Source organism: Homo sapiens, chromosome X, assembly GCF_000001405.40.
Source record: "Homo sapiens chromosome X, GRCh38.p14 Primary Assembly".
Taxonomy (NCBI): domain Eukaryota; kingdom Metazoa; phylum Chordata; class Mammalia; order Primates; family Hominidae; genus Homo; species Homo sapiens.
In genome coordinates this window covers 26,282,678-26,426,856 of record NC_000023.11, presented here as the reverse complement: position 1 = coordinate 26,426,856, position 144,179 = coordinate 26,282,678, and the positions used below count along the sequence as shown (strand labels likewise).

At 36.1% G+C, this 144,179-nt stretch overlaps 1 pseudogene, besides 1 other annotated feature; it reads right to left on the bottom strand.

Annotated features, from left to right (window-relative positions):
• Positions 52,197–53,396: an enhancer, noted in NCBI's record as "MED14-independent group 3 enhancer chrX:26391578-26392777 (GRCh37/hg19 assembly coordinates)". NCBI's record gives its function as "activates an origin of replication core promoter dependent on BRD2, BRD4, P300/CBP and CDK7 cofactors, and independent of MED14, by STARR-seq in HCT116 cells {active_cell/tissue: HCT116}" and the evidence as "EXISTENCE:reporter gene assay evidence [ECO:0000049][PMID:35650434]".
• On the bottom strand, positions 80,746–81,522 carry LOC100422209 (phenazine biosynthesis like protein domain containing pseudogene; annotated as a pseudogene).

Here is a 144,179-nt window from a genome sequence, read left to right as displayed (position 1 = left end):
CCTGTCCCAGACATTTATCTTTTCTTTGTGATGGAAACATTCCAAATCCTCTATCCTAGCTATTTTGAAATGCTGTCATCACTTGGTATCCATGGGGGACTGGTTCCAGTAGCCCCTGAGAATGCCAAAATCCATGGATGCTCAAGTCTCTTATATAAAATGGGATAGTATTTGCATATAATCTACACACATTCTCCTGTATACTTTTAAACATCCCTAGATTACTTATAACACCTAATACAATGTAAATGCTATATACATAGTTTTTATACTATACTTTTAAGGGAATAATGACAAGAAAAAATCTGTACTTGTTCAGCACAGACATGACCATCCATTACTTTCTGAATATATTTGATGTTCTGTTGGTTGAATCGAAAGATGCAGAACCAAAGTTATAGACGGTTGACTATGTAGCATATATTATTGTTAACTATAGTCACTCTACTGTGCAATACAACCAGAACTTAATACTCCTAACAGTAAATTTCATACCCATTGACCAACCTCTTCCCATTCCCCACTCCTTCAAAATATTATCTATTTATACTGTAATAATATATATTTCTTCTTTGGGCTTAAAATTTATCTTACCATTTAAGCAAGAGTTGTGATAATTTCAGATTTTAAAATATCTTTTACTTTTTTATAGGAACTTGACTTGTTCAAGCTAGAAAAGGATGTAGAGATAAATTGAAACCTGGAAACAAAACAAGACCCAAACAAGTTAAATGAATTGACTACAAAATAATTAATAAAAGAACCAGAAACAAAGATCTTGGAACTCCTGTTTTTTAATGATTGATATAAGCTGTAATTAAATTTTCTTTAATCCTCAATGATATCATATTCTTCGATTTGTATCTGGCCTATGTCTGTGTTGCTAGGAATTAGTTTAGAATGCAGAGACATCTAACCATGGCATAGATAAATTCATTCACTCTGTCTCTCAAGTCTGATTATTCAGGATTTATAATCCTGAATTTTATGAGCTTATAATCCTTATTTTATGAGCTTTGAAGGAAAGGAAAAAGATTGTATGTGCTTTGGAAAATTGATAGAATAATTGATCTTAAAATCTGGCCCTTAAACAAAGATTATCCGAACCAGTAATGCTGTATTACCCACTTCACATTTTTACTCTAATTTATATTTTTACTCTAATTCTCATAATTTCCTGGCAACTATTCTCAGCCATTTTATTATTAACAACAAAAGGAATTTTTAAAAATATATATTCAAGAGTCAATATGAAAGAAAATGATTTAGCTTTTTAATCCCATTCAGTAACAACTAGATTGCTTATAACTGTGAAAGTACGGCTACACTTGCTAAATTAGTTTCCTAGGGCTGCTATAAGAAAACACCACAAACTGAGTGGCTTAAAACAACATAAATGTATTCTTTTACAGTTCCAGAGTCTTTAAGTCTGATCATGATGTCGACAGAGCCACATCAGGCTCCAATGAAATAATATTTCCTCTGCTCTTCCAACGTGTGAAAGCATTTCTTCACGTGTGAAAGCATAACTCCAATCTCTGCTTACAACTTTGTGTGGACTTCTTTTCTCTGGGTCTGTGTTCTTTATATCTGCATGTCTCTCTGTGTTCAAATCTCCCTGTCCTGTCTCTTATAAAATCATCAGTCATTGCTCACCTAAATACAGGATGGTTGGATCTTGAGATTCTTAACTAATTACATCTGCAAAAACCTTTTCCTCAATAAGGTCACATTCTGAAGTTCTGGGAGAACATGAATTTTGGGGGGGACACTATTCAACTCACTACAGCTGATTTTATTATTATAACCTATGTTAAGTATTTTTACTTATTGTTGCATTATTACCTGGGGAATATTTCTTATGAATTCACATGTACAGGAAGAAAATATTACAAGACGAGATATGCAATTAGCTAATGGAAAGACTAATGAATAACACTCATTCCTCAGAACAGACTACAGCAAATATTAAATTCCCCACTGATTTTCCTGTATTGAAGTAAAAATTCCTTAATTATTAAATATAACAAATAGCTTGGATATCAAATTATAAGCATAAAACAAACTAAATTCAATGTAATCTGAGATCTATCATCCATTTTTGGATAATATACTCTCTTTGCTAATTCTAGGACAAAAATAACCATGGATAATTAAAAGTAGAAGCTGAATTTTGAATAGATGCAACACCATCTATCTTGGATGACTTTGAAAATGTAAAGGTAGTTCTGTTTTTAGTAACATATATATTTATTCAATTGAGAATTGAAGGCAACTCTTAAACTGGATTTATTCCACTTGAGCTAAGTTTTGAGGTGGAACTAACTGTTGGCTTATTTGCATCATCACTAAATAATTTAATCAGTAAATAATTTTAATAAAACTCTACTTCATTAAAAAAATCTAAAGCATGATCTAGGAAGTGGTTTCTAAACAAATGTACTCTTCGTGCTGTGTTTGAAATTACTGCATAGAATTTAACAATATGCCTTAATTTTTCAATATATTCTCTGATTTATCATAGTTAAGTTCCAAGCATTGCTTGCGTTCCTCTCGTGCAACAACATCAATATAGAGATAATTTATTTTTACATGATTCTTTTATTATTAATCTATTTTTTCTACAGCTTATTATTTCTCTCATTACTACAGTGCACTGAAGCTTAACATTCAGGTTATTTACAGTTGGTATAGGTCAAGGAGAAGAATGTTAGTTTGTAAATAGATACTTTTGACACAACATTAAACTGTTATTATTATTAATATTTTTTGAGAAAGAATCTCACTCTTTCACCCAGCCTTGAACTCCCAGACTCAAGCAACCCTCCCGCCTCAGCCTCCCTTGTAGCTGGGACCACGAGTGCACAACACCACACCTGGATAATTTTTTGTAGAGATGGGGTTTCGCCACCGTTGGCAAGACTGGTCTCGAACTCCTGAGCTCAAGTGGTCCACCTGCCTTGGCCTCCCAAACTGTTGGTATCACAGGCATGAGCCATCATGCCCGGCCTAAGCTTAAATCATTGAGACAGACTAGCAACTGTGGTAGTATATGAAACATATTGAATTCACTTAAGAATTTCTTATGAAAGATTGCCTTGTAATGTGTTACAGTGGTGTATACTACTAGATTATCATTTGGAATCAAGGTGCTGGTAAAAATCATTATCTGGAGGAATGCACTACTCTCAAGAAATCATATCACAAGGCTACAGTAACCAAAACAGCATGGTACTGGTACCAAAACAGAGATACAGACCAATGGAACAGAACGGAGCCCTCAGAAATAATGCCGCATATCTACAACTATCTGATCTTTGACAAACCTGACAAAAACAAGCAATGGGAAAAGGATTCCCTATTTAATAAATGGTGCTGGGAAAACTGGCTAGCCATATGTAGAAAGCTGAAACTGGATCCCTTCCTTACACCTTATACAAAAATTAATTCAAGATGGATTAAAGACTTACATGTTAGACCTAAAACCATAAAAACCCTAGAAGAAAACCTAGGCAATACCATTCAGAACATAGGCATGGGCAAGGATTTCATGTCTAAAATACCAAAAGCAATGGCAACAAAAGCCAAAATTGACAGATGGGATCTAATTAAACTAAAGAGCTTCTGCACAGCAAAAGAAACTACCATCAGAGTGAACAGGCAACCTACAGAATGGGAGAAAATTTTTGCAACCTACTCATCTGACAAAGGGCTAATATCCAGAATCTACAATGAACTCAAACAAATTTACAAGAAAAAAACAAACAACCCCATCAAAAAGTGGGCAAAGGACATGAACAGACACTTCTCAAAAGAAGACATTTATGCAGCCAAAAGACACATGAAAAAATGCTCATCATCACTGGCCATCAGAGAAATGCAAATCGAAACCACAATGAGATACCGTCTCACACCAGTTAGAATGGCGATCATTAAAAAGTCAGGAAACAACAGATGCTGGAGAGGATGTGGAGAAATAGGAACACTTTTACACTGTTGGTGGGACTGTAAACTAGTTCAACCATTGTGGAAGTCAGTGTGGCGATTCCTCAGGGATCTAGAACTAGAAATACCATTTGACCCAGCCATCCCATTACTGGGTATATACCCAAAGTATTATAAATCATGCTGCTATAAAGACACATGCACACGTATGTTTATAGTGGCACTATTCACAATAGCAAAGACTTGGAACCAACCTAAATGTCCAACAACAATAGACTGGATTAAGAAAATGTGGCACATATACACCATGGAATACTATGCAGCCATAAAAAATGATGAGTTCATGTCCTTTGTAGGGACATGGATGAAACTGGAAACCATCATTCTCAGCAAACTATCTCAAGGACAAAAAACCAAACACCGCATGTTCTCACTCATAGGTGGGAATTGAACAATGAGAACACATGGACACAGGAAGGGGAACATCACACACCGGGGACTGTTGTGGGGTGGGGGGAAGGGGGAGGGATAGCATTAGGAGATATACCTAATGCTAAATGACGAGTTAATGGGTGCAGCACACCAACATGGCACATGTATACATATGTAACAAATCTGCACGTTGTGCACATGTACCCTAAAACTTAAAGTATAATAATAATAAAATTTAAAAAAAGAAATCATATCAAACTTATGCTTACATATCTTCTAATTATTTAAATTATGCCACACAACCCTCCTTGACCTGAACAAAACAGTCTGATAGGTAATTTGTCTTTTTAATGCTGAACAGGATGATGATCACTGAGAAATGTAGTAATTTACATAGCTGCCTCCAATTAATTGGATGTTTTATATTAAAAATATAACAATAGTCATATTTAACTGAACATTTTAGTTTTAATTTCCAAATTAACACAATTCCATTAAAAAGAATCAATTCAAAATGTTGACATCTCTTTCATATGATTTCTTGAATAAATCATTTGTAAATTATGTAATTTTATAGGATCAGCCATTTTCTATCTAACAAAGATAAAAACTTGAAATAATAAAGAAAAATGTTATCAGGAAGAAAAAAATTTAAAAGAGATACATGAATCCTCTCTGAAGCCTATCTTTAAATATAAAACTTTGCCATACTAATGTTAGAGAAATGTCATTGCTTTGCTAGTTTTTAAAGTTTTTAAATTATTATTCAAGTTATATATGTTCATTATAAAAAATGAATAAAATAAAGATACACTCAAATAAAGATGAGAATATATAATAAATTAAAAATTAACTAAAATCTCAGTCATGCCATCTTTTTTTTGAATTTTTGAATCATCCTAATCTTTTTTTCTTTGGCAAAATATATGTGGTAAAAATATCTAGCTCTATAATTATACTCTATATACTTCTTTTAAAACTACTTTTTTTTTATACACCACCATTACAGTATTATTCTAAATTTGACTGTGTACTTTCTTTTACCAGTAAGTTTTATACTTTCAGATGTTTTTGTGTTATTCATTAGCATCATTCTCTTTTAGCTTGATGAACTCACTTTAGCATTTTTTTTTTATTATTATACTTTAAATTCTGGGATACATGTGCAGAATGTGCAGGTTTGTTGCATAGGTATACACGTTCCATGGTGGTTTGCTGCACCCATCAACCCGTCATCTACATGAAGTATTTCTCCTAATGCTATCCCTCCCCTAGCCCCTCATCCCCCCAAAAAGCCCCGGTGTGTGATGTTCCCCTCCCTGGGTCCATGTGTTCTCATTATTCGACTCCCACTTATGAGTGAGAACATGCAGTGTTTGGTTTTCTATTCCTGTGTCAGTTAGCTGAGAATGATGGTTTCCAGCTTCATCCATGTCCCTGCAAAGGACATGAACTCATTCTTTTTTATGGCTGCATAGTATTCCATGGTGTATATGTGCCACATTTTCTTTTTCCAGTCTATCATTGATGGGCATTTGGGTTGGTTCCAAGTCTTTGCTATTGTGAATAGTGCTGCAATAAGCATATGTGTGCATGTGTCTTTATAGCAGCATGATTTATAATCCTTTGGGTATATACCCAGTAATGGGATGGCTGGGTCAAATGGTATTTCTGGTTCTAGATCCTTGAGGAATTGCCACACTGTCTTCCACAATGGTTGAACTAATTTACAGTCCCACCAACAGTGTAAAAGTGTTCCTATTTCTCCACATCCTCTCCAGCACCTGTTGTTTCCTGACTTTTTAATGATCGCCATTCTACCTGGAGTGAGGTGATATCTCATTGTGGTTTTGTTTGTATTTCTCTAATGACCAGTGATGATGAGCTTTTTTTCATGTGTTTGTTGGCCGCATAAATGTCTTCTTTTGAGAAGTGTCTGTTCATAGCCTTCGCCCATTTTCAGTGGGGTTGTTTGATTTTTTTCTTGTAAATTTGTTTAAGTTCCTTGTAGATTATGGATATTAGCCCTTTGTCAGATGAGTAGGTTGCAGAAATTTTCTCCCATTCTGTAGGTTGCCTGTTCACTCTGATGATAGTTTCTTTTGCTGTGCAGAAGCTCTTTAGTTTAATTAGATCCAACTTGTCAATTTTGGCTTTTGTTACCATTGCTTTTGTTGTTTTAGTCACGAAGTCTTTGCCCATGCCCATGTCCTGAATGATGTTGCCTGGGGTTTCTTCTATGGTTTTTATGGTCTAGGGCAAGATGGCCAAATAGGAACAGCTCCAGTGTGCAGCTCTCAGCGAGATCAACGCAGAAGGTGGGTGATTTCTGCATTTCCAACTGAGGTACCCAGCTCATCTCAATGGTACTGGTTAGACAGCAGGTGCAGCCCACCGAGGGCGAGCAGAAGCAGGGTGGGGTGTTGCCTCACCTGGGAATCACAGGGGGTCAGGGAACTCCCTCCCCTAGCCAAGGGAAGCCATGAGGGACTGTGCCATGAGGAACAGTGCATTCTGGCCCAGATACTACTCTTTTCCCATGGTCTTCGCAACCCGCAGACAAGGAGATTCCTTCAGGTGCCTACAATGCCAGAGCCCTGGGTTTCAAGCAGAAAACTGGGCAGCCATTTGGGCAGACACCAAGCTAGCTGCAGGAGTTTATTTTTCATACTGTAGTGGCACCTGGAATGACAGTGAGACAGAACTGTTCACTCCCCTGGAAAGGGGGCTGAAGCCAGGGAGCCAAGTGGTCTAGCTCAGCAGATCCCACCCCCATGGAGACCAGCAAGCTAAGATGCACTGGATTGAAATTATTACTGCCAGCATAGCAATCTGAAGTCGACCTGGGTTGCTCGAGCTTGGTGGGGGTAGGGGCGTCCGCCATTACTGAGGCTTGAGTAGGCGATTTTCACCTCACAGTGTAAACAAAGCCGCTGGGAAGTTCAAACTGGGTGGAGCCCACCGCAGCTTGGCCAAGCCACAGTAGTCAGACTGCCTCTCTAGATTCCTCCTCTCTGGGCAGGGAATCTCTGACAGAAAGGCAGCAGCCCTAGTCAGGGGCTTATAGATAAAACTCCCATCTCACTGGGACAGAGCACCTGGGGGAAGGGGCGACTGTGGGTGCAGCTTCAGTGGACTTAAACATTCCTGCCTGCCAGCTCTGAAGAGAGCAGCAGCTCTCCCAGCACAGCACTCAAGCTCTGCTAAGGGACAGACCACCTCCTCAAGTGGGTCCCTGACCCTAGTGCCTCCTGACTGGTAGATACCTCCCAGCAGGGGTTGATAGAAACTTCATACAGGAGAGCTCCAGCTAGCATCTTGTGGGTGCCCCTTTAGGACAAAGCTTCCGGAGGAAAGAACAGGCAGCAATCTTTGCTGTTCTGCAGTCTCCACTGGTGATACCCAGGCAAACAGGGTCTGTAGTGGACCTCCAGCAAACTGCACCAGACCTGCGGCAGAGGGGCCTGACTGTTAGAATAAAAGCTAACAAACAGAAAGGAATAGCATCAACATCAACAAAAGGGACATCCACACAATAATCCCATCCGAAGGTCACCAACATAAAAGACAAAAGGTAGATAAATCCACAAAGATGAGGAAAAACCAGGGAAAAAGGCTAAAAATTCCCAAAACCAGAATGCCTCTTCTCCTCCAAAGGATCACAACTCCTCGTCAGCAAGGGAACAAAACTGGATGGAGAATGAGTTTGACGAATGGACAAAAGTAGGCTTCAGAAGGTGGGTAATAACAAACTCCTCCAAGCTAAAGGAGCATGTTCTAACCCAATGCAAGGAAGCTAAGAACCTTGAAAAAAAGTTAGATGAATTGCTAACTGGAATAACCAGTTTAGAGAACATAAATGACCTGATGGAGCTGAAAAACACAGAACGAGAACTTCGTGAACCATACACAAGTATCAATAGCTGAACTGATCAAGCAGAAGAAGAGATATCAGAGATTGAAGATCAACTTGATGAAATAAAGTGTAAGACAATATTAGAGAAAAAAAGAATGAAAAGAAATGAACAAAGCCTCCAAGAAAAATGGGGCTATGTGAAAAGACCAAACCTACATTTAATTGGTGTACCTGAAAGTGATGAGGAGAATAGAACCAAGTTGGAAAATGCTCTTCAGGATATTATCCAGGAGAACTTCCCCAACCTAGCAAGACAGGTCAACATTCAAATTCAGGAAATATAGAGAACACAACAAAGATACTCCTCGAGAAGAGCAACCCCAAGATACATAATCATCAGACTCACCAAGGTTGAAATGAAGGAAAAAATGTTAAGGGCAGCCAGAGAGAAAGGTCAGGTTACCCACAAAGGGAAGCCCATCAGACTAACAGCACATCTCTCTGCAGAAACCCTAAAAGCCAGAGAGAGTGGGTGCCAATATTCAACATTCTTAAAGAAAAGAATTTTCAACCCAGAATTTCATATCCAGCCAGACTAAGCTTCACAAGTGAAGGAGAAAGAAAATCCTTTACAGATAAGCAAATGCTGAGAGATTTTGTCACCACCAGGCCTGCCTTACAAGAGCTCCTGAAGGAAGCACTAAATATGAAAAGGAAAAACCTGTATCAGCTACTGCAAAAACATACCAAATTGTAAAGACCATCGACACTATGAAAAAACTGCATCAACAAACGGGCAAAAGAACCAGCTAGCATCATAATGACAGGACCAAATTCACACATAACAATATTAACCTTAAATGTAAATGGGCTAAATGCCCCAATTAAAAGACACAGACTGGGAAATTGGATAAAGAGTCAAGACTCAACTGCGTGCTGTATTCAGGAGACTCAACTCATGTGCAAAGACATACATAGGCTCAAAATAAAGGAATGGAGGAATATTTACCAAGCAAATGGAAAGCAAAAAAAAGCAGGTGTTGCAATCATAGTCTCTGACACAATTGACTTTAAACCAACAAAAATCAAAAAAGACAAAGAAGGGCATTACATAATGGTAAAGGGATGAATTCAAAAGGAAGAGCTAGCTATTCAAAATATATATGCACCCAATACAGGAGCACCCAGATTCATAAAGCAAGTTCTTAGAGACCTACAAAGAGACTTAGACTCTCACACAATAATAATGGGAGACTTTAATACTGTCAATATTAGACAGATCAACGAGACAGAAAATTAAGAAGGATATCCAGGACTTGAACTCAGCTCTGCACCAAGCCGACCTAACAGACATCTACAGAACTCTCAACCCCAAATCAACAGAATATACATTTATCTCAGCACCACGTCGCACTTTTTCTAAAATAGACCACATAATTGGAAGTAAAACACTCCTCAGAAAATACAAAAGAATGTAAATCATAACATTCTCCCAGACCACTGTGCAATCAAATTAGAACTCAGGATTAAGAAACTCACTCAAAACTGCACAACTACATGGAAACTGTATAACCTGCTCCTGAATGACTACTGGGTACATAATGAAATGAAGGCAGAAATAAAGAAATTTTTTAAAACCATGAGAACAAAGACACAACGTACCAGGATCTCTGGGACACAGCTAAAGCAGGGTTTAGAGGGAAATTTATAGCACTAAATGCCCATAGGAGAAAGCAGGAAAGATCTAAAATCAACACCCTAATATCACAATTAAAAGAACTAGAGAAACAAGAACAAACAAAATCAAAAGCTAGCAGAGACAAGAAATAACTAAGATCAGAGCAGAACTGAAGGAGACAGAGACACAAAAAACTTCCAAAAATCAATGAATCCAGGAGCTGGTTTTTTGAAAGATCAACAAAATAGATAGACCCCTAGCCAGACTAATAAAGAAGAAATGAGAGAAGAATCAAATAGACACAATAAAAAATGATAAAAGGGATATCACCACTGATCCCACAGAAATACAAACTACCGTCAGAGAATGCTATAAACACCTCTACACAAATAAACTAGAAAATCTAGAAGAAATGGATAAATTCCTGGACGTATACACCCTCCCAAGACTAAACCAGGAAGAAGTTGAAACACTGAATAGACTAATAACAAGTTCTGAAATTTAGGCAGTAATTACCAGCCTACCAACCAAAAAAAGCCCCGGACCAGGTGGATTCACAGCCAAATTCTACCAGAGGTAAAAAGAGTAGCTGATACCATTCCTTCTGAAACTATTCCAATCAACAGAAAAAGGGAGAATCCTCCCTAACTCATTTTATGAGGCCAGCATCATCCTGATACCAAAACCTGGCAGAGACACAGCACAAAAAGAAAATTTCAGGCCAATATCCCTGATGAACATCGATGTGAAAATCTTCAATAAAATACTGGCAATCCGAATCCAGGAGCACATCAAAAAGCTTATCCACCACGATCAAGTCAGCTTCATCCATGGGCTGTAAGGCTGGTTCAATATACACAAATCAATAAACATAATCCATCACATGAACAGAACCAATGAAAAAAACCACATGATTATCTCAATAGATGCAGAAAAGGCCTTTGAGTAAAACATTTTTAAGTTGAAATTTCTGTACATTGGAAACCTACAAGGTAGAGTTCAACAACTGACCACAGTAGTTCCTCTTTTGGAATAAGCAATAATATTTATTTCATATTTGTTAATAACTTTCAATATTGTTACTCAACAATTATGTTACTCAAAAAATAATGGATAAATATACCAAAATTTCAAAATACAGAAAAGAATCTAGTAGCTTATATTAAAAGTGACGTAAATGGAAGACAAAGTCTAAAATGAGGTCAGACTAAATCCCTGGTTGCATTGCAGCTAACATACTGTAGTATTTGGAATCATGATTGAGTTCATATGCAGTGAAATTAGTATTTGTTTGAATATTTAGTTAAAACCAACAAAAAAAGAACAGTTTCATTTGAAGATTAAACATTGGTCCTCTGCCTCAATTTCTCATTTTGTAGAAGATTGTAAAAATTATTTGTAAATATTGTAAATATTTTCTGATATTTCTGCAGATCTTGAAGATCTCTCTTCTTTTACTTTGTTCTCTTCCTTCTCTGATATGGGTGTCTCTATTTCTGTAATTAGATCTTCTCATTCCTCTTCTTTCTTCCATTTCTTGACTAAGGTTGTTATTCAGATATAATGACTTTTCTTTTTAAAATTTCTGTAAACTTTTCCCCTTACATTTTCCTTCAAAAAATGTGTTGATCCTCTTACTCTTTTAATGGCTTACTATAAATTGAAATCTTCACACCTACTTTTCTTTGAGTCCAAATTCTTACAGGGCATCATATTTGAATGTGGCCCTTTAATTCAAATAAGTCAGGATTTGTAAAGATTAATTAATAATTTCTTGTACAAAATCTGTCCCATCCCAAATCCTTATTCCTATCACAGACAGCATTATTCAGCCACTCACCAAACACTGATTTCAATTTCCCTTTTCCTCCATCTTCTCTAGCTAAATAATTCTGAAATTATTATTTCCTTTTTATTAAAAAATAAAATGTAGATCTTTCTCTTCTTTTTCATGCCCATTGCTAGGCTCTTAGTCAAATGATTTCTTACCTAACACATGAGAAACTGCAAAACACAAATGTCTGTCGTCTCTAATCTCTCTGTTTGAAGAGCTGTTCATTTTATGGTCCCCTGCTGATATGATTTGGCTCTGTGTTTCCACCCAAATCTCATCTCAAAGTGTAATCCCTATGTGTTGAGGGAGGGACCTGTTGAGAGGTGATTGGATCATGGGGGTGGTTTCCCCCATGCTGTTCTTGTGATTGTGAGGGAGTTCTCAGGAGATCTGATGGTTTAAAAGTGGCAATTTCCCCTGGGCTCGCTCTCTCTCTCCTGCCACCTTGTGAAGAAAGCGCTTGCTCCCCCTTCACCTTCCACCATGATTGTAAGGCCTCCCCAGCCATGCAGAACTGTGAGTCAGTTAAACCTCTTTTCTTTATAAATTACCCAGTTTCAGGGAATTCTTTATAGCAGAGTGAGAATGGACTAATATACCTGCTATATGATTTATTTTCCTAAAGAATGTTAATTTAGTAGCATTTCTACCATATTTAAACATTTTACTAGGACTTCACTGTGAGAGAATTAATCCAAGTACCTAAGCTTAGAATTTATGAAGTTTCAAATCATACTCTTTTTTATCTTTATGTTGATGTGCAGTTTATAAAGATCTTCTGTGTATTTTAATCATTTATTTTTATACCAACTTTGGTTTGTGTGTGAAAAAAATTAGAAAAGAATGTCTCAGAGATTCCATATAAGTGATAAGTCTTGATTGGGACCAGGTCTTCTTTTGGGAAAAAAAAAAAAAAAAAAAACAACTCTCTTTAGCATCTTCTTTATCTATTGCTCCCTATGTTTTCTAACAAAGAACCAAGTGCAACATTTGAGGAATATAAAATGTGTTTAATCATTGTTATTAGTCTTGTGAGGGCCTGGTTTCTTTGACTTTGCAGGAGATCTGTGAGTATGATTCTTGTCAAAAATACTTAAGAATTTATTGAAGTCATCAAATTTAATGTCTGGATACCAACTAGTCAAAAGCAAAATTCACTTGCTCTTCAGAAAGATGAAAACTGGACTAGGATGGAAAATCTCTGAGCAGCTAAGCAAACGCAACAGACCCTGGATTTCATCGACTCTGCATACTGGCTTTAGGCTTAAGCTCTCCACCTGGAACAAGGCTGCCAGCAGGCCACTCAGATGAAAGAGACAAACCTGAGATAGTTCAGGGTAAAGGATTAGGAGAGTGAAATTATTTTTATACTCTGTGTTCAGTGTGTAATTTATGTTCTCTCTTTAGCATTTGAGAAGAATTATTGTATCCCATGTGGAAACTCTCAGATTTATTCTCTTTTGCCTTAGCCTTTCTGAAAAAGTACAATCCCATCATTTTAAATAATTGTTGGCATATGTTTTATTTTTAATATGTTTTTCTTATAAAAGGATGATTCTAATTTATTCTTTAAAAATGTACTTAATTACCTCCCCCGCCGGATTAGTTTTGATTCCCCAGAAGAACTCTGACAAGGACAAGGTGGATTATTTGAGAGGTGAATCCCGAAAGCACAAGTAAAGAAGTGGGAAACTGAGATGGAAAAGGGAGAAAATCAAGACTATATTAAGAAGAGATTCCTGTTGGGGGTAACTGGAGCTCAGTCCCACTGGGGAAACTCTCAGATGCTGAGCCTATTCAGGGCTCAGAATTGTCCCATTGAAGAATAAGGAAGCTGGCACACTTATTTATTACTCCTGTTCATCACCAGTTGAGGGATATTCGTAGAGATGTTTAATACCTGGCATTTCTTAGCTGCCTTTGGTAGGGGCTGGTCAAGAGCTACCTGCCCCCCCCCCCCAAAAAAGCCTCAGGGTGAAAAAAAGAGACAAATACTGTGGGTGAAAATCATACAGTGTGTCCAGAAGCTGGCTACTGTGGCTGTAGTTGAACTCAAAGGAGGTTCTAGGAGAAATGTCTTAGTGAATCAGCAGTATCTGGTAATTTATTTATGCTTATTTTAAAGAAATATCTCTTTGGCACCTACTATGTGATAAGCATTGGCAAACATGTAAATTGACAAAGTAAATTGACCTGGTCTTCATTGTATCTGTCTTCCTCTCCTTCAGTCCCCGCATTAAATGATGTTCATCCATATAAATCTTATTTCAAAATACTTTTTATGCCTTTCCCTTCCTCTCTGTTTTCTTTTTCTGCCAATATTCTAGTTTAAGCTCTCATCATAATTATTCATATGGGTTACTGAAGGAATCTCTTAACTCATCACCCTGCTTTCAGTTTCACCCTGCTTAAAATCATTTAAAGTTTCTCTATGAGCTTCAGACTAATATTTAAACTCTGTCTCCATGCCTGGTTTGCTCATCTTCCCAGAATCAGTGGTCACTTTTCTTCCCTTCATCTCACATGCAATATATGGTTCATCCATGCCAAGATACTTTCTGTTTCTCGACTTCACCAGGTTATATAGTCTATGACTGTGCGCATTCTGACCTCCTTTTAAAAATGAGTCTCTACCCTTGAGTAGAAATTTCTGATATACTTTATTTTCTAGTTAATTTCTACTGTCAAATAAGGTGACCTCTTCGAATACCTTTCTCTCTCTTTCTTTATGTCTATGTAGTCCTTGCTTGTTTTCCATTAATTTATGTATCTTTAACATAATACTTTATTGCTTTGTATTGTAGATATTCTATTGTCTGTCTGTCTCTCCAAGTAGCCTGTGAATTCCTTGCAGACAAAGATTTGTGTACTTCATGTCTGTATCCATTACCCAAAGCCTGAAATTGTTTGTTTTCAATAATGTTAAGTGAACAAATATGCATTAATGAAAGACAACACCTGTAACGCCAAGAATTTCAGAGAATAAGGCATGATGTATGTGTTCCCTTAAGAAACTTGCAGTATGACGGCCTCTTAAGTTCTGGAAATTTAATTATATGCCAGAACAGTGTATGCAGTAACTGCAAGTGCCTCCCCTTGAGAGAGTGCATATAAACTCCCAAGTGAGTTTACATGACCTTAGAAAGCATGATCTAGTCTGAAAAAATCATGATAAAGCAAATTTCCTTGGTATTAGCTATAGGCTCTTTTCTGGGTAATTATGGTCCTAATTTCCTCCAATTATTCCTGCTGAGTCCCTCTACAACCTTCCATATCTCCAGGTCCCACATCCCCTGAATCTGATGAAAATCTAACATTTAACTCGAAGGAGCGACAACGGTTTAGTATTCTATGGTCTTCTCTCTCTTTGCCTCATTTTGTAGATGCTTATAATAAGAGCTTAAAAAGGCAATAAGACAGCTGGAAAAAGGTTTCTTTCTCTCTGCCTTTATTTAGCGGTTGCTTCGTAAAGCAGGAAAATAGCATCATTTTCATGATTCATCATCTTTTTTCTCTATATTAGCATCAAAAGGAAATAAGATGTCAGTGGATTTATAGCAATGAAAATTTGTGATTGGCAGTACTGTGTGCTCTTTTATTGGATTTGCAAATCCAAAAAGTTTTAAATGGGAAGACTATTCAAGTATGACAAATCTGCTAAGACTAAAACAGGAATTAGTGAGAGGGTCACTGTGCTGATAAAGACTTTTCTTGACCAGGCTTTAGACAGGCTTCTCCAAGTTTTCTTTGTAACTAGGCCTTGTCCTTGGGCCCTGTTTTTGGCCTGCCTAGTCTAGTTGTAGCAAGAATCCTGCTAAGTCAGTTTAATGTGAATCCTCCCACCCTTGATGTGTGATCACTGTGGCCTGCCTTTAGCAAGAAACCTGCTAAGTCAGTTTAGCAAGAATACTCCTCCCTTGATATCTTCTCTTAGTCATTTTCTGTTCAGTGAAACCCATGCCAACTCTGCTTTTTAACTCTAAATTCCTGTCTGGCTTTCCTGTATTCGGAGTTGAGCTCAATCTCTCTTCCTTATTGCTGTAGTGTTTATACCTATCACAATAATCCTGAGTAAAGCCTTTATTACCATTTTAACAAGTGTTGGAATAATTTTTAACAGTATTAAATAAATAGCCAGTGTGTATAAATATTTTAAACTACCCTAGTGTTTTCTGAAATAAATCAAAATTATTAAGCTTCTACTTTTTTTCTTCTAAAGTATATATGTAAATAGTGGTGTAGAAGCATGTGTGGTGAAATCTTCCCAGTTTATCCTAATAATATTGCTAATAATAAACTATCTAATGCCATCTTCCCCATCTGTGCCTTTCTTCACACTGTTTCTTCTTTCTTGAACATTGTTCCCCTCCCTTGTCACATGGCTGACTTTGTTTCTGAGATTCTGTCTCAGCTCAACTATCTCAGTTAAGAGTATTCTAACCAGCTTGTCTAAATAATGCCCACCCTTATTTCCTATCACTACATTTGTATAGAATTTAAAATAATTAATTGTTTTACATTTACATCCAAATTTAATAGCTGATTGCCTTTTTCCCATTTCAGTAAGTTATATTCATTAATCTATACCCAAATAGTAATGATACTAATCCTACAATTAATTTTTGTTGAATTAATGACCTTCTGACAAGTAACTATGGAATTATTATTGTTATATTTGGGTATAAGTAAGTTAATAAAATATTAACATATTTAACACTATATTGTGAAAATTACACATTAGCTCTAGTTTAAAACAAACAAACAAAAAACCTAAAAGGTATACATATATGATGTTAGGTCCAGTAAGCAGATTACAATACAAAGTTTCAAAAAGTTTGAGAAGCTTACAGAAAAGTATATGACTAATATGCTCTTTTAGTCATATGCTAAAATGACTAGAGCTGAGATTTAAGGGCGGATCATTTTGATTCAGACTATACATGGCCTGTTTGTTCATCTTGCGAGAATCAGTGACCACTCTTCTCTCCTTCATCTCACATAGGATATATTATTCAACCCATCCACAAGAGCATCTCTCCAGGAGAAATAAACAGGCGTTACTTTTGATGAACTAGAGCTATGTGAGTACCCATCTGTTTCTCTGCCATGCGTCCTACTCATATTTGCAGGCTGCAATTGACATGAGTGCAAAACAAAAATCTCGTGGAAGAGACATGACACGCAGACCATAAACAACGTTTTTTTTTTTCTTTTTTCTTTTTTTCTTTTTTCCAGTTTCGTTCCTCTAAGGCTGCCCAGGGAGATTACATAACTAACTGCCCTGATGGCTGGTTCTCACTGATAACAGGAACAGCTTTGTAAAGGCCAAATGAGGTTAGAAATACACAAACATGTACAGTTCAGGAATTAAAAGGAAACCAACATTTTCATGTTTGTCCTTTTATTCTAAATATTCTTATGCCAAAAATAAACATAGACTAGTCAAGAATAGCATAAAAGACTGCTAGACATTTCAGAAGAAAATAAAACATACAGAATTTTGAGATTTAAAGGAACCAAACATTCATAAGATATGATGACTTTCTTATCATCTGTTCACTCTAAAGGGTTGAAGGTGGAACTCAGAATCACTTATAGAGAATTGTCCACATCACTGTGCATGGACTATTTTGATGTGCTTGGTTTATTCAGTTTCTTCTTTATGAAAATAGCAAAGTGGTTTTAGATGCTTCCTTTTCCTTTTGATTATATAGTTAAATCAGCCCATGACATGAGTTTTCATCCACAACCTCTATCGTGCAAAGGTTAGAAGGAAAAATGACATGGAAAAAAATCCATTTTAATTTCTTCCACAACCATCATATTTATGTAGCAAGTTAAATCACAGCCACTTGAGATCTAAATTAGTCTATCATCATGAGGTGTCAATCTCCAATGGAAATGCGTAATGTATGCTTTATACTCTAAGGCCTTATGTGTTTCTAAATAAATTTAAAAATTGCTTTTACTGGTCGATATTTTTGCAAAAGTCATTCACCAATAAAAACATATGAAGTAAACCAATGTACTAGTGCCAATAGAATCCTACCTTTTAACTTATAATGATATTTTTTAAAATTTGTATGAGGTACAAGTGTAATTTTCCTACATGAATAGATTGTGTAGGGCTAAAGTAGGGTTTTTAGGATATACATCGCCTGAATAATGTACATTGTAACATATGATACTCTTTTTAATTTTTATTCTATTTTATTCATTTATTTTTTGAGATGGAGTCTCACTCTGTCATCCAGGCTAGAGTGCAGTGGTGCAATCTCAGCTCACCACAACCCTCTGCCTCCCAGGTTCAGCAATTCTCCTGCCTCAGCCTCCCAAGTAGCTGGGATTACAGGCACCTGCCACCACACGTGGCTAATTTTTGTATTTGTAATAGAGATGGGGTTTCGCCATGTTGGCCAGGGTGGTCTCAAACTCCTGACCTCAGGTGATCTGCCCACCTCGGCCTCCCAGAGTGCTGGGATTACAGGCGTGAGTCACCACGCCTGATACTCTTTTTTTTTTAAATCACTTTTAACAATGTTTTTTTAATTGTATAGTTTTATATCTCTTATGTACTTAACATTTTCTATTTTCAAAAAATTTTATGTATTAAATCAAACTAATGACATGGCATTTTGAATTTGATTTCACTTCTTGCTAGTGTCTTTTTCCCCCTTTAAGTGGAAAGTACTATTTATGAGTAAGATTGGAATGCACATTTCATAAAGTATTTTCTAATTTAACCAAGTTAGCTTGACTCTGACTTCAATCTATCATATCAGTAAAAGTATAGATATATAAGAATGTGAAATATTCTGGGGCTCAGAAGACAGGCTTCAGATATGGGGCAATATGCAAAACAGAACAGAGAAAGCTGGATGATCAGGTAAGCGACTAGTTTGTACCGAAAACTGCTTGGGCATATTATCTAACCTATCAGTTCTCAAATTCCAACCTCCAGACCAGCGTTATCACTATGATTTAAAGCTTATTAGAAATGCAAATTATTGAGCCACATCCCAGACCTACTAAATTAAAACTCTGGTGATGGGACTCAGCAACCCACATTTTCACAAACCCTCTGGGTCATTCAGATGCAAACTGAAATTTGAGAACCACTGCCCTAGCCCAGTCATTAGGTTGTTTATTCATTCATCCATCACATATTTCTGAGTTTTTACTATCTGCTAGGTGCTAGCTGAGTAGCAGGAGCAGAAATAAGGATTAATGATCAACAGCAAACATTTCTTGTGAGCTTATTCTTTGACAAGACATTTTCATAACTAAAATCATTTAGCCTTTATAACAACCTCAAAACTCAGATATTATTTGCATTGGAATGTTCAAAATTCCCACTTAAGAGAGCAATAGGAGCACATGGCAGCAACCTGCTTTGTTGAAAAAGTACCTGGCTCGGCCTGAGACAATCTAAGGTGGTTACCCAAAGATAATATCTGAATTGCCTCCAAATTTGAATTGAATTTCTGAAAAATAAGCAAGTTAAAGGAAAGTAAAGAAAAAGTAGGAGTAATTGTATATCAGGTAATTTTCGAGGCGATTCATATTCTGTAATTCGTTTAATCACAATAACTCCTTGGGGAAAGTATTAGCAATCCTCTTTTAAAAATTAACATAAAACTACATGGATAACTAATTACCTAAATTTACTCAATTTTGAAGTGGCAGAGTAGAGACTTGAGCCCTGGCCTAAACCCAGAGCTCCTACAAATCCTCTGAGGTGTGAAAGAATATAAGATGGTCAGGAAGATTAAGATGTTAAGAGAGATTGGAGTGTGGGGTCTGCGAAGGGTGACCTTAGGACTGGCTTTAGATGGGAGTGACTGGAAACAGATTCTGAAGAGTTCTGATTACTCACATGATGAGTTCAGATTTTTGTCCTTCCAAGTTAAGATCTCAGTGGAAGTATATACACAATAAAATGATATGACACCTGTGAATTAGTGTAAACGTCTTAGTTCTTGTGTTGGTCAACTTTTCTTGTAAAGGTCCAGATACTGCATATTTTCTGCTTATCAGGCCAATTCAGTCTTCATCACAACTACTCAACTCTGTGATTGTAGCACACATATCCATAGCCAATATGTACATGAGTGGACATGACTGTGTTCCAGCAAAACTCTATTTACAGACACTGAAATTTGAATTCCATGTAATTTCCACATGTCAAAATGGTATTACTTAATTTGTTTCAACCATTTAAAATGTAAAAACCTTTTTCTTATTTTTAGCTTCCAGAGCATACAAAAGCAAAAAACAAAAACGCGTGCCAGACTTAGGCCCACAACATTTTTTGCTGACCAGTATAGTAGTAGCTCATTACTTTAGAACTCTCAGTAACTCAGAGGAAGTTATGAGTCAAGGGGATTAAAAGTGGAAGAGAAGAAGACAAGAGAGATAAATGGGGAAAATACCATCCTAAATAATTGAGAGGATAGTTAAAATGTTTTAGTGCATTTATTGCTCTGGAAAAAAAAATAAACACAACAATCTGCCTCCTACAAACCAGGATATACCCTTATGGTATCTTAGAGAGATTTAGAAAAATGCCCATCTTTCCAGGTGGAAGCATGGACTCTAAAGCCTAAATCAAAGTGCATTTCAGCCTCACTTGCTCCAATGACAAACCCTTTTTGTCATTTTTGCACAATTGTTTATGGCAGCCCTGGATTCTTTATTATTCCATTACCTATTTTTTAACCTCTCATTTATGTTTGTAAATAAACTCTCTCACATAACAAGTATCCCATTAGCAGAATATAAAATATTAAGTAAATGACATCTTTATTTTCTATCTAGCAACAACCATTAGTCATTATCTATGAAGGCTTGGGCCCACTAAATATTAAAGCTATGTCTTCCGTCTTTCTTTTCAGTTCCGTAACTATTGCATAGTCCTCTCAAGAGAAAAAGTATGCTCAAGTCCTTTCCACTAAGCAGCTATGGAGAGTAATTTGAAGTCAGATTATAGTTAAAAGAATAAATGCTAGAGAAGGAGTTATAACTAAGAATATTGACATGCTCCCAAAAAATCAAATACAGCAAAAAAAATAAGTGAAGTAAAGAAAAGAGTGAATCTGAGGGGGAAGAACTGAGCTTCATATTTATGGGCTGAAAAAAGTAGAACTATAATATAGATGATTAGCAGAGAGAGATTGTTATCTTAAATTATTGCCCATAGTTGACGCTGGTTATCAAGATACCTTCTGAGCTTTTCCTTGGAATTTTGTTACACATAACATGTTCAATGAATGTATACACTCTTTACTCTCCATTTTGAAATACTCAAGCCAGATAAAATTAAATTATTTTATCTTTTATATAACATTACAATGTTTATTTCTTCAACAAAGCCAAATAAATTATTTTTTTTGAGAGATGGAGTCTTACTCTGTTACCCAGGCTGGAATGCAGTGGTGCAGTCACGGCTCACTGCAGCCTCAACCTCCCCAGGCTCAGGTGATTCTCCCACTTCAGCCTCCTGATTAGCTGGGACCACAGATGCGCACCACCACACCTGGCTAATTTTTTTGTAAAGACGGAGTTCTGACATGTTGCCCAGACTGGTCTCAAACTCCTGGGCTCAAGCAATCTGCCCACCTTGGCCTCCCAAAGTGCTGGTATTACAGGCGTGAGCCACAGCACTCGGCCCCAAAATGTTTTGATTTTTCTTGCTTCTTCCATTCTGGAGGCCCCATGACTGTATAACAAAAGTAGTCATCTCACATTAGTTCAGAGAAGCATCACGGAATTGCAGGTTCCAGTAGACATGCTTTCAAATTTTAGTTCTACCCTTATGATTATGTAACTTTGGGCAAGTTGCTTGTTTTTGTCAAGCAATAAATTCTTTATTCGTAAAACAGGAATCATAATTTTGATTTTACAGCTGTTTGAGGGAGGATCGAAAGTGGATATAATGAAGATAAAGATTAAATTATAGGTATTGTAATGAAGCTCACAAAGAAAAAGTAATTGTTGCACAAATATACTAAGAACTTTCAAATCATTATGAAAAGGGTAAGCATTTATCAGTATAAGTGAATCTTATTCGTTGCTTGAATTATTGATAATGTTTTTCCAGCTCTGATATGTGACATGCTTGACATTTATGTGCTTTGGAAACTCAAACACACTTCCATTTGCTTATGAAATTGAATGGCCTTTCCAAACATCAAAATACCTTGTATAATATAATTATATCATAAGATGTGCCAATAGAAGCACTAACAAAATTTCTATTTAGAAATTTACAATTACTTTTTCTTAAACCATTTTCATAACCTAACCTTAGGTATAGGCAAACCAGATATATGATAAAATAATTTGATATAATACCCTGTAACATATTCAGCCCAATGCATTTTCTCCCCAGTAACTGAAATTTCACCAAGGAGACTGAGTTATTGGAATTAAGCTTTTCTCTCTAACTCAGATTACTGGATTTTTCATAAATACAGCATACTAAGGCACAAATAACTGAATAAGAGTGATTTTATCAAATTGTTCAGAGATAGGAAATGGTTAGCATGAGGATGAAGGGTCATAAAAATTTGGAGAGTGAGGCAGAACTAAAGGTGGGTTTGAACCATAGCTCTAATGTGAATAAACATACTTCTCATGGAATTTTAGACTAATTAATCTCTCTTTGCTTCATTTGTAATATGAGAATGGCATTTCCTACCACAAACATTTGTTGTGAAAATTAAATGAGGTAATGACTCATTTAAAGAACTTGACTATTTAAAGAACTTAAGAGAGTACCTTCCCATAAAAATTACTCAATAAATGCCATCTGTGATTATGATTATTATAGCCACATGGATGTCCCACGAGAAATTTAATGCCATCTTAGAAAAAAAAATGTATCACCTTTCCCTCTTAACCTTGCTCCTTCTCCTTTATCATTATTTCTGGCCTCACTCTTTTCTTCATCACTCAAACCTAAAACCTGAGAGTCGTTTGGGGCTCTTTCTGCACCCATATCCTCCATATCTGATCAGTCATGATATTTGTGAATTCTACGATTCACACACACACACACACACACACACACACACAGTATTCCATCTTCTTTCTTTTTAATATGCTCTTTTTCCTTTTTGGAATATCCACATGAGCTTATTTTACCTGAATACTTCTCAACAAAAGTATTATCTTTACTCCACAGCCTTTCTGGATTTCCTCAGGTAAATGTTTGTCAATCAATCATTATACCCTTTTCTAAATAGGGCCCCTTTTCTTCACCCCCATTTCATGTGAGTAAGATTGTGAGTCAGAAAGTCATGATTTCTTATCTTGATTTTCACAAATACTTTATATCTGGTGTGGTTGCCTTGAGACTTGGACCTTTTCTCTGGTAACTGGCAGCCAGGATGGTTCCTGATGATTGTCATCTCTCTTATGCATCCTTTTGTGAAGGCTACTCCTATACAGAATCAGACTTGTTGTTTACCAATAGAATATGGTGGAAGTTATAGTGTGTGACTTCCTAGGCTGAGTTATAAAAGACATTATAGCTTCTGCCTTGGTCTGTTGGCCTATAGCCATAATGTTGTGAGGATGCACACAGTCTTACGGAGACTTAAGAACTACTTAAGGAAAAACTACTTAAGGAGAATTACTTAAGGAGAAACTGAGGTCTCTGGCCAACAGCCAGAAAGAATTTGCCAATCATGTGAGAGTGTCACCTGAATGTGTCTTTTCTAGTCTAAGTAAAGCCTTCAGATGAGTTCAGCACCAATCAACATTCTGAATGCAACCACGTGAGGACCCTGAGTCAGGTCCACTGAGTCAAGCTGCTTTGGAATTCCTGACCTACAGAAACCGTAAGTGATAATAAACCATTATTGGTTTTTCAAGCTATTGTGTTTGGGGGTGATTTGTTATGCAATGTCTCTCTTGGGACCACTAAACCAACAGACTAAATCGGAAAACAAATTCAGTCATGTTGCCTCTGTGAAAATCTTCAATAAGCCCTATTTGCCTACCAAATTAAAGTCAAAACTTTTAGTAATTATGAGGTCTTTAAGGATCTCCTTTTGTATATTTGTTCTTTCTTATCTCCATACAATTTATATTCCACACACACAGGCATACACACACACACACACACACACACACAAACATGCACACACAATATTCCAACATCATCCTTTTGAATATGTTATTTTTTCTCTTTGGAATATACACATGAGCTTATTCTTCCTGAATATTTCTTGTCCAAAGTATCTTTATTCCACAACCTTTCTGGATTTCCCCAGGCATATGTCCTTTAAGCTATTGTTATACCCTCAGTATATTCCCTAAAACAGTAATTACCATATTTAAAGTAATTTGCTTGTGTTTGTTAACACCATAAACCTCCCACCATTAAACTGTAAAATACTTTAAGGTCATGCCTAACACTTAATAAGTATCAATAAATAATTGCTGAATAGTTGAAATTTTAAATAAATTGTTTCTCATAAAAAGTTTTACTGAAGTAATATCCCCCTAAATTCCTGTTGGGACATGCTACCTGCATACTTGAACTAACCCTTCAGTTTCAATAATACATATCTCCACATGAGAATGAGAATAATTTTCTATGTGTTTAAGAATATGCTGAACAAAGACCTTGATGTTGGCCTCATTAACCTTTGGGTTCTAACAAATTTTCATTGAACAAGATTATATATAAATTTATGATCATATTACAATTTCATTTGTTTCTTTTATATATTGCCGTGGTTTGGAAGTTCTCATTAGTTTATTATATTTGATTATCCCTTAGGAACTTAGATGTTTTGATTTGGGCAGAGTTTTTTGTGAAGTTTCACAGCTAATTCTTGGTAGTCAATTTGTAAGCTTGAAAAGGGAATGTTACCCAGAATTTGAATCTCTTTCTTTTATTGCATTTTAATGATTTAAAATACTTAATCTTCTCTAATGTACTTGACATGAAAAAATTGTCAACAATTATGAACAGCAAAACTTATTAAGAAAAGTTAACTTGTGAAAGGAAAATATTTAAAAATGGACAATTACACTAATGTGAAAAAAGAAGTTGATTAGAACAAAAGTTGTTTCCAGATTAAATTAAGATTATTTTAGTCAGCTGCCAAGTATATATCTTAGATTAACTGAAAACTTTCATCTGTTTCAGTCAAGATACGAAAACATTCACAATCTCTCATTTAAAGACCCCAAACAACTTAGAAGTTTAACTTACTCATTAACACACTGCTTTTCATAAATATGTGAACTAAAGTATATGAATGAAAGTGGTTTTTCATGTAGGCAAAGAATATTTACTGGTTTTCAGCAGATGGAAGCAATACAAGTTCATATAACTAGAAAAAAGAGAGGTTTAGGGGTGGAATGATTTTGTACATATCATAGTACAAACAATTTTTTTCAAAATGCTGAAACATTAGTAGACATGTCTTATGAGCTCTCAGAACACTAAATAAATTCTAGTCAATAAAGAATTGAAATAGAAAAATATTACCTTCTGTAAATGCCATTTATTTCAGATTTCTTGTTATATGTGTTTACATGCTAATTTTTATCTGCAAAACACAGCCAGAGATCAATTCATTATTCAATTTTTCAAAATATGTGGGTGAAAATCCAGGATTAATGAAAGCTATTGCTATAAAGTTTGCATATCTAAAAGCAATGTTATGTTTCTAAATCACATGAAAAGAAAGGTGTGGAAAATATTTTTAAAAATCATTAAACAATTCTAAATTAGCTATTTTCAGGGTTAAGGAAAAATTACGTAGCAGAACTTACAGCACCCAAAAATACAATTATTTTCACATTGCTTTCACATATTAATATATTTAACAATTTAGTTTCTTCATTAAATCAAGCAGAACAATAAACATTGAGCAAATAAAATGCACCTGTTACTGTAACACTTCCTAATCTGTATTCAGAGCACTTACAAAATAGAAAGTTGAAATAGCATCAGTGTAACAACTGTGCTTCATTTAATTATTTTTCTGGACTTGGGGCTATTCAGGATGCTTATAACTTGTCAAAAGTCAACCTCTGGCTGTAAACTTTAGAGTAACCTACTGAATACAAATTCATTATGTAGTTATCTATAGTTCCACTTTGGTTACTCATATAGAAAAACTCGAGGAAACTTAGCTGTGATCTCAGTTCATTTTTGCTGCTGTAAGAGAATACTGGAGACTCGGTAATTTATATTGAACAGTGATATGGTTTGGCTCTGTGTCCGCACCCAAATCTCACCTTGAATTGTAATAATTCCCATGTGTCAAGGGTGGGACCGGGGGAGATAATTGAATCATGGGGGCGGTTCTCCCATACTATTCTCGTGATAGTGAGTGAGTTATCGGGAGATCTGATGGTTTTATGAGGGGTTTTCCCCTTCGCTCAACTCTCATTCTATCTCCTGCTGCCCTGTGAATAGGCACCTTCTGCCATGATTGTATGTTTCCTGAGGCCTCCCCAGTCATATGGAACTGTGAGTCAATTAAACCTGTTTTCTTTATCAATTAACCAGTCTCAAGAATTTCTTCATAGCAGCATGAGAATGGACTAATATAAACAGAAATTAATTGGCTCACAGTCATGGAGACTGAGAAGTCCAAGAAGGAAGAGCCAGCATCCGGTAATGGTCTTCTTCCTGTGTCATTCCATGGAATAAGGCAGAAGGGCAAGAGAGGGGAAGAGAGGGACCCATTCTCAGAAGCCATTTTTTAAAATAGTGGAGCCCTCATGGTCTAATTGCCTCTTAAAGCCCCCACCTCTTAATACTGTTACAATGCCAATTAAATTTCAACTTGAGTTTTGGAGGGGACAAACATTCAACCCATATTATTCTGCCCCCGACCCCCCCAAACTTATGTTTTTCTCACATACGAAATGCATTCATTTCATCTCAGTAGCCCCAAAAGTCTTAACTCATTCCAGTATCAACTGAAAGGTCCATAGTCCAGAGTATCATCTAAATCACATATAGTTGTGACTCAAGGCATTATTCATCCTGAGAAAAATTCCCCTCCAGCTGTGAGTCTATGAAATTAAACAAGTTACATGCTTATAAAATACAATGGTGAGACAGGTATAAGATAGACATTTCCATTCCAAAGGGAGAAATAGGAAGGAAGAAAGGAGTAACAAATCCCAAGCAAGTCTAAAACCCCAAAAGGCAATAATACTAAATCCTAAGCCTTGAGAATAATCTTCTTTGACTCCAGGTCCCACCTTCTATACACACTGGGGTGGGGGCTGGGCACCCAAGGCCTCAGACAGCCTCACTCCTATGGCTTTGTAAGGCTCAACCCATGCAGCAGCTCTCACAGGTTGGTGTGTCATGACTGTGCCTCTCCCTGGCTAGTGTTGTATACTGGTAGCTTTACAGTTGTGGGGTTTCAGGCATGACCCCACTCCCATGGCTGCACTAGGCATTGCCCTAGTGGAGACACTGTGCAGTGGCCTCACTCCCATAGCTTTGTTCCACATTGCCCTAGTGGGGACTGGCTGCAGTGGCTCCATATCAGTGAAAAGTTTCTGCCTGGACCCTTCAAGCAGTCCATGACATCATTTGAAATCTAGGTGGAGAAAGCCATGCATCCATAGCTCTTGCACTCTGTACACCTGCAGAATTAGCACCACATGGATGCCACCAAGCTTTATGGCTTGTACCTTCCAGAGTGGCAGGTCAAGCCACACCGGGGTTTGCTTGTGCCATGGCTGGAGCAGCCAAGGAGTGCTGCACTAGAGTGCAGGAAGCAGACACTTAAGGCTGCACAGGGGAATAAATACGTCTCATGGACACTCTAGGCCTCTCTTTTGGCACATTTCTGTACCCCCAAGCCTTGGTACTCTTGGCCTGTGATGGGAGGGGCAGCACTGGTATTCTCAAATGCCTTCAGGATTATTCTTTCATTGGTGAATAGCCTGATGAATAGCCTGTGGCTTTATTCTACTCATACTAATCTCCTTATCCAAGAGTTCCTTGGCCACAGCCTTGGTTTTCTCTTTTGAAAATGCTCTTTCATTCTCTACCACAGGGTCAGGCTAAGAATCCTTCAAATTCCCAAGTTCTGTTTCTCTTTTAATTACATATTCTCTTTAAATTATTTCTTCCTTCTCACATTTTACTACAGGCAGTTGAAAGAAGCCATGCAGCATACTGAAGGTTTTTCTGCTTAGATATTTCTTCTGCCAATATCCTAGTTCATTTCTCTTAAATTCTGCCTTCCACAAAAGCCCATGGGCATGGACACGATTCCACCAATTTTCTTGCCACTTTATAAAAAGGATGGTTTTTTACTCTAGTTTCCAATACCTTTTTCCTCATTTCTGTATGAGACCTCATCAGAATTGACTTTACTACCCATATTTCTACTAACATTCTGATCGTGAACACTGAAGTAATCTCTAAGAAGTTTCAGACATTTCCATCAGTTGTTTTTCTGATCCCTCACCAGAATTGTCTTTAATGCTCTATTTTTGGCAGTCTAGGCTTTTTCTACCCTGCTTGTCCAAACTCTTCCAGTCTCTACACATTACCCAGTTTCAAAGCTGCTTCCACATTTTTAGGTATTTGTTATAGCAACAGCCCCACGTCTCATTACCAATTTTCTGTCTTAGTCCATTTTTGCTGCTGTAACAGAATGCCTGAGATTGAATAATCTATAATGAACAGAAATGTATTTGCTCACAGTTCTGGAGGCTGGAAAGTCCAAGATCAAGGGGCCAGTATCTTTCAAGGGCCCTCTTGCTGTGCCATCCCATGGCAGAAGGCCATGAGATGGGAAGAGCAAAAGCCTCCTTCTGGAAGCCCTTTTTATAATATAAGGCACTAAACCCACCCATGACAGTGGAGCCCTCATGGCCTAAACACCTGGTAAGGGCCCCACCTTTTAATACTGTTACAGTGGCAATTAAATTTTAACATGAGTTTTGGAGGGGAAAAATGTCCAAACCATAACAGCTGTCATGAAGTACAGAATGTGAGATGGCTAAAACATGGTTAAAAACAGGATCAGTTGTAAAAATGTAAATTGGAGCCATTTGCTAATTAGCTATTTGCTTTCAGACTACTTGAAGAATATATAAAATATGGTGAGGAAAATGGCTCTCTTTTGTTCATTTATGCATTACAAATGCCCACAACAGTGCCTGGTACATGACTGATACCTAATAAGTATTTGATGAATTAATGGAATTAGGGGGTGAGCAGACAATTACTTAAACCTAACTTGGTTGCTTTATAATCAATGGCTTAGGGATTGTATGGCAAATGTTTAAATGACTAAATATTCACCAAGAGGCATACTTTAAAAGGGCAAATGCATGTTCTAATGTTGGGTGAGAGGATTTTCATTTAAATTGGTTTAGACATGAAAAAATACTTGTGTCCCTGCTATGTGCCAGGCAAAACCACAAGCCTATAATTTCTAAAAGATCCAATCCAGAATTAGGTTATGGTAATATCTCTAAAAACATCTACAACCAGAGACTGGATAGACTTTTTTGGATGGCTATATCCAAATATTTAACTGACTAGGAGCCAGCTCTTTCTTATTTAAGCCTATTTATCTCTTAATTACAGTGTATTTACCTAAGAATTATGAATTAGCTGTTTTAGAAATCTGGTTGGTGTATGTACTTTGACCTCTGTGATTATATATATTACAGAAATGAATGTATGGTTGAGCCAAGTTCTCTTGACATCTAAATTCAGACACTGTCAAGAGGAAATGCTAAAAATCTGACTTTAGTATCCTTCAACTGTTTTTTGTAGAGGCACCTTGGAAAGTTTGCCCTGAATCAAATAAAAGCCAAAAGACCTATATTCTACCTCAATGTACAGCAAAGCTGTGCTGGGGTTGTGGTGGAATTAATATTGCATAGAATTCCTCTAATCATTGGCCATTCACTGAATTAATTTGCACCTAGCTGGTTCAGCCTGCTGTCTCTTCTGTGTACACTTTAAAGGTCCTGAGCAAGAGTCCCCCTAAGTTATATGCAAAAGATTGGGACAAAAAATACCATCGTAGGTTGGCTTCAGGTCTTGTTCAGTTTTCCAAGAGGATAAAGGAGAGCCCTACTTACAGGTGTCACTTCCTCCCATCCTTCAGGTATCCAGGATCATATCCAAAAGACTTAACCTAGACACTCACCTATCCTCTTGGGAATTACTCTAATGGAGAATGGTCATATCAACCATTCTTACTTGTTTACTTTTATCAAAAGGGTTAAGTTACTTTCTAGAAAGAACCCTATGTTAAAAACAATAATTATTATATTAAAATAGATTATTTTAGAGTTCCTTAAATCCTGCTAATTGATGGAGGCACTGACAATACCCTGGGACCTTTAAACTCCTAGCTCAGTTTAATGTTCCAAAAACTAGAATTACATTTCACTGGTTTGTATTGACCAATCACACAATCTTTACCACCTTGTGATTATCAGTTTGAGATAGACTCACACAAATGCACAACTCCAAAAGTTCTCTTTCTTTATGGCTTTATTTGACAGCAAAATTGATGACACTTTATTCTCTTTGACATTTAGTTATTCTAGATATTGCTGCCAAAGCTGCAATCTTCAATCTAGATTGCCTTCCTCAAACATCTATTCTATCATCCTCATCAATATTTGTTCTCTTTACTGGCCTTGCTCTTTCCAGACTAAGATTACTGATTCTCTGTTCTCAGTGCAGATTTAGTTAAAAATTCAGCTTTAGTTGAGAATATTTAAAATTAACATAAATATTCATAGAGGAGCAATGAAGCAGGTAAAGTATTTCCACTATTTATTTGCAAACAACAATAAGTTTTTATGCTTCTGTGCTTTAGAGATATAAGAGAAAGGAGATGTTGGTATGAATTGTTACCCAAAATGTGTGTGTACAAATGTGTGTATACCTACATATATACTTACATATTTTGAGAAGTTTTAAAGTCTCTTATATAAAGAATTATACCAATGAATTTTTGAGGATTATTTTGTATTTACAGTTTATATCTGCTTGCTCTGGTTTAGGCATTAAAAGACTTGTGAAAATAGACTAAAATATCTCCTCAATTATCAGAAACTCTATCAAAATGTTCCAAAGCCAAGCTGTCAGGGAATCATAAATATTTATTATATTTCTTCTAACCTTCATAGACAAGTACGTAGGGCTTTGCCAACATATCCAAAGAATTTGAAATATTGCTGCATTCAAAACATGAATGGGCTCATCCACTGAAGACTGCATTTTTTAGTATTTGTTTTAGAAATGGAAAATCTCACTTGGCAACATTTAGGGAGCACGCATTTAACAAGCTAATATGCACAAGTAATACTGTTAAAAAGAAAAGTAAAACCCAAATATTCGTATCTTCTTTTAAAATAAGGATTTTATACAAGATTCTATATTCTCTTCCCTTGCTGCTCTAACAAAGAGCTGAGCCTAGGGGTACATTACCTATGCTCATTCTTGACAATCTTTACTGTCCAATTTTTGTTGATGAGTTTATTTTAATTCATTTCAGCAGTTTGGTAGCTGATCTATCTTTAAAATTGTTAAGCCTTTCCTTATGAATAGTTCAAACCTTTTCTGGTTATAAAATTGCATCTTTGGCACTCTCCACAGCCAACTGTTTCTTTCAAGTATCAGATTCCAATCTATGAGTTTGTATCATGGGTCTGACATCTGGGGGAAAAATAAAACCCAAGATTTGTTTTAAAAAACCTTTTATTTTCTCTTCACCCGGCACCAGGATTTGCTTTTTATTGTTGTTCATCAGAAAATAAAGTAGTTGATATTATATCCAGATTCTGTATTCTGGGCTTCTTTTTGTAGGCTCAAGTTTAAAAAAGGGACAAAACAGGAACTGAGAGCTGTAAATAAATTACTTAGAATTGAGAACATCTGCAAAATTTGGATGATAATATATTTATATTTTTGTCCCATGTGGAGAAAGAACTGCTAATTTTGACAAATAGTATTCTACTATTTTAAAATGTATTTGGAAAATTAATTTTGCATAGATGAGATACATTTCGTACTCTTAGGCACACTTTTTATTTGTAAACATTTTTAAAGATATTATTCAGATGAGCATTGGAACTTAGGTAAAATTTTCAAAATTGATATTTAACTGGTCCCAATATATTTTTTGAATTAGAGTATATATACATCACTGACTCTTAAAAAATGGTGTGCATACATTGTTCAGTATTTATATATTTTTCACTTGAATGAATACATGTAAAAGTCATTCCTTTTTTAAATAATATATATAATAGTTAAATTTTTATCAGCTTCTTTTAATGTTGGCTTAATGTCTAATTCAGTTTCAGTTTACTTAAAAAATAAATTTAAAAAGTTTTCAATTGCATACTTCATATATTCTTCTGTTTTTCCCATTGAATTCTTGTTTGTCACATAGACCAAGAGTTATCTTTAACCCATGAGGGAGACCAATATTGACTCAGGCGTCAAAAGAATTATGGGACAGCATGTTATATAATGGTACTGTCACTGTTAAACCTGCTAGGGATTGCTGTGTGTAGAATAGTCTTACTTATCTTAATTTTGCCTTTAACTGTTCATCAAAATTCCCTACATTTGTGTACCAATGAGAATAGGATATGGTTAGTAAAGAGATCCAATCTATACTGTGCTTTATGCTGGAATCAATTGTTTCTGACTATTATTGTAATATACATCTATTCAATTCTACCTTTAAAATATAAGATATTCCGATTATGGACAGTGCAAACATATTCCAAGTAGATTTATTAAGGGTAAGGCAATTAGGGCCAAAAGATACTTGAAAATACATTGTTTTCATTCTTATTCTGGATAAGGGAATTTTTTTTTTTGTTTTGGATTTTAGCACTTTGGTTACTATTCTATTTGATCCCATTTTTTTTTCACTGCTATATGTAGAACAGAACAGATTTACTTTCTCTGTACACAACTCAAATGCTCTTCTTTCCAGCATATCATTCTTAAAGCAAAGCTTTTGTGGCATGTTTGTAGAATGCAGTCAAGGAAATCATCCATGACATTAAGAGGTAATCATTATTGCTGGTCTTCTCTTGAGCCCCTCTAGATTAGTTCCTAATAGTGCTCTACATTGAATACTCCTTTATGACATACATTATGCTAAAATAGTATACAGGGGTCCCCAAAGTGTTAATATGTTGTATATGTGTGTATCTATGTTTCGTATGTCAAATAGTACAAAATCTGTTTTCTCCAATGGAAAATAAAACAAAATGAACAAACCCAAAACAATCCAAAACAAAACAAGCAAATCTTTTTAACATTTTCATTAGGGAGGAAGAGTCAGGTTTAAGGAGAAATCTGTGTGGTATTAATTCACACAGTGTATTGACTCTACTAGTTGGGAAAATAAAAACCACATTTTCAGGAGACTAAATCAGCCAATTGAGGCAGCACTTGGAGTGAGAAAATCAAACAGTTACATGTGTATAATTTCTATCAGGCAATAAAATTGAGGCACTTAATTATCTTATTTAGCTTAATTACCTTCACACCAGAATTTTTTAAAAAATAAAAACATAATTTTACTTCTTATTTCAAATAAATGGTAGCATCTTTTGCCTTCTCTCACCATGTCTTCTTGTGATAGTATTTTCCAACTCCCCCAGTGTCCATAGAGGTGAGGTCAATGATGAAAAGCATGCACGGGTTGTGGAGTTATATTGTGTGGGCATGTGTTGAAGTAGATGTTGTGTGGCACTGGTCAAGGTTCACACACTCAGAAAGCCTCAACCTTAGTTAGTGTTATCTATAAAAGAGGGAAAAGTTGCATTCCTCTCATGTTTTGTTTTGTATCTCCAAGAATTAACTGGGATAATGTATGTAAAACACACTAAACTCTTGGACATAAAGCAAATGTGCAATATCTGTGGGCTATTATTATTGACACCTCTTTATAACATGATTTCATTGTTGCAAGTCTAAAAGGCTTCTTCTCCACATGTACTTATGTTATATGAACTATTTGTTGCACAAGGAAAAAAGACTAAAATTGTTAAACAGCCTCTACTAGCAGCATTTTTTTTAAAACATAAGGTTTACTAAATGACAGGAGAGCTTGCATTATCTGTTCCCTCTGGGCATTAGGAATTAGCTGGAATTCTTGGTAAATTTTCTTATTTGGTTTGAACTATTAATTAAAGTATTAGCTCATTTTGGAAGACAATTTCAAGCATCTGGGATGGTCAAATTAGGAAAACCTTTTTTTTTTCCTAGTTGCTGCCTTTTTTTCTTAATTGTGGTGTTTATTTTGCATCTAGAGAGATATTGCTAGGGGGAAGTTCTAAATCCTTCTTCTGCCAATAATTAGATGATTGTAAACAAGATAATTAGTATTTGCTGTCTTTTCTACAGCATTGGAAGCAAAATGAATGTGAAAAATAGAAAGATGTTTCTACTTTTGTGTCCTTCACATCATGTTGCATTTGTGAGAAACTGGAACAACTAATAGTGAATTCAAAAACCAGTGCCAAAGAAAACATAATTAAATCGTTTGATACAAAATTTAAGTCAAGGTCTCTGGATAATTTAAATGTGAACCCATTGTTTGATAAAGATATTAACTCTATTCTTATCCTCTAAACCTAACCAACATCTACTTGGCCAACTCCCCTCCTCTATTATTATGTTTAATTAACCAGAAAAATCATAAAAATATTCTTTTGATTTTCTTTCAGATAACATAATAATAAGCAATGTGCGCCCTCTGCAAAAAGACCTATGGGAGTGAGCAGGCCTAGTGTGACAAAAAAGACATTTTGCAGTCTATTTTGTTACATGACAAATATATTTCCAACAATTGATTTACTCTATTGTTTCTATTTATAAACACAAGATAACAAATAGTTGTATTTTTTGTCCATATCCTTGTATCTGAAAATTTAATTAGTATTTTCATCTTATTTTTTCTGCTCCCTTCATTCACTTGGATAAAAATATATATATTGAACATTTACTATGTGGCAGAAATAGGTACTGGGGACTCAAAAATGCAAAGGAAGAAGTTCTCATTCTACAGGTGACTGCTGTCTAGACTAGGAGTCAGATGTTGATTGATTAAATGTTCTACAGGAATACCAGGATAGAGAGAAAGAGAAGCCACAATGATACCACAGAAAGAAAGCTAGACATCTTCATTCAGGTGAGAGAAAGAGTGGAAGAAGAGAAAACTAATCCAGGTAAAACAATTTCAACACAATGATTTCAAACTATGTATACTATAGAGAAAGTATTAATAGCTGGGTAAAATGCTGATTGTAAGCTAGATTGCTAGGGAATTATAATAGGGAATTATTTACCAAAATAAAAATTTTGAGTTGCAGTTCTAATTTTCTATCATTAATAGCAGGATTAATTTTATTTCAGCATATATTTAATTAATGGCCATTATACATAAGGCACTGGGCCAAGCATTAGGAATATGTGGGAGATAGGATGAATATGGCTCCAGCCTCCGTGAAGCCTATATTATTATTTATAAAAAATTTTTAAGTTATAATAGCTGCTCTTTATTGAGTAACTACTATGCTGCTGTTGATAGTATCATTAATTATAACAAGTTAGAGGCTTGTGATATTTAATATTAGGTGTCAACTTGATCGGATGGAAGGATGCCTAGATGGCTGGTAAAGTATTGTTTCTGGGTGTTTCTGTGAGGGTGTTGCCAGAGGAGATTGACATTTGAATCAGTGGACTGGGAGATGAAAACCCACCATCAATGTGGGCGGGCACCATCCAACTGGCTGCCAGCGCAGCTAGAATAAAGCAGGCGGAAGAAGGTGGCATACCCTTGCTCACTGAGTCTTCTGGTTTCCTTCTTTTTCCCCAGTGCTGGATGCTTCCTTCTGCTCCTCCTGCCCTTTGACATCAGATTCAAGGTTCTTTGGCCTCTGGACTTGGGACTTGCACCAGTGGCTTGCCAGGGGCTCTTGGGCCTTTGGCCACAGACTGAAGGCTGCACCGTCAGCTTCCTTGGTTTTGAGGCTTTCAGTCTTGGACTGAGCACTGGCTTCTCTCTTCCCTAGCTTACAGACAGCCTGTCGTGGGACTTTGGCTTGTAATTATGTGAGCCAATTTTCCCTAATAAACTCTCTTTCATGTATACATATATCCTATTAATTCTGTCCCTCTAGAGAACCTTGACTAATAAATGAGTTTTGGGTGGGGACCGTAAGATCCAAACCATATCAAAGCCTAAAGAAGGAAGGTAAATATAAGAATAAAGCATATACTTGAGATTGTTTTGGGGATTTATTTTCTGAGGATCCTCATGTCCCTAGTTGTATTGCATTTGCAGGGAAACTGCAGGACAGAGAAGGTCAATGCTGTCCCTAAGGCCGCACTGCTAAGGGTAAGTGACTCCAAATGCCCTGCTATTTCCATTACACTATATTATCTTCAGCAGTTTTCAAATAAATCTTAGTATTTATACGTTAGGATTTTGAAGCATTCACCAGTTTAAGGTTATAATAGATTTTAAAGCTGAAGGGAACTTTAACAAGCATCTGATCTCTCATTTTCTTCTCATATCCGAGGTCCAGTGATGTTAATGAATTGCTCTAGGGTTGGGCAATGGAGTACTTTGGCTCTCCAGTAAGAAACCTTTCTTGCACACCTTACAGTTTATACAAATCCAGTTATTTCAGCCCCAAGATATAAGGATACACTAGAAAGCAAAGCAGACATATACTTTGTCATCATGAAGCTTAGAGTCTAGTTGGAGAGACAAGATCATTCCTGGGGTAAAACAATGTTATGTTTTTCTATGAAACCTACTACCTGACATATTACACTCTAATTAGAGAGAGTAAGACAACCTTGAAGATGTTGCCATGAATATTGTCCTCTGAAACCTACTAATTGCCAGTGACCCTGAGTAATGTCTTTTTCTAATGAGGTCACCTATGTGTTATCTTTCCATAGAATCCATGTGAAATGACACATTCTTTGTTCCAGTCCTATGTCTTCTTCCAACTGCCAACTGTGCCCCCCCCAGTTTTATATTCAAAAGCTATAAAAAAAAGTACTCGATTTTAGTTGCTTTGATGGTATTAAAGTGTTACTTGAGAAAGTATGTCTCTCTGCATATGCAATAGAAAACATGCATTGATTTTCAATTGTTCTCAATATAATGCATGTAACATTGTCGAAGCACAGACTTTGGATTCGGATTGGTATAAAACTTAAGCCTTTTCAGTATTACTATTTACTATATTTTTACTAAAGATGAATAAAAGCTTGTGAGATAATTTAAGTATTAAACTCAAGAAAAATAATGTTTTCAATTTAAATTACTTAAACATCTGTCAGAAGATGAGTATTAGGCAGAGGGAGAAAGACAGAGCTAATTGGTGTTTTGCTGTCTTATTTGTCTTACTCTCTCTGATTAGAGTGTAATATGTCAGGTAGTATGTTTCATAGAAAAACATAACATTGTTTTACCCTAAGAAAGATCTTGTCTCTCCAACTAGACTCTGAGCTTCATGTTGACAAAGTATATGTCTGCTTTGCTTACTAGTGTATTTTTATATCTAGGGGCTTAAATAACTGTCTATAAGTATTCTTGAGGAAGTAATTTTAGGCCTGTAGAGGACTAGAGAACCAACGTATTTCACGTATTTTCTCCATTCATTGCTACACCCAACAGTCTAAGAGGCTCAAGATCAGAAAGATTGCCACTGACAAGCTGAAAAGCTCAGTGGCCTATGGATAACACATGTTGAGAGTTAGAATTTGCTGTAGAAGTGTGACATGCTGAGAAATTATTGGAAATATACAGTTAAGAATTTCCATCTCAAGGCACCAAATGTTATACAAGTTGAGTATCCCTTATATATATATATAGGTGTTTGGGACCAGAAGAGTTCTGGATTTCATATTATTCTTTGGATTTTAAAATATTTGCATATACATAATGAGATGTCTTGGGGATTGGATGCAAGCCTGAACATGAAATTTATTCATGTTTCATATACACCTTATACACAGTCTGCAGGTAATTTTAGACAATATTTTCAATAATATTTGTGCATAAAACAATGTGTGTGTATATTGAACAAACAGAAAGCAAAAGTGTCACTATCTCAGCCACCCATGTGGACAATCTGTGATTGTTTGGCATCACCATCATTTCTGACTCTGAATTTACATGCTACTGATAAGCAATTATTTTCTTACACTTATTTACAAATAAGTATGTAACAATAAAAAATGTGAAATGCCATTAATACAATGAAAAAATTATATGTTTAAGGTAACTAAGCAGCACAGTAACATCATCAGAATACCTGCATCAGCTGTTAGACAAAAGCAACAACAAACAATGGCATGCATGTCTTCAGTAACCACCTAAAATGCTGTGTTTTGAGTAAAAGGATATTATACAATGTATTCTTTTTAGGTGAGAAGAAATATTCGAAGCAGTTCAGGGACCAGGAAGTGGGTCCTCTAGGGGCATTCTGCTGAACGGTTTTTTAAAGATGTTTCCTCCAAGATTATCTGCCTCATTTACAATGGTTTTTGTCTTAGAAGTCTCTTTGATTTTATAAACTGACCATGCCTTATTCTGTTACGAATGCATGATACTGTACTTTAGTCCTTCAATAAGCCTATTACACATTTTCACTATGTTGTCTTCAGGCACTTTTCTGCAGTATTAACAATGTCATCTTTATCATTACTATTATCGTGATCATTTTATTTAGAACCATTTTGGCTTCTTCACCATCAGTCGATGAATGAACAACTGGAGCCTCATTATCAATGTTAAATACTTCTTCAATATCTAATCTAATTCTTTCAGTTTACTGAAGGACTCTGAAGGTATAGTTTTTGCATATGTAAGGAGATCAGACATCCTTTTTTTCTCACTTGACACATGAAATCCTTCAAAGTTACCACCTTGTTCATTATTAACATTGAACGTAATCCCAGGCCAGAGGTTGTGCCAGGCATGCACAACTGTGTCTTTAGTCATGGTCTTCTAAGCAATGGCAACAAAATACGTGGCATTCGTCATGCTAAACTCCTTCTGAAAACCTTCCACACCCGTGCCTCTGTTCACTACTGCTAGAATGCTGTTCTGCAAAGTATTTTTATATTTACTCTTCATTGATCTAAGGATTCCCTGTTTACATGGCTGAATTAATGAAATCACATTTGTGGGAAACTGCATGACATAAACATTATTTTTGATGAGAATTTCAGCTGGAGGATGAGCGTAAGAGCTGTGAAATAATAAAAAATTTTTGTAGTTATTATCCAGTTCATCCTTCTTGCAGTGAGCATGAGCCACTGGTACAAAATGTTTGTGAAACCAATCAGAAAAGATGTTCCTGGTGACCCATGCCCTTTTGTTAGCATAATAATGCACTGGTAAACAAAATTTGTTCCTTGAAAACATCAAGGATGCAAGAGTTTACCTATCACAGCAAGTTTGCACTTATGTGTGTCTGCTGTATCAGCACATCCCAGCACAGTTTAGTTCATCCTTGGCACCCTTGATTTCTGTAGGTGCTGGCTTATCAGCTGTAGCCAGTGTCTTTCTGGGACAATAACACCAAAATAGTTATGTTTCACCAACATTATAGACTTGCTTTGATGTCAGATTTTCATCAGCAATTACTTTGGCAAACTCATCAATGAATTTCTTCATGATCAGCAAACGCCTTATACACACAAATCTTTAAAAATGTTATGCCTTGTCTTTTAAATTTCTACCACCAGGCTGTTGTATATTCACAGTTCCCTTCCATTTTAAGTTCCTTGTGATAGATCTTTGCTTGTTTCAAGATCAGCATACGATTAAATGGCATGTGTTCACTTCAACACTGATGGATCCATTCTTTCAATACACAATCAAGATCTTCATTTTTAGCTTTATGCAGTGTTTTTCTATATTTTATTACCCTCTATTTGTCACTATCAGAACAGAACTTCAGTAGTTTATCTTTCAATTTCTTTGGGTCACATATGGTGACCATTTCATCACAATACCCTTCTATAAGACATTTTACACCTACACTGCTGTCCAGATTCTTCAATAGCTTGACTCTTTATGACATAAATAAACATAAACACTTCTTATTTTACTTATTACTATTACTCAGAGGGTTATCTGCAGGCCTCTTCATACTTTTAGCAATATCTTTACACCAGTGAAACAATATATCCACAGAAAACAGAGAATATGCCAGAAAACACAGTGAATAATGCATGTAGGTCTTGGGTCTGTGTGCAGCATCATGGGGAACCTGCTATTGGCACAACTACCTACACATTTGCCATTTTATTGCCCTTCATAGTCATACTTGAGTCAGGGAATCTGAGTGTTCATGGAAAAGTTATATTGCAGCAGGGCCTAGGAGGCATTATTTCCCCTTGAGTGCACTGAGTAAACTGTGTGTTATGTTGTGTCTGAGGTTTGACTGAGACCTGTCACATGAGGTCAGGTGCAGCATTTTCCACTTACAGCATCAAGTTGGTGCTCAAAAAGTTTTGGATTTTGGAGCATTGTGGATTTTTAATTTTCAAATAGGGGATGCTCAACCTCTATAGACACTTCAATGTAAATAATTAATGTCAAGATAGCAAAGAGGTTGCTGTTGGTGGATAGCTATGCCATGAAAATAACAAGGAAGATGCAAAAGTTTTAAACTTGCTGCAGCAAAACTAAACAGACTGAAAAATCTCTAAATTTGTGTGACAATTCAAATTAGATGTGATCTTTTCTTCTTGCTAAACAAGATTGTGTTCAGAGGCAGGTTTTCTGCTGCCTGGACAATGTATAAGTGACCAAGTAGCTGAATGAGATAAGATATTTAACATTTCCAATTTGCATATTATTTGTGTTCTTTTATGTTCTATGGGTTTGTTCCTTTTTAGATGGAAAGAGAGTCATCATTGTTTTAGATATTGGGAGAGTTCCAAATTTAATTAGTTTATGTATTTTCTGTTAGTATGGAAAAAACATACACTTAGCTATCAAATTTGATACTGCCACACATATATCCCTCACTTATAAACAAGAAAGGATGCTTATATTATTTATAATATTAATATAAATGTATGGATTACTTTTTCCAAATGTTGTGTTATTTCCATGATGTTATCAGCATAGCTCTTTAAAAATGTTAAGTTGATATAGGTTTAGGTTGCTTTGTTTACAACTTTCTCAAAGTCTTTCTCCGATGACCTTTACAATGTATGAATTAGTTATGTTTGTGCTGTTTTTCCTCTGTAAGGGATGTCCCCAGAAACTAGAAAAGAGTTATTCCTTTTCAGAATTTGAAATCTGGTCATAAATATTGTTGTATGTATAAGGACCAGCATACTTCCAAAACATCAGGATTATGAGGAGACTTTATTGTCACGTTAATATATATTACGCTTTGCTGTGGTCAACTTACCACAATGTTAAATCTACAGCTCTGAGCACAGTAAATGTAAACCATAGTCACTTAATAAGTATTTCTTAGATGAACGAATGCATTGGCAATTTATTTAGTCAATTCAATATAATTTTATCAATACAAAGTGAAACTATAATACTGGAAAAAATATGTGAAACAACTGTTTTGAGACGTTGGCAACAAAAAATATAGATTCAATAAAAATTTTTATTAATAGAACAATATAGCTTTTACAAATCTACACATATATTTATAAGGCCTATCTGATAAAATTTACCATAGATAAACATCCTCACCTTTGGCTTCAAAGTAATTATTAATAGGAGATTTTAAAAATTCCAAAGCCCAGGCCACAGCCCAGATCAACTAAATCAGGAAATTTCAGATAGGGCCTAGGCATCAGTACCTTTTAGAGCTCCCCAGGGGTTTCCAATGATGCAGCCATAGTTGAGATTCATGATCTTAGAGAGTACCACAAAACTTCACTTTGGCCTGGATAAAATTTATAATAAAAATTTTCCTTTTGGTTCTATCCTATAGCGCTTACTTTTAAGTCTTCCTTTTCTATAAATGTCACATTGCATTGATATTACTTTTATTTAGTCCATCTCTACTCCAGTAGACTGAAAGTTCCCTAAAGGCAGGGAAAGTTTCTCATTTATCTGTGTGTCTCCAGTGTTTACCGTTATAAATATCTGTTCAGGGAGATAATGAACTGATTTTAAAATGGAATGAAAGGTAACCAAGTTTCTGCATCCAGCCATGGTGGAGTGACTGGTAATGGAATAGCCCTCTTAACATAAAAAAAAAAACTATAAGATTTAACAAAATATCTAAAACTTCTGTTTACAGACATGGGATAATAGGCAAGGCAGGACTGACTTAACTGAGAAAAGGCAAACCAACAAAGTGATGGGATTTTTCCAGATTGTAGCATAGGGCTGGAGCCCAAACAGAGCATAAAGATCCTTTGCTGAGCTGGGGAGACAGAGATTGTTGTTAAGGGCTACTGAAGTAACTGGAATATGTGGAGCAGGGTATCAGATAATAAGACTTTGCAAAGAGAATGAACTCCAAAAATCTCCTCAGGGGTCTGCTTAAATCTTTGACTGAATAAAAAGATCTACATGTGCAAGGACAGAATTTTCTACATCACTCATAATTTTTCATAATTTCCATTTATCCATGAGATTCTTATGTTCACAATTTTTCTTTAAATTATTAAAAGTAAATATATTAGCTTTTTAAATGCCTCTTTCTATTAATACTATTTCTGCATCTTTTTGTGTTTATTAATTTTGTCTAGTTCTTTGTCACAATTGTGAGTATATTAGTCTGTTTTCACACTGCTATAACGAACTTCCCTGAGACTGGGTAATTTATAAAGGAAAGAGGTTTAATTGATCACAGTTAAGCATGGCTGGGGAGGCCTCAGGAAATTTACAGTCATGGAGGAAGGGGAAGCAGGCTCCTTCTTCACAAGGTGGAAAGAGAGAGAAGAGCAGGGGGAAATGCCACTTATGAAACCATCAGATCTCGTGATAACTCACTCAGTATAATGAGAACAGTATGGGGGAAACCACTCCCATGATCCAGTCACCTCCCACCAGGTCCCTCCCTTGACATGTGGAGATTGCAATTTGAGATGAGATTTGGGTGGGGACACAGAGCCAAACCATATAATTTCACCCCTGGTCCCTCCCAGATCTCATCCTTTTTACATTTCAAAACAATCATGGCTTCCAAACACTCCCCCAAACTCTTAACTCATTTCAGCATCAACTCAAAAGTCCACAGTCCAAAGTATCATCTGAAACAAGGCAAGTCCCTTCTGTCTATGAGCAAGTAAAATGAAAAAGTTCCGTTTTTCCAAGATACAATGGGGGTACAGGCGTTGGGTAAAATATGACTTTTCCAAATGGGAGAAATTGGCCAAAATGAAGGGGCTACCAGCCTCATGCAAGTCCAAAATCCAGCAGGGCAGTCATTAATTCTTAAAGCTCCAAAATGATTTCTTTTGCCCCATGTCTCACATCTGCAGCACAGTGATGCAAAAGATGGGTTCCCAAGACCTTGAGCAGCTCTGCCACTGTGGCTTTCCAGGGTTCAGCCCCTCTCCTGGCTGCTTTCACAGGCTGCTGTTGAGTGTCTGTAGCTTTTCAAGGCACACGGTGCAAGCTGTCAGAGGATCCACCATTCTGGGGTCTGGAGGATGGTAGCCCTCTTCTCACAGATTCACTAGGCAGTGCCCCAGTGGGGACTATGTGTGGGGGCTCCAACCCCACATTTCCCTTCCACATTGACCTAGCAGAGGTTCTCCATGAGGGCTCTGCCCCTGCAGCGGACTTCTTCCTGGATATCCAGGCATTTCCATACATCCTCTGAAATCTAAGTGGAGATTCCCAACCTTAATTCTTGACTTCTGTGCACCCGCAGGCCCAACACCACATGGAAGCCACCAAGGCTTGAACTCTGTAAACACTATCTCACCTCAGGACCTTTGCATCTGTTGTTGCCACTTCCTGTATTGATTTTCTTCAGATACACACATGCCTCATTCCCTCAGCTACTTTTCATTTTATTTAAATGTCACTCTCTAAATAAGGCCTTTCTTCCCCACCCTTTTTAAAACCATCAAATCTTCCTTGATACTCATTCCTCTTTCTTGGTTTATGTTTCTTTGACAAACTTACCACCATTTAACAACAGATGATGTTTTACTTATTTATTTTCTATATTGTCTCTTTTCTCTCAATAGATTGAAGTTCCATGAGAATAGGAAATTGATAGATACTAAAGACTTTATGTTTCTTTTCATTATTGCTATTAGCATATCTATCACAGTGTGTCACAAAGTATGTCCTAAATAAATATTATTTAAATGAATGTGGTTCAATCCCTCAATTTGAAGCAGTAATTTACTTAGGCTCTTTCTTTTGTAATAGTGTGTTTAAATTGATTTACTTTTCATTGAATCTTGGTATGAAAACACAGTGGAGTCAATTTAATTTACTGTGTTATTTTTATACATTAATATAATAAATTATATAGTACACTTCAGATGAAGTAAAAATAAGGGTCATTGGTTTATAGGAGAAAGCAATAACTTCCTCAATACTACAACAGATGTATCAATTGTACACTTTTAACCAAATTAATTTTAAAATATGATTGTAAACTGACAGTGTCTGTGAAATCACTATATCCAATTTTGTAAACTTGAAGCAATCCAAATTTAAACTGTAAATACTGAAAGCAATGTCTTACCTTAAGCAGCACAGATTGAACTGCTGTGATAATCACATTCATACTTAGCTCAGCAAATAGATGAAGCAAAAATAAGAATAGTGCAATTATTCACGATCTCTCTACAAGGAAAATTAAACCATACTTTAAACTGTAAATAAACATGTAAGATATTACATTTGTTTGCTTTTTCAACCATTAACATTCATGTCTTAATTCACACAAACTTAAAATTGAATAATATTTTTGGCATTCATTTAATAGAACAATAATAAAAGGGGGGTCATATATGTACACATGTATATTCATAAATAAATGTCAAAACTATACATTTTTAAATGTTTAGAGTTGTCCAACTAATTTAAGACTATTCTAAGGAGAGGAATCAATATTGAGTTAGTAATCAGAATGCCTACATTGTATTTTTTAACTCTGGCACTGTTTGAACTTAACCTATTACAACTAGAGCACATCGTAAAGTATCTTAGGTCTCCAGTCTTTTTATCTGTAAATATTAAACCAGCTGGTATCTTAAATCTAATCTAACTGCTATATAAGTGTTATTTTTACCACATTCACAAATTTTTCATCTCTGAAATAAAATTGCACATTTTCCAAGTAATCATTTATTTATTTTTTGTTATCTCAATGACATATCTAATAAACTAGAAGTTCGTAATGTTTCATGAGAAAAAAAGTACGTTCCTTATTTTTCCCAGAACTTCTCTTCACCTGGTTAATTCTTGCTCATCTTTTGGTTCTTAATTGCCACTTCCTACTGGAAGCTTTCTCTGATCTCATTTTATATTATTATTCTATATCAGTGCTATCCAAGATAACTTTCTTCAATGATAGAAATGTTCCATATTTTGCAATCCAATATGGTAGCCAGTAGTCACATGTAGAAAGCAATAACTTCTTCAATATTACAACATATGTGAGTATCAATTTTACACATGTAGCTATTGAGGATTTGAAATGTGGCTAGTGTGACTGAAGAATTAAATTTTTAACTTTATTCAGTTTTATTAAATTCAAGTTTAACCATTCTTATATCATTTACTTATATAATATACATTTAATAAATCACATTTTTATATATTATATAAATTTAATCAATCTTATATAGCTAATGGCTACCATATTGGATAGCACACTTCTGAACTGTGGACATCTCCTTCATTGCATTTGTCATCTATTTCTTTGTGTAATTACGTGACTAGTATCACACTCCACAATTAGATTTTAATCTTCACAATTAATTGGGGCTATGTATGAATATTTTTGATCATCTTTGAATCTTCAGGACCTAGTCAAATGTGTGGGCAAAAGTAAGTGCTTAATAAACAAAGGATCATGGTGGGGTTGCTGCATTGTGCAAGTTAAGGGGTGACATCAATATTTTAATCTATATGAATGACACTTTAGTGGAATTGTTCAATGCCTTGTGACCTATGTAGTGACACAATGAAGTGACTTTGCACCAGGGTAGAGAAGAGGGGAGTTTCCTCATAATAGAACTTACAACAGAAAACAGTCATTGTGCATCCTCAGCTTTGTCAGGGAGTCAGTGACTAACAATGATGCATTAATTTAAATTTTGTACTTTATGGCTACTTTTAGTTACTATAATGCTGAAATATTGCCTGTTTTTACTCTCAGAAACACCCTTTGTTCTCTTTCCAGTTTTAAAAACTACTAAATATCATTTTATCTGCAGTTTGATTTACTAATTAAGAATCTAAGATTATTTAGAGTTTGGTTGTGAATTACCCATTCATTGACTTATATAGACAAATTCTTTTGTATACTGACAGTCAACAATTCTAGGACATGTTTTGATTTAGGAATTTTCATTAGACATCGACTGAAAAACTCAGGAGATGAGTTAGGGCTTTCATTAGCATATTGTGTGTAGCAGCCAATCATAAACTGTATTTGGCTTGTCTCCTTTGTGTTTGTACACAGTTTCCATTAGATAAAACTAGATTATTGAAATAGAACATCCAAAGGAATTTCCATATAGGTAAACAAATATTATTAAAAGATGAGAAGCTGTATTACTTAAACCTTAAGTATACATATGTCCACATATAAAATGCATTAGATTTTTTTTCTGCTCTTAATAAATTCTCTTTAATTCAATAAACACGTTTTTCATTTAGAATAAAAATTAAGTTAACTGAATAGATGCCCTTTTCAGTGACTATTAATTTTCCAAGAGGTAAGAGGTAAGCATCTTTTTTTCCTCTTTAGGCTACTAGTAGCAAATCAATTGGTTCCAACTTTCTCCTTTTTGACCCTTCTCTCTGACTCATTCTACCATCACCCACCAGATCTGTCAAGAAGGGAAAGTTAATAACAAGGTTTCAAGAATGAGATTAGATTCACACTCAAGCAAGGGAAGGTGAGTTTTGAATTTTGAAAAGAAGACCTTCAAGGGCCATATAATTACTAGGGTGTTATCAAAAAATTATTACTGCTGTATATTCCTCATTTGGGAGGCAGTTGCCACAATGCCACAGGGCAGTCGAAAGTTATAAATGGTGACATGCAAATGAGTCAGGAAAGCACATACATTGGTGTTCTGCTGCCCCACTTACTAATGGAAAATGCAACATCAGAAAGCGTGCTTTTCATGGAGAATGACATATCTAGGACACTGGCTGGGATTGATAGTCAGCCATCTTTCTGCTGCTTCATTGGCTTTTACAATTCATTTCAATTTCCACTTATATAAAAAAATCGTGGTGCATAGATTAGCATATATCCCTGTCATGCTTCTTTTCGCTGCTTCTTTTACTTGTGATTAATTTTTAAAATTCAGCTAATTTATTTATGTGATAGTTCATGAGAATCATGACTTGGAAAATAATTTTGCATTCATCAACACTTGTCTTCATAACAATACTCTTATGTGCTGGTGCTAAGCAATTGCTCTGCTCTTTAAATTCTATCTTGACTTAAACACCTACTCTTTTTATTTTTTAACTAAAGAGTCCAATTTCAATTTTTTTATTGCCTAGAGAAAGGGAAAAATAATAAATTAAAAAATGACGTGCTTCAGGGCTAATATATAAAAGGCTGAAAATTACAAACCATTTAGTGCTTTCTATATTAGAGTGTTAATTCCTAGGAAAAAGTTTTATTCAGTTTTAATCAGCACCTTAGAGATGTCATCTAAATCTTTTGAGGTTTTTGAACCCTTATTGTGACCCAGTTTTTAGATTCTTCAGGTGTTAATGAACTACTACTTTCTGCCTGTAAATAGAAAATCAAAACCACTTGGGTCAGGTTATCTCTTGTTATCTATTTGACTGGTAGATTTAAACATTTTATTTTACTTTTACCTGAAGTAACGACAATGTCACAAATTATATGTCCTGAGACCAAAAGATGAAAATGTGAAGAGACTAATTTCACTTACAGGGGCTTTTTACAAAGCTCTATGAATATATAAATATAAAATTATTAAAATATAATTTAATGCAAATATGATGCCAAATTTCATTAATAGCTATACAGTGCAAGCCACTGACAATGTAAATATTGTATTTTGATAGCTACTTTTAATAAATGTAATGCTGAAATATTGCCTATTTTCACTCTAAAAAACGCACTATTCTCTTTCCAGTTTTAAAACCTACTAAACATCATTTGTCTATAGTTTATAAAGCTTACAAAATCTTTCATTACAGTCATCAAACATTTCTTCTAGGACCAAATATAAAACCAGAGAGCATTTTCCTATGCCACAGATCAGGTGGGGAGTCTGTGAGTGTGTGTATATTATCACTCAATACAAGAACCCATTTGTTTTGTTGTTGTTGTTGTTGTTGTTTTGAGACAAGGTCTCACTCTGTCACCCAGGCTGGAGTGCAGTGGTGCAATCTGGGCTCACTGCAGCTTCTGCCTCCTGGAAGAACCCATTTGTATTTGTCTCTATATAGTGTTAGGCTTTTACACCAAAACAGCAGTGTTCCTTTAATGCGGTGATTATCAAACTTTAAAATGGAGAGTTTGTTCAGACAGATTGCTGCCCTCCCTCTTTAGAGTTTCTGAGTCTGTGGATTTGAGTGGATGTGTTACAGGAAAGAGGTCCCAATACAGGCCCCAAGAGATGGTTCTTGGACCTTGCACAAGAAAGAATTCGAAGCAAATCCATGAAGTGAACGCAAGTCTATAAGGACCCATGCATGCGTATGTTTATTGCGGCATTATTCACAATAGCAGAGACTTGGAACTAACCCAAATGCCCATCAATGATAGACTGGATTAAGAAAATGTGGCACATATACACCATGGAATACTATGCAGCCATAAAAAAGGATGAGTTCATGTCCTTTGTAGGGACATGGATGAAGCTGGAAACCATCATTCTGAGCAAACTATTGCAAGGACAGAAAACCAAACACTGAATGCTCTCATTCATAGGTGGGAATTGAACAATGAGAATACCTGGACACAGGGTGGGGAACATCACATACCGGGCCCTGTCATGGGGAGTGGGGAGAGGGGAGGGATAGCATTAGGAGATATACCTAATGTAAATGACAAGTTAATGGGTGCAGCACACCAACATGGCCCATGTATACATATGTAACAAACCTGCAGGTTGTGCACATGTACTCTAGAACTTAAAGTATAATTAAAAAAAAAAAGAAACGAAAGAATGGTTATTCCACAGGCAGAGCAGCCCAGAGGGCTGCTGGTTGGCTATTTTTGTGGTTACTTCTTGATTATATGCTAAACAAGGGGTGGATTATTCATGAGTTTCCAAAAAAGGAGTGGGCAATTCCCAGATCTGAGGGCTTCTCCCCGTTTTAGACCATTTGAGTTAACTTCCTGACACTGCCATGGCATTTGTAAACTCTCATGGGACTGGTAGGAGTGTGTTTTAGCATGCTAATGCATTATAATTAGCATATAATGAGCAATGACGATAACCAGAGGTCACTTTCATCGCCATCTTGGTTTTGGTGGGTTTTGGCCATCTTCTTTACCACCACCTGTTTTATCAGCAAGGTGTTTGTGACCTGTATCTTGTGCTGACCTCTTATCTCATCCTGTGACTAAGAATGCCTAACTTCCAGGGAATGTAGCCCAGTAGGTCTCAGCCTCATTTTACTCAGCCCCTATTCAAGATGGAGTCACTCTGGTGCAAAAGCCTCTGACAGATTGGCCCTGGGAATCTGCGTTTCTAAATTTACAGGTGATTCTGATGCTGCTGAACCACACATTGAGATAAATTGATGAAAGTAAAATGGTAAGAGATGTTGGTAACTACATCTTTAATCAATAGTGCACATGGAACAAAGAGGTTTTAGAGACCTTTTGTCTTTGAGATTTCCACCTGAAAGCATCAAGAAATATTTATATTAGACAGCATGTATATTTTATTTATAATATAGTAAATAGCTGGAAATAGTGAAAAGGACAATTTGAAGTACAACCTGGGTAAAAAGAGTTCCAGTGGGGAGAAGAGAAATAACTGGGCAACACAGCTAGGTTTTCTTTTTTTTTTTTTTTTTAGTATTTTTTTAGTATTTATTGATACAGCTAGGTTTTCTCTCTTACTTGCTCTGATTTTACTGACTGGCCGTGTGTGTGTGTGTGTGTGTGTGTGTGTGTGTGTGTGTGTGTATTTTGTGTTTGTGGTTTTTGTCTTTGTGATTTTCTGTTCTGGTTTGTCTGTGTGTGAGCTCAAATTTCTTTTAATTGTTTTTCTTAAGACAGTTTTGCCTTTTTGCCTTTCCACATTTCTTTTCAAACAGAAGTACTCATTAAAGGGAACTAGGCTATTTAGGAATTTTATTTCCAATGGAAAACCATTAAGTAAACATTCTGGTTCCAGTATTATGTAAATACAAGCAGCTGGAGATTGTTTTCCCAACACTGGAGAAAAATGGTTGGAGTAGATTGCTTGCTTTCTACTCGTTCCCCTTGAAATGTGAATTTGTAACTCCTCCTATTTCTACTCCATGAATGTGGAATGACCTTTTGAATTGCTTTGACCAACAGAACACTGCAAAAAAGGTATTGTACCAGTTCCGAGCGTAGGCATCAAGAGATCTTGTACTCTTTTGCTGGTTTTCTTGGACTTTGCTTAGCAGCTGTGTGATAAAATGCAGGCTAGTCTCCTAGGTGAGACAATTCAGTCATTCCCTTCACTGAAGTAGAGAGCCAGCCAGTCCCACAGTAGCAAAGCTTAGATGTGACTGGCAGCTGATTTCAGACTTCTAAATAAGCTCGGATAAATCCAGAGGAATTGCCCAGCTGAGCAAATAAAGGGTCGCTATTTTAAATATATAAGTTTTGGATTTAATAGGATGCAAAAGTAAACTGAAAAGTGGCCTCTAAAGAGGCAAATATAAAATGCTTAGAATCAATCCTACGTTAGGTGCGGAGAGAGACGACTTAAGATTGTTTTTCAATCTAATTACTGCTAATTCCTATAGGATCTACAAACTTTTTTTTTTATCCCAGAAAGGTTTAAAATAACTTCATGCAAAATATACAAAGTGAACTTACTTTATAATTAGCAACTTTTAAAATATTTTTGCTTTCATAAAAACAAAGTGAAACACATTTAAAAAGAATGAAATCATCCTTGTGTGAACCTTTACTCTTTAATCATATAAATCAGCTAAGATAGAATATTACAATAATATTAGAAATTATTGGCACAATATATTGTTTCTTGGGTACCAATTTTCACGGCAATATTATACTGTTACAGCAACCCTATGGGCGTCAGATGTGTTTAAACCAGAGCAACTCCATCTTGAATAGGAGCTGGGTAAAATAAGGCTGAGACCTACTGGGCTGCATTCCCAAGAGGTTAGGCATTCTAAGTCACAGGATTAGATAGGAGGTTGGCACAAGGTACAGTTTACAAAGACTTTGCTGATAAAGCAGGTGTAGTGAAACTGGCCAAAACCCACCAAAACCAAGATGGCAATGAAAGTGATCTCTGGTCGTACTCACTACTCATTATATGCTAATTATAATGCATTAGCATGCTAAAATATACTCCTACCAGTGCCATGACAATTTACAATGCCATAACAATGTTAGGAAGTTACCCCATATGGTCTAAAAGGGGGACGAGCCCTCAGTTCTGGGAATTGCCCACCCCATTCCTGGAAAACTCATGAATAATCTACCTGTTGTTTAGCATACAATAAAGAAATAGCCATAAAAATAGCCAAATGGCAGCCCTCAGAGCTGCTCTGCCTATGGAGTAGCCAGTCTTTATTCCTTTACTTTCTTAATAAACTTGCTTTCACTTTATGGATTTGCCTTTAATTATTTCTTGTGTGAGGTCCAAGAATCCTGTCTTGGGGTCAGGATCAGGACCCCTTTCTGGTAACATCTTCCTGGCTGGCCATGAAGGGATGATACTGAGGAGACCCCCGACAAAGGAAATAGACTGCAGCACTGATTTGCTGACTTTGGGTAAGTAATGGGGTACCGGGGTAAAGGATGGGATTGGGTTAGAGGCCCAACTTAAGGGAGTTAGAGTCTCCCCTAAGACAGAGTGGGTTAAAGGCCCCTCTTCATAAAAGGCAAGGAACTTGACCGAACGTGGGATTAAGGCCCAATTTAGGAAGGTCAGAGTCCCTTCTAAGATTTAGAGAGTTAGAGGCCCCTCTCAGTAAAGTCCCTCTCAGCTAAGAACGGATTTGGCATTATGGGACATTAACCACTATTCTCTTTGGATTAATCTGTCTTATACTCTTTGCGGATGACTGTGGGTGACAGGATTAGGCATGTACAGGATTATGGGACATGAGAACTTCTTTCTCCCCAAAGGGGGACACTTGAGAGCTGATGGGACTGCTGGAAAAAATCCCTTTGCAACTGACAAGAGGCTGCCTGAACTTTCAATTCAGTGTGGGTGCAATGGGTGGGTCTTTCTCTGGCATCTCTGAGCTCTTCACCCTTCCCACCCCACCACAGGCAACGCTTTTCTCCTTATATCTTCTTTCTCTTTTCTATCTTTTCTGTTACTCAGGGCGACCATCTTGCCCACAGACAACATGTTGAATCTCCTGGTTGGAGGTTGGATTAAACATGATGGGGCCCCATCTCAGGGCAAGTTTGAGCCTTACCAGTTCAATATTGGGTGTTAAGTGGAGTGGCTACTCTAGTGAATCCGGTATACTTTGTGCTATAAATTTGTCTTTCTGTATTACTCTGTCATGAAGATGAATGCCTTAGGATAGTGAGACAGCCAAATACCTAGGCAGATAAAAAGGGGTCTCCGGAGAATCTCTGACCCACCCCATAAGTATTTACGTCAGATGCTTTTGTGTAGACGAGGAAACCTGCCCAGGGCTTGTCTGGGCATGCCCACAGCAGAATGGAGCCTGACTTGCGCACTGGGGGAAATGGGTGGAGCCATGGGGAATTTGCACCTTACACAGGGGAGGAGCCTGCTCTCTTCAGCTCATGTGGTGACCTAGAAATCAGTCAGTGAAGTGAAGGGCCTGTTAGCAGTACTCCATCTCACTTTGCTGAGTTTTTTCTTTTTTTTCCTTTTCACCCGATAAATTCTGCTCCTCACTTTTTTATGCTCCTGCGAGCCTAATCTTTCTTGGCCGCGTGACAAGAGCCCAGGTTTACCTGAACTAAGGAGAAAGTTCTGCAACAATAGAACATGGGCTTAGGACCCCATAAACCCACTGTTTTGCTGGCCCAGAAAACTGGTCAGTCACAAACTTTGTTGCAGGTCCCCAGCCCCACAAAAAAACAACTGGAAGAAGTTTCCCTCTTGTTGTATTCTATGTCCTTGGAAGCTTGATCTTGTAACCACAAGGTCCTTTTGTCGGAACTCAGAGTTGTGAATGACCCATAGCCTACTGATGCCTTCTGAGTGAGCTCCTCTCTACCACAAATACAAGAGACCCTAATAGTTAGGCAGGAATATCATCACCCCTATTCAGCCTGAAGAAGTTACAGAAGATGGACCTTTGTCCCTCTACAACCCTTAGGATTAAGGGTTCCCTTGTAAAAGGGAGGGGTGAATATGTCAGATGTGTTCAAACCAGAGCAACTCCATCTTGAATAGGGGCTGGGTAAAATAAGGCTGAGACCTACTGGGCTACATTCCCTGGAGGTTAGGCATTCTAAGTCACAAGATGAGATGGAAGGTTGGCACAAGATACAGATCACAAAGACCTTGCTGAAAAAACAGGTTGTGGTAAAGAAGATGGCCAAAACCCGCCAAAACCAAGAAGGCAATGAAAGTAACCTTTGATCATCCTCATTGCTCATTGTATGCCAATTATAACGCATTAGCATGCTGAAAGACACTCCCACCAGTGCCATAATGGTTTACAAATGCCATGGCAATGTCAGGAAGTTACCCTATATGGTCAAAAAGGGGGAGGAACCCTCAGTTCTGGGAATCGCCCACCCCTTTCATGGAAAACACATGAATAATCCACCCCTTGTTTAGCATATAATCAAGAAATAACCATAAAAATAGCCAACCAGCATCACTCAGGGCTGTTCTGCCTGTGGGGTAGCCGTTCTTTATTCCTTTACTTTCTTAATAAAGTTTCTTTTACTTTATGTATTTGCCTTGAATTCTTTATTGAGTGAGGTCCAAGAACCCTCTTTTGGGGTCTGGATTGGGACCTTTTCTGGTAACATTGATATAAAATCAGCTTCAAGTATATACATTATAATACTGATGTTTAGTTTAAATAATACTTTCAAGAACTACATCCATTAAGTAGCAGCGGTAGAAACCATACCCATGTGTATTTGACTCCAGAGCTTACACTCTTAACCACTCTCTTATATCAAGGTCTCCATTTTTGCTTTGGATCAAGAGCTCAGCATGATTCAATAATTTAAGAGGCTGACAGCTGTATCATAGCAGCTCTATCATAGCATTTTTGTATTGCTGAAATTAGGTTGTCACAGTAGAGCATTTTGGAGGCTCGTCATACGAGTTGCTGAAAGTGATTCTGTTTCATAGATGTTAGACCAGTGGTATAACTTTTATAAAGAGAAATATTTCAAGAAAAAGTAAGGAATACCCAAGACTTAAGGAATAGAACGATACTTGAGAGCAGTGACAAATGCAGATATGAGATCATTCCCAGTCTTCTAAAAGGGAACTTCCATTCTTAGTGTCAGTTCGGTCCAACAAATATCTGGCCATATTTCTTATGGCTTCGTATAAGCCTTGGTCCATCAGTAATTCTCCTTCTCTAGTGCCTTTAATTGTTCTTACAAAACAAACACTCTCCCATAACCACAATATGCTCAAATATCCCCAGGCCTAGAAATTTATTTTTGAGCCTGTGCCACCATATATTGTTTTCTATTAAATAGTAGGTTCTTAAAAATAGTTATTGATTCTTGCAATTTATTCCTCAATCTACTGCAATTAGGGAGAAACCCCAGCACTTTATGCTGCAAAATCTATCCAGACAGAAATCTAATAACTTTCAATCTAATTTCATTCCCAACTTCTGCCCTACCATCTCATTTATTATATATGTTCATAAGGAATTTCATATCATTGAGCATTACATTATACAACTTATTTAATGAAAGCAGAGTGCTAACAAGAGTTTTGACTCAAATGAAAATCTTTTCCCTATAAAGATTTTAAATAATACATGTTTGCTTTAATTGTATGTATATAGCTATAAAATCTAAACATCATTGTATAAATCCAAAACTTTTGTAATTTAGAGGTTGCTTATAAAAATTAAACAAAACAAACAGACAGACAAAAAATAAGAAAGGCAAACTAATTTAGCCAATATCACTCAGTGTTAGATCCAGGATTCAAACTAATGAAATCTTAACTGTAGTTTGATCTAGTTGTTCATTAAGATGTCATTTATTTTCGTATCGACACTATGACATTAATAATTCTTTTCTGCACACTGTAATCATACTTATAATCACCCATTGTATTTATACATCTCTAGACATTGTTTTTGTTTCACTCGTGTAGTTTTTTCCAAGCCATAATTTAGACACTGATGTTAATTCATAATGGTCAACTTATTTCAAATTTTACTGTTTCATTTGTTAATTATGTTTTTGCCCAGCTCTTATTGGGACAACACCTAATGAAGAAAAATTCTTATATGGTACCTCTGTGATATACTATTGTTTATCACATTTCTCCACTTGAATCATTTCTGTCCCTTGCTTTGCCTAACATTACTCCCTACTAATTATCTTCATAAAGTCAAACTCCTCTTGGCCAATCTTGTTCAATGCCTTATTTTCCTAAGATAGCACTTAAACTCAAGTGATTGTCAAATTAATTTTCTTTATCCTCTTAAGCAAGCTTGCTGCAGTCAAAAGGGGTGGAATGTATAGCAAAATAATTTGGATATAAAATCTATCTATGCTAATAACTAACTGAGCTTCCTTGAACTAGTCAGACCTCTCAATATCAGTTTCTTAATCAAAAATTTGAGATACTATTAACCTATCTCATAGGATGGCTGGGAATCTCAAAAGAGATGATGCATACCAGAGTACATTGCATATAATGAAGATCTGTATGAGCGCTATTATTACTTTGAATCTATAACCCCCTTGGGTAACCTAGTATTTCAGCCCTTTAACTACCTATTTACTATATACTTTTCACTTGAGATACCCATAAGTCATCTCCACCACAAGCACTCCAAATGAGGAAAAACAAAACAAACAAACAAACAAAAACTCCTAAAGTACAACAGGGTGAAAGGACACTGTGCAAGTGTCAGGGGCTATTGGTAGGAGGAAGAGTTGTAATTGGAGCCAACAAAATTTTTTGAACATAATTGTTATATGACTAATTTGGTTTTAAAATGATGTCTAAAAAATGCAAAGAGAAAGAGACTAGAATTTGTCTCCAGAAAAGAAATACTATGATTTAATCTGTACCCATCATTGAATATATAGGAAAGGAAGTTGAAGAGAAAAATCTTGCATTATGTTGACTTGATGAACCAAAATACAAGAAGAAACTCTAACTATAGAATGACTTTCAAGCTCCAGTACTGAGTGACAAGATGATAGTGATTCTATTAAGCTGGATTGTGTGTTGATGTTACAAGTTGAATTGTGATCTTCGAAAAGCTGTGTTTAGGTCCTAACCCTCAGTACCTGTGAATATGACCTTATTGGAAATAGGGACTTTGCAGATGTAATCAAATTTAAATGAGTTCATTAGACTGAACCTTAATCTACTATGACTGTTGTCCTTATAAGAAGAAAAAAACAACATGTGAAGACAGAGACACATAGGCACATTGTCATGTGACAGCAAATGCAGAGATTAGAGTGATGCAGCTGCAAGCCAATGAATGCCAAGGATTGATAATTACCACCCAAACCTAGGAATAAGAAAAGAATTATACTCCCCTACAGATTTCAGAGGGAGAATGGGCTTGCCAACACCTTTATTTTAGATTTCTAGCCTCCAGAACTGTGAGACAATAAATTTCTGTTGTTGTAAGCCACCCAGTTTGTGGGAGTTTGTTATAGTAGCCATAGGAAACTAGTAAAGTTGATAACCTCAGTTTCTATTTGGTAAATGCTAGGTTTGAGAGGCCTTGTAATACCCATGGAGGGATGTACAATAGAGAGTAAGAAATGCAAATCTAATACTCAGGGAAAAGGTCAAAGATAGAGACATTGCTATAAGAGTCTTCAATATAATAACCAGAGTTAAAGTCATCCTATATATATATAAAATGTATATGTTACATTAATCAAAGTCATTAGTGCTAGCTGATATAACAATAATCTAAAAATCTATAATAATATAGTCAAATTTTCTAATTTACTTCACATTTGAAATAGGTTGCTTGCAAGAAGCCTTCTGTATAGTAATGCAGGCATCTCAGTCCTTGCATCTTATGGCTTCACTATCTTACAAGGACTCCTTAGATTCTTCATTGAATTTTCTGTAGTCAGTAGTACAATGAATGAAAAAAGAGAAAGATCAATGAAAATTACCTTATGAACCAAGCCTGTCCTCATTTTACCAACTAGAACCCAGTCATTTGTCACAAACCTAACTTCAAAGGAATCTGAGAAATGTAGTCTCACAGTTTAGTCAGATGAACATCTCTTTAGATTCTATCACAGATGTGCACAGAAATAAATGCATGCAAAATGGAAAATCATCTATATGCTCAAGGAAGTGCAGATGAAATTTTATTATTTCCAGAGGAGAGAAAGATAAAGACCGTTTTTCATGATATAAAATCAGAAAGTATAGCAATATTTGTCTAGACTTTAAAAACTATGGCTGGGAATGGTGGCTCACACCTTTAATTCCAGCACCTTGGGAGGCTGAGGTGGGCAGATCACCTGAGGTCAGGAGTTTGAGACCAGCCTTGTAGGAGATCGGTCAGGGTGGTGGGAAAAATTATAGGGAAAGACGCAAACCTTCTTGGAAGGCTGAGAGGGTTTGCAAAAGCTTCGGGAGAGAATGAAGCTGAAGGCAGCTGATTATCTTATCTGGAGACTGAGGACAAAGGGTAGATAACAAGGTAATGAAAGGAACTTATCTAGATAAACTGGTTTACTTATGTCTCCAGAAACCAAACTTTGATCATTCCCATGCAGGACTGCTCTCTACTTGGGGGGTCAACAATGTTAATTACCCACAAGTTGTGTTTGCTCCAAGCCCTTGTCATTAAATCTGTACTAAATAAATATAAATGGCTTAGCTTGGCCAATATGGTGAAACCCCCATCTCTACTAAAAATACAAACATTAGCCAGTTGTGGTGGCATGCACCTGTAGTTCCAGCTACTCAGGAGACAAGGCATGAGAATCACTTGAATCCAGGATGCGGAGGTTGCAGTGAGCCAAGATCACGCCACTGTACTCCAGCCTGGGTGACAGAGCGAGACTCTGTCTCAAACAAACAAACAAACAAACAAATATAACAATGAAACTAGATAATTTGGAGAATGATAAAAGAAAAATGCCCTTAGAAAAGAGAATCAAATAAGTAGAATCACAGAGTCAGAGAATTCCAAAATTTCTTCTGAAAATAGCATTTTGCCAGTTTGGTCAAGGTGTGTGAAAAGAAACAGAAAATACAATACTAAAATTCATATGGCACTGCAGAAGACCTCCAACAGCCAAAGCAATATTGAGCAAGAATAACATAACTGGATGCACCACACTTTCTGATTTCAAATTATATTAATTACAAAGCTATGATAATGAAAACAGCATGATACTGACATAAAAACAGACACAATGTAACAGATTAGAGAGCCCAGAAATAAACCCATACTTACACAATCAATTAATTTTTGACAAAAGGCACCAAGAATACACAATGGGAAAGGATAGTCTCTTCAATAAATGGTATTGGCAAAACTGGATATACACATGCAAAAGAATGAAATTGGACACTTGCCTTATACTATAACCCCCAAATCGACTCAAAATGGATTATAAAGATTTAAACATAAGACCTATAACCATAAAAGTCCTGGAAAAAAACACAGGGAAAAAACTCCTTCACATTGGCAACTCCTAGTCTTGGCAATGACACTTTGCATATGACCCCCAAAACACAGGCAACAAAAGCAAGAATAAACAAGTGAGATTACATCAAACTAAACAGATTCTGCACAGCAAAGGAAACAACAAAATAAAAAGGCAACCTATGGAATGGGAGACTATATTTTCAAATCATATATCTAAAAAGAGATTAGCCTTTAAAATATACAAGGAACTCATACAACTAAACAGTAAAAAAACAAGTGATCCAATTAAAAAATGACCTAAGGACCTGAGTAGACATTTCTCCAAAGAAGGCATACAAATGACCAACAAGTATATGAAAAGGTGCTCAGCGTCACTAATCAAGAAAATGCAAATCAAAACTACAATGAGATATCACCTCACACCTGTTAGAATGGCTACTATCAAAACAATGAAAGATAACTAGGGTTGGTGAGTATATGGAGAACAGGGAACTTTGGTACAGGGAACTTCGGTACACTATTGGTGGGGATGCAAATTGGTAAAGCCATTATGAAAAACAGTGTAGAGGTTCTCCATAAAATTAAAAACAGAACTACTATATAATCCAACAATTTTTCTTCTAGATGTATATGCAAAATAATTGAAACCAGGATCTTGAAATACATCTCCACTCCCATGTTCATTGCAGCATTATTATTCATTACAGGCAAGATGTAGAAACAGCTAAATGTCCATGGGTAGATGAATGGATAAAGAAAATGTGGTATATACATAAAATGGTATATCATTCAGCCTTAAAAAAGAAGGAAATCCCACAATGAGGTACCATCTCATGCCAGTCAGAATGGGTATTACTAAAAAGTCAAAAAATAGCAGATGCTGGCAAGGTTGTACAGAAAGGGGAACACTTATACACTGCTGGTGGGAATATAAATTAGTTCAGCCATTGTGGAAAGCAGTTTGGCAATTTATCAAAGTACTTCAAACAGAATTACCATTCCATCCAGCAATCCCATTATTGGATATATACCTAAAGGAATATAAATCACTGTACCATAAAGACATATGCATGGATACATTCCTTGCAGCACTATTCACAATAGCAAAGACGTGGAATCAACCCAGGTGCCTACCAAAGGTAAACTAGATTAAAAACTGTGGTACATATACACAATGGAGTACTCTGCAGCCATAAAAATGAGAGTGAGATCATGTCCTTTGCAGCAACATGGATTAAGCTGGAGGCCATTATCCTGAGCAAACTAACACAGAAACAGAAAACCAAATACCACATGTTCTCACTTATAAATGGGTATTACCTGAGTGACAAAACTGTACACCAAACCCCCGTGACACACGATACCTAGTAACAAACCTGTACATGTACCCCTGAACCTAAAATATATGTTAAAAAATAAACTAAAATAAAAAGAAGGAAATCCCACTGTTTTTGACAATATAGATGGACCTAGAGGGTATTGTGCTAAGTCAAATAAGCCAGACACAGAAAGACAATACCAATTGATCTCACTCATATGTAAAATATAAAATAGTCAGACTCATAGAAATGGAGAGGAGATTGGCAGTTGTTGGAGCCTAGTGAATGGGGAAATGGGGAAGTAATGGCTAAAGGATACAAAATTTCCATTATGTAAGAAAAATATATTCTGGAGATCTACTATACAACATAGTGCCTATAGCTAACAATGCTGTATTGTATACTTAAAATGCCAAGGCAGTAGATCTTATGTTAACTGTTCTTACCATAATGAAATAATAATAATAATAGAGGCAGGAGGAATCTTTAGGAAGTGATACATATGTTTATTGTCTTGACGGTGGTGATGATTTCATGTGTGTATACTTATCCCCCAACTCATTGAGATGTATATATTAAATATGTAGAGATTTTATATTTCAATTACATCTCAGTAAAGTGGTTTTTAATAAACCATATAATCCAGTTCACATAGAAGCAGAATATTTATGTATCTCTAGTTCACACTCAAATCAGTAATAGACTTGCCATTTCACTTTATCTTTGCCAAGTGGATTTAAAACTCTGTAGACTAATTTATTAAAATTTACTACTGAAGTGAGAATGACAGTTATTTCTTTCCACTTCTCAGTACAGGACCACAGTTTTATTAGAATGCTTGCCCTCTGAGCTCAGCAAGGAGCGTGTTATAATTAGATGAGTATTACAATAGAGATTGTGTTAATGGGATTTTTGAGAAATAATAAAAAAGAAAACCTACAAGAGTGTCTCCATTAGACTGTATAAGTAAGGAAAACCTATCAGGGGATCACTAAAAAAATCAGCATGAGTTAGTTAACCAAAGGTCAAACAAAATGACATGATAAGCCTTGGGGGATACCGTTAAAGTAATCATTGCAGATAAGGGACTGACTGATTGTCAGAGGTACCTATGCATATTTCTAATGTGAAAATGAAGATGGGAATTAAAACAGTAGTGATGACCTCTTTATTTTTGTATAAACTTAAATACCACCAATCAGTAAACACTATTAAAATATATGTTTTGTGTATGTTGAAAGTGTAAAATCGCAGGGCATCCTATAATGGAAACATTCCCGTATATAGTATTTAAAATGATTCTCCCTTGAGGTCAAGTAAACTCTGTCTACTTCTTTAAGTATATATTTTTTTCTGAATTTGTATAAAAACATACTAGTTGTTTAAAAACTTAGAAAATAAAGGAAATATAAGAAGGTAAAGCACATATAATGCCACAATTCAGAAAAACTCACTAACATTTTTAATGTTTTTCCATTTCATATTTATAGATTATATTAATATATTATTATAATAATGTATATCTCTTTTGCTATCCAGTACTTCTCACTGGATATTGTAGATTGATGTGTCTTTTTTTTAACTTACATTTTTCGTTATCTTGGAAAGATCATGTAAAGGAGCCTTAGAAATAATTACAGCAACTTTCAATTAATCGGTCTGAATTCCCTCGATGGGAAGTTAAAGAAAATGAAGTCAATTATTTCTTACTTATTCACCCTAAGTCTGTACTGTCCTTGTTAGGATAAAGAAAATAATATTCTCAAAGAAGAGGAAGCACAGTTAACGATGGGGGCAGTGTTACATTGCTTGAAGCCTTCCTTCTCAATGGGCTGGCCTTTTGGTATTGTGGTTCCTTATGAATAAAGATTACTTTAAATATTCTTCAGTTACATGAGGGCAGGGCAAGAAAGAGCAGGGAATGAGTAGGAACTTTACCACTTCTTCACTTTGTGAATTTCTGCCTCAGAGACTAGACTTACTGAAGTGAGGTTCGCTGCTGATAAATGCAGACCTTTCCAAATATTCAACTCCCATCCCCAAGATAAAAAGGGTTCTATATGGCTTTGCTCATTCCCTAGTATTTACCTTTGAGAAAACACAGGCAACTGATACTGGTATTCAGATTGATATGACTTTATAATTTTACACTATCCAATGTTTGTTATAATTCACAGCACCAGGAAAAAAAAAACAACAGCATTGCCACAGCACAAGCGTGCTTTTTTCTGTTTGACCTGGAAAGTAGCTAGCAACTCAACAAGGAGAAAGGACAGCTAGGTATTATGAAGGTGAGGAAATATTGTTCTAGTAAGTTTATCCCAATGACAGAAGACTGTGGGCTGTTAGTCCTGTTAGACTATAGTCTATATTTCTACAGTACTCCTCCTTTCTCTACCCCATTTGAGACTGATGTTGGCTAGGGTGTTGTTTGCATAGAATTGATACATGAAGGACTAACAAAAACTCAAAACATATTTGTATTATTTCTTAATGCCTTTATAGACATAAATAAAGCATGTATAAAACATAAATATTTCCTGATGAAACCCCATCTCTACTAAAAATACAAAAATTAGCTGGGTGTGGTGGCAGGCACCTGTAATCCCAGCTACTCTGGAGGTTGAGACAGGAGAATCGCTTGAACCTGAGAGGCAGAGGTTGCCTTGAGCCGAGATCGCGCCATTGCACTCCAGCCTGGGCAACGAGAGCGAAAGTCCATCTCAAAAAACAAAAAAACAAAACAAAACAAAAAAACAAAAAACAGAAAACAAAAAAACTCATAAATATTTCCATATATGTTGTCTTGAACTATAAACAGTTTTGAAACTTAGCCTTACTTTCAATAAGCAATTGTTTGTATGGCCCCAGGAGATTTTTTTTGCCAGTTTTAAAAGTAAAAGTTTAAGCAATGAATTTAGAAATCTTTCTTACCTATTTTGAATGAATAAATTCATATGTGTTTATATATCCTGGTTGGAGAGTTTTTTAAAAATCACAATGTTTCCCATGTTTGCAATGATAGCATCAAATCAGATGATGAAATTCTTGTTATAAAAAAGCAACTGATAATATTACATACTTGTATATGAACAGGATTAAAAATTTAAAATTATTTACATGTGCAATATTGATAGAGACAAGAGGCAGGGAAATTCTGGTCATAAGAGGGCAGGTCCCCAGCGAGACCCCCATCCCAAAGCCGAAAAGCCTAAAGTGAGAACTTTACATCCCTGTTTGCATTATAGTTGATCAAAGTTTGAACTATGATTGTTGTCAGGTTTTGTTTTCAGTCGCAAATTACCTCTGTTGGCCATTTTTAGAATTTTTTTTTTTCTGTTTTATTTACACTTTTCTCACTAAAGTATTTTTTTGTTGTTTGTTTTGATGTTGTTTTATTTATTCATTTCAATAAACAAATAAGCAAGTCCTTTGATGGTCAAATTGATCGCTTCCTCAAAAGGAACATAAGGAAGGAGAACCAAGGATGTGTAAGGGAAGGAAGGATGGAGAAAATTCGAGGGGAGACTAAAAAGCTATTAATAAAATCTTCCTTTGACCCTTTTTCTTTTTTCTTTTGGTGTCCTGAGATCCTCCATAGCTAAATGGCACTATATGCCATTCTTAACAATTTTTAGGGTTGTACCTTATAGAATTTACAAAGAAACTTTAATTCTAGCCTCTGGACTAATAACCACAACAATTTCTCCTCTGGCAAATTATAAACTTCCTATTGTAGAAGACAGAATAAAATGAGTAAATTTAAATAAATACATAAACATTTTTTAAATAAATGGCATAATATTTAGTGAAAAAAGTGACATTTCTCAGCTTCAGTTTCCAAGTCCACATCTTGAGATCTCTGCCTCTAAAATATCTGTTGAAAAATTTCACCACAACTACACCATTTAGAAAACAGCAGGATATTTCTCTTCCACCCAAAGCTTTGTATATTTTACCTTCTGTCACCATTATGGCCAAAGTTACAGATTTCATTCATTCTGCCACTCCCTGATTTTGTAGATAGGTTTTTTAAATTTTATTTTTATTCTTTACTAATTTTTGTGTACTTCTGGATTTTTTTCTAGTAGTATTAAATTTACAAAGTGAAATATTTGAGAAAATGTATCAAGTTTTAAAAAGTCATAGAGGCAATTAATGTGGAAGACTGAGCTAAATATTGCAAAGCAAAGAACATGTTTAATACACTTATTTTAAGAGATTTACTAAATACTATCTGTGTACTAGCTTGAAAATCTTGATGGATTCCATGAGATTAGAGTTACTACCCACTTTCTCATGACAAGCAATCATCTCTGACTACAGAAAGTAGCAACTCATAAGACAGAGTTGTCATTTCTTGTTTTAGAAAAATAAAACTGTATAGCTAATTTTGTGTTCAGTGATAGAACAAGTGACATCACAAAAGAATGATCACTTTTACTATCTAAAAGAGAATGCTTTGTTTATTGATTTTGCTTCCATTGGCCTCTCGTCATATTACCCTACTAACCACATATCTCCCATCCGTCTATTGTGTTCACTGATAATATTCCTAGTGCTCAACAAATATTTTTGAACTAAGTAATTTTAAGAAAATCTAGATCTACCTCTCTGGATAGTTTCTAGTTTATTTCCTTCTATTTCAAAACTAAAGTGAATGTTAAAGAACACTAAATGTTTATTATCTCTTCTTCCTCATGGTAATTACTAGTAAGCCCATGAAAAATAATTGTCTATGTGCACCATTAAAATAAAACTGAACTAGGCTTTACCATGTAACAGCCAATTCCAAAGCCGCCTCTTCCAAGTTGACCTTCTCATGGCAGCTGACCATCTGAAGTTTCTTTTGTTTTGAAAATCTTCCCAGAATTATAAAAGTATGAAATGAAATAGGATCTCTATTTCTCTCCCCATCTTCTCTCATAATTCCATAGTGACTAGTGCCTTCTGAGAGTCTATTTAATAATTAGTTTAGGGAACGATTCAAAATATGGATTCTGGAATCTGATTGCCTGATTCAAACTCTGGCTCCCCTACTTACAAACTGTTCTGAGCAAACTTCTAAACTTTGCTGTGGTTAACAGAGACCAATAAAAACCTCTGTAAAATGAAAGAAATAATTTTACCTACTTCATAAGGTTTTCATGAGTACAAAATAAGGTAAAACATACAGATTCTACGAAAGTACTTAGTTAATCATAAACACTCAGTATGTATTAATTATTATGAGATATTAAAGAGCAACATTTAAACGTGGTTCATTTTCACATTCTCTAATTCCCATTTAGGATCTCACTGTCCATACTGCTAGCACAGCTGGGCAATTAGCCATGTCCGATTCCATATTTTTCCTCATCTCATTTAACCATCCTTAAAATACTGTCTAAATCTGTTCTAAATGCTATTCTCTAAATCTAAACATCATTGGCTCTTACCTACAGTTTTCCATACGTGGTCATGCTTGTGTAGAACTGTGTTAGATATTCTTAAGAGGCAGAAGGTAACGTGTTGAATATCAGTGGTTGTTATCAAAGTATTTCATTTCATTTTTCAAGCAGTCATGTGAGGTAAGTATTACTTTTTTCTAACTCAACAGAAGAAACACCTAGAACTTTTTTTTTTTTTTTTGTCTCGCTCTGTTGCCCAGGCTGGAGTGCAGTGGTGCGATCTCGGCTCACTGCAACCTCTGCCTCCCGGGTTCAAGCGATTCTTCAGCCTCAGACTGCTGAGTAGCTGAGATTACAGGTGCATGCCACCACGCCCAGCTAATTCTTGTATTTTTAAGTAGAGATGGGGTTTCACCATGTTGGCCAGGCTGGTCTTGAACTCCTGACCTCAGGTGATATGCCCACCTCGGTCTCCCAGAGTGCTGGGATTACAGTCGTGAGCCAACGCACCCGGCCAGAAACAGCTAAAACTTAGATGAGCCAACTATCTTGTCCCAGGTTACACAGTTAATAAGTACAATAGATGCCAGAACAGGAATGTCCCTTTAATATCAGGTTACACACACTTTGTTTTTTGAGCGCTCTAGCAATTAAAACCTCTTAGGAGGAAAAAAGAAAAAAAAACCCTCATAGAGGGTTTTTTCTTCAGGAAAACCAGTTATAAATATGTCCTGAAAGGTAGTAGGCATTGGCATCTTACAAACTTCATGAAATCTAAAGAAGATGATGGTAGCTGGATTAGATAATGAGATTGTAAGATTGTAAATCTCCCTCAGTTACACTAGTCTTCATATAAAAATATTTCAGTGTACACTAGCTTGTGAAAACCTCTGGTTCATATACATTATGCTATACAGTGTTTCAACTAATTCCCTTACTAAATTTAACCAATAAAATCCTGCGAAGTAAATAGATCATCTTATGCAGCAGACTATCTTATGCCAGGCACTAATGACTGGCACGTAGAGATATATTTAACCTGATATACGCAGTGAGGTATTGGCATCTATCTGCTGTATTTCTTGAGCTCTAAAGCAGGCGGCCAAGAAGCAATCAAATAGTTAATTCTCAAATAACTGAGTAAATTAAGACCAGATCCTAAACTGTAACCTCATCAGTAATGAGATGGTATAGCTCAATCTAGGAATTGACCACAAAGCCCTTAGACATGCTTTTAATATAAATTGTGACTCTATTTCATAAATAGCCTTTCATGATATTACTTCAGATTAGACTACCACAGTTTTTTTTCCAAATAATTTTTTAATATCTTTAAACTGAGCTATTTTCAGGCTCTGCTGCACGTAAAGCGGGAGAAATAGACGCTTTTTGATACAATGCTCAGTATCAATTTAAATAGAATATTCACTATTTGAATTTATTGCAACAGATGTCCTCAGCTACCCAATTATTTTAGTGCAATTTGGCACATATATAATTTTAAAAGATCTTGTATCTAGGCAAAGCATTTAATTTCCTACCAAATTAATCCCTTTGGAACATTACATTGGATGCCATGGTGATTTTACAAAAAAGACTCTTTCATAACAGCAAGATGCACCAGTAAATATCCAGCACTGCACAAATGGAAGATCTGCATTTATTTCCTCTGTTACATAGGGTGCAGGCTTCCTTATTACTAATTATGTGCTCTTTCTCAGCACAGACAGTTTTAATAACCATGTGTATTGTGCCTATTCCTCTCTAATTCTGGGTTTTTCTGTTACCCTGTTTGAAAGAGAAGACATGCTTTTCTTGACCCCCAAAGGACAATAGATGTGGATTAATCCATAATTCTTTAACAGGGTGGTCAGGAACAGGGATGATCAAAGAACCTTCTCTCAAATTTTGCTTATTTAAATGGCAGATAACTTAATATGTGTTTTTAGTAATTATTTAATGAAAATTAATGTACCTTAGTTAATATTGTTGTGTAACAAACCACCCCAAAACTTTTGGAGTAAAGCAACCATTTTATTATGTGCGCAGATTCTGTGGACCAGAAATTTAGACATGGCAGAGCAGGGATGGATTGACGCTGCTCCATGATGTCTGGAGCCTCAGCTGGGAAGACTCAGACACTAGGGATGACTTAATGGCACAGGGCTTTAATAATCTGGAAGCTCCTTCATGTACATACCTGACACATAGCCTGGAATTCCTAGAAGGCTGGGGACTCAGCTAGGTCTACTGACTGAAGCACCTGTTTGGATTATTTCCTTTTGGTTTTCACTTCTCATAGCATAGTGGCAGCTTTTTAAGAAGTATCCCAAAAGGGAGCATGGAGAGAACAAACATTCCAAGAGAATCAGATAAAAGTTGCGTGTTATTTTCTAACCTAATGTCAAAATTTCTGTGGCAACATTACTTCTGACTAGTTATTGGCAAATCATTAATGTCAATGTAGCTTCAAAGAAAGAAGACATAGACCCCACCATTTAATAAGAGAAATGTCAAAGAATCTGTAGACATATTATAAAATCACTACAAACAGATCACCTAATATATATTTATTTAATTATTTTGTGTATGTTGGATATTTTCATAGCCTAAGTGTACCGTTACACATCTCTCAGCTATGCACTGAAGTTTAAACAGAAGAGACATCAAAGACATCCACCACAGAGTGTTGCAGCTCAACTTTGAATTCTGTTCTGAAATTTTTATTACATGCCGGCAATCTTTTTCACAGCATATAAAGGTCTACTAACCTTAGTTTTTAAATGGTCAGTTATAGAAGTAGAGTTCTTTAATTGCTACAAGGCAATAGCAATAGCAAGCATAAAATAAACAATGATCACACAAAGATAAAAAAGAGGCATATAAACAGGCATTCTTAACAAACATCTCCTAGATATCTCTCTTAGTTTAGGTTTAGCCAAAATTAGATATCAAAGAAAAGACTTGGGTGCATGTAGTTTATTTAGGAGGTGTTCCCAAGAAGAATAAGTAAGAAAGAGGGAAAAGAGAAAGGCCAACAGAGCATGTTAATAGGTGAGTTATTATTGAGAAACCATGAGAAACATGCCTCAGAATCATTTTTCTCTAGAAGAACAAAAGGCTGGAACATTGAACCGCCTACAACCATATCCATAGTATGAGAGTTGGGATCAAACTATTAAAAACTACACACCTATCCATTGCTCTTGTTTGTAGTAAGCATGATCCCCTCCTGTCAAGAAAGCCCTCAGGCAGAGAAGAGAGAACCCACTGAGGCAGGAAACTGTCAAACCGTGTGGGAATCATCAACCACAGCTGCTGGTGGACTCAGTGTGGGTCATGGGAATATTCAGTGGGGTATCAACAACACTTGCTTCATTTTATTTTTTCTTTGATGATTATCATTGTATTCTATTGTACTGCAAGCACATAGTTTAAGACAAGCAAATGATAGAAAAAACTTACAAAAATAAAAATGTAGTTGCTTGTTTCACCTTTTCCCACCCTCTAGAGGCAATCATTTACAACTCTTAGCATTGTCTTCATCTTTTAACTTCCATATTTCTAAATATATGCAATATGTGATTTATCTTAGTTTATCAGTTTTATAATCTGTATATTGCTTTCCTATTATGGCAATTGAGAGGTTAACATTTCACACCATCCTACCTCCCTTCAACTATCTCTTCCTTCATTTTTCCAATATGATCACATCACAATTTGGGGATAACTAGATATTCATATTATGTTGACATCGTAGGATTTTTCTATTACTAAGATAAGTAATAGATAATGATCATAGATAGTTGCTGGTAAATTTTTTTCTGAAAAAAAGTATTTCATTTCTTATCTGCTTTTTTGTTTTATGTTTTTATGTTTTTTATTGCTAATTCTTCCTAATTGTCCCACAAACTCCATAAAATGTATTTCAGCCATATTGTTTACATGATTTAATACAACATTTCTATTTTCATATGAAATTTTTCTGATTGGTGACCTCTGCCCTCCTCAATTTTGATGAGCTTATTATGCAATAGTCATCCTGGGATCTCTCTTTGCCTTCATTATGGAGCTTCTCTTTTCTTTTCACTGAAGTTAGATCATTTGCTTCTTGGCTCCGGGAACTCATGTTTTCTCTTAGTTTGTTGCCTCCCTTTAGAGGATTGCATCCTCTAGTAGCTTCCTGAGAGTTTTCATGGATGGTAAACTGTTTTGAGTTTAAATTGCTTATACAAGTGGGAAAATGTCATTATTTTGCCCTCACATTTGTCAGTTTAAGTAATTATAATATTTTAGCTTGAATATCATTGTTTTTCAGAATTTTGAAGGTATACTCAAATTGTCTTCTAGTTTCTAAATGTTAGTATTGGGAATTCCTGTGTTATTATAATTCTTAACCCTTTGTAAGTAACCTGTTTTATATGCATTTGTTCTTCATTTATTTTTATTTTTCTTCCTGAAAGCTTTCATGGTGTTCCTTTATACCTTGTGTACTAATATTACATGATGATGATGATACTCGGTGTGGTCTTTAATATTCTCTTTTCTGGCTCTGTTGGCCTATAATTATTAATATACATGCCTATTGAAAGGGCTTGGCTTTGTGTCACCACCCAAATCTCATCTTGAATTATAATCCCATACTCCCCATGTGTTGGAGGAACCTGGTGGGAGGTAATTGAATCATGGGAGTGGTTACCCTCATGCTGTTCTCATGATAGTGTGTGAGTTCTCACAAGATCTGGAGGCTTTATAAAGGGCTTTTCCCACTTGGCACAGCATTTATCTTACCTGCTGCCATATGAAGAACTACATGTTTGCTTCCCCTTCCACCATGATTGTAAGCTTCCTGAGTCCTCCCACGCCACGTGGAACTGTAAGTCAACTAAACCTCTTTCCTTTATAAGTTACCCAGCCTCAGGCAGTTCTTTATAGCAGCATGAGAATGGACTAATACACCTATAATTTCTGTGAAATATATTTGTCTCTGTCATTTGTTTCTTATGATTGTTGGGAGAATACTTTTCCAACAATTTTTTTCTTTTTATTTTCTTTCCTTAACTTTTATGAATGGGATATTTACCTTTTGGTTTAACCCTTTCATAGTCTTACGTGTTCTTTCCTACCTTCCACCACTTTGATGATTTTTCCTACTTTTGGGAGATTTTATTGACGTTTGTTGAATTTTAACTTTGATGCTGATATTTTTAATTTCTTAAAAATATTTTACTTCATATGCATTTTTTTCTATTTCCATTTCTACAATACGTCCAATGAATGTTATTTCATCAACATTTTAACTTATTTCTATGAATATATTAACTATATTTATTTGAAGCTTTTTTCTTTTGCCTGTATGATCTTGCTTCCTGCAATATCGTTTTTAACTAGTTCAGTTTTTGTCTCTTCCTTTCATGTTGCAAGCTTTCCTAAAGTATTTGTTACTTTTGACTCTCTATTCATATTAAGAATGAGGGATTAATTGCATGCCTTAAGTGCATCAGAAAAAGAAAAGTTTCCCCTAAGGATAACCAGAGTGTTGGTGAGAGATCAGAGAACTAATACTGTGCTCCACAACTGTCAAATGCCAGAGAAAAACTTTTCCAGTTAGGATTTCCTTTTTTTTCTGAGACAGAGTCTCACTCTGTTGCCCAGGCTGGAGTGCAGTGGTGTGATCTTGGCTCATTGCAACCTCCGCCTCCCGGGTTCAAGCAGTTCTCCATGCCTCAGCCTCCCAAGTAGCTGGGATTATAAGCACCCACTACCACACCTGGCTAATTTTTGTATTTTTAGTAGAGACGGGGTTTCACCATGTTGGCCAGACTGGTCTTGAACTCCTGACCTCAGGTGATCTGCCTGCCTCGGCCTCCCAAAGTGTTGGGAATACAGGCGTGAGAGGGTATGTTTTTAAACTTCCAAAGGTCCTTGAACTCTTTGACATTTAATACAAAATTTACACTTTAACACTTTTTTATTTGTAATTATTATGGATACATATTAGTACATATTCAGGGGTACGTGTGAAATTTTGATACAAGCATACAATATGTAATGATCAAATTAGGGTAATTCGGGTATCCATCACCTCAAGCATTTATCATTTAGTACATATTTTTCCGGAGAAAGGTCCATAGAGTTAATCAGCTCTTAAAAGGTAACATCACTTCAAAAATTAACTAGCCTTGTGTTAAAAGATAGTAGAGGTTTAGCTCAGCTGATGAAACGACAATTGTCTTTATTTGAGTAATGCATTGGTATAAAATGTATGAGAAAAAAACCACAATTACAGGGATTAATTCTAATCTTGAGGCACGAAAAAATGGCTTAGTGTCTTTCTTTTTGCCTTTTTATTTTAACAATTTATTGTTTAAAGTTTTATTTTGTTTTTAATTGACACATAATAATTATACATATTTATCTGGTACAGTGTTTACTAGAAGCTAGGAATTTTAGGACCAAGAAGGAATATCGAGACGCTGGTCCATGGGTACAAAGTTACAGTTAAATATGTTCCAGTTTAACATTCTTTGAAATGTTTATTAGATACTCTGAAACTTTTACTTCTCTTTAAGATGATATATTACGGACTGAATTTATTCTCTTACCAGAAAAAAAAAAAAAACCTCACAAAAGAAACAAAGAATCAATGATTGTGAAGATATTGGACATCAGGGAAAAAAGTACGGTGAACCCTGAGGAATGGAAAACAAACAAGGTATGTTCTGTTAATCCCAGGTTATTGCTGTGAGTTTCTAAGCCATAGTACAGAAAGGGGGAACCCAGGGAGAGCCTGCTAGGTTCCCTGAGGTTTGGAGATGGACCCAAGAGTAGAAGGAGGATAAGGCAGCTTGAGTTTGCAGGACAGAGTAGTGGAGAGAGAGTTGGTGCATAGAGAATCAAGGAGATCTGCAGATGGCCCCTTCGAGTGTTTCTCAGAGTACTGATCAGTACTTGCATGTGTGATCAGTATTTGCACTGTTCAAGTACATAGAAAGAACCATATGAAAGGATTAGAGGGAATTGTGTTCAGATCTCACACAGGAGCCTGCCAGCCAGGCTGAATAAAGTCATAATTCATAGGACAAAGGTATATTACTCAGAAGGATTTGCCTCAGCAGTGGGGAAAATTGGCCCTAGATTAGAAGTTTCTCTGATATGGCTTAGCAAAGCTAACCTTTGTGGAGGAGGAAAGGCTTGATTATTAGGAGAAGGCACAAAGGAACGTCTGATGTGCTCAGCAACATTCTATTTATTGACCCGGTATATAACTACAAGAGTTGTGATATTAGCAAACTCAATATTTTTATTTTTAAGCTGAAGATCAATGAGCTAAAACATGCATCTTAAGGAGTTGAAGAAATAGGAACAAAACAAACCCAAAAAAACTGCAGAAAAAATAAAAAAGATAATTAATGGTAGAGAAAGCACACATAAAATAGAGAATCAACAAAGCTGAAAGAGAGACAGAGAGACACATAGAGAGAGTAGGCACATAATTGATATCAGCAATGCAAAACGTATGTAACCACAGCTGACGAAAAGATTAACAAGATAATAAAAGTATATTTTGACTTAATTTGAAAATTGAAATTAAAAAATCTAAAAAAAAAACTTGACAAGTTTAATGATTTGAATTTTACATGCTCCAAATAATTTTCAGCATCGAATTAAATGTAAGATTTTAGGTTGATATCAGATTAAAGAAGAAGAAAAAAGTTTAATTCTTTTTTAAAAATTACAATCACAAGTGGCCTCCAGGCATTTCATTAGGAGGTAAAGAATTTGTGAGACCATGAAAAAATGGTGTGGTATGCAACTTCTAAATACCCCCCAATGATCTCTGCCTCCTGGTATCCACTCCATGTGTAGTCCCTTTTTTGTGTGTGGGCTGTACCTAGTTACTTGCTTCTAACAAACAGGATCTGGCAGAAGTGATGGGATGATGTTACTTCCAAGATTAGGTTACAAAAGACTCTGGCTTCTGTCTTGCTTGCAGTCTCTCCTGTATTTTCTTGCTCTATTGGAGCCAGATACCATGCTGTGAGCTGCCTCAGGGGAGACCTAAGTGGCAAGAAACTAAGGAAGACCCACAGCCAACGGTCAAAGAGGAACTGATACCTGAAAACAACAATGTAAGTGAACTTGAAAGCAGATCCTTTTCTATCCAAGCCTTGAGATAATTACAGCCATAGCTGACACTTTGTAGCCTTCTGAGAGTCCCCGAGCTAGGACTACCCAGCTAAGCTGTGCCTGGACTCCTGTTCCACAGAAACTGTGAGACAATATATGTTGTTTTAAGAGATTACGGGTTAGGGTAAATTTTTGTGCAGTAATGGAAAACAAATTTAGAAGGAAAGATCTGAAAGTTGCTGAAGGGGCCATGATATAGTTTTGCTGTCTCCCTACCCAAATCTCATCTTAAATTGTAGCTCCCATAATCCCCACGTGTCATGGGAGGGACCCTGGTGGATGGTAATTGAATCATGGGGGTGGGGTTTTCCCCTGCTGTTCTCATGATAGTGAATAAGTCTCAGAAGATCTAATCATTTTATGAAGAGTAGTTCCTATGCACATGCTCTCTTGCCTGCTGCCCTGTAAGGTGTGACTTTGCTCCTCCTTTGCCTTCCACCATGATTGTGAAGCCTCCCCAGCCATGTGGGACTGTGAGTCAATTAAATCTCTTTTTCTTTATAAATTACCCAGTCTCAAGCCAGGTGTGGTGGCTCATACCTGTAATCCCAGCACTTTGGGAGGCTGAGGCAGGCAGATCACCTGAGGTCAGGAGTTCAAGACCAGCCTGACCAACATGGAGAAACCCCATCTATACTAAACATACAAAATTAGCTGGATGTGGTGGTGCATGCCTGTAACCCCAGCTACTCAGGAGGCTGAGGCAGAATTTCTTGAACCCAGGAGGTGGAGGTTGCGATGAGCCAAGATCGTGCCATTGCACTCCAGCCTGGGCAACAAGAGTGAAACTCTGTCTCAAAAAAAAAAATTACCCAGTCTCAGGAGTGGGATACTGCTATTAAGATACCTGAAAATGTGGAAATGACTTTGGAACTGGGTAACAGGTAGAGGTTGGAACAGTTTGGAGGGCTCAGAAAAAGATAGGAAAATGTGGGAAAGTCTGGAGCTTCCTAGAGACTTGTTGAATGGTTTTGACCAAAAAGTCCAGGCTGAGGTGGTCTCAGATAGAAATGAGGAATTTACTGGGAACTGGAGCAAAGGTGATTCTTGCTATGCTTTAGCAAAGAAACTGGTGGCATTTTGCCCCTGCCCTAGAGACCTGTGGAATTTTGAACTTGAGAAAGATGATTTATGGTATCTGGCAGAAGAAATTTCTAAGCAGCAAAGCATTCAAGAGGTGACTGGGTGCTATTAAAAGCATTCAGTTTTATGTATTCACAAATATATGGTTTGGAATTTGAATAAATATTTAAAAGAGAAGCAGAGCATAACAGTTCAGAAAATTTGCAGCCTAACCATGCAATAGAAAAGAAAAACCCATTTTCTGAGGAGAAATTCAAGCTGGCTGCAGAAATTTGCACAAGTAATGAAGTGCCCAATGTTAATCACCAAGACAATGGGGAAAATGTCTCAAGGGCATGTCATAGGTTTTCATGGCTGTCCCTCCCATCACAAGCCTCCTAGGAAGAAAAAATGGACTAAGGGTCTGGGCCCAGGGCCTTGCTACTTTGTGCAGTCTTGGGATTTGGTGTCCTGCATCTCACCTGTGGCTAAAAGGGGCCAATGTACATCTCAGGCTGTTGTTGCCTCAGAGGATGCCAGCCCCAAGCCTTGGCAGCTTACATGTGGTGTTGGGCCTGCGAGTGCACAGAAGACAAGAACTGAGGTTTGGGAACCTCTGCCTAGATTTCAGAGGATGTATGGAAACGCTTAGATGTCCAGGCAGAGGTGTACTGCAGAAGTGTGCTGCAGGGGTGGAAGGGAAATGTGGGGTGGGAGTCCCCACACAGAGTCCTCACTGGGGAACTGCCTACTGGATCTGTGAGAAGAGGGCCACCATCCTCCTGACCCCAGGATGGTCAATCCACCAACAGCTTGCACCATGCACCTGGAAAAGCCATAGACACTCAATGCCAGCCCATGAAAGCAAACAGGACTAGGGCTGTACCTTGCAAAGCCAGAGGGGCAGAGCTGCTCAAGACCATAGGAACCTACCTCTTGCATCAGTGTGACCTGGATGTGAGACATGGAGTCAAAGGAGGTCATTTTGGAGCTTTAAGATTTGACTGCCCCACTGCATTTTGGACTTGCATGGGGCCTGTAGCCCCTTTGCTTTGGCCAATTTCTGCCATTTGAAACAGGTATGTTTACCAAATGCCTGGACCCCATTGTATCTAAGAAGTAACTAGCTTGCTTTTGATTTTACAGGCTCGTAAGTGGAAGAGACTTGCCTTGTCTCAGATGAGACTTGCCTTGTCTCAGATGAGACTTTGGACTGTGTACTTTTGAATTAATCCTGAAATGAGTTAAGACTTTGGGGGACTGTTGGGAAGGCATGATTGGTTTTGAAATGTGAGGACATGAGATTTGGGAGGGGCCAGGGGCGGAATGATATGGTTTGGCTTTGTCCCCATCCAAATCTCATCTTGAATTGTAGTTCCATAATCCCCACGTGTCATGGGAGGGACCTGGTGGGAGATAATTGAATCATGAGGGCAGGTTTTTCTCATGCTGCTCTTGTGATAGTGAACAAGTCTCACAAGATCTGATGATTTTATAAAGGGCAGTTCTCCTGCACATGCTCTATTGCCTGCTGCCATGTAAGATGTGCTTTTGCGCCTTCTTTGCCTTCCACCGTGATTGTGAGGCCTCTCTAGCCATGTGAAACTGTGAGTCTACTAAATCTCTTTTTCTTTATAAATTACCCGGTCTTGGGTATTTCTTCATAGCAATATGAAAATGGACTGGTACAAGCCATCTTTGAGAGAAACAAAGTTTCTAAATACTGCAGAGACAAGAAATTGGTAGAATTAGGAGGCATCATGGAGAACTTCAGAGATTTGTGATTGTTCTTGTTCCACTGCTTGTTGGCATCTGCCATAAACTATTGTCACTAAGTTCCTATGCATCATAAAATACCAATGTCCAAACGAATTTTCTTAAGTCTTGCTATAAAACCACTCTATGGAAGTCAGTAACAGAAGCAGCAGCTGATCAACATGGCATATAGCAATCAGAAATTGCTTGTCTCATTTTTAGCAAATTCCACATGTAGCCCAAGAGATAATAGATTGCGTCCTATCCTTCCAAAAATGCTGCTGGCTGTTCATGAAGACAATATCATTCCTGTCTTCTGACTGAAAGGATAGAAGCTTTAAATTTATGCAGATTGAGATAAAATCATCAAATATAACAAACATAACTGTGTGTGTATGTATACATCTGTTGGTGTAAACATGAAGAGATACATAACAGACATTTACCAGACTGCTAGTTTTTATTCCTTAGGAAACAGGAAAAGTGAAAGTGATTATTAAATCATTCCATTTATGTCGCCTCATTAAATAAATATTAATGTTTTCTAGCTTATTTATAAATATGTAAGTAATAAAACAACATTTTAAATGTGAATAAAGATAAAATTACTGTGATTCTGCATTATTTTTGAGGTTTTTATTCATACTTACTTTTGACACGGACTTTAAATATCCTAACTCTTTAGACACTTAGCAATATAGGTGGTAGAAAAAGCATGTAGCAGGTTTAGGGAGGGCTTACAGTCAGGGGAGTTATCCAAAGAAAAGCAGTCTCTGTCTATAGTATGACTGATTTTATTCTATTTGAAATATCAAAAATCATCCTCCCTTAAACCATTTCTTTCAGAAAATGTACTGGAGGAGTCAATTAGAAGCATGATAATAAAACTAACGCAACATATTCTCATTACATTTCAATTTATTCACTGATGTAAGAGATTAATTAAACTTTTTCCTACTTTCTGTTTTTTTTTTTTTAAATTAGGGTTGTGTCCTATGGTATTTTTAAAAAGCCATGAAATCGAGGTTTATAAGCAACTGCACTGGGTATTGGGTTCTAATACAGCACAAAATAGCCTGAAAGGAAATTCGGGCAGTGGACACCAGAGTACTAACTCTGCTGTTTTATTTAATATTAAATAACTAAAATTGATTATACTGAAACCCAACTAAGAGCTTTAAAGTTGTCCATGATTCTTTTTTTCTTAAGAATTTTGATCTTATGGTTCTTTTTCTGGTGGTTATGTTTTCATTTGCTTTATTTTTTCTACTATTGAATAATTTAAATGATTGTTTTAAAATAAATGTTATCAAATGGAAAGCATTTTATAATTATTTGCAAAAGACTATATAATTTATTTACTAAGAAAATATCTCTTATAGTGTTAGATATGTCTAGAGTGTTTAAGAAAAATTTTCTTAATGATCTAGAGCAAAAGTCCATTTTTATTTCATTTCATGATGTTTCTGAAATGTTTTGATAAATATGTTTAAAAGGTATAACAATATTTCTGTGATTTCAGGAATATTTCGCTTTTGCATGTAAACTTCAGTCTCAATAACTATATTTTCATAGTGTAATTTCTTTCTATTGTTACATAACGAATACCCCCAAACTTAGTGGCTTAAAACAACAGATGTTTATTATCTCACAATTTCTGATATTCAGAAATTTGGAAGTGACTTAGTTGTGTGGTTGTGGCTCAGCGTCTCTTATGAGATTGTAATTAAGATGTTCCTTGGAGCTGCAGTCAATTAAGTCTTGATGGGGCCTGGAGAATCTGCTTCGAACCTTGCTCACATGGCTGTTGTCAGAAGACCTCTGTTTCTTGAAATGTGACCATCTCCCTAGGATTGCTACAATATGCAGCAGCCTTTCCCCCAGAATGAGTAAACCCACAGAGAGAGAGAAAGTGGGAGGCGGGGGGAGAGAGAGAGCGAGCGAGCAAGTACAGGAAGCCACAGTAACTTTTATTGCTTATAGATTCCAAAAGCATGCAGTATCACTTCTATTTTATTCTGTATGGTAGACAAATTGATTCTGAAGCAACATGGAAGGGGAATACATAGGGTGTGACTACCAAGAGGTGAGTGCCATTGGGGACCATCTTAGAAGCTAGTGACCACACATAATGTATGAGTCAAAGCTTAATCAGACAAGCAGAACCCCTAGGAGTGTTGTGGCACAAGGGATCTATTCTGGTCTTATGTGTTCTGCAAGTGTGGAAGCTGGTTAAACAGTCTGTGTAAGACTCCTGCTTCTGGTGATGTGCCTAAAGTTAGCAAGACCAATAGTCAAGAAGGAAAGATGGGCTTGAAATGGGAGGGAACAAAGGCAAACCGGAACTTATAAGAAAAACTACAATTCACAAGGAAAAACTGAAACCTGTGAGGACAATTTGGAAGAAATGAAGACAAACTAGAATGTGTGTTTGTCTCTCATCAGCTCCATTTTTAATTATATGAGTGGCTGTAGGACCAGCTAGGCCCCTTCACCACAGAGCTGCTCCAAAACCTGGCCCGGGATTCAAAGAAGGATGTGGCAGAAAATTTTTGTTAAATAAATGTTTAACAAAATATGTAGATATAATGTGTGTCAAAGGGTATGGCCTCCATTATATGCTTTTTTACCCTGATGGTAGCAGTTAAGGACATTTTAAGTTAACATTACAGGAGTGTGCGTAACTATTGGAAAACAAGCAAGAAAGAGAGAAAAGGGGAACTGAGTGTGTTCAAAGAAGCAGCTGAATTCATCTGGTGGGAAAATACTGGTCTAGGGCAGCTGTTCTCAGTAACAGAGTTAGTGATCGCTAGATATGTGAAAGAGAACAGCTGAACTCAAGTTAGTATTGGAAATTGCACACAATCTAGAACCTAGCTTTTTCCTACTGACGAGAAGCCAAAACAAATTGCGCATGAAAACATGTTGATCAGGTGTGCTGTGGCACAAGGATCCTGGCAAGAGATTTTGTCCAGATTGTAAAATAGAAAATATCATTTTGAAATTGCACAGTTTACAAGTGCATTATTTTGTCATCTAGTCATCACCACAAATGTGCCTGTTTAATAGGCCAGACATTGATATCCTCTGCATTTTCTGAGTATTAGCTAAGTATGAAAAAGCTTAAGATAAGTATTTAGGGCCAAAAGATTGTAAAGCTAGAAACAGACAGAACCACATATTAAATATGTTTTTTGGACATATTCCTTTTTTAGTGTATTAAAGTCCATTTCATTAACTAAGACCCACAAGACACTCATGGTAAGTTTTCACTCTTGCCACATACCAGGAAAAGGATAAAGAACTCACATTAATTTAATGTTTAATGTTACTACCACAGGAAGTAGCCAAATACACTCACTCTATTTTTTTAATTGTATGGGTTTTGTTCTGATGGTTAGTTATTGTACATGGATATAACTGTAAAGGAAAGACTTCTCTAAAATATCAACTCTCACTTTTCAATCTTCATGCCCTGTCCCTGTGCATATGAGTTCATATAAAGTTGTAACCCAATGCTGATTACACTTTATATTCTACTTCTGTTTCTTACTATATCATGAAATAATTTCTAGATTTCCACATTTTCTATCAGATCCTTCTAATGGCTGCTAATATACCATGATATACTCATGAACATATTTCTCATTCTCTGATAGGTAGTCACAATCAAAAAAGGAACAATTTTATTTTTGTTGCTGACTACTTACATTTTTAATATACTCAAAATTATAGCCAAAACACCATTAGGTAATTAGTTTGAATTCATTACCATACCTTCATTTTTCCATGTGCAATGTAAAGATTAAGTAAATGCAGTGCATGTTTACTAAAGGTATCCCCTTATTTTTATTTTTAATGTTGAGAGCATTTAGCCATTAACTGTAGCAGAATCTCAACCCAACCACCTTCAGAGAATGAAAGTTCTCTCTAGACAATAGAAGCACAAATCCTAATTCCAAACAATTATGGCATAACTTGGTAAAATATCCAGTCTTCCTTCTTGACAAGTGCACTGAAGGGCAAGTATTGTTTTTTCTTCTCCATTGTTAGGAAAAGTATATGCAAATCATGTAACAATTCTACAGCCACAAAGCCTTCAGTTTGCCAAACAGGTCCTCCTTTAAGAGGTAAAATAAACACATTCCCTCTTTGTTTTCTACTTGCAGCAGATTCCACATGTTTACTTTCAGGATTTGAGAAATGTCTTTTTGTAAGTATCACTGAGTCTGATAAGGAACATTTGAGTGTCTACCCAAGGATCAATGTCCTGGACCTTTGTGTCACCTAGGGATGGCTGGAACAGAAACAAGTCGAGGTTCTCCCTCAGACTGACAAAGATTAGTGTGTTAATCACAATGTTTTTTTTTTTTTTTTTTTTTTTTTTTGAGACGGAGTCTCGCTCTGTCGCCCAGGCTGGAGTGCAGTGGCGCGATCTCGGCTCACTGCAAGCTCCGCCTCCCGGGTTCACGCCATTCTCCTGCCTCAGCCTCCCGAGTAGCTGGGACTACAGGCGCCCGCTACCACGCCCGGCTAATTTTTTGTATTTTTAGTAGAGACGGGGTTTCACCGTGTTAGCCAGGATGGTCTCGATCTCCTGACCTCGTGATCCGCCCGCCTCGGCCTCCCAAAGTGCTGGGATTACAGGCGTGAGCCACCGAATCACAATGTTTATTTCATGAAATAGCACACCTGCAGAAGTCAGTGTAGTGTGGCCTCAGAGAGTGATTCTGCTTGTCATCATAAACCTCTTTCAAAGCAGCCTTCCTTTTTCAAAGCAGGAATTTTGTGGAAAGCTGTCTGTTGGGTGCAGTTTTATAATAAGAGTAGTTTCAGAAAGGTCCATTTCCCTTATGTTTTTTGATACATGTTTTTATCCAATTCATTGTCTAGGAATCACATAGAATCAGGATTCTCACAGAATGTTTTCATTGTAAATGTACCTATTACAAAATCAGGGGACTTTATTTTCCTTGCCAACTGTTTTTGCAAGCTCTCAAATGTGCTGGTACTTCTATTGCTCCATTACTAACATAATAGATTTTAAAAATATTTTTATTTGCATTTTTCAGAGTGCTCCAAAGAATCTATATAGTTCATTAAGTTAGTCCTTTTGTTGGTTTTCTTCAATACTGTAGTCCCCTACCAAAAACAGTGCCTGGCATGTGGTAGGCAACTGCTACTGTGGGTTGGCTTGGCTCACCTGGGTGGTTCATCTGCTTCACAAGGTGTTTATTCCCACGGGTACTCACCTAGGACTGGAATATCTAAGATGGGGTAGCTGGAATGATTGGGGGCTGGCAAGGCCTCTTTCTCTAGCTGTCTAGTTGGACTCCTCAGATGGTGTCTCTAATCTATAAAATTATCTAACAAAGTTAATGAATGCTTTCCAAGTTGGTACTTATAGAATTATAGGTTAAATTGATGTAAAATTGAAAATATATAGGCATGTAATTGTATCATATAAGATGCAATAATTAAAAAAAAACCCAGCCTTCTCACAAGTGGCTTGTGAGTGCATTTCCTATTCCTCAACTTTCCTTAACTTTTTTGGTCTGGTTCCCTCTTTGATTTGAGCCAGAGGAACAACAGATAATTACAAACCCATATAAGGACTGGATCTCTCTATGGGCCTATAGGTAGCTATGGCAGAAGAGAGAAGACCCAAGATGGCTGACTTAATCATCTTAATAGATGTGGAAAAGGCTTTTGATAATATTCAGCATCCTTTCATGCTAAAAAACCCTCAACAAACTAGACGTTAAAGGAACATATCTCAAAATAGTAAGAGCCATCTATGACAAACCCATAGACAACATCATACTGAACTGGCAAAAGCTAGAACCATTCCCCTTGAGAACCAGAAGAAGACAAGGATGCCCACTCTCACCACTCCTATTCAATATTGTAGGAAGTCTTAGCCAGAGCAATCAGTTAAGAGAAGGAAATAAAAGACATCCAAACTGTCTGTCTTTCCAGACAATATGAATCTATACGTAGAAAATTGCATATTCTCTCCCCAAAGGCTCCTAGATCTGATAAACAACTGCAGCAAACTTCCAGGATACAAAATCAATGTACAAAAGTCAGTAGCATTTCTATACACAAATAACATACAAGCTGAGAGCCAAGTTAAGAATGTAATCCCATTCACAATAGCCACAAAAAAATAAAATACCTAGGAATACAGTAAACCAGGGATGTGAAAGATCTTTACAATGAGAATTGCAAAACACTGCTGAAAGAAATCAGAGATGATACGAATAAGAAAACATTCCTTACTCATGAATAGAATCAATATTCTTAACATTGTCATATTGTCCAAAGCAATTTACAGATTCAATGCTATACCTAGCAAACTACTGATGACATTTTCACAGAACTAGAAAAAACTATTCTAAATTTCATATGGAACCATAAACAGTCCACATAGCCAAAGCAATCATGAGAAAAAAGAACAAAGCCAGAGACATCATGCTACCTAACTTCAAACTATACTACAAGGCTACATTAACCAAAACAGCATGGTACTGGCACAATGACAGATACACAGACCAAAGGAGCAGATTAGAGAACCCAGAAATAAAGCTGCACAACTATCTGATCTGTGGTAACTGTCAAGCTACATGCAGAAGATTGAAACTAGACCTTTTTATTTCACCATATCAAAAATCAAATCAATATGAATTAAAGACTTAAATGGGAAACCTAAAACTATCAAAACCCCTTTAAAAAAAACTAAGAAATACTGTTTTAGAGATAGGTCCTGGCAAAGATTTCATGGCAAAGATGCCAAAAACAATTGGAACAAAAACAAAAGTTGATAAGTGTGACCTAATTAAACTAAAAAGTGTCATCCCAGCCAAGTAAACTATCAACAGAGTCAATTGGCAACCTACAGAATGGGAGAATATATTTGCAAACTGAATCCAACAAAGGTCTAATATAGATAATCTGTAAGGAACTTAAGCAAAGTAACAAGCAAAAACCAAACAACCCCATTAAAATGTGGGCAAAGGACATGAACAGACACTTCATAAAGGAAGACATACATGTGGCCAACAAGCATATAAAAATGTTCAAGATCAATAATTATTCGAGAATTACAAATCAAAACCACAATGAGATACCATCTCACACCAGTCAGAATGGCGGTTATTAAAAAGTCAAAAACAAACAGATGCTGGTGAGGTTGCAAGGTTGCAGAGATCAGTGAACACTTAATACACTGCTGGTGAGAATATAAATTAGTTCAGCCACTGTGGAAAGCAGTTTGGAGATTTCTCAAGGAACTTAAAACAAAGCTACCATTCAACCCATGTTCGTCACAACACTATTCATAATAGCAAAGACATGGAATCAACCTAGGTGCTCATCAATGGGGGACTGGATAAAGAAAATGTACATATTTACCATGGAATACTTACACAGCCACAAAAAAAGTATGAAATAATGTCCTTTCTAGCAACATGTATGAAGCTGCAGGCCATTATCCTAAGAGAATTAACACTGGAACAGGACACCAAATACTGCATGTTCTCACTTATAAAGGGGAGCTAAACATTGAGTACACATGGACACAAAGAAGGGAACAATATACACTGGGCCCACTTGAGGGTGGTGGGGGGAGGAGGGTGAGGATCAAAAAGCTACCTATTGGGTACATTATTTGAATGAAGAAATAATCTGTACACCAAATCCCCACCCCTTGAACCTAAAATAAAAGATGGAATAAAAAAATAATACAATAAAATTCCCCTTACGCTAAAAAAAAAACAATAAAGCCAAATACACTAATATTGTATGATATTTCTCTATTAACAAGTCTGAACTGCAATAGTAGATTGATATAAAGTTAAATATTGCAGCTTTTCATTTAGGACGTTGGGGTTGTGAATGACATGAATTTGTTATGTGATATGAAGCTTGTTTTGAATTAATGAAGGTAGAATATTTAATCTTAAAAAGCATCTAATCACAATTTTTGAGTTTGTCATCAATTTTTATTTTTCAGAAGCCATTAACACAGAAGTGCTAGCAAAGACAGAGTTGGTTCTGAACCTTTCCTCTCAATACATTATTCCATTAAATATATTGCTTCCCCTTAGAACATCTCAACTGCAAAAGTAAAACAAAATATTTATTCTAAATTATAACAATTTGAGAACAAACCACTGTCTATGGCTGCAAAATAATTGGAATATTATTCATTTACAGGGAGATTGTGAAACCAACATTAGCAGCTAGAACACTAATAAAATTATGTTTAGGAGCACTGAGAAAATGCAGAAAATTACAGTGATTGCTATTTTCCTTGTTTATAAAATTATAACAAAGTAGAACAAAATATTCCAAGACATAATTTCATTGACTTTTCCCCACATTTTGGTTTTACATTTTTGATAAAAGCGTTTTTTAAAATACATTATTCTCTTAACATTGACAATCAATGTAGCTTATGTTTAGATTTAGCTAGATCCATTTCCCCTCACCACCACCAACCCCAGGATCTAGGTATTAATATGGTTGGGTTGACTTTAGGTTATAGTTCTAAAAGTAATACTTCAGTGTTCTATATCTGTAGCCAACATAGTACACCTATTATTAGACCAATCATAATCCAAATATAAAATTTAAAAGTATATTTAAGTTATTGAAATTATATTTCCTTAAAAATATGAAAATATTTGATTTTTAAGCTATAAAGATTTTGTTATGAAGCTTCAATTAAATAACTAAGTCATATGTATATACACCATATATAAACTTCAAAAGGTTTTTAGGACTCTGTTTCAGCAAATATTTCTTGGATTTCTGCTTGAATAGAACACAAAATAATTGCTGAGTTATTTTTAGTTATATTTAAAAGGATAAACATTCCCATTGCATTAAAACATTTGAATGCAACTTTAAGATTTTTAAATGAATGAAATTGCTTTACAGCAAAGTCTACTTTAGGTGCAACATTATGTGTTTCATTGTGCAGGAATATTAAAACACAGTTATTTAAAATCCATATTAAAGTTTTAAATAATCCAAATACATAAAAATATTTCCTGACATTCCATCAGTCATAGTACTTGTTAAATAAAAGACTATGAATCTTACTCACTACTACTTGTTAAACATTTTAACATTCTGAGCATGTTAAGATTTTTTAGATAATAACCACTCTTGAAATGTGGATCGGACACTGTTGGTGGGAATATCAATTGAGGCAATTTCTGGGAAGTAAGAGAGCGAATGAGCAAGATCTAGAAAAATGAAATAAAGTAAACACAACTTAAAGTGAGCTTTTTTACTTCTAGAAATCTATCTTTCAGAAGTAATAGCTTGAAGATATACAATTAGATGCAGTTTCTTTACTTTACCATTTTTAAGTGAAAATATGAAATTAAGTTGTTCAAATGAGAGTGATCAAATAAATTATGATAAATTTACACAATGAAATACTCTAAACATTTAAAGAAATAAGGTATATTTGTAAGCCCTGATCTGAAAAAAATTCATATATTATGAGAAAAAGAGGCAAGAAAAATATAGCATAATTTGATTTTTCTCTTTATTTCATATTCTAAAGTATATACACTTATGTTCATACCTTTATATAAATAAGTGTATTTATATAAGTGTAAATAAATATAGAAAATAAATGTTATTGATATACAGTGAACTATAATAACTATAATATTGACTATTTGAAAAAATAGAGGGCATTATTTTCTTCTTAATTTCATTTACTTTTAAAATATTCCACAGCATTATGAGTTATTTTAAAGTTTGTTTTATATTTTTCAAATCATAAAAAAATTGGCATTTGTTTGTGAAGACTTTAAAGTTTCATTTTATAAAATCTTCTGCTAAACTGTACAAAATCAAATAGAAGAATAAAATTGTGAATTATAATTATAAACTGAAAAACATCTGAGAACTACAGTTAAACAGATCTTATTTAATTAGAGTTTTAATGTATGTAACATGTCTACCCAGCAGATAAGTGTTATTTCATGTACTAGTTAAAGGAGTACAGTGATCTTGACATTTGTCTATTGTAGATCTCCTTCTGACTGGTCACTCCAGTACTTCTTTATATATATAATTACTATACGTTAAGTTCTAGGGTACATGTGCACAATGTGCAGGTTTGTTACATATGTATACATATGCCATGTTGGTTTGTTGCACTCATTAACTCGTCATTTACATTAGGTATTTCTCCTAATGCTATCCCTACCCCATCCTCCCACCCCAGGACAGGCCCTGGTGTGCGATGTTCCCCGCCCTGTGTCCAAGTGTTCTCATTGTTCAATTCCCACCTATGAGTGAGAACATGTGGTGTTTGGTTTTCTGTCCTTGCGATACTTTGCTCAGAATGATGGTTTCCAGCTTCATCCATGTCCCTACAAAGGACATCAACTCATCCTTTTTTATGACTGCACAGCATTCCATGGTGTATATGTGCCACATTTTCTTAATCCAGTCTATCACTGATGGGCATTTGGATTGGTTCCAAGTCTTTGCTGTTGTGAATAGTGCTGCAATAAACATACCTGTGTGTGTGTCTTTATAGCAGCATGATTTATAATCCTTTGGGTATATACCCAGTAATGGGATGGCTGGGTCAAATGGTATTTCTAGTTCTAGATCCTTGAGGAATTGCCACACTATCTTCCACAATGGTTGAACTAGTTTACACTCCCACCAACAGTGTAAAAGCGTTCCTATTTCTCCACATCCTCTCCAGCACCTGTCGTTTCCTGACTTTTTAATGATCGCCATTCTAACTGGTGTGAGATGGTATCTCATTGTGGTTTTGATTTTCATTTGTCTGATGACCAGTGATGATGAGCATTTTTTCACGTGTCTGTTGGCTGCATAAATGTCTTCTTTCGAAAAGTGTGTGTTCATATGCTTTGCCCACTTTTTGATGGGGTTGTTTGATTTTTTCTTGTAAATTTGTTTAAGTTCTTTGTAGATTCTGGATATTAGCCCTTTGTCAGAGGGGTAGATTGCAAAATTTTTCTCCCATTCTGTAGGTTGACTGTTCACTCTGATAGCAGTTTCTTTTGCTGATCCCATTTGTCTATTTTGGCTTTTGTTGCCATTGCTTTTAGTGTTTTAGACATGAAGTCCTTGCCCATGCCTATGTCCTGAATGGTAATGCCTAGGTTTTCTTCTAGGGTTTTTATGGTTTTAGGTCTAACGTTTAAGTCTTTATTCCATCTTGAATTAATTTTTGTAAAAGGTGTAAGGAAGAAATCCAGTTTCAGCTTTGTACGTATGGCTAGCCAGTTTTCCCAGCACCATTAATTAAATAGGGAATCCTTTCCCCATTTCTTGTTTTTGTCAGGTTTGTCAAAGATCAGATGGTTGTAGATGTGTGGTGTTATTTCTGAGGCCTCTGTTCTGTTCCATTGGTCTATATCTCTGTTTTGGTACCAGTAGCATGCTGTCTTGATTACTGTAGCCTTGTAAGTATAGTTTGAAGTCAGGGAGCGTGATGCCTCCAGCTTTGTTCTTTTTGCTTAGGATTGTCTTTGCAATGCTGGTTCTTTTTTGGTTCCATATGAACTTTAAAGTAGTTTTTTCCAATTCTGTGAAGGAAGTCATTGGTAGCTTGATGGGGATGGCATTGAATCTATAAATTACCTTGGGCAGTATGGCCATTTTCACAATATTGATTCTTCCTATCCATGAGCGTGGAATGTTCTTCCATTTGTTTGTGTCCTCTTTTATTTTGTTGAGCAGTGGTTTGTAGCTCTCCTTGAAAAGGTCCTTCCCATCCCATCTAAGTTGGATTCCTAGGTACTTTTTTCTCTTTGTAGCAATTGTGAATGGGAGTTCACTCATGATTTGGCTCTCTGTCTGTTATTGGTGTATGGGAACGCTTGTCATTTTTGCACATTGATTTCGTATCCTGAGACTTTGCTGAAGTTGTTTATCAGCTTAAGGAGATTTTGAGCTGAGACGATGGGGTTTTCTAAATATATAATCATGTTATCTGCAAACAGGGACAATTTGACTTCCTCTTTTCCTGACTGAATACCCTTTATTTCTTTCTCTTGCCTGATTGCCCTGGCCAGAACTTCCAACACTACGTTGGATAGGAGTGGTGAGAGAGGGCATCCCTGTCTTGTGCCAGTTTTCAAAGAGAATGCTTCCAGTTTTTGCCCATTCAGTATGATATTGGCTGTGGGTTTGTCATAAATAGCTCTTATTATTCTGAGATACATTCCATCAATACCTAGTTTATTGAGAGTTTTTAGCATGAAGGGCTGTTGAATTTTGTCAAAGGCCTTTTCTGCATGTATTGAGATAGTCATGTGGTTTTTCTCAATGGTTCTGCTTATATGCTGGGTTACGTTTATTGATTTGTGTATGTTGAACCTGCCTTGCATCCCAGGGATGAAGTCAGCTTGATCTTGGTGGATAAGCTTTTTGATGTGCTGCTAGATTCGGTTTGCCAGTATTGTATTGAGGATTTTCACATCAATGTTCATCAGGGATATTGGGCTAAAATTCTCTTTTTTTTTGTTGTGTCTCTGCCAGGCTTTGGTATCAGGATGATGCTGGCTTCATAAAATGAGTTAGGGAGGATTCCCTCTTTTTCTATCAATTGGAATAGTTTCAGAAGGAATGGTACCAGCTCCTCTTTGTACCTCTGGTAGAATTCGGCTGTGAATCCATATGGTCCTGGACTTTTTTGTTGGTAGGCTATTAATTATTGCCTCAATTTCAGAGCCTGTTATTGGTCTATTCAGGGATTCAACTTCTTCCTAGTTTAGTCTTGGGAGGGTGTATGTGTCCAGGAATTTATCCATTTCTTCTAGATTTTCTAGTTTATTTGCATAGAGGTGTTTATTGTATTCTTTGATGGTAGTTTGTATTTCTGTGGGATCCGTGGTGATATCCCCTTTATCATTTTTTATTGCATCTATTTGATACTTTTCTCTTTTCTTCTTTATTAGTCTTGCTAGCGGTCTATCAATTTTGTTGATCTTTTCAAAAAACCAGCTCCTGGATTCATTGATTTTTTGAAGGGTTTTTTGTGTCTCTATCTCCCTCAGTTCTGCTCTGATATTATTTATATCTTGCCTTCTGCTAGCTTTTGAATTTGTTTGTTCTTGCTTCTCTAGTTCTTTTAATTGTGATGACAGAGTGTTGATTTTAGATCTTTCCTGCTTTCTCTTGTGGGCATTTAGTGCTATAAATTTCCCTCTACACACTGCTTTACATGTGTCCAAGAGATTCTGGTACGTCGTGTCTTTGTACTCATTGGTTTCAAAGAACATCTTTATTTCTGCCTTCATTTCATTATTTGCCCAGTAGTCATTCAGGAGCAGGTTGTTCAGTTTCCATGTAGTTGTGCAGTTTTGATCTAATTTGATTGCACTGTGGTCTGAGAGACAGTTTGTTGTGATTTCTGTTCTTTTACATTTGCTGAGGAGTGCTTTACTTCCAACTATGTGGTCAATTTTGGAATAAGTGCTATGTGGTGCTGAGAAGAATGTCTATTCTATTGATTTGGGGTGAAGAGTTCTGTAGATGTCTATTAAGTTGGCTTGGTGCAGAGCTGAATTCAAGTCCTGGATATCCTTTTTAAACTTCTGTCTCTTTGATCTGTCTAATATTGACAGTGGGTTGTTAAAGTCTCCCATTATCATTGTGTGGGAGTCTAAGTCTCTTTGTAGGTCTCTAAGGACTTGCTTTATGAATCTGGGTGCTCCTGTATTGGGTGCATATATATTTAGGATAGTTAGCTCTTCTTGTTGAATTGATCCCTTTACCATTATGTAATGGCCTTCTTTGTCTCTTATGATCTGTGTTGGTTTAAAGTCTGTTTTATCAGAGACTAGGATTGCAACCCCTGCATTTTTTTTTCTTTGCTTTCCATTTGCTTTGTTCATCTGCCTCCATCCCTTTATTTTGAGCCTATGTGTGTCTCTGCAAGTGAGATGGGTCTCCTGAATACAGCACCCTGATGGGTCTTGACTCTTTATCCAATTTGCCAGTCTGTGTCTTTTAATTGGGATATTTAGCCCATTAACATTTAAGGTTAATATTGTTATGTGTGAATTTGATCCTGCCATTATAATGTTAGCTAGTTATTTTGCCCGTTAGTTGATGTAGTTTCTTCCTAGCATCAGTGGTCTTTACAATTTGCCATGTTTTTGCAGTGGCTGGTACTTGTTGTTCCTTTCCATGTTTAGTGCTTCCTTCAGGAGCTCTTGTAAGGCAGGCTTGGTGGTGACAAAATCTCTCAGCATTTGCTTATCTGTAAAGGATTTTATTTCTCCTTCACTTATGAAGCTTAGTTTGGCAGGATATGAAATTCTGGGTAGAAAATTCTTTTCTTTAAGAATGTTGAATATTGGCCCCCACTCTCTTCTGGCTTGTAGAGTTTCTGCCGAGAGATCTGTTGTTAGTCTGATGGACTTCCCTTTGTGGGTAACCCGACCTTTCTCTCTGGCTGCCTTTAACATTTTTTCCTTCATTTCAACCTTGGTGAATCTGACAATTATGTGTCATGGGGTTGCTCTTCTTGAGGAGTATCTTTGTTGTGTTCTCTATATTTCCTGAATTTGAATATTGGCCTGTCTTGCTAGGTTGGGGAAGTTCTCCTGGATAATATCCTGAAGAGTGTTTTCCAGCTTGGTTCCATTCTCCCCGTCACTTTCAGGTACACCAATCAAACGTGGATTTGGTCTTTTCACATAGTCCCATATTTCTTGGAGGCTTTGTTAGTTTCTTTTTACTCTTTTTTCTGTAAACTTCTCTTCTCACTTCATTTCATTAATTCGATCTTCAATCACTGATACCCTTTCTTCCACTTGATCAAATCAGCTACTGAAGCTTGTGCATGCATCACGTAGTTCCCGTGCCATGGTTTTCAGCTCCTTCAGGTCATTTAAGGTCTTGTTTACACTCTTTATTCCAGTTAGCCGTTCGTCTAATCTTTTTTTAAGGTTTTTAGCTTCCTTGTGATGGGTTGAAACATCCTCCTTTAGCTCACAGAAGTTTGTTATTACTGATCTTCTGGAGCCTACTTCTGTCCATTCATCAAATTCATGCTCCATCCAGCTTTGTTCTGTTGCTGGCAAGGAGCTGCGATCCTTTGGAGGAGAAGAGGTGTTCTGGTTTTTAGAATTTTCAGCTTTTCTGCTCTGGTTTCTCTTCATCTTTGTGGTTTTATCTACCTTTGATCTTTGATGATGGTGACCTACAGATGGGGTTTTGGTGTGGATGTCCTTTTTGTTGATGTTGATGCTATTCATTTCTGTTTGTTAGTTTTTCTTCTAACAGTCAGATCCCTCAGCTGCAGGTCTGTTGGAGTTTGCTGGAGGTCCACTCCAGACCCTGTTTGCCTGGGTATCACCATTGAAGGCTGCAGAACAGCAAATATTGCTGCCTGATCCTTCCTCTGGAAGCTTCATCTCAGAGGGGCACCTGGCTGTATGAGGTGTCAGTCAGCTGCTACTGGGAGGTGTCTCCCAGTTAGGTTACATGGGGGTCAGGGACCCACTTGCGGAGGCAGTCTGTCCATTCTCAGAGCTCAAACAGTGTGGTGGGAGAACCATTGCTTTCTTCAGAGCTGTCAAACAGGGACATTTAAGTCTTCAGAAGTTTCTACTGCCTTTTGTTCAGCTATGCCCTACCCCCAGAAGTGGAGTCTACAGAGGCGGGCAGGCCTCGTTGAGCTGCAGTGGGCTCCATCCAGTTTGAGCTTCCCAGCTGCTTTGTTTGCCTACTCAAGCCTCAGCAATGGCGGGCCCCCCTCCCCGAGCCTGGCTGTCGCCTTGCTGTTCGATTTGGGACTGCTGTACTAGCAGTGAACAAGGCTCCGTGGGTGTGGGACCCCCCGAGCCAGGTGTGGGATATAATCTCCTGGTGTGCTGTTTGCTAAGATTGTTGGAAAAGTGCAGTATTAAGGTGGGAGTGTCCCAATTTTCCCAGTATAGTCTGTCATGGCTTCCCTTGGCTAGGAAAGGGAAATCCCCCGACCCCTTGCCCTTCCCGGGTGAGGCGATGCCCCGCCCTGCTTCGGCTCACCCTCCGTGGGCTGCATCCACTGTCCAACCAGTCCCATTGAGATGAACCACATACCTCAGTTGGAAATGCAGAAATCACCCATCTTCTGTGTCAGTCATGCTGGGAGCTGCAGACCATAGCTGTTCCTATTTGGCCATCTTGGAACTGTACTTCTTTATATATTAGGCTGTGGCAGTTTATCAATGCCCTTCCCTTCGAGAAGTGGGGTTCATTTCCCCTTTTCTGTATCTGTGCACTGCTTTAATCAATAGAATGCAGAGGAAATAATGTGACTTCCAACACTAGGCCATTAAGAAGCCAACTATCCTGTAAAATGTATTACTATCCCAAGACCACCATGCTAGAGAGGCCACTTTAGGTGTTCTAGTTGACTACCCTAACTAAGCTCCCAGCCAACTAACAACATCAACTACCAGCCTTGTGAATGAGCCATTTTGGGTGGATGCCTACCCCAGTTGATTCTTCATATGACAGGAGCCTCAGCTGACACATGAAGGTCCTCAAGAAAAAATCACTTAAGAAGCATTTCCAAAATTCCTGACTGATAGATTCATGAGCAAAATAAAATAGCTGTTTCATTCTATAACTTTTGGAAGTAATTTGTTGTAAAGTAATAAACAAACAGAACATAAATTTATTTAAGTTTCTAAACCAAATAAATACTTGGTGAGATTTTATCCTTTAGGACCTGCCTTTTTAAAGATCAATTGAAATGAAAATCTTAATCTTTTCCAATTTCTTGATTTTCATTATTTATGTGGGAGAGGGCTCAATCTAGTCCAATTAATTTTTATAAGAGACAGTCTACTTTGGATTATATGGATAATATTCTATATGAAGATCGGGTTGGCTTAGGCAAAGTTATTTCAGTACTCACCTTTATTTTATTCTGTACTACACCACAGAGAAATCTACTAGGCACTGAATATTTTAATGTTTCGTGTTCTTTACAAGTTTTTTTTTTCACTTTCTGTGAAGGTTATACTGTAGTAATTCAACATTGGCCCCCAGCTATTTATGCTTATATCAATTTCTGCAAAAGTCAAAATGATTGAGAAGTACTCTTTTGTCAGGCCCTAGTGCTAATTCATAATGGAATAAAACCATGTATTCTGCCTTCCTCTCTTCTTTGTCACATATTTGTTATTGACTGAAAACCACTTCTGAATGTGTTCGTTGTATTTCCTATCCATTGTGATGGATAACAGAATGGATATTGCTCTGCCTGCTTTATAATTATCGGAAACAATGACTTATACCTAGCTCTTCTAAAACAAAAATCATTTTAACACCCATTCTCAAGCATAATTTATATCTAACAACTTTCTACAGTAGGTCAAATATTTTTATTTAGGAGTATAATCTGTAACCAGATTGTCTTGGGAGATTCACTAGATATTACAATACTTAAAACTAGATAGATGATTGATGGATATTTTTATGTTTCATAGACCGCAATTAATTGGTTACATCTGGGTTAGCTATTTTCCAAACTAAAATTATTGTGACTATGCTTTATACCATACAATTCTGGTACCCTAAATACTCATCTGTCCTGGTATGAAATGAGACTCAGTGTTTTGTGTAAAGGAAAATGTGGATTCTGACTGGCTACAGTTATTGCTGGGCCAGCTTTTATGTCTAAGTAGAATTGCCATATGCACAGGCAGATTTTCAGTTTAGCATACTCAATTTTTATATAAGGTGTAACACCTACATTTCACATATTTACAAAATATATAGACTTGTTTTTATTCACCTACAAAGAATATCTTCATGCTGTATTCTTGCTAGTGTGAAATAAGATGTGTTATACGTGTCAAATATCTATTGGATTTCAAAGTCTTAGTACGAAAAGGTAAATATTAATACATAATATTTTATATTGAGTACATGGTGAAATGATATTTTGGGAACATTGGATTTTAAAAGATATATTGTTTAAATCAATTTCATATATTGTCTAAGTCTGTTTTCTGCTGCTATAACAGAATACCACAGACTAGGTAATTTATAAAGAAAACAAGTTTATTTGGTTCATGGTTCTGGAGTCTAGTAAGTCCAATATCATAGTGATATCATAGTGTCAGCATCTGGTGAGGGTGTTTGTGCTGCATCTTAATATGGCAGAAGGGCAAGTGAGCATGTGAGACGGAGAAATGATAGGAGCTGGAATTTATGCTTTTATGAGGAGCCTACTCTCCTGATAACTAACCCACTCCCCTGATAATGGCATTCATTCATTCACGAGGTCAGATCCCTCAGAATCTAATCACCTCTTAAAGGCCTCACCTCTTAATACTGCTACAACGGGGATTAAGTTTCTAACACTTAAAATTTGGTGAACACGTTGAAATCACAGCACATATGTTACTCTTATTTGTTTTTAATTATGTATCTACTATATAGCACTGCTCTAAATGTTAATTATTAGATTAAATCATGAGACAATTGAGTGCAGGGGACACAGAATTTTGATCCCCCAGGCAATCATCATTATATTGTTATTGATTTTATTTATAACACTAGACTGCCTTAAGGAATAGTGGAAGAAATATTCTTTTTTTTAAATATTGCATTTTATAGGGTTGTTGTTGAGGACATAGATTATACGCATGAGGGTTTTATCAGTCAGCATAGGAGAGGTTGTACTGCAGTAAGAAACAACCTCCAAAATCTCAGTGGCTTAAAATAAAAAATGTGCATTTCTCCCTTAGGCTCTAGGCTCATCACAGATTGAATGGAGGTTGCTCTGTTCATTGTAGTCATACAAAGACTAAGACAGGTGAAGCATCCACCCATCTCAAATATTGCTGATTTCAGAGCCAAAGGGGAACAAAAAAAAATCTATACAGTTTCATGCTGACAATTAAATACTATAGCCCAGAAGTAGCTCATGTTACCTACACTAAAAACATTGATAATAATTAGTTACATCATCCCACCTAATGTTATGCAGTCCAGGAGATTCAAGCTTCCATGTATTCAGAAGAAGAGAAACAAATAGCAAAGAATAGCATTAATGATTATCACAATGGCCTTTCAAATTAATTTCTCTCATGTATCAGTATTTTTAAAAAATCTTGAAATTTTTCAGTTGTTTCTTGATATCTATTTGTTTAAAAATAACAAGAGTATTTTACTTTATAATATTTATTACTGATCATGTTTCTCTATTTGTTTTGATTGATATTAAATTGATCTTTAATAAATGTCCAGAACATTTAAACTTTGTATTGCTCTATCTTTAGTTTCATTTCTTCCATGTTTTCTCGTTTATTTATTTTAATATTTTTTGGTTTCTACATGTCTGTAAAATACTTGACTTTTTTTAGAATAAAACAATTGTGTGCACACTTACCTATACATGAGAGAGATAATTTATTCTTTAAGAATCACTAATAAATTATTGATATGTTATACCTTATAAAATTATACTAAATAACACAAGTATATTTTTAATATTAACAGTTAAAGCATCAGTTTATAATGCTCAGTGCTTTAAGTGTATATTGGTAGTGACTTTACCTGTATACTCTAAAATAAATTATTTTCTTTCTCAATAGTTATCTCTTCACTATTCCCTCTGCTATCCCATGGGAGTGACTAAATTGCTCACTTTTCTGTTTAAAGATATTTTAGTTCTTGTTTCACTTAATGTATATATACACTGCTCGAGAATGATAATTCAATTATTTTATGAATGAATAGAAATAAATTGAATGTTAAGGAATCAGGATAATTTTACTTAAGTGGTTCATGCAAATAAAGTTAAAGCTGGTTTTAATTCTAATTTTGAGGTGAAAACCCATACCTACCTGTGTTAACAGTTGTATTCAAAAATATGACATATAATTTTCACCTGCTATACATGTAAATTAGGATGACATGTTTCATTCAAATCTTAGTGTTAATCTCTAAGTAGTCTTAAGTAACATATATCACATTGGATTAGTGTATGTAAAAATAGTTCTAAAATGTCCCTCTGCCCTATGAGCATGGATCAATGGCAGCTGAAGACACAACATGTACTTTTAAGTGACTAATTTTGGTTTATAAAATTGTTTTATTGAAATTAGTAAATGCATTGGACATTCTAAAAGAAAACTTACAGACAGTATAATGTTTCCCATCATTCAAAGGATATTGGCTACACCTACAAATATAGGAACTTCAGTTCCCTAAATGTGTGCTAACTCCCACAATATGGATGACATTTCCCATATGGTATCTCCTCTGTAATGATTAAAAAAAACCATGACCAGTTATCAAATAGAATTTTTCATTTTTTATCTTACCTAATGGCTCATCATCCTGTATATTATATAACATTCTACATAATCTCATTTGTACTAGTAAAACATCAATAATTACTTGTATAATACTACAGCTCAGTTGACAATTTAGGGCTGGAGAAATAAATTTGAAATGATGAGTGTATTCTTGTAGCAGTCAATTTATATCATATCATGCTACAGTCCCAAACAACTCCAACATTCCAATGGTTTACTACAACAAAATAGTTTATTTCCTGCGGGAAGAGAGACAACAGTGGTTCTGCTTGGCGTTGTTAAGCCCTGCTCCACATGTTTTCTTCATTCTCAGAATCAGGCTGAAAGAACAGCTAATAATGGGGAATTCCAACTTTATAGCAGAGAGAAAATAGGGAAGAGACTTGGTGGAAACACACAGTCACTCTTTATGTGTCTACTCCTAATTGGCATTCATCACTCCTATTCATATTTCCTTAGTCAATGCAAGTTGTATGGAATAGCAGAGTATACTCTGCCCACAGGGTAGCACTACATGCCACGTATCAATGGTCAGAAGTAAATAATCCTCTTAGAGGCAATGGAGAAGTGAACATTTGGGAGCGATTATTCAGTCCACATCATACAAGGATGTAATAAAGTTGGAGAATAAAGAAAGGCAGAGTACTGACCCTGGTGCATTCCAACATGAAGGTCAAGTATAAAAAACGAGATGGCAAAAGAAAGAATAACAGATTAGGAAAAGCTGGGTAAGTCAGTTCTGATCAAAGCCCAGAGGGTTATGCAAATAGGAGAATGTGGTCAAATAAATGTGACACCTCAGAATAGTTCAATATCACGTGATAGACATAATTTTCCACTGTATTTCTCAATAGGAACAAGGCTGGTGTCCTTGAAAAGCACATTTTAAGTATTATTTTTAAAGTGAGACTAGAGTAAGTTCAGGAGTGAATGGGGATTTTTTTGTTGTTGTTGTTCTGACATAAGGCAGCCTGGATTAACATTAAACTTCTGTGCTATGAACTCCTAGAAATCCTGGATAAAGTACAACAATAGCAAAATATATTGCTGATCTTGCAAGAAAGAAAAGAAAATCCCCAAGTGACAGAAACAATGAGGGAATGAAAAGATAGGGCTACAGAACTGAGCTTGTTGTTATGGATGTGATAGAGAGCAGGAAAAGAGCTTTATAGAACCCACAATGTCATTTTTAGGCTAGGGCTTGGATTTCAAAGAATACCAAGATACAGAAAAAAATGCCCTGCACAAACATGAGGTTAGAAGTTAGAAAAGGTGCCCCTAAATCAGCACAGAATCTCTGGCTAGAAACAAAATATCCATGTAAAAAATAAAAACCATAGCTATGGCAAAATGTTATGGTTTATTAGTTCTGGCTAATGAGTACCTGGATGCTATGTTATTCTCTGAACTCTTCTGCATGTTTGAAATACTTCATATTTAACATGATGCGAATTTGGAAGTGTTGACAGAGATGTTGAAATACAAAAGTTATGAGACAACAAAGCGAAGTGTGAGAGACACAATATTCAAGTTGTCAAGAGAAACATAAAGAATGTCTAAAATATATTTGTAAATACCTAAAAATATCCAAGAATAAGTTTCATGACTTACGAAAAAACCAAAACCAACAAACAAATCCTCCTTCCTCTTCAGTAGAATATATAAGGATGGAGAAAGAACAAATAGGTAAGGATCTGTGAAGAGATTTCTCTGAATAGAGCTGTTGCAGATTTGGGAGTCCATATCTCCTTCTGCCACAACAGGAAAGGGGTAAGGGTATCATCTTCCAATTGCAAACTTGTTGAGACATGGATGTAAGGAGAATTCTCCAAAAGCTTAATAGGTATCGCCTGTACTTGGCGAACATGGGCTGGTGTTTGGTACAGCCTGGAGAATCTTCAGACAAAAGTCTATCAACTGAAAGCAGCAGAGCAGAGAAGGATGGTAGAAAATAATTTGGGGCAAAGAATGAATTAAGTTTCTCCTGGTTAGATCCATTTTAAATGAGTATCATCCCTATTGGGACTCCTACAGAGTCTTGTGGAGTAAATCTCCTAAGTAAAAAGATATTGAGGGAGATAGAGGCAACAGGAAGCAAGCGATTGGCTGTCAGAAGAGTCCTCTAGGGGAGACTCCAGAGATCTCTGGAAACATGAGAAAGCATGTTTCCAAAGGGAAAGTCAGTAGTCTTATGCCTATCTACCAGGGGGAGCTGGTGCCAGATGACAACTACACTTATTTAAGACTGCTTTTTACCATAATTCCCTCTTCTCCTAGTCATTAATTTGAAGGTTTAAAATAAATGTACACATATATACACACCCTTAGCAAGTCAAGGAAGGAAGTTATGTGCAAAGTAAGAAAAAAGGATTAGAAGCCCCAAAACCTTTTCCTACTACTAGCTGTGCACACAAATCAAATTTTGACTGAATAAGGGGAGAAGATTCTATGGTTAAATCAATTTCAGTGTTTTTATTATTGCCAAGGATAGGACATATTAAGACCTAGACATAGACCTAGTTGTAAATATGAGAGTCTGAACGATGATGGTGATGATTTGAGTCCTGTTGAAAGTAGAGAAAGATGAATAATCAGTTCAAGTTTAGTCTTCTCTTCTTAGGTCAATATGTTGGGAATCTTGAGGATGTCTGTTCTTTGGCAGCTTCCTATTAGGAGCATAAAACTGGGCGATGAACTCTATTTGGATGCCAGATAAATTGTTGACCCACTGAAGGCTAGCCATTATAGGCACAAATATATTGGCATAAAAATGGAGTTGATAGGTGATGGGAATAATAAAAAAACAAACTTGAAACCAGATAATGAGTTTGATAAAAACAAGTCTGATTTCATAAGGTTCCCTTTAGTATGATGGCTATCATTAAGAGTCATGCTTATTTTTAAGACAACAAAAATCACCATTTATATTTAACTGAAGTGACTACGGAGTGAAGTACAAAAAGGAGACATCCGTAAAAGAATTCTCAAGCATGTACCTTTAAAAGGACATATAAAGTATGTATATACATACAAATGAATATTATTCAACCATAAAAAGAAATGAAATACTGATATATAACACAATGTGGCTGACTTGAAAACATTGTGCTAAGTGAAAAGCCAGCCACAAAAAGGCATATATTGTATAATTCTATTTATAGAAAATATCCAGAAGAGATAAATCACCAGAGACAGAACAGAGATTGTATGTGCCAGGGACTGTGGGGGATGGGGAATGGGAATGGAAAAGAACTACTTAATCAATACAGAGCTTCCTTCTGGGGTGATGAAAATGTTTTGGAACTAGATAGAAGTGATTGTGTAACATCGTGAGTGTACAAAATGCCACTGAATTGTTTAAAGAGAATAAATTTATGTTATGTGAATTTCATCTAAATCTTAAAAAGACATAGTAACAATCATTTTACATGGTTTAAAATCTAATACCAGTGTTGGAAAGCTTTGAGGAAATAAGCACTCTCATGTGCTATGGGAATATGATTTAGTGTGAAATTTTAAGAGCAATATATAAATATATTTCAAAAATAAATTGTCCCATAACTCTTTCACTGGCATTCCCAATTTTAGGTACTAATCCTAAAAATGTATCCAGTAGTTTTAGTCCAGATATTCCATACTCCATAGAGAACTTGAAAACGCCATTCCCCACCCTTTACACTCCATAGAAACAGGATGTATGATTTTAAGTTTTTAGAATCTCAAAGTTTGAGGAAATCTTACCTACTGCCAGAGTACTCTCCTCAACATCTTTAATAAGATCTTTCAGACATTCTGAAAACAAACAAACAAACAAACAAACAAACAAACAAACAAACATTAAGGACACAAGAATTAGTACTTTCTAAGGCAGCCGTTCCTGGACAAAGTTACTTGTAAGAATATTTTCCCTCTGCTGTTCGAACTGTTTTCTTGTTGCCTTAAAACACATTTTAATTGTGTCCATACAGAGCAAATCTACTTGTTGAACCTGAAATTCCTTGGAAGACAGTTGTACTCTAGATTGAGCATTCCTGGATCTTTGATTCATGCATAATTGACACATAGATTTTTTGAAACAATAAACAAATTGTACACTGCCCTTCTTTATCTGCAATTTATAGAAATATATATATTTCCATAAATATATATAATAGTTTTTATATATAGCATATATATATTTCCATAAATATAATAGTTTATATATATATATATATATATATATATATACTATTACAATTTAAAAGACCAATAACAAGGCACTTAGTTAATTACATATACCAAAGATTGCAATAGCTACTAGGGTGAAAAATAATAGCAAAAGCAATTTTTTTTGCTTGGCAAAAACATGTCAATGTGAGAGAGCTACACTATGACATTTCTTTAAAAAAAATCAAAATTTCCTTTAAGATTAAAATAAAACTCTTGCATCCTGTGAATTTGTGAGCCAAGTTTCATATGGGGAATGATTATTATGTTGAATTACGAATCCCTGAAAATAAAGCTTTACAAAAGAAATGCTGGAACAACCTTAATTGCAATTCAAAATGTTGACACTTTAATTTATAGAAATACTCTAATAATATGCTCTTTTCTGTGTATGTAAGCTGGTGGAGCTATTTAAAGGCTTTGATATTTATATATTGTAGGTTTGTAGGACCCTTGTGAGAGAAATCCTTGTCAGAACAATATCGTTCATTTAGGCTGACTAGATGAAAAGCAAGAGCAAACAAGTACTCCAGTCCAGCTGGTTGCTCCCTCAACATCATGATTATATGCGTTTTATAAACTCCGGTTCCAGGGGGAGCTAGAATAGCGCTTTTAGACCTGCTGGTGTTTGGATATATTCCCTGCTACCCACTTCTGTGACTAAAGACACCTTTATTTGCATTTTCTGCTAAAACTTTTACTTAATTCTGTGCATATGCAAACCACACACATTCTCATTGAATTCTGCTTTTATGTCTGCTTTTAATTAAAGCAGTAGTGTTAATTTCTTCATTCAAAAGAAAATCCAAGGAATAGTATAACCCAGTGGATTAGCTAACACTTTGAACGTCCAGGCAAATCCCTGTGAAGCCCACCACGACTATATCCTTCCCTGGCATCAGATATTTGGAAATGAAATTTTAAAAAAGATATAGGCTTCCAATTACTCCTGCAATTGACTGTTGTATAAGCAAAATTTTAGGAAACAACAAATAACATGTGAGAGTTTCTTAAAAGTATATGATCTATAAATTTTAAAGAGTTTAGCTGAAGGGGGCATTATTAATGTTATATGATGACACTGAATAGCCTCATAATATTTAGTGGTTGTCTTTACTGAATAATGACCTTAAATAATAATGTAGAAAAGGGATATCATAATACACATATTTGAAGCTTCTGGGTCAGTATCTGGGGCTTTCCAGGTCTTGTGTACCATGATAATTCTAAATTTTTGGATCTCAACTTTTTAAAATATTAAGTTCAATAATTTGTCTTTATTAAAGAAGTTTTACTCTTTAATACTTTGTTTGAATTTTGGTGTTCTAATTTTTCATATTTTTAAATCATTTTATATTATCTTGAAGCAAATATTACATAGACAAAATGCAAAAATCATAAAAGTAAAACTCAATAATTTCTTAATTTTAAAAATTAACATATTTTTTGGAACAGTTTTAGATTTACAGAAAAATTGAGCAGATAGTAATAGAGAGTTCCCATATATACCACATTCCCCTGCACATGCTATTTCTTATTATGATGTTGCATTAGTGTTGTATATTTTTAATAATTAATGATCCAGTATTGACATATTACTATTAATGAAAGTCCATAGTTTATGTTAAGATCTATTCTTTATTTTTATGCACTCTTATGGGTTCTGACAAATAATGCCATATATCCACCATTACGGTGTCGTACAGCATAATTTCACTGCTCTAAAATCCTCTGGCAACTATTGACCTTTGCCTTTTCAAACTAGCTTCTTTTACCACTTAGCAATATGCATATAAGGTTCCTCCAGTCTTTCAACTTATCAATTTTATTTCTTTAATGAATCAACCTTTTGGCATTGTATCTAAAAATGTATGGCCAAACACAACACCACCTATATTTTCTCTTATGTTATCTTCTGGAAGTTTTTTTTATATTTTGCATTTAGTATTTAGGTCTATAATCCACTTTAAGTTAATTTTTGTGAAATGTGAAAGGTTTGTGTATATATCTCCTTCCTCTGTATGTGTATCTCATTTTTCACATATACATATCCTATCATTCCAGCTGCTACTTCAGCTTTATTTTGATTAATGTTAGCATGGAATATCTTTCATCATACCTTTATTTCGTCCATGTCTGTGTCTTTGCATCTAAAATGATTTTCTTGTAGAAGAAAGATAGTAGACTCTTTTTTATATCTATTCTGGTAATCTCTGTATTTCAATTGGTGTATTTATAACATTTATAGCTAAACTAGTTATTTATGTAGTTTGATTAATATCTACTATATTTGCATGTTTTCTAATTTTTCACTTTTTCTTTGTTTCTTTTTTATCACCCCCTCTTTTTCTGCTTTCTAGTTATTTAAGCATTTATTATTATTTCATTTTCTGTTCTCTTCAAGCATATCAAGTATACTTCTTATTTTTAATTGCTTTTTAGATTGTGCAATATATACTTATAATTCATCTAACTATATATTCAAATGGCACTCTATCGTTCAATTGATAGTGCAGATATTTTATAAGAGTGTTTCCAATTCTTCCCTCTCATCCCTTATAACACTGCTATCATTCATTTCATTTGCCCATTACTATAATCACCCAATAGATTACTGCTAATATTACTTTAGCAAACAGTTGTCTATTAGATCAATCCTTGTCTTGTTCTAGATCTTAAAGGAAAGATTTTCAGTTTTTCCTGTTCAATACAATGTTAGCTATAGGTTTGTCATTTATGACCTTTATTATTTTGAGGCTTGTGCCTTCTATACCCAGTTTGTTGACAGTGTTTATTATAAAGGCATATTGAATTTATCAAATGTTTCTTCAGTATCTATTGAAATGATCATATGGCTTTTGTCCTTGGTTCTCTAAATATGATTTATCATGTTTATTTTATTATTTTATTTTTTATTATACTTTAAGTTCTGAGATACATGTGCAGAACGTGCACATACATAGGTATATATGTGCCATAGTGGTTTGCTGCACCCATCAACCTGTCATCTAGGTTTTAAGCCCCGCATGCATTAGGTATTTCTCCTAATGCAGTACCATGCTTATTGATTTGCATGTGTTGAAACAACCTTTCATTCCTGGGATCAATCCTGCTTGATGCTGGTAAATGATCTTTTCAATGTGTTGTTGAATTTGGTCTGATACCATTTTGTTGAAGATTTTTGCATCTATGTTCATCAGTAACATTGGCCTATAATTTTCTTTTTTTTGTCATGTACTTGTCTGGTTTTGGTGTCAGGGTATTGCTGGCTTCATGCAATGTGTTTGGAAGTATTTTCTCCTCTTCAGTTTTTGGAAGAGTTTGAATAGAATTGGTATTACTTTTTCTTTGAATGTTTGATAGGATTCAGCAGGGAAGCCATCAGGTCCTGGGCTTTTCTTTGTTGAGAGACTTTTTATTATGGTTTGATCTTGTTACTCATTATGGGTTTGTTGAAATATTTTATTTCTTCATTATTCAATCATGGTAGGTTACATGTGTCCAGGAATTTATTCATTTCTTTTATTTTTTTCCAATTTGTTGGGATATAGTTGTTCCTTATAGTTTCTGGTGATTCTTTGTATTTCTGTGATATCAGTTGTAATCTCTCCTGTTCATTACTGAGAGTGGGCTGTTGAAGTTCCCTACTGTTACTGTATTGTGGTCTATCTCTCCCTTTAAATCCATTAATGTTTGCTTTATATAGGTACTCAAGAGTCAGGTGCATAAATATTAATAATTATTACATCTTCTTGCTGAATTGACCCCTTTGACATTATATAGTGACCTTTGTCTCTTTTTACAGTTTTTGATTTGTAGTCTATTTTATTAGATATAAGTATAGCTACTCCTGCTTTTTTTGGGGGGGTTTCCCTTTGCATGGAATATCTTTTCCCATCCCTTCACTTTTCAGTCTATGTGTCTTTATAGATTAAGTGGCTTTCTTGTAGGTAGCATATGGTTTGGGTCTTGTTTCATTATTCATGCAGCTGCTTTATACTTTTTAATTGGAGAATTGAGTCCATTTACATTCACTGTTATTATTGATCAGTAAGTACTTACTACTGCCATTTTGTTTCTTGCTTTCTGGTTGTTTTATAACTCATTTCTTTCTTACTGTATGCTTTCATGGTTAAATGATTTTCTCTAGTAGTATGTTTGAACTTGTTACTTTGTGTTTTTAGTGAATCTACTATAGGTTTTTGCATTCTGGTTACCATGAGACTTACAGAAAACATCTTATGGATATAACAAGTTATTTTAAGATATGACAACTTATCTTAGTTTACCAAAAAACAAAAAGTAGAAACAAAGAAAAAAATTTTTTAAATGTCTACATATTCCAAGAAAAAAATTCAACATGTTTTTCAGGGGCTTTTGGCAGAAATAAGTTCCTATTGCTCACAATAGTGGTCATCATTACTCACTCTGATATCAATTTTTTTTTTCTCTCTTTCTTTTACCTCTTCCTACTCCCTCACTTCTCCTTCTTGGCTACATATCCCAAGTACACTCCCTATACTAAATCTTTAAGTCCCTGCTTTTGGGGAAAACAAAAATGAGGTAGATTTTTTTCTAAGTAATCATTTTATTTCACTAGAGAAACACTGAGTCATAGTAAGTTGCTGAGAGTCACTTTGGAACCCTGGGTGTACCTAAGAATATTTCATACTTAGGCAGAAAGTTAAATGACTTGCTCATCTTTTTACACCTTGATAGAGCTAGTGAGGAATAAATTAAGGCCAAGAACTCAGGTCATCAGATTTTAAGTCTAGTTCACTGTTTTCTTTGTGTGGTATATTTCTGTGCATTGTTTTATTCACCTTTCAGATTAAGCATCCTATAGTTAGAAAAATGGTATTTGAAAAATTTGACATTAAGTTATTCAAGAATTGATAAAGTTATAAATAATTTTATGTCATTTTAAAATTGATGTTACACTAAAATTGTTATACAGAGTCTAAATACTTTGCATAGAGAAGTTGTAAATAAGTCTGTCTGAACCAAACCTTTCTGGATGAATGTAGTATTTATTCAGTTCAGTTATCACTTGTAGTTTTAAAATTTTTGAATCACTGTCAGTATAGGGAATCTGGGTAATCTTTACTAAGTTCACTATTTGGCTCATCCAGTCAGTATGGTGGCCTAATTAACATGAAAATGTAATTTAGCCCTTTAAAATGTCTACTTGACTTTAGTGTTAGAAGCAGGGAGGAGCCAAGATGGCCGAATAGGAACAGCTCCGGTCTACAGCTCCCAGCGTGAGCGACGCAGAAGACGGGTGATTTCTGCATTTCCATCTGAGGTACCGGGTTCATCTCACTAGGGAGTGCCAGACAGTGGGCGCAGGCCAGTGTGTGTGCGCACTGTGCGCGAGCCGAAGCAGGGCGAGGCATTGCCTCACCTGGGAAGCGCAAGGGGTCAGGGAGTTCCCTTTCCGAGTCAAAGAAAGGGGTGACGGATGCACCTGGAAAATCGGGTCACTCCCACCCGAATATTGCGCTTTTCAGACCGGCTTAAGAAACGGCGCACCACGAGACTATACCCCACACCTGGCTCAGAGGGTCCTACGCCCACGGAATCTCGCTGATTGCTAGCACAGCAGTCTGAGATCAAACTGCAAGGCGGCAACGAGGCTGGGGGAGGGGCGCCCGCCATTGCCCAGGCTTGCTTAGGTAAACAAAGCAGCCGGGAAGCTCGAACTGGGTGGAGCCCACCACAGCTCAAGGAGGCCTGCCTGCCTCTGTAGGCTCCACCTCTGGGGGCAGGGCACAGACAAACAAAAAGACAGCAGTAACCTCTGCAGACTTAAGTGTCCCTGTCTGACAGCTTTGAAGAGAGCAGTGGTTCTCCCAGCACGCAGCTGGAGATCTGAGAACGGGCAGACTGCCTCCTCAAGTGGGTCCCTGACCCCTGACCCCCGAGCAGCCTAACTGGGAGGCACCCCCCAGCAGGGGCACACTGACACCTCACACGGCAGGGTATTCCAACAGACCTGCAGCTGAGGGTCCTGTCTGTTAGAAGGAAAACTAACAACCAGAAAGGACATCTACACCGAAAACCCATCTGTACATCACCATCATCAAAGACCAAAAGTAGATAAAACCACAAAGATGGGGAAAAAACAGAACAGAAAAACTGGAAACTCTAAAACGCAGAGCGCCTCTCCTCCTTCAAAGGAACGCAGTTCCTCACCAGCAACAGAACAAAGCTGGATGGAGAATGATTTTGACGAGCTGAGAGAAGAAGGCTTCAGACGATCAAATTACTCTGAGCTACGGGAGGACATTCAAACCAAAGGCAAAGAAGTTGAAAACTTTGAAAAAAATTTAGAAGAATGTATAACTAGAATAACCAATACAGAGAAGTGCTTAAAGGAGCTGATGGAGCTGAAAACCAAGGCTCGAGAACTACGTGAAGAATGCAGAAGCCTCAGGAGCCGATGCGATCAACTGGAAGAAAGGGTATCAGCAATGGAAGATGAAATGAATGAAATGAAGCGAGAAGGGAAGTTTAGAGAAAAAAGAATAAAAAGAAATGAGCAAAGCCTCCAAGAAATATGGGACTATGTGAAAAGACCAAATCTACGTCTGATTGGTGTACCTGAAAGTGATGTGGAGAATGGAACCAAGTTGGAAAACACTCTGCAGGATATTATCCAGGAGAACTTCCCCAATCTAGCAAGGCAGGCCAACGTTCAGATTCAGGAAATACAGAGAACGCCACAAAGATACTCCTCGAGAAGAGCAACTCCAAGACACATAATTGTCAGATTCACCAAAGTTGAAATGAAGGAAAAAATGTTAAGGGCAGCCAGAGAGAAAGGTCGGGTTACCCTCAAAGGAAAGCCCATCAGACTAACAGCGGATCTCTCGGCAGAAACCCTACAAGCCAGAAGAGAGTGGGGGCCAATATTCAACATTCTTAAAGAAAAGAATTTTCAACCCAGAATTTCATATCCAGCCAAACTAAGCTTCATAAGTGAAGGAGAAATAAAATACTTTATAGACAAGCAAATGCTGAGAGATTTTGTCACCACCAGGCCTGCCCTAAAAGAGCTCGTGAAGGAAGCGCTAAACATGGAAAGGAACAACCGGTACCAGACGCTGCAAAATCATGCCAAAATGTAAAGACCATTGAGACTAGGAAGAAACTGCATCAACTAATGAGCAAAATCACCAGCTAACATCATAATGACAGGATCAAATTCACACATAACAATATTAACTTTAAATATAAATGGACTAAATTCTGCAATTAAAAGACACAGACTGGCAAGTTGGATAAAGAGTCAAGACCCAACAGTGTGCTGTATTCAGGAAACCCATCTCACGTGCAGAGACACACATAGGCTCAAAATAAAAGGATGGAGGAAGATCTACCAAGCAAATGGAAAACAAAAAAAGGCAGGGGTTGCAATCCTAGTCTCTGATAAAACAGACTTTAAACCAACAAAGATCAAAAGAGACAAAGAAGGCCATTACATAATGGTAAAGGGATCAATTCAACAAGAGGAGCTAACTATCCTAAATATTTATGCACCCAATACAGGAGCACCCAGATTCATAAGGCAAGTCCTGAGTGACCTACAAAGAGACTTAGACTCCCACACATTAATAATGGGAGACTTTAACACCCCACTGTCAACATTAGACAGATCAACGAGACAGAAAGTTAACAAGGATACCCAGGAATTGAACTCAGCTCTGCACCAAGCAGACCTAATAGACATCTACAGAACTCTCCACCCCAAATCAACAGAATATACATTTTTTTCAGCACCACACCACACCTATTCCAAAATTGACCACATAGTTGGAAGTAAAGCTCTCCTCAGCAAATGTAAAAGAACAGAAATTATAACAAACTATCTCTCAGACCACAGTGCAATCAAACTAGAACTCAGGATTAAGAATCTCACTCAAAGCCGCTCAACTACATGGAAACTGAACAACCTGCTCCTGAATGACTACTGGGTACATAACGAAATGAAGGCAGAAATAAAGATGTTCTTTGAAACCAACGAGAACAAAGACACCACATACCAGAATCTCTGGGACGCATTCAAAGCAGTGTGTAGAGGGAAATTTATAGCACTAAATGCCCACAAGAGAAAGCAGGAAAGATCCAAAATTGACACCCTAACATCACAATTAAAAGAACTAGAAAAGCAAGAGCAAACACATTCAAAAGCTAGCAGAAGGCAAGAAATAACTAAAATCAGAGCAGAACTGAAGGAAATAGAGACACAAAAAACCCTTCAAAAAATCAATGAATCCAGGAGCTGGTTTTTTGAAAGGATCAACAAAATTGATAGACCACTAGCAAGACTAATAAAGAAAAAAAGAGAGAAGAATCAAATAGACACAATAAAAAATGATAAAGGGGATATCACCACCGATCCCACAGAAATACAAACTACCATCAGAGAATACTACAAACACCTCTACGCAAATAAACTAGAAAATCTAGAAGAAATGGATACATTCCTCGACACGTACACTCTCCCAAGACTAAACCAGGAAGAAGTTGAATCTCTGAATAGACCAATAACAGGCTCTGAAATTGTGGCAATAATCAATAGCTTACCAACCAAAAAGAGTCCAGGACCAGATGGATTCACAGCCGAATTCTACCAGAGGTACAAGGAGGAACTGGTACCATTCCTTCTGAAACTATTCCAATCAATAGAAAAAGAGGGAATCCTCCCTAACTCATTTTATGAGGCCAGCATCATTCTGATACCAAAGCCGGGCAGAGACACAACCAAAAAAGAGAATTTTAGACCAATATCCTTGATGAACATTGATGCAAAAATCCTCAATAAAATACTGGCAAACCGAATCCAGCAGCACATCAAAAAGCTTATCCACCATGATCAAGTGGGCTTCATCCCTGGGATGCAAGGCTGGTTCAATATACGCAAATCAATAAATGTAATCCAGCATATAAACAGAGCCAAAGACAAAAACCACATGATTATCTCAATAGATGCAGAAAAAGCCTTTGACAAAATTCAACAACCCTTCATGCTAAAAACTCTCAATAAATTAGGTATTGATGGGACGTATTTCAAAATAATAAGAGCTATCTATGACAAACCCACAGCCAATATCATACTGAATGGGCAAAAACTGGAAGCATTCCCTTTGAAAACTGGCACAAGACAGGGATGCCCTCTCTCACCGCTCCTATTCAACATAGTGTTGGAAGTTCTGGCCAGGGCAATCAGGCAGGAGAAGGAAATAAAGGGTATTCAATTAGGAAAAGAGGAAGTCAAATTGTCCCTGTTTGCAGACGACATGATTGTTTATCTAGAAAACCCCATAGTCTCAGCCCAAAATCTCCTTAAGCTGATAAGCAACTTCAGCAAAGTCTCAGGATACAAAATCAATGTACAAAAATCACAAGCATTCTTATACACCAACAACAGACAAACAGAGAGCCAAATCATGAGTGAACTCCCATTCACAATTGCTTCAAAGAGAATAAAATACCTAGGAATCCAACTTACAAGGGATGTGAAGGACCTCTTCAAGGAGAACTACAAACCACTGCTCAAGGAAATAAAAGAGGACACAAACAAATGGAAGAACATTCCATGCTCATGGGTAGGAAGAATCAATATCGTGAAAATGGCCATACTGCCCAAGGTAATTTACAGGTTCAATGCCATCCCCATCAAGCTACCAATGACTTTCTTCACAGAATTGGAAAAAACTACTTTCAAGTTCATATAGAACCAAAAAAGAACCCGCATCGCCAAGTCAATCCTAAGCCAAAAGAACAAAGCTGGAGGCATCACACTACCTGACTTCAAACTATACTGCAAGGCTACAGTAACCAAAACAGCATGGTACTGGTACCAAAACAGAGATATAGATCAATGGAACAGAACAGAGCCCTCAGAAATAATGCCGCATATCTACAACTATCTGATCTTTGACAAACCTGAGAAAAACAAGCAATGGGGAAAGGATTCCCTACTTAATAAATGGTGCTGGGAAAACTGGCTAGCCATATGTAGAAAGCTGAAACTGGATCCCTTCCTTACACCTTATACAAAAATCAATTCAAGATGGATTAAAGATTTAAACGTTAGACCTAAAACCATAAAAACCCTAGAAGAAAACCTAGGCATTACCATTCAGGACATAGGCGTGGGCAAGGACTTCATGTCCAAAACACCAAAAGCAATGGCAACAAAAGCCAAAATTGACAAATGGGATCTAATTAAACTAAAGAGCTTCTGCACAGCAAAAGAAACTACCATCAGAGTGAACAGGCAACCTACAACATGGGAGAAAATTTTCGCAACCTACTCATCTGACAAAGGGCTAATATCCAGAATCTACAATGAACTCAAACAAATTTACAAGAAAAAAACAAACAACCCCATCAAAAAGTGGGCGAAGGACATGAACAGACACTTCTCAAAAGAAGACATTTATGCAGCCAAAAAACACATGAAGAAATGCTCATCATCACTGGCCATCAGAGAAATGCAAATCAAAACCACTATGAGATATCATCTCACACCAGTTAGAATGGCAATCATTAAAAAGTCAGGAAACAACAGGTGCTGGAGAGGATGTGGAGAAATAGGAACACTTTTACACTGTTGGTGGGACTGTAAACTAGTTCAACCATTGTGGAAGTCAGTGTGGCGATTCCTCAGGGATCTAGAACTAGAAATACCATTTGACCCAGCCATCCCATTACTGGGTATATACCCAAAGGACTATAAATCATGCTGCTATAAAGACACATGCACACATATGTTTATTGCGGCACTATTCACAATAGCAAAGACTTGGAACCAACCCAAATGTCCAACAATGATAGACTGGATTAAGAAAATGTGGCACATATACACCATGGAATACTATGCAGCCATAAAAAATGATGAGTTCATGTCCTTTGTAGGGACATGGATGAAATTGGAAACCATCATTCTCAGTAAACTATCGCAAGAACAAAAAACCAAACACCGCATATTCTCACTCATAGGTGGGAATTGAACAATGAGATCACATGGATACAGGAAGGGGAATATCACACTCTGGGGACTGTGGTGGGGTCGGGGGAGGGGGGAGGGATAGCATTGGGAGATATACCTGATGCTAGATGACACGTTAGTGGGTGCAGCGCACCAGCATGGCACATGTATACATATGTAACTAACCTGCACAATGTGCACATGTACCCTAAAACTTAGAGTATAATAAAAAAAAAAAATTAAAAAAAAAATTCACACAGCTGTACAAACAAACAAAAAAAAAGATAACAAGTATTGACAAGGATGTGAAGAAAAGGGGATTCTTACATTCTGTTGGTAGGAATGTAAATTAATATAGCCATTATAGAAAACAGTGTAGAGGTTCCTCGTAAAACTAAAAATAGAACTACCATATGATCTGGAAATCCCACTACTGGATATATATCCAAAGGAAAGGAAATCAATATGTTGAAGAGATATCTGTACTTCCATGTTAACTGCAGCACTATTAACAGTAGCCAAGTTATGGAATCATTCTTAGTGTGCATCAATGGATGAATGAATAAAGAAAATGTGGTATATATACACAACGGAATACTATTCAGCCATTAAAAAGAATGAAATCCTCTTTTGTGACAACATGGATGAATCTGGAGGACATTGTGTTAAGTGAAAAAAGCCAGACACAGAAAGACAAATACTGCATAATCTCACTCATACGTGGAATCTTAAAAAGTTGATCCCATAGAAATAGAGAATAGAATAGTAGTTCTTAGAGGTTGGGAAGGGTAGGAATAGAGGGGAGACAGAGAGGTTTATCAATAAGTACAAAGCTACAATTAAATAGGAGGAATAAGTTCTGGTGTTCTATTGCACAGTAGGGTGACTATAGTTAACAATAATGTATTATTGCGCATTTCAAAATAGCTAGAAGCGAGGATTCTGAATGTTCTCACCACAGAGAAATAATGTGTTTGAGATAATGGATTTGCTAATTACCATAATTTTGATTATTACACAATGTATACATGTATTCAAACATCCCATTGTACCCCATAAATATGTACAACTATTATGTGTCAATTAAAAATAAGATAAAACTTTAAAAAAAAAAAAAAAGAAGCAAAACCTCCTGCATACTCATATTTAAGTATAAATTAAATAAAAAAAGTTTACCTAATGGAGATAACATTAGACTTTCTCAAAGCCACTCATTAAAAATCACCAGGTATATCCAAGATTCTATGAATGGAGTTTTGATATCTTGTCTCAGTATGGATTTTGTGTAGAAATAAGTACAGGTACAGTAGGAACAATTTTTTTTTCACTTTATTGTAGCTTTTATTATAGTCTTCTTGAAACATTTTATTTAAAGTTTATAGTGAGATAATTGTAGATTCACATGTAGTTGTAAGAAATAATAAGATAGATCTCTGCACTCTTTATGTAGTTTCTCCCAATGGTGATATCTTGTGAAATATGGTACACCATCACAAGCAGCATATTGACACTGATATAATAAATCAATCTTATTCAGATTTCCCATTTTATTTGTACTAATGTGTGTGTATGTATTTAGTTCTATACAGTTTTGTCACATGTACAAGTTTGTGTAACCGCCATCGCAGACAATATACAGAACAGTTTCATCAACACAAAGTTCCCTCACATTTCCCTTTTATAACCACACCCACCTCCTTCTTGCCTCCCTTTCTTTCACTCCCTTCCATTATTGTAGTCTCTGGCATCCACTAATCTGTTCTATAATTTTTGTCATATCAAAATTGTTATAATAAACATAATCGTATTGTATATAACCTTGTGGAACTAGCTTTTTTCACTTAGCATAATTCTCTGGAGAGTCATGCAAGTTGTTACATGTATCAATAATGCTCCTTTTATTGTTCCTTTATATTGCCAAGTGACATTATATGGATGGTTTGCTTAACCATCTACCTGCTGAAGAATATCTGGGCTGTTTTCAATTTGGGGTTATCACAAATAAGGCTGCCATGAACATTTGTGTACAAAATTTTGTGTTAATTTACGTTTTCATTTCTTTGAGTAAAGGGCCCTAGATGACAATTTCTGTATTTATATGGTAATTCAATGTTTTGTTTTATGAGAAACCACCAAAATGTTTTCCAAAGTTGCTGTAATAGAGATACTTTCATAGCGATTCTTGCATATTGGCAACTTGATTTCCACAGATTTCAGAATTTATCATTTTAATAGATACTACATATTACTTTTCAAGTTACAATAATTCACACTCCCATGGCAACATATGAGAGTAGGTATTGCTCCACTTACTTGATAACAAAAAAGTCTTCTTAATTTTATTCTAAAATTTTATTTTTTACATTAATATATTTAAATTCATTTAGAACTTACTTGGGAATACAGTGTAGAAATGGGATCTAACTGCATTTTTTTCATTTTGTTCCAGTTAACTAATACTGAATCACAAGCTACTCCAAAAGTTAGTGACCCCAAACACCAATTCATTATTTTTTCTCTCATGATTCTTTGGATTAAGGATTCAAACAGGACTATAAGCGAACTTTTTTTTTTTTTTTTTTTTTTTTTTGCTCCTTGTTGTTTAGAAACTCAGTTGGGATGACTTAAACAGCTGGGGGCTGAAAGAATTCTGGACTAGCCAAGTGTTTCCCTCTCTCTCTATCCTCTGTGGCCTCTCCACAGGCCTAGTATAGGCTTTCTCACAATGTGGCAGCCTCAGGATAATCAAATTTCTTATATGGTAGCTCAGGGCTCCAAGAGGGAGGAAGTAGAAACTGTCACCCTGTTATAGCCTGGCCTGAAAATAACACGATATCATTTCCACCATACTCTACTAGTCACAGCAGTTAACATCCAGCCCAGATTCAATGGAAGGAGGCAGAAGCCCACATCTCAATGGGAAGTGTATCACTGAGTTGGTTTTAATTCAAATTTTCTCCTGCTGAATTTCTATATATCATTTTACACCACTATGCTTAAGTTTCTTCATTTGAAAAATGGATAAGTCCTACCTTGTTTCACACTTCATTGGAGTTATTTTGTGTTGATGAGAATTTCATAATGAAAAAACTTTTCATTCTCTGATAGACAAGCAATAATAATATTTTTGATATATGAGGAAGCTGTTATAATTACATAATTAAAAAGTTGTAGATATGTATGTACTAAGACCAACGTTTATAAAATGAGAAATATCAAATCATCAGATTTTATTGGTGTTCACAAAAGTTGTTTTATATTCTGCTATGAGATCGTCAGTCAGGTTGTGGCCACAAGAGGAAACACAGGAGCAGCTCAATAAAAAATAAAGTTTATTACACTCACAGGTCCTAGACACAGAGGCATGGCACGCTACATGGGACCACAGAGGAAAGACGCCAGGGGTGGTCAAGAGGCAGAAGACAAGGGAGAGGGGAAAGCATGAGTCCAGAGCTTTTACTGGGGATGCCACGGGAAAAGCCAGGCAGGGCAGAGAGATCAATTTAGGACTGGTTAATTTGAATAATACTGGAAGACTCTAAGCTATTGGGGTGTTTCCTAGTTGCCTGATACCTGGCCTTCATATGATTAAAGCAAAGTAATATTGTCTACTGTGGTGTACTGACCAGATTGACAAGGTAAAACCCTAAATTTGTTAGTTTGCATATCAGGGCCTGCTGTTGGCTGGGCCCTTTGTTATCTTTGATGTCTTTATGAGTTGCCTATTTCAGGGAAGGGCAGTCTTTCCCCATCCAGAAAGGATTTTTTTAAATGCCAAAACATCATAATATATGGAAATTAAAAACTATGTAAAACAGTTTTCATAGAAAAGGAATAGTCTAATATTGAGCACAAGTTATGTGACAAATATGCGTATATTAAAACAATTTGATTTGTGAGTGAAAGAGTCAACATGAGCATAACTAACTCTTGAAAGTTGTAACAAACTATATTCTGGTTATGTCTAAATCTCTTGCATGTAAATGTATTTATGGACTAAATATATGCTTTTATGAATAAATATATACAATATATGGTTCTATGCTCCGAAGTCAGTTGTTCTCAATTTTGTCTCTCACCAGGGGCATTTGGCAATATCTAGAGTTGTTTTTGATTGTTATAACATGGAAGTGCTAAACATTTTACAGTGCATACAACAGTCACCTACATAAAAATAAAATTGTCTCACTCAAATATTAATAGTGCTAAGGTGAGAAATCCTGCTCTAAAATAAGGTATTAAGAGGTAAAATGTTTCCATAGTGAAACCACCTTTGCAAAATTATAACTGAGGAAATTATGACAGTGAAAGAAATCAGACCTAACTGACTCTATCTTGCTTCTAAACCTTTAAGCTGTCCTTGTTCATTCCTGGGCATAGGCTGAACTAACTTTGGAAAGGAATTCAGTTAATGGTTTGACTCTGAAACAAAACTGATAACAGCCCTTTCCCGAAAATTTCCCCTCTTGCCTAGGGTCCAGTCAGAGTTTGCAGGACTAACATTAGCTAAAAGATTAGAAATTACAATTTAGGGGTCATGCAACCTCTGGCTCCAAGAGTTTGAACCTCCCCAAATTACTCCCGGGATAACATCACTTTTGTAAAACCTAAGATCTGTACTTGAGATATTTTGCAGACCCTGCCCTCAATGGATCAGGGGACACAACCCAGACCAGTAATCTGCCCTAATCAGTTCTGCCATCACACCCAGGAACAGAAGACATTAAGAAAACCTCATTTTGACCCCCTACGATTCCATCTCCAACCTAACCAATCAGCACTCCTCACTTCCCAAGCCCCTACCTGCCAAATTATTGTTAAAAACTCTGATCCCCTAATGCTCAGGAAGACTAATTTGTGTAACAATAAAACTCTTGCCCTTTCGCCATTGCTATTCCGCTGTCTTGATAAATCAGTTCTGTCTAGGCTGTGGGCAAGGTAAACTCATTGGGTGGTTAAAACAATAGCTTACTTCTAAACATATATATATATAATATGTATATATATGTCATTATAGATAATGACATATCTATATAATGACTTATGAAAGATGGAGTAAAATATGCAAATATATATATGAAGCATGAAAAAGAGCATAGGTCTGAAAGAGAGGAGGGAATGGTTAATGGGTATGAAAAAAATAAAAAGAATGAATAAGACCTACTATTTGATTGTGCAATAGTGTGATTATAGTCAGTAATAACTTAATTGTACTTTTAAAATAACTTAAAGAGTGTAATTGAATTGCTAGTAACTCAAAGATAAATGCTTGAGGGGATGGATACCCCATTCTCCATGATGTGCTTATTTCACATTGCATGCCTGTATCAGAACATCTCATGTACCCCACAAATATATACACCTGTTATGTACCTACAAAAATTAAAAATAAAAGTAACATGACAGTTCATGAATAAAAATCTTTCAAAAGTTAAGTGCAAATTGCTAATAAACATATAGAGAGTCTACATCACTAAGAAAAGTAATAAAATAAAAAATGGTAATAAACTTTCCTGGTGAAGCTGGCAAGCATAAAATTAGAATGATGATGCCCTTTAGTGATACCAAAGTTATAATGAAGAGGAACTCTTATCTAAAGCCGCCTAATGTATGCATTGTTACCACTTCTGAAGAGTAGTATAGAAGTACATATCAGAAGCCAAAGCAATATCTACCATTCCACTGATCACCCTACTTTGATGGATTTATCTAAGAAAATAGTTAGAGATGTGGGCAATATTTAAATACAGAGATATTTATTGATAACAGTGAAAATGAAGATAATCCAAAGTAAAATTGTGAAATAATCTATTATGGATTCCCATATATCTGGATTGTGGACACTAAGATATGTAATGATGTGGAAAAAGGTTAATTGTAGCATTTTATTCATGTTATACGCTGAATTCTATCTCCCCAAAATTCAGAAGTTGAAGTTCCTATCCCCCGTACCTTAGAATGTGACTATATTTGAAGATAGTCTTTCAAGTGGTAATTAAGTAAAAAGGATGTCCTTAGCATGGGCCCTAATTCAATATGACTGGTGTCCTTATAGGAAGAGGAAATTTGGATACAGATATATACTGAGGGAAGACCATGTGAAGACACAGGGAGAAGACAGCCATCTAAAAGCCAAGGGGAAAAGCCTCAGAAGAAACCAATCCTGTTGACACTTTGGTCTTGGACTTCCAGCATCCAGAATTGTGAGAAATAAAATTTCTGTTGTTGAAGCCACCATCTCTGATACTCTGTTATGGCAGCCCAAGCAAACTAATACAAATGTGGGAAATATTTTTTAAACTGCATATATGTGGATGTGCATACTTGCAACTTCTTTATTAATTAACAACAGAAATTTTATTTCTATGTGGGTTAAGAATTAAAGTCTACATTTGATCATGTAAGAAAAGTATTATCCTGATAAAATTAATCATCTAAGCACAATCTTAAGGAATATGTGTATTTATCTAAAATAACAATACATTTGAAAATTAGAAGCCTAGAATTGATTTGAGATAATTTAGTCTTAGTAGCAAACTCATTCTTATATATTAAATGTGAAAGTTTTTTCATGTGAGCTTATGTAATCTTTTACAGTATTATAGTGTTAATGAAATATAAAATGGAGATTTATTGCTTTGTAAACACGTCCTTTATTATGTTGGACTGGATGTTTCTCTTCTGTCATCCAGAAACTAAGATTTATCAAGGAGCTTTAAAGTATCCTATCTAATTGAAAAGACAAAGCAGGAGTCTTCCTGAACACTTTAATATTAATTTTAAAGGGTCAGATAATTTCTACCAAGGGCAGTAAATTGCCTTCTGCAAGTCCAAAGTAATTAAGACTTCAATTGAGGATACATATCCCAAATAAAATAGTCAACTCTTCCATTAAAGGATCCAAATCTTGCGTTATATGATTTAGGCTTGTGGATTTCAAATGAAAGTGACATTCCAGAAAGGTTCTGGGATATTACTAATTTGCAGCTGTTTTCAGCCTAAATAAAAGTCATTTCCTATGCCTTGTAGTGAATGATCTAAACTAAACTACCTGACATTTCCACTCAGCCTGAAGAACAGACTGAAAATGCTGAATTGTCAGCAAAGCTTTGATATAAATCAGTAGTCACAGGAGACTACAAAGAAGAACACAATGTAATTGTCAGCACATCAAAGGGAAGCTTTCTTCTTTTAAAGAAAAAAGCATCTGACATGCTTCCTGTGGATTAAAGGATCACTTGGCCTCATTATTTTAAGGTATAATTTACTCCCTAATAAATATCAAGATAATCAACACTGAAAAGCAATTGGTGTTTTCCAATGATTCAACAGAATTATAAAAATGCTAGTCAGAAAAAATGTTATTTGGTTTGTGAGACCTTTTAAAAAAATTTTAGCAATGTTTAAGCTTATGATTATCGCCCATGCATCAAAGTAAGAAAAATAAAAGCAAAAACAAACTTGAGCATACTTTTGAAGTCGTATCTTAAAAAAAAAAAGCTTATTTTTTTCTGTTCTGAAAAACTGTTTTTAACAGACTATGTCTACATGTTTTCTACAAAAACATGGTCTTCACAATAAGCAACATTGAAATCACTTCTAAGCTTGCCAGAAAATGCAGATTTTCAGACTTCACCTCTGACCAACTGAATCAGAATCTCCATTTTGATAAGATTCCTGGGTGCTTTGTATGGACATTAAATATTGAGACACGCTAGTCTGTATAATAACAACTCAAAATTTTCACAAGTAATGATTAATTGTATTTTAGTATTTTGTTCAAATATTGCAGTTCTAAGCATGGGAAAACAGCAATTTGTAAACCAGGTTTACTTTGCATGTGATCTTTCCATTCACTAGAGCTGTGTCCCAGGTATCTTAATATCCAAGATTTATGTTTTCCTAGCTGAAAAAAAAGTAATGATGATTCAGTTCAACTCTTCAGACAAGGCAAGGTACTTTTTTGCATAGGAGATACTGTGTCAGTTAAAGGTGCATTCAGTTGCAAATAATAAAACACTCAAATGAAAAATAACTTAAACAAGAAGTTTATTATCTTAAACAATGTCCTGCACTAGGAAGATCATAGATTGGCAAACTCTGTGGCTTAACATCATCATTAAGAACCGAAACTCTTCTGATATACTCAAGGCATTGACTTTGCCTTCAGCCAGTCCCTTTCATAGTCACAAAATGGCTTCTAATATCCTAGATAGTACCAAACCAAGAGAAAAAGAGATATTTCAGAGCTCTCCAGGCTGGCTTCCCTCTATATTTTATTAACCAGATTAGAGTTACATGACACATCTAAGCCAATTGGTGGCAAGGGATAGGAATCATCATGATTGGTGTCAGACTAATCAGGATTTATGCCTGAATCATTTTGCACAAGGGAATATGGTAGGAAGCGTCTAAGATTGGCTCCAATGATTCCAACTCCTGATATTCATACCCTTATGTAATTCCTGCCTCCTTTGATTGTCAGCTAGATTTAGTGATTGCCTTCTAAAAAATAGATATGGTAAAAGTAATAGGGTGTTATGTCCAATACTGAATTACAAAAAGTATTTGATTTCTGTCTTGCTCCCCTCTCTCCTTCTCTCTTGCTTGCTGACACTAATAGATGTAGCTGCCATATTGTGAGTATGCCCACACAGCAAGGAATTGAGGGAGGCCTCCAGTCAACAAACAGTGAGGAATTGAGACTCTCAGTCTAGTGGCCCATGAGGAATTGAGCTTTGTCAACAATCATATGAGTGAGCTTGGAAATGGATCTTTCCAATCAAGTCTGGAGATGATTGCAAACATTTCATTTTCAGACTTGTGAGAAACCATGGGCTAGAGGTCCCAGCTTAGTCATGCCCAGATATTTGCCCTATAGGAACTGTGAGATAATAATTTTTTTTTTGCCACCAATTTTGTTGTTCAGCAATAAATGACTAATACAAGGAGACACTAGACAAAATTGGGGCTCCGACTGAAAACAAGGAAAATGCAGTTGGGGTAGTGTAGCAGATTCTAAGGTGGCTTCCCAGGGATCCTTGCCTCCTGGTGTTTATGCCCTTGTGTAATCCCCACCCCTTAGTGTAGGTGGGGCCTGTGATTTGATTCTAACCAATAGAATATGGCAAAGGTGGTACAATGTCATTCCTATGTTGATGAAAAAGGCCAAACTCTGTAAAATATTTGAAGACATTTATTCCGAGCCAAATGTAGGACCATGATTTGTGGCACAGCCTCAGGAGGTTCTGAGATAATGTGCCCAAGGTGGTTGGGTTACGGCTTGGTTGTATACATGTTAGGGAGACAGAAGTTACAGGCAAAAACAAAAATTTAATACATGAAAGGTTTACATTCGTTCAGCCCAGAAAGGTGGGACATCTTAAAGTGTGGGCTTATAGGTCGTAGGTGGATTCAAAGATTTTCTGATTGACAATTGGTTGAAAGAGTTAAGTTATTATCTAAAGACCTGGAATCAATAGAGGAATGTCTAGGTTAAAATAAAGCGTTGCAGAGACCAAAGTTCTTATTATGTAGATGAAGTCTTATAAGTAGCTGACCTTAAAGGCAATAGATGGCAAATGTTTCTGATTCAGACCTTTAAGAGGTACTAGACTCTCCATTAATCTCTTCAGGATCAAAAAAATGCCTGGAAACAGAATGTAAATTTCCCCCACAAGAGACAGTTTTTCAGGGCCATTTCAAAATATGTCAATTAAATATATTTTGGGGTAAAATAATTTCTTTCAGTGTCTGCTATCTGTCTTGTGATGCTATACTAGAGTCAGGTTGGAATTTGTCATCTTATTGCTACAAACGGTCTGTTTTGTCAGTCTTAAAATCTCTGTTTTGATGTTAATACTGGTCAGTTGTGCCTGACTTTTAAAGGGAGGTGGGTATAATGAGGCATGTCCAATCTCCTCTTCCCATCATGGCCTGAGTTAAGTTTTTTAGGTTTCTGCGGAATGCCCTTGGCTAAGAGAAGGGGTCCATTCAGTTGACTGGGGTTGCTTAGAATTTCATTTTTTGTCTATACCTGCGATTATATTACATTATATAGGATTTCATATTTCTAGCACACTCACTTTAGAGATTCTCCTTGCTAACTTGATAAAATAAATGGATAAATGGCCATATTGGGAAAGCACACATAACAAGGAGACAAAGTGGTCTCTAGCAATTGTGGGTGACTTCTAGGAGTTGAGGACAGCCTCTAGGAGCTAAAAATGGTCTCCAGCCAATAATCAGCAAGAACCTAGGACACTTTAGTCCTACAACCACAAGTAAATTAGCTGTTCCAAAAACTTAAGTGAGCCTGGAATTGGATCCTTTCTTAGGCCTCCAGATAAGAACACAGTCTGGCCTATACTTTGATTATAGCTCTTGAGACCACAAACAGAGGACCCAATAGCTGTACTTGGACTCCTAACCCACAGAAACAGAGATAATAAATGTGTACTGTTGTAAATGAAGTTAGTATTAGTTTGTGATACTGCAATAAAAAGCTAATTTAAATAGGTAAATGGAGAATATTCTACACAGTTAACAGTGTCTTTTACAGAAACACATGACTACATCCAGGTACTGAGAACCCTCTACCAGTTGATGTTCACCATTTCCTAGTTACAAGGTTTGACTTGAGAGAAAATTGTTTCTCATGGTGAGTTAATTATGCTGTGCAAGTAGAAACATTAGGTTAAACCATATAGAACTGGTAAGTTCTGCAGGTCCAAAATGGTTGAAACTAAAGATTTTCTTAAGTAAATGCAGAATTAATTATTGGCTGATTTTAAGACCAAAAAGACCTCTTGCTCCTAAATTCCTCAAATATGTTCCAAATATATTTGAAAGTTTTTCAACATTTTATGTAGTAGTTACATCCTTTGAATATATTTTGTGCCTTTGTTAAAATGTATTTTTTGGTAGAAATGTAATTCAAGCAAGTATCAGTCATCTTGTATCTCAGTGTGAAAGAATTTTTGCATCTTTCTTGATCCTTTGAGTCCTTTCTTAAAGTTTAATAGGGAATAAACTCTGCTGTAAAACTTAACTCGAGCCTTTGTTTACAGATAAATAGCAAATATAAAAAAATAGAGATCTTTCTTAAAATGTTAAGATGTGTGATGTGCATTTAACTTACTCTAATATAACTGTTAAATGGCCCTTGTGAATTATAAAAACAGAAACATTAAATTACTTCAGTACATTCTCTAAAGCTGGACATCCCTGCTGGAAACCCTACTACTTACCTTTAAACAAATAAAACAATGTAATAATTGTTTTAATATATGCATTAAGTACTTTTAAATAGGTGCCTGTTTTCCCCTCATAACAGATATTAAAATCACCACTTCCTTATGGGTCTCTTATTTTAAAGCAATATTTCTCAACTGGGGACCTAGGACACATTGAACTTGGAAGTGGAAATAGATCTTAAGGAAATCAAGCCTCATTTCTGAGAGAATTGATTTAGTTCTCTGTGGACATACATTTACTCTAGATTCTTCTCACCTGCTCACCTAGTGTACATTTGATGACAATTAAATACATTTGATGACAACAGAACAAAGGAACTTCTCTAAAGTGTTACCAAGAATTAACATAAGCTTTAAAAGTTTGCACAAATGAAGAAGCTTCTGATTTATAAAGATGTTAAGTGGCAAAAAGTAGCCCTAGGCAATTAGAAAACCAGGAAAAGATTTCTCACTGCACTTTCCACTGTTTTTTTTTTTTAATCTTAAAAGGTACTTATCTTAGTAGTGAATTTTTGTCTTTAACCTGCATCGATTATACCCCTTCCTAAATGAACTTTGAAAAATGACTGATATTTAGAAAAGACAGTTTCTTGGATAAACGGCATTGGCAATGCTGGAGATCCACATGCAGAAGAATGAAATTGGACTATTACGTCACATTATATACAAAAATCAACTCAAAATGGATTAAAAACTTAAATATAAAACCTGAAACTGTAAAAACTACTAGCAACATTGATCTCGGCAATGAGTTTTTGGATGTAACCCCCAAAACACAGGCAATAAAAGCAAATATAGACAAATGTGATTGTATCAAACTAGCAAGCTATACACAGCAAAGGATATGATTGACAGAGTGAAGAGACAACCTATGGAATGAGAGAAAATATTTACAAACCATGTATCTGATAAGGAGTTAATATCCAAAATATGGGTTTGGATACTCTGTTTTCTCTTCCAATTGTATAAATCTTTCTCCTTTTGCAAAATATAGGTTTGGATCATAATTCCAAAAGACATAGTGCTGAATGTCATAATCTCAAATGTCAAAATCCTGAAAGATCAAAATCCTTAGTGTAAAATCTCAAATGTCTAAAATTCCAAAAGTCACAATCACAGAATAGTTACATCATGTTGGGCAGAACTATGACCTTGTTATTGTTTTTATGCAGGAGAAAATGGATTTCGATTGAATCTCCAAACCATAATGACAGATTTGGAATTAAGTGTGATCAAGGTTTATAAAAGTGAATTTCAAGGTGTTACCAATGAAGTTTGTTTTATCCATTCAGCCCAATGCATTTGGTGGTAAATTCAGATGAGTGGATTGGTCATACAATATGGCAATGACCAAAACTTCTATTTAAAAATATATCATTTGTCTGCATTGGCATTTCTTTCAGCTGATAACATTCCATGAGCTTTGTAGGAATTAAGGCCATATTTGTCTGAAGAAGCCAGAGGAGTTACTGACTGGTTCAAAAATAATTATATGCATGATAGGAGAAGATGACACATATGCAACAGAGTTGCTGTTTGATCATGAGTATTGTTTCTACCAAATTTGTGAACTGTATATAAGTGCATGTGGAATGAATTTCCACATACCCAAAACAACACAGAAGCATTGTACAGAAGATGAAAAAATTTAATAGGGAATACTCATTTATATCAAATGAGGTGTATATCAAATTATACAGTTTCAAAAAGAGCAGTGCCAAGTAGAAAATGAATGTGAAGGTATTCTCCAAGGAGAGCCATGTTTTAAAAGAAGAAAAAGGAGCTACTCATTATGATGAAAGACTTCAAAATATAGTTAATGATCGTTAATGACTGTGACAGTTGGCCAGCTCTTATGGATTATCTCCATCATGCATCTACCCATAATCTGTCCATATAATACACTTTTTTCATATGCCTAATTTTCTTTTTAGTTTTTTCTTTTTTTCAATTTTTTTAAACTGTTTTAAATTTCAGCATTATTTTTGCAATTCTCTATATTATGTATTTCATCTTTACATCATTTCCAATACTGGAGGTATGAACTGTATGAAGACTTTTAAAGACTTCTAATTCATTTGATACATTTTTTTTTTGCAAATGTGACTCCTCCACGAAAGTGCCTTATTATAATGTTGGCCTTGTGTGTAAACACTGTGCATGTATGTAAAAATTTTGAAACTTCCTCAAGCACTGAAGCAATTTCCTTTTTGTATATACAAATTGGTGAAAGGTAAAATGTCTTGAGATATTGGCTGTTTGGATGACTAGTGTGGTGGTGATCCATCATGGTTTTTTACCCATATGGTCAGAAGATCGATTGTCAGGATATTTCAGATGACTGCAGTTATAAAGATGGATTCACTTTTTAGATTTCACTTTTTGACATATTTCTTCATGAATACTGTTCATCTGCTTATAACTTATAGTCATGTAATTATCTTTAGAATACCTGAGTATATATGCTTGCACAAATCTGTTATTATTGCCTACTGTATGTGTAAAGTGACTTATGAAGTATTCTGTCACGTTTTTTATGTTTCTCAAATATATTTCCTGTCAAAAATATAAATAAATATCTTTTAAATAATCTTAATTATTTTTTCCAGAATTATATTTTCATGATTTTTATCTTTTGGAATTTCAACATTAAAGATTATGGCATTCAGGATTATGTCTTTTTGGATTATGATCAGCTCCTCCAAATTTATTCAAAGAACTCAAAGAACTCAATAGCAATGAAACAAGTAACCCAATCTAAAAATGTGCAAAGGATCTGAACAGACATTTCTCAAAAGGAAACTTAAAAATGGCCAACAGGTTCATTAAAAAATGATCAACATCACAAATTATTAGGAAAATGCAAATTAAAAACACAATGATATATCATTTCATACCTGTTAGAATAGCTATTATAAAAAAAGATGCAAGGTAAGAGTTGGTGAGGATGTAGTGAAAAGAGAATACTTGCACACTGTTGAAGAGAATGTAAATTCATACAGCCATTATGGAAAACAGTGTGGAGGGTTCTCAATAAACTAAAAATAGAACTACCACATGAACCAGTAATTGCACTTTTGGGTATATATTCAAAAGAATTGAAATCAATATGCCAAAGAGATATTTATACACCCATATTAATTGCAGTATTGTTCACAATAGCCAAGATGTGGAATCAACATAAGGGTTCATCAATATATGCATGGATAAAGAAAATGTGGTATATATACACAATGGAATACTATTCAACCTTAAAAATGAAGTAAGTTCTGTCATTTTCAACAATGTAGATAAACCTGAAGGGCAATATGCTAAGTGAAAAAAGTGGCACAGAAAAACAAATCCAAATACCGCGTGATCTCACTTGTATGTTGAATCTAAAAACTTCCAACTCATGGGAGTAAAGAGTAGAGTGGTGATTATGATAGGCTGGGTGGGAAGTGGGGAGGAAATAGGGAGATGTTGGTCAGGAGTCCAAAATTTCAGTTAGACAGGAAGAATAAGTTTGTAAGATTTATTGCACAGCAGGGTGATTATAGGTAATCAGTTAATACAGATAATCATAATGTATTATATAGTTCACAATTGCAAAGAGAGTAAATTTCTGATGTCATACCACAAAAATTACAATTGATATGATGGATATATTAATTAGGTTGACTTAATCATTCCACATTGTATATATTTATCAAAACATCATGTTTTAACCCATAAATACATAACTGTTATCTTTCAATTAAAAATAATAGTATGCTATGTGAATGATATCTTGATATAGGTCTTTAAAAATAAAATAAAAATATTAAAATAAATTTTAAAAAATTAAAAACTAGAGCAAAACAATTTAAAAATTGCATTACCTAAAGTATTGTTTGTATTCATAAAGGAGTATAGCAAAAAAATGTTGTTTTACTTTTACATTTTTTCCCATAATCCAAGTATTTTTTTTTAATGGTGCCAAACTCTTTTTTTAAATTATTATTATTATTATTATTATTATCATTATACTTTCAGTTCTAGGGTACATGTGCACAACCTGCAGGTTTGTTACATATGTATACATGTGCCATGTTGGTGTGCTGCACCCATTAACTCATCATTTACATTAGGTATATCTCCTAATGCTATCCCTCCCCCCTCCCCCCACCCCACGACAGGCCCTGGTGTGTGATGTTCCCCTTCCTGTGTCCAAGTGTTCTCATTGTTCAATTCCCACCTATGAGTGAGAACATGCGGTGTTTGGTTTTTTGTCCTCGCGATAGTTTGCTGAGAATGATGGTTTCCAGCTTCATCCATGTCCCTACAAAGGACATGAACTCATTCTTTTTTATGGCTGCATAGTATTCCATGGTGTATACGTGCCACATTTTCTTAATCCAGTCTATCATTGATGGACATTTGGGTTGGTTCCAAGTCTTTGCTATTGTGAATAATGCCACAATAAACATGCGTGTGCATGTGTCTTTATAGCAGCATGATTTATAATCCTTTGGGTATATACCCAGTAATGGGATGGCTGAGTCAAATGGTATTTCTGGTTCTAGATCCTTGAGGAATCGCCACACTGTCTTCCACAATGGTAAGTATTGAGTATATGAATAGTATAAGAATCTTAGCTTTATAAGAATGAAAAAAATTTAGTCTGGGAGTGAGTTGATATTTCTTGGGGTTTGTTGCTAAATTTGCTTTTTAAATTATTTTTCTTTTAGATTCAGGGGATACATATGCTTGTTTGTTACATGGCTATATTGTGTAATGGTGGGGATTGGGTTTCTAGTATATCCATCCCTTAAATATTGAGCATTGTACCAAATAGGCAATTTTCAACCCTCATCCTTCTCCCTCTCTCCCCACTTTTGGAGTCCTCAGAGTCTATTATTTCCATCTTTATGTTCATGTGTACCCATTGTTTAGTTCTCACTTACAATTGAGAACATAAGATATTTCATTTTCTGCTTCTCAGTTAGCTCACTAAGGATAACGGTCTCTAGCTCCAATCCTATTACTGCAAAGGACATAATTTCAAAGGGATAATAATTCGACCCCTCTGTTTTAATCTAGGATGTAGGTAGATTCTGTCTTTAGCACCCATCAGAATGAATCTTAAACAGGAGAGCAATATGCTAAGCATGTAAATGTGGACCATTTTTGTTTGAAGCAGAAATGGATGATGTCCCAGGAAAAACTGCTTAAATAAACACTTCATGCCTCCGCTCTCCTTAGCACATGTTAGTCTTGAGGGGCAAGAAATCATTGTAACTGAGGTAAAATTTACATAAAGTGAAATGCACTATTTTTGGGCAATTCAATAAGTTTTGACAAATATTTACACCACCACAATCAAGATTAGAATATTTTCTCACCAGAGAATCATAGTCTGCTGCCCACCTCCAGTCAATCCCCATACGAAAAAGCAACAAGTGTTCTGATTTTTATGAACATTGATTATTTTCACTTGTTTATAAATTTAAACACATAGGATTAGACAGAATGTACTTTTCTGTATGAGCATAATGGTTTTAAAATTGATCCATATTGTTTTATGAATCAGTAGTTTATTTTTGGCTAGTATCCCATTGCATGTATGTACCAAAACTGGTTGATTAGTTCACCTGTTCTTGGATATTTGAATTGTTTAGTTTTAGGCCACTATGAATATTACAAATATTTCTGTGGAAATACATTTTCATTTCTCTTGGGTAAATACCTAAAAGTAGAATTACCTAGTTGTATGATAAAGTGTATTTAACCTTATTAACATAAACTAATATATAGTGAATGAAAGCGGAACCTGTGGATGGAGAGAGGTACTACAGAGATAGATTACAAAGGGGCAAAATCAATCTTTTGGGGGTGATGAACATGTTCATAGCTTAATTGGGGTGATGGTTTCACAAGTACAAAAGGACTTCAAGAAGTTCAAGGAAATGGAATTAAAAGATAAAAATTATAAATATAAACATATTTCTCAGCATAAGCTCCATCAGGTTCAAGGCACTTTTGTAAGTGTTGATACCAGCCATTTAGTCCATCCCTAAGGAACTGAGGATCCTGGGGATTTAACCAGGTGAATGCAGTCTTTTTTTACATTATTAACTGAAGAAAAATGGGTGACCTTTACAGATTTTATTTTTAAGATTAGAAAACAAAAAGAAGTCAAACGGATCCAAATTAGGACTGCAAGGTGGATGCCTAATGATTTTCCATCAAACCCTTCACAAAATTGCTCTTGTTTGATGAGAGGAATGATCAGGAGCTTGTTTTGGTGGTGAAGGACTCTGTAGTGAAGCTTTCCTGGGTGTTTTTCTGCTGAAGCTGTGGCTAACTTTCACAACACTCTCTCATAATAAGCAGATGTGATCATTCTTTAGCCCTCCAGAAAATCAATAAACAAAATGCCTTGAAGGTCTGAAAAAAACTGTTGCCATGACCTTTGTTCTTGACTGGTATGCTTTTGCATTGACTAGACCACTTTCACCTCTTTGTTACTGTTGTGCTATGTCTTCAGCAACGTACTGGTAAAGCTATGTTTCATCTCTTTTACAAGTCTTTGAAGAAATGTTTCACAATCTTGATCCCACTTGTTTAAAATTTCCATTGAAAGCTCTGCTCTTGTCAGCAGCTGATCTGGGTGCAATAGCTTTGGCACCTATTGAGTGACAAGTTAGTACAACTTTAATCTTTCAGTCGGAATTGTGTAATCTGAACTGACTGAGATGTCTATGGTGGTGGCTATTGTTTCTGCTGTTTGGTCCTTTTCATTTACGGCATGAACAAGATGAATTTTTCCTTGCAATCTGATGTGGATGATGAGCTCCTGTGGGCTTCATCTTCAACATCGTCTTATTGCTTCTTAAAGTAAGTTGTCTATTTGGAAACTGTTGATTTCTTGGGGACGTTGTCCTCATAAACTTTTTGTAAAGCATTAATGATTTCACTATTCTTCCACCCAAATTTCACCATAAATCTGATGTTTGTTCTTGCTTCAATTTTAGCAGAATTCATGTTGCTCTAATAGGGGCTCCTTTCAAACTGGTGTCTTATACTTCTTAGTGCCTCAAATTAGATCTTGTTCAAACATATCATAACAAGTCAGTACGAGTTTATTTTGGAGCAAAAATAATTTTGAAATCCATACATAGTTTTTTCATAATGTGCATTTTCCATGAACTTTTTGAAGTTTCCTTGTATATGCGTGACAAACTTATCAAATTATATAGCTTAAATATATACACATAATTTTATGTGAACTTTAACTCAATAAAGTTACTGCAAAATTAAAATGATTCGGTGAAACTATTCATTCCTGATTTCTGAGATATTTTATTTCAGTGTGTAATAGTATAGTCTAAATTAAAGTTCAGAAGTAGATTAAGAAGAAAAATGAAAACCTTCATTAGAGAAAAGATGACAAAATAATGCCTACAGTTTTCCAAACAAATTAATCACAGTTATATTTCCTTCGTCACTTAATTTAATCTTATATTCTTGTTTGACTGGAACTTGGGCACTTAGTCTGCAACCACAACCTCATCTGCTTCTGGTCTACAAAGTGTACTGGAAATCTTGCCTTTCATTTCTCCTACATTCTCATAGTTCTCTATACAATGTCAGCTCAGAAGCCTGTAGCCAAAAATTATTTAAGTATCTATAGTTAAGAGCACCTGGTAGAGTACTTTTTATAAGACTACCCTTCTTTGTTGATGATGTAATATCTAGCCTGCAGTTTATAGCTGTCTTCAAATAAGCAGGAGATTAAAACAGAAACCACAAGTTGACAATAAGACTGATAAGGCAGATAAGGCTGTTACGGCAGATAAGACTTACTGGTTAATTCATTACAGTAACAGTGAACAAAAAAAAAAAACACTATCAGAATAAAGGAGATGAAAATTCTCTACTGGGTGTAGTACATAACTATTTCACAAGAATTTAATTGTTGTTTTCCCTGACATTAAGAATGGGTATATGATAGGCAGGGAAGGCACTGACAAAGCTCCACGGGCTTCTTGTCCATATTGAAAATATACGATTTCTGTAATAGATCTTAACTAAAAATACTTTATCTGAACAAAATGAACATAAAGAAATTTGAACTTCTAAAAACTCCCCCTAATATTTGTTCTCTGGTACTGAGCTATTCAAGAAATATGGAGCTTTCCAAATTAACCTAATTATGTTAGTGGTCTCTTACCGTAAGGTAAACAATCATTGTAGTTGATGAGGAAACTTTTGAGAAACTCCAAAGATATTACTAATTTCATCTTGAAAATTGTATTATTTGAAATTAGGGTCTTACCCTGAGAAGTAAAAACTTAAAAAAATGAGATAATTTTGTCACATAATTGAAACAGAAACATAAGTACCTGAGACCAAGGGGAAGATAGAGCCTAGAAACCTATAAATCAAAGACAAAATTCAAATATTTAAAAATAAAACCTAGTAGAAGCTGGTATACTTGTAAAAAACAAACTTAGCTCTTTCAGAAGAACGTATTTGTGTGGTGGTTTTTGCTTCATCAGAAATATAAAAATCAATATAAAGCACAGAAAGCTATTCTGTTGAGATTACAAATCTCCATTATCTGGGCAAATTACACAAGTTAGGGATAACTTTCGACTTTCTTTTGTTTGTAGCCCACTAAGGTACTTCAAAACTAATGTGCTATTTTGACAGTGAGTAAATTATATTCAAAACTTGTATTATTATGATATTTGGCAGTAGAGTAATTGTCTTCTTTGCTATTTTTGTTTCTAGCTGAGTTTCAAACATATATTAAATAAAACATTTAAACAAAGTTACTAAATTCTCTTTCACAGAGAAAACTGGAGCCTAGATAATTGAGAAATCTTATTATGACTTAGTATTTGAACAGATCCACTATTTTCACCAATATATATCTATACTTATGTCTGTGTGTATGAACCTATTGTAAACCAAAAAGTATCTGAGACATGCCTCAATTAATTTAGAAGTTTCTTTTTCCAAGGTTAAGGACATGTCCAGGAGATAAAAATGCAGAATCACAGAAAGTTTATGGTCTTTGGCTTTCTCCAAAGATGATTTTGAGAGCTTCAATATTTAAAGAGAAAAGTGGACTGGAGGGGAAAGAGGGAGGGTATGGTAATACACATGTTGGGAGAGAAAAGGAGCAGGTAGGGGAATAGTCAATTATATATTCATCTTGTACTCAGTAAACTGGCACTTTACATAAAGTAGCTACCTGTGGATACATTTAATCTTTTACCTGTAGCTCTCTGCTTAGCAACAAAAGGGAAAGCAGTTTCTTGCATGACTCTGCTTTCAGCTTAATTTTTTTCCCTTTGGCATAGTGAATTGGGGTCCCAATTTTAAATTTAATCTGTCTATCTATCTATCTATCTATCTATCTATCTATCTATCTATCTGTTCTATCCTTTATAGCTACAACTGTCATTCTTGGACCAGAGTAACTACAGTTCACAACAATTTGATATTTCTTATATTAAATAAAATTTTTTTCTAATGGAAGTGAGATGTGTTCTCACAGAAATAGAAAAAGAGACAAGAAGAAACAAACAAAATAACTCTGACAAATAACATCCTCCTTTTTTCTTCTCACTCAAAAGAAATAGATCCCCATGCCTATCTGTCAGAGATTATCAAATGATCAGACAGATAATAAAACCAAACTGACAATTTTTACTGCCTCTATTGGAGGATAATTTAATGAACAGCTCAAACCAGATAAAGAACCAAACTTGGACAAAACCCAGAAACACATACAAAAAATACAGAATCAGGAGAAAACAAAACCTGAGTCACAGAGAATACAATACTTTTATCACTGTAGAGTCACACAAAGAGCTGACAAAAGATGTATCTGAACTTAAAGAACCCATGTGTGGCATTTCCAAAGAAATCCAGTTTAATTGTCCATGTAGAGGAACTTCCAAACTGTCAAAGAATAATTTTCAAAGGTGAAAAGCATGACTCTCAAAGAAATATGAAGTGAGTATGTACTAAATATTTAATTTGTACATTAATGGAGGAACCAGAATAATGGTAAGGATGGTCATACTGTTAGTTTTAAATGCTCACTCTGTCTTGTGTATTTGCTAAATTTGACTGGTAGTGTTAGTAGTTGTTTTCTTGATTGTAGATTGCTAAATATTGCAATTAACAAGAAAGTAATTATAATAATGTAATTATTTTAATAACATAATGTTAATACTATAAATTATTACATTGTATTTTTAATTGAGACAATTTTACTTTTTCCTTTCCAATCCAAGTTACTTTTATTTTTCTTGCCACATGCCCTGGTAGAACCTTTCATATATTTTTCAATGCAGTAATGAGAGAAGACATACTTGCCATGTTCCTAATCTTAAAGAAAGGGCATTACATATATTAGCACTAAGTAGGGAGATATAATCTTTTTGGTTATAGACACTCCTTATCAGACTGAGCAAGTTTGCTGAGAACCTTCATCATGAATGGATATTGAATTGTTAATTGTTTTTTCTTCATCTTCTGAGACTGAGATAGTACGTTTTTTCTCTCACTTTGCTAGTAGTAATTATTTTCTAAATTTTAATCCAACCTTTCATTTCTTAGATAAACCTCAGGGGTTGTGATGAATTTTCCCTTTTTATATGTTGCTAATTATTTTGCAAATCCTTCATTGAAATTATATCATGAGATATATGTCTATAATTTTCTTCTTGTATCTTAGGTATTGGTATAAATGATGTCTTCATCCATTTAATGAAATAAGAATCTGTCTATATCTGAAATACATTATGTAAATATTATTCTTTCTTCCTTAAATGTTTACTTAAATTCTCCTTTGAAACCATATGGGTCTGGAGATTTTTATTTTTTTTATTATTTATTTTTTTCAGACGGATTCTCGCTCTGTTGCCAGGCTGGAGTGCAGTGGCACAATCTCGGCTCACTGCAACTTCCACCTCCTCGGTTCAAGCAATTCTTCTGCCTCAGCCTTCTGAGTAGCTGGGATTACAGGCATGTGCCACCACACCCAGCTAATTTTTGTCTTTTTAGTAGAGACGGGGTTTCACCATGTTGGACACGATGGTCTCAATCTCTTGACCTCATGATCTGCCTGCCTCGGCCTCCGAAAGTCCTGGGATTACAGGTGTGAGCCACCACGCCCAGCCTTGGGTCTGGAGATTTTTATATTGACACGTTCATGACAATGAAGTCAACTTTGATAAAGAATTCAGTAATGTTATTCAGATGTCCTAATCCTCTTTTATATGTTTTATTAGCTTTGTTTTTCAAAGAATTCATCCATTTTATTTGAGTTAGTGAGTGTATTAGTATAAAATTACTCAAAATATTTTCTTATACTTCCTGTTGATTTTCTTTATACATGATTTTATAATTTATGAAATTGTGCCTACGTATTTTTTTTTTTTTGAGACAGGGTCTGGGTCTCTTGCCCAGGTTGGAGTGCAGTGCACAATGATGGCTCACTGCAACCTCCACCTCCTGGGCTCAAGCCATCCTCCCACCTCAGCCTTCCAAGTAGCCAGTACTATAGGCATGTGCCATCACATCTGGCTAATTTTTGTGTTTTTTGTAGAGATGTGGTTTGGCCATGTTGCCCAGGATGGTCTGGAACCCCTGGGCTCAAGCCATCTTCCTGCCTTGGCCTCCCAAAGTGCTAGGATTACAGGCATGAGCCACCACACCCAGCCATGTCTATCTATCTATCTGTCTGTCTATCTATCTATCTACCTATCTATCTAATTTCTCCTGTTCTACACTTTGACTGGTGGCTACTCTATAGCCCTTTCCACATGTCAAATAATCACATGCTACTCATGTGTTTAAAATCTTTCTCTAAGTCTGAAGAATTCTTTCTGATAGAGATTGTAAAGATATAATTACATTTATCAAATCCAATATTGTAATAACCTATTCAACAATTTAGGGTTCAAATAATGGGATACATGAATTGATCTTACTTCACAATGATAAAGTAGTTGATAGTGTTCCTCTTTCTAGGTGAGCACAAACTTGTCAACTAAATGAAAGATACAAGTGCATACTGGGAAGCAAAACGCATTTATTTTGCTGAGCAATGTCCACATATCCTTGCGTATTTTCTATCTATCCTTCTCTAACTTGCTCTGGGCTTGAAGGGTGAACTATACGGACTGCATCAATGGGCCGCTTGTCTTCTGCATTTCAATTGCATGTACTCTAGGCCCCAATGGCAAGTCATATTGCCAATTAGTAGCTGCTACATGACTTCTTCTGGGTTGTGATAACAGCTTCCTCCTCTTGCCCCTTCTCACCTTCTTAAGCCTAAGTATAATGGTATCCAGATAGTAATAGTCACAGGAACAGCCGTGTCCCTTCCTTCTACACCTTGCCCACATCTTCGTATACTGTTTCTTTATTAAACTCTCCCTGAATTAATACATTTAAAATGTCACATCTTTTCTGTAGGGATTTCCATAGATATAATATGGAAAAAACAACAACCACAACAGCAAAATAAGAAGGGCCAGATAAATTATAAACATGAAAATCATTTTAAAGCTGAATAACTAAACACAATGTAGCACTGTTTCATAAATACACAAACATAAATCAGTGCATATGTATATGAAAATAAATGTATACATGTTTATATAAAATTTTCCTATATTATGAAGTTGACTAAAACACTAGGAAAAATATATTTTTAAAATTGGAAATTTACATCATTCTGTACAGCAGAATAAATTCCAAAGAAACAAAAATATACATGTAAAAAAGTAAACAATAAAATATTCAAAGAAACAGTAAGAATTTGATTTTCCTGATCCAAGGTAAAGCTTTTCTAAGTATAACACAAATTTTAGAATGTATAAATTAATCTCATTATTTTTGCTCTGATCTTTGTTATTTAGTTCCTCTGCTAGCTGTGGGTTTAATTTGTTCTAGAAAGGATCAACAAAATAAAAAGTTGGTTTTTTGAAAAGATAAAACAATCAACAGACCACTGGTTAGTTTAACCAAGAAAAGGAGAAAGAAGATTCAAATAAGCACAATCAGAAATGATAAAGGTGACGTTACAACTGATAACACAGAAATACAAAAGGTCATCAGAGATTACAAAGAACATCTCTATGCACACAAACTGGAAAACCTGGAGGAAATGGATATATTCCTGGAAACATACACCCTCCCAGGAATGAACCATGAAAAAATAGGAATCCTAAACAGATCAATAATTAGTAACGAAATTGGATCAGTAATTAAAAAAAATCTTCCAACAAAAACAGAAGCCCAGGACCACAAAAAATCGAAGCCAAATTTTACCAGACATACAAAGAAGGGCTGATACCAATCTTACAGACACTTTTCCAGAAAATCAAGGAGGAAGGTTTTCTCCCTAATTCATTCTATGAAACCAGTAATACCCTGATACCAAAATCAGGCAAAGGCACAACAAATAAAGAAAGCTACAGGCCAATATTCCTGATGAATATATAGATGCAAAAACCCTCAACAAAATACTAGCAAACTGAATCCAACAGCATATCAAAAAGTTAATTCATCATAATCAAGTGGGTTTTACTCCAAGGATACAAGGATGGTTCAACATTCTCAACTCAATAAAGGCGATTCACCACATAAACAGAATTAATAGTAAATACAATATGATCATCTCATATGCATAAAATCCAATATCTCTTCATGATAAAAACCTTCAACAAACTAGACATTAAAGGAACATACCTCAAAATATCATATATGACATATTATTACTGAAATCATATGACATGTTGATATTATTTTGAGGTATGTTTATATCATATATGACAAATCCATAGCCAACATCATACTGAATGGGGAAAAGTTGAAAGCATTCACCTTAAGAACTCAAACTAGACAAGGAAGCCCACTCTGATCACTCCTATTCAACATAGTATTGAAAGTCCAAGCCAGAGCAATCAGGCAAGAGGAAGAAATAAAAGACATCACAATTGGAAAACAGGGAGTCAAATTATCTCTGTTTGCTGGTGACACGATCTTATACCTAGAAAACACTAAGGGATACTCCCAAAGACTCTTGGATTTGATAAACAACTTCAGTAAAGTTTCAGGATACAAAATCAACACATGAAAATCAGTAACATTCCTATAGAGCCAAAAATCAAATCAAGAACTCAATTTCATTTACAATGGCCATACACATAAAAAATACCTAGTAATACATTTAATCAAGGAGGTGAAACATCTCTTCAAGGAAACTGCAAAACACTGATGAAAGAAATCATAGATGACACAAACAAATGAAAACACACCCCATGCTCATGGATTAGAAGAATCAATATTGTTAAAATTACCATACTGCCCAAAGCAATCTACAGATTTAATGCAATTCCTATGAGAGTATCAATGTCATTCTTCACAGAATTAGAAAAAAAAAAAGCTAAAGTCCATATGGAAGCAAAAGAACAAAGCTAAAAACATCAGATTACCTGATTATTATACTCCAAGTCTATAGTAACTGAAACAGCATAGTACTGGTACAAAAATTGACATATGGATAAACGGATAAACGGAACAAAATAAAGAACTTACAAATAAAGCCACATACATACAACCATCTGGTCTTTGACAAAGTTCACAAAAAATTAAAAACAGGTGCATCTGTTGGTAAGGTCATAAAAAATTAATTTCAATAAATGATGCTGGGAATATTAGATCACCATATGCAGAAGAATGAAGCTGGATGCCTATCTCTCACCGTATAAAAATTTAACTTAAGATGGATTAAAGACCTAAATGTAAGATCTAAAACTATAAAAAACTCTTCTGGAAGTTGGCCTAGGCAAAGAATTTCTAAGACCCCAAAAGCAAATGCAACAAAAATAAAAATAGCCAAATAGTACTTAGTTAAACTAAAGAACTTATGCACAGTAAAGTACAATTCCATTGAAAAGTGGATGAAGGACATGAACAGATATTCCTCAAAAGAAGACATACATGTGACCAATAAACATGAAAAATGCTCAATATCACTAATCATAAGAGAAATGTAAAGTAAAATCACAATGAGATACCATCTTACTCCAGTCAGAATGACTATTACTAAAAAGTTGGAAAACAACAGATGTTGGCATGCATGAGGACAAAAGGGAACACTTATACACTATTGGTGGGAATATAAATTTGTGCAACTTCTATGGAAAACAGTATAGAGATTTATCACAGAATGCAAAATAGAATTATCATTTGACCCAGCAATCCTGTGACTGGGCATCTACCCAAAGAGAAAAAAATTATTATATAAAAAAGCCACCTGGCTGGGCGCGGTAGCTCATTCCTGTAATCCCAGCACTTTGGGAGGCCTAGGCAGGCAGATCACCTGAGGTCAGGAGTTGGAGACCAGACTGGCTAACATGGGGAAACCTCGTCTCTACTAAGACTACAAAATTAGCTGGGCATAGTGGCATGCACCTGTAATCCCAGCTATTCCAGAGGCTGAGGCAGGAGAATTTCTTGAACCTGGGAGGCAGAGGTTGCAGTGAGCCAAGAACATGCCATTGCACTCCAGCCTGGCCAACAGTGTGAGACTCTGTCTCCAAAAAAAAAAAAAAAAAAAGCCATCTGCACTTGTATGTTTATTGCAACACTATTCACAATAGCAAAGTCATGGAATCAACCAAAGTGTCCATCAATGGTTGATTGGATAAAGAAAATGTGATATATAGACACCATGAAATCCTACACAGATACGAAAAAGAATAAAATCCTGTCCTTTGCAGCAACATGGATAAATCTGGAGGCCATTACCCTAAGTGAAACAAATCAGAAACAGAAAATCAATCATATCATGTTCTCATTTGTAAGTGGGATCTAAACAATGCATAAATATGGACATAAAGATGGAAATGGTACACACTGGGGATCCCGAAAAGAGGAGGGGTGGGAGAGGAGATGAGGATTTAAAAATTACCTATTGGAATGCCTGGCTCCATTCCAAGATAGCCAAATAGGAACAGCTCCAGTCTGCAGCTCCCAGCATGATTGATGCAAAAGACGGGCAATTTCTGCATTTCCAACTGAGGTACCTGGTTCATTTCATTGGGACTGGTTGGACAGTGGGTGCAGCCCACTGAGGGAGAGTCAAAACAGGGCAGGGCATTGCCTCACCCAGTAAGCACAAGACCTGGAAAATCAGGACACTTCCACCCAAATACTGTGCCTTTCTGAAGGTCTTAGCAAACTGCAAACCAGGAGATTATATCCCGCACCTGGCTCAGCAAGTTTCATGCACACGGAGTCATGCTCACTCCTAGCGCAGCAGTCTGAGATCGAACTGCGAGGCGGCATCCTGGCTGGAGCAGGGGCGTCCGCAATTGCTGAGGCATGAGTAGGTAAACAAAGCAGCCAGGGAAGCTTGAACTAGGTGGAGCCAACCACACCTCAGCAAGGCCTGTTGCCTCTGTACATTCCACCTCTAGGGGCAGGGCACAGCTGAACAAAAGGCAGCAGAAATTTCTGCAGACTTAAACGTCCCTGTCTGACAGCTCTGAAGAGAGCAGTGGTTCTCCCAGCATGGTGTTTGAGCTCTGAGAACGGACAGACTGCCTCCTCAAGTGGGTCCCTGACCCCCGTGTAGCCTAACTGGGAGACACCTCTGAGTAGGGACCGACTGACACCTCATACGGGTGGGTGCCTCTCTGGGACGAAGCTTCCAGAGGAAGGAACAGGCAGTAATATTTGCTGTTCTGCAATATTTGCTGTTCTACAGCCTCCAATGGTGATACCCAGGCAAACAGGGTCTGGAGTGGACCTCCAGCAAACTCCAACAGACCTGCAGCTGAGGGACCTGACTGTTAGAAGGAAAACTAACAAACAGAAAGGAATAGCATCAACATCAACAAAAAGGACATCCACGCCAAAACCCCATTGGTAGGTCACCAACATCAAAGACCAAAGGTAGATAAAACCACAAAGATGGGAAGAAACCAGAGAAGAAAATTTGAAAATTTTAAAAACCAGAGTGCCTCTTCCTCCAAAGGATCGCAGCTCCTCATCAGCAACCCAAGAAAGCTGGATGGAGAATGACTTTGACGAGCTAACAGAAGTAGGCTTCAGAAGGTTGGTAATAACAAACTTCTCTGAGCTAACGGAGCATGTTCTAACCCACCACAAGGAAGCTAAAAACCTTGAAAAAAGATTAGATGAATGGCTAACTAGAATAAACAGTGTAGAGAAGACCTTATATGACCTGATGGAGCTGAAAACCATGGCACGAGAACTACGTGACGCATGCACAAGCTTCAATAGCTGATTCGATCAAGTGGAAGAAAGGTTATCAGTGATTGCAGATCAAATTAATGAAATAAAGTGAGAAGAGAAGTTTAGAGAAAGAAAGAGTAAAAAGAAAGGAACAAAGCCTCCAAGAAATATGGGACTGTGTGAAAAGACCAAATCTACATCTGATTGGTGTACCTGAAAGTGACAGGGAGAATGGAACCAAGTTGGAAATCACTCTTCAGGATATTATCCAGGAGAACTTCCCCAACCTAGCAAGGCAGGCCAACATTCAAATTCAGGAAATACAGAGAACACCACAAAGATACTCCTCGAGAAGAGCAACCCCAAGACACATAATTGTCAGATACACCAAGGTTGAAATGAAGGAAAAAATATTAAGGGCAGCCAGAGAGAAAGGTCAGGTTACCCACAAAGGGAAGCCCATCAGACTAACAACAGATGTCTCGGCAGAAACTCTACAAGCCAGAAGAGAGTGGGGGTGAATATTCAACGTTCTTAAAGAAAAGAATTTTCAACCCAGAATTTCATTTCCAGCCAAACTAAGCTTCATAAGTGAAGGAGAAATAAAATCCTTTACAGACAAGCAAATGCTGAGAGATTTTGTCACCACCAGGCCTGCCCTACAAGAGCTCCTGAAGGAAGCACTAAACATGGAAAGGAACAACCAGTACCAGTCACTGCAAAAACATTTCAAACTGTAAAGACCATCGATGCTAGGAAGAAACTGCATCAACTAATGGGCAAAATAACCAGCTAACATCATAATGACAGGATCAAATTCACACATAACAATATTAACCTTAAATGTTAATGGGCTAAATGCCCCAATTAAAAGACACAGACTGGCAAATTGGATAAAGAGTCAAGACCCATCAGGGTGCTGTATTCAGGAGACCCATCTCACTTGCAGAGACACACATAGGCTCAAAATAAAGGGATAGAGGAAGATCTACCAAGCAAATAGAAAGCAAAAAGAGGAAGGGGTTGCAATCCTAGTCTCTGATAAAACAGATTTTAAACCAACAAAGATCAAAAGAGACAAAGTAGGCCAGTACATAATGGTAAATGGATCAATTCAACAAGAAGAGCTGACTGTCCTAAATATATGTGCACCTATACAGGAGCACCCAGATTCATAAAACAAGTCCTTAGAGACCTACAAAGAGAGTTAGACTCCCACACAATAATAATGGGAGACTTTAACACCCCACTGTCAATATTGAACAGATCAACAAGACAGAAGGTTAACAAGGATATCCAGGACTTGAACTCAGCTCTGCACCAAGCAGACCTAATAGACATCTACAGAACTCTCCACCCCAGATCAACAAAATATACATTCTTCTCAGCACCACATCACACTTTTTCCAAAATTGACCACATAGTTGGAAGTAAAGCACTCTTCAGCAAATGTAAAAGAACAGAAATCACAACAAATAGTCTCTCAGACCACAGTGCAATTCAAATTAGAACTCAGGATTAAGAAACTCACTCAAAACCACACAAATACATGGAAACTGAACAACCTGCTCCTGAATGACTACTGGGTAAATAATGAAATGAAGGCAGAAATAAAAATGTTCTTTGAAACCAAAGAGAACAAAGACATGATGTACCAGAATCTCTGGGACACATTTAAAGCAGTGTGTAGAGAGAAATTTATAGCACTAAATGCCCACAAGAGAAAGCAGGAAAGATCTAAAATTGACACCCTAACATCACAATGAAAAGAACTAGAGAGGCAAGAGCAAACAAATTCAAAAGCTAGCAGAAAGCAAGAAATAACTAAGGTCAGAGCAGAACTGAGGGAGATAGAGACACAAAAAACCCTTCAAAAAATCAATGAATCCAGGAGCTGGTTTTTTGAAAAGATCAACAAAATTGATAGACTGCTAGCAAGACTAATAAAGTAGAAAAGAGAGAATAATCAAATAGATGCAATAAAAGATGATAAAGGGGATATTGCCACCAATCCCACAGAAATACAAACTACCATCACAGAATACTACAAACACCTCTATGCAAATAAACTAGAAAATCTAGAAGAAATGGATAAATTCCTGGACACATACACCCTCCCAAGACTAAACCAGGAAGAAGTTGAATCCCTGAACAGAGCAATAATAGGCTCTGAAGTTGAGGCAATAATTCATAGCCTACCAACCAAAAAAAGTCCAGGACCAGACAGATTCACAGCTGAATTCTACCAGAGGTACAAAGAGGAGCTGGTACCATTCCTTCTGAAACTATTCCAATTGATAGAAAAAGAGGGAATCCTCTCTAACTCATTTTATGAGGTCAGCATCATCCTAATACAAAAGCCTGGCAGAGATACAACAGAAAAAGAAAATTTTAGCCCAATATCCCTGATGAACATCAGTGTGAAAATCCTCAATAAAATGCTGGCAAAACGAATCCAGCAGCACATCAAAAATCTTATCCACACGATCGAGTCGGCTTCATCCCTGGAATGCAAGACTGGTTCAACATATGCAAATCAATAAATGTAATACATCACATAAACAGAACCATTTACAAAAACCACATGACTATCTCAATACATGCAGAAAAGGCCTTTGACAAAATTCAACAGCCCTTCATGCTAAAAACTCTCAATAAACTAGGTATTGATGGAATGTATCTCAGAATAATAAGAGCTATTTTTGACAAACCCACAGCCAATATCATACTGAATGGGCAAAAACTGGAAGCATTCCCTTTGAAAACTGGCACAAGACAACGATGTCCTCTCTCACCACTCCTATTCAACATAGTGTTGGAAGTTCTGGCCAGGGCAATCAGGCAAGAGAAAGAAATAAAGAGTATTCAATTAGGAAAAGAGGAAGTCAAATTGTCCCTGTTTGCAGATGACATGATTGTATATTTAGAAAACCGCATTGACTCAGCCCAAAATCTCCTTAAGCTGATAAGCAACTTCAGCAAAGTCTCAGGATACCAAATCAATGCAAAAATCACAAGCATTCCTATACACCAATAACAGACAAACAGAAAGCCAAATCATGAGTGAACTCCCATTCACAATTGCTTCAAAACGAATAAAATACCTACGAATCCAACTTAGATGGAATGTGAAGGACCTCTTCAAGGAGAACTACAAACCACTGCTCAATGAAATAAAAGAGGACACAAACAAATGGAAGAACATTCCATGCTCATAGATAGGAAGAATCAATATTGTGAAAATGGCCACACTGCCCAAGGTAATTTATAGATTCAGTGCCATCCCCATCAAACTACCAATGACTTTCTTCACAGAATTGGGAAAAACTACTTTAAAGTTCATACGGAACCAAAAGAGCCTGCATTGCTAAGATAATCCTAAGCCAAAAGAACAAAGCTGGAGGCATCACGCTCCCTGACTTCAAACTATACTACAAGGCTACAGTAACCAAAACAGCATGGTACTGG